Below are 134,176 nucleotides of genomic sequence, written 5' to 3' on the forward strand. Positions count from 1 at the left end.
TATCGAGCTGGCCTAATGCACCTGGAGTCTCCTCTTCCACCAGAGATTGCAATTCTCTTGGAAATGCAATTGATCTAGATTATAGGAGAACCCTGAAGACCTGTGTCCCTCTTTATCCCCATGTACCAGGGGGCTTCTGGGACATTCCTTTCACAAGTTTTGTTAGCTAATGCTACCAAACCTACCATACCTTACATTTCTTAGTAACTGTGGCAGGTAGCCTCTGAGATGACCTCTCAATGATCCTTGACTCTTTGTATTCACACCCTGTGTAAAAATTTCCTCCCTTTAGGTCAGTGTGAGCTGACCTGACTTACTTCTGAGCAATCAAATGTGGCAACGGAGATAGGATGTCACTTAGGGATTGCTTACATAGGAATGTGACTTCCATCTTGCTAGCAGACCCTCTCCCTTGCTGGCTTTGATGAAGCAAGTTGTCATACTGGGGAGGCTCATCTACCTAGGAAGTGAAGGCCAACATCCAGCCAGGAACTGAGTCTCTCAGTCCGACAGTCCTTGAGGAACTGAAAGTCTGCCAACAAACAGGTGATCTTGGAGGTGGATCCTTTCTCCATCAAGCCTTCAGATGAGAGAGACCCCAGCCCTGGCCAACTTGATTGCAGTCTTGTGAGAGACCCTGAAACAGAGGATCCAACAGAGGGCCTGGACCCAGCTAAGCCCACAGAAACTACGAGATGAATAAAGGCTGCTGTGATTCCTTGTTACTCAACAATAGATAACTAATACAGTAACCATCTTTTATAGATGCTCCTTTAATCATATATTCTCTCCTGTATACAACTCTGTGCTTTCCCTCCCTTGAACCAAACTTGAACTGCCTCTCTTCCTCTAAAACCTTTCTACCGTACCCTCTGGGAATCTCATCATATGGCTAACAAGCTCCGCTGGAGGATATAAAATATTTGAACAGAGGGACATACCTAGTACCTGGATGGACAGACCATGTGAATTTTCCCCAAATTAATTTATAAATTTAATTCAATCCAAACAATTTTAATTGACATTAAAGTTCTGAAGTGTATCTCTTTAGACAAATAAACGTTTAGAAATAACTAGGGAAATTCTGAAAAAAAATTGAGTACCAACCAGTCTTATGAATTATTGAAAAACATTAAAAGGGCACAGGAATTAAAATTCAGTGGTATTGGTTCAAAACTGACAGCTAGATTAATGGAATACAATAGTAAGTTAAGAAAAAAATAGTCTATGGAGAATTTAGTATGTTGAAAGATGATATTTTAAATCATCCGTGAAAAGCTAGATTATGCAATAAATGGTGTTGGGATAATTGGCTTGTGATTTGGCAAAAACAGAGTTGGACCTCTATCTCATTCCTTACACTAAAATAAATTCCAGATGTATCAAAAATGTAAATGTTCAAAAACTACCCATACTTTATTCATAATCACAAAAAAACCCTGGACCAAAGCCCATCTACAGGTGAATAGATAAACAAAATGCGGTACAGCCCAAGAATAGAGTATTACTCAGTACTAAAAAGGAATGAACTAAAAAGATCCTTGACATGGACAGATGACCCTGGATTATTTAGACGGGATCAGTGTAATCACAATGGAGGAAGGAGAGTCAGTCAGAGAAGGACATGTGACAACAGATGCAGAGATGAGAGAGAAGGAGGGAGATTTGAAGATGTTATAGTACTGGGTTTGAAGATGAAGGGGCCATGAGCCAAGGAATGCAGGTGGCCTTAAAAACTAGAAAAGTCAAGGAAATGATTTTCCCCTAGTCTCTAGAAGGATTGCAGTCTTTGATTTTAGCCTTGAAAGACTCATTTCAGACTTCTGACCTTCAGAACTGTAAGATAATAAATTTGTGTTATTTTAAGCCACTCTGTTTGTAGTAATTTGTTACAGCAGCAATAGGAAGTCTAATGCATATAGTTAAAAAAATAAAAACTGTATAAATAAGTGTACACTGGTATGCATTGCTTGCACCCTGTCCCCATTCACCTTTTCCCCCTTGAACCCTATAGGTAACCATTTCTGTTAACTTCTTGCTCATTCATTCAGTCAATGTTTCTTTATGCCAGTATGAGCAAATATGAATATTTATTCCTATTTCCTCCTTTCTGACACAAATGGTAATATACTATATGTACTTTTCTGCCTCTCACTTTTTTTCCAGATAACAATGTAAGGATAGATAAATTTAACCATAGAAAAATGTAAACTTTAGTGAATGACATTATAAGTAAAGTTGAAGGATAAACTTGGAAAAATATTTGCATGTAACCCACAGTAAAAAGGAAAAGCTGATTGTCCACTGAAAGGGAATTGCAGAATTATGTTGCACTCATATAATGGAGTCATTCAAACACTTGTAAAGGCAGGGAAGAAATTAGAATTGGGTGGTGGTCAAAAAGAACTTTTGCTTCACCTTAAAGCTTTAAAAAATTTAAAAGGATAACCTACTCCTATATTATCAATACCTGTATAATTAAAATTTTTTTTAAATTAAAACGGGGGGAAGAACAAGAAAAGTTTAGATCTGTATGCCTTGGAACAAGGTCAAATATACAGAGTTAAGTGAAGAAGGCCCTTGCAAATAGTAACTATAGTATGATCCTAGTTTTGATATAACATTACTCTTAGCATAGAAAAATATATAGAGAAAGGCTATATAACAAACTATTAATAACAGTCATCTTGGGGGTGTGAAATTGTGAGGGACTTTTTACTTTTTACATTAAATGTTTATGTAATGTTCAAATTTTTAAAACATGTATGTATCACTTTTATAATCAGGAAAAATGAAGATATATATTTTTACTTTTTTTTTTTTTTTTTTTCTGCGATACGCGGGCCCCTCACTGTTGCGGCCTTTCCCGTTGCGGAGCACAGGCTCCGGACACGCAGGCTCAGCGGCCATGGCTCACGGGCCCAGCCGCTCCGCGGCATGTGGGATCCTCCCGGACCGGGGCACGAACCCATGTCCCCTGCATCGGCAGGCGGACTCAACCGCTGCGCCACCAGGGAAGCCCAAAGATATATATTTTTAAATGCTCTAACCACCTATATCCTTTACTAGGCATGGGTATTGATTGCAAACAGTATTAGTAATAACTTTGGTTAACTATAGCAGAATATGAAACTACTGGAAGATGTGGCAGAGTCATTTACTGTTTGCTGAATATCCACAAGCTCCCCCATATTTCCAGTCCTTTTAGAGTTGGATGGGGCCATGTGACTAGTTCTGGCCAATGGGCTGTGCATTTTAGAACTGGTGCTCAGTCCTCCTGCTCCCTCTTCTTCTGCTATGGCAACCAGGGGGCCTCAGGTGCTAGATGAGGCAGCCACAAGATGTCAGCCTGTATCCCTGAGTTACCTCTTGGAAAGGAGCTGTCTTGAAAAACCACTAGACTTGCAATAGATTTTGCATGAGCAAGAAATAAACTCATATGTATTAAGTCATTGAGTTTTGGGGTTTATTTATTATCAAAGCATAAGCTACCTATCATGAATAACGGAAAAGGGCATCAAGTAATCCACAGGTTCCATGAGAGGCCTGGAGAACCAGGCAGGGTCAGGAACCAAGAGTGGCATGATATGACACAGCAAAGATTTTGCTGCAGGAATTGTTTGATAGGATGACGCTGTTGCCCCCGTTGCCAACTAACACTTTTCACTACAGCTGGACCTTGCTATCCCTTGATACTATTGCTATACTATCAGATTTTTAACTCTCCAGCAGCTGGTTGAAAATATCATTAATTGACCCAGCATAACTTTGTATGGCTCCTTCAACACTGAAAGGTCCAGGCAGGATCATGTAATTTGCCATGCTGAGGTCATGTGCCCATTCACTAGCCACCAGGGGATGGGGAGAAGAAATATGTGCCGCCTTCCCTGGTTTCAGTAGTGCATGGTAGGGCCCTGCCTCCAAACCTATCTTGGGTTTCCTCCCAAATAGGAAGAGTGTTCGATGTTGAGCAGCCAAAATACAAATGTTCACTCCAGTCTTCAGATCCTTCACTGACCAACTTTTACCTCCTGACTTAACTGAAACTTACCTCTCTCCCCTGAAAAGTGGAAATTTACCCAAACTGCCATTCTCTAGCCAATAATGCCCTCAATTACATGCCTTGTTGTTTTTCCAGCACATCCTCAACCCCAGATCAATACAACTTTCCACCTTCTCTGTGTCAATCCTAGGCTCACACAATTGCTCAGATGGGAGCCACTTAAAAGTCATGGTCCCCAACTTCTACTGGGCCCTGGAAATCTTGTTTCCCTGATCTGCTCTCCAAGCCTCCACAGCAGATTTGCTAAATCCTCATTTCCTCAGCCCTCCTACATGTTCCGCTCCCTTCCCTCCTCACTTCACTTCCTACTGCACTTAAAATACAAACCCCCAAACAGCAATGTTCTCAACTTCTTGCCACAAACTACCTGCAAACTCGTAAGCATCCCCAACTGACCTATCCTTGCTCTTTCCCCCCTGTCACAGTGGAAGAGGTGCCCTTTTTCATGCTGACTAATCCTTCCATTGGTGCTCCGTGCCCCATTCCCCACTCAGGAAAACCTTGATATATCAGTTTCCCCTCTCCCTCCTGTATCTTCAGTATCTCTCTCTCTGTTGACTCAGGCTTTAAACATGTTCAAGTCTCTTGTATCATAAAAAAGCCATTGACCTATTTATAATAGCATCAAAAAGAATAAAAGACAGAGGAATAAATTTAACCAAGGAGATGCAAGACTTGCATGCTGAAAACTACAAAACATTACAGAAGGAAATTAAAGAAGACTTAAATAAGTGGAAAGATATCCCATGTTCATGGATTGAAAGATTTAACATTGTTAAGATGGCAATACTACCCAGAGCCATCTACAGATTGAATGCAATTTCTATCAGAATCCCATTGACATTTTTTTCAGAAAAGGAAAAGTTGAACCTGATATTTATATGGAATTGCAAGGGACCTCACATAGCCAAAACAGTCTTGAAAGAGGAAAGCAAAGTTGGAGGACTCACACTTTCCAGTTTCAAAACTTACTACAAAGATACAGTAATCAAAACAGTGTGGTGCTGGCATAAGGATAGACATATAGATCAATTAAATAGAACTTGGAGTCCAAAATAAACCCAAACATCTATAGTCAATTGATTTTCAACATGGATGCCAACACCATTCAGTGGGGGAAAGAACAGCCTCACCACAATGGTTCTGGGTAGCTGGTTAGCCACGTGCAAAATAAATGAAGTTGAACCCTTTACCTTACACCATATACAAAAATTAACTCAAATCAGATAAAATACCTAAATGCAAGCACAAAGACAATAAAACTTTTAGATGAAAACATGTGTATATCTTTGTGACCTTGGATTTGGCCGTGGATTCTTATATATGACTTCAAAAGCACAAGCAACAAAAGAAAAAAAGATAAATTGGACTTTATATAAAAAACTCTTTTGTGCATCAAGGAACACCATCAAGAAAGTGAAAAGAGGGCTTCCATGGTAGGACAGTGGTTAAGTATCTGCCTGCCAATGCAGGGGACACGGGTTCGAGCCCTGGTCCAGGAGGATCCCACGTGCTGCAGAGCCTGTGTGCCACAACTGCTGAGCCTGCATTCTAGAGCCCACGAGCCAAAGCTACTGAGCTCACGTGCCACAACTACTGAAGCCCATACGCCTAGAGCCTGTGCCCCGCAACAAGAGAAGCCACTGCAATGAGAAGCCCACACACCCCAATGAAGAGTAGCCCCCTCTCACCACAACTAGAGAAAGCCCGTGCACAGCAACGAAGACCCAGTGCAGCCAAAAATAAATGATAATAAATTAAATAAATATTTTTAAAAATCTTTTTTTAAAAAAGTGAAAAGATAACCTACAGAATAGGAGAAAATATTTGCAAATCATACATCTGATAAGGGACTTGTATCTAGAATATATAAAGAATTTCTACAACTCAACAACAAAAAGATAAACAACACAATTGAAAAACGGGCAAAGGACGTGAGTAGAAATTTCTCCAAAGAAGATATACAAATGACCATGAAGCTCATGGGAAAAAATTCACAATATCAATCATCAGGGAAATGCAAATCAAAACCACAATGAGATACCACTTCACACCCACTAGGATGGCTCTAATAAAATAAAGGAAAATAAGTGCTGGCAAGGATTTAGAGAAATTGGAACTTTTGTACATTGCTGATGGTAATGTAAAATGGTGTAGCCACTGTGGAAATCAGTTTGGCACTTTTTCTAAAAGATAAACATAGAATTTCCACATGACCCAGCAGTTCCACTCTTAGGTATATACCCAGAAAAATTGAAAAAATGTATTCAAACAAATATTTGTACATGAATGTTCATAACAGTACTATTCACAATAGCTGAAAGGTGGAAACAACCTAGATGTTCATCAACTGATGAATGGATAAACAAAGTGGTGGTATACCCATATGATGAAATACTATTTAGCCATAAAAAGGAATGAAGTACTGATACACGCTACAATGTGGATGAACCTTGAAAAATTATGCTAAGTGAAAGAAGCCAAACACAATAGACCACATATTGTATGATTCCACTTACATGAAATGTCCAGAAAAGGTAAATTCTTATAGAAAGTGGATTGTTTGTTTCCAGGGGCTGGGCAGAAAGAGGGAATGGGGAGTGACTGGCTAATGGGTACAGGGTTTCCATTTGGGGGTGATGAAAATATTGTGTAACTAGATAAAAGTGGTAGTTGCACAACACTATCTATGTATTTTCACTGAACTGTACACTTTAAAATGCTTACTTTTCTGTTTGGTGCATTTTACCTTTATTCATTTATTTTATTATTATTTTTAAAATAAATTTATTTATTTATTTGGCTATGTTTGGTCTTAGTTGCTGTGCTCGGGCTCTCTCTAGTTGTGGTGAGTGGGGTCTACTCTTCGTTGCGGTGCATGGGCCTCTCATTGTGGTGGCCTCTCCTGTTGCAGAGCACAGGCTCTAGGTGCACAGGCTTCAGTAGTTGTGACTCGTGGGCTGTAGAGTGCAGGCTCAGTAGTTGTGGTGCATGGGCCTAGTTGCTCCGCTGCATGTGGAATCTTCCTGGACCAGGGCTCAAACATCTGTCCCCTGTATTGGCAGGCAGATTCCCAGCCACTGTACCACCAGGGAAGTCCTTTACCTCTATTTTAAAAATACTTGCCTCCATTTCTTAAAAAGTTAAACATAAATTTACCATGTGACCCAGAAACTCTACTCCTAGGTATCTACCTAAGAGAAATGAAAACATATATCTGCATTAAAAATTGTACTTGGATATTCATAGCATTATTTATAATAACCAAAAGGTGTAAACAACCCAAATGTTTACCAGCTGGTGAATGCATGAATAAAATGTGATATATCCATACCATTTGGCAATAAAAAGCAATAGAGTATTGATACATGCTACTCCAGGTATGAATTTTAAAAACATTTTGCTTAATGAAAGAAGTCAGACACACCCCAAACCGCACATATTATGAGTCAATTTATATGAAATTTCCAAAAGTTGCAAATCTATAGAGACAGAAAGTAGATTAGTGGTTGCCTGGGGCTGGGGGTGGGGATGGGGAGTGACTATAAATGAGCACAAGGGATCTTTCTGGAGAGATAGAAATGTTCGAAAAGTGGACTGTGGTGATAGTAGTACAATTCTGTAAATATGCTAAAATTAATTGAATTGTATAATTAAAGCAGGTGAATTTTATGCTATGTAACTATACCCCAATAAAGCTGTTTTTTTTTTAAGAACAACACAGGAACATTCTATCCAACAGAATTGGAATACACATTCTTCTCAAGTGCACATAGATTTTCCAGGATAGGTCATATGTTAGGCCACAGAAAAGTCTTAATAAATTTAAGATGACTGAAATCATATCAAGCATCTTTTCCAACCACAGTAATATGAAACTAGAAATCAATTACAAGAAGAAAACTGGAAAATTCACAAATATATGGAGATTAAACAACATGCTACTGAACAACCGATGACTCAAAGAAGGAATTAAAAGAGAAATAAATATCTTGAGACAAATAAAATGCAAATACAGCACATTATAATTTAAGGGATGCAGCAGTTCTAAGAAGGAAGTTCATAATGATAAACATTTACATTAGGAAAGAAGATCTTAAATTAAAAAAATATAACTTTACACCTCAAGGAACTAGAAAAAGAAGAATAAACTAAGTCCGAAGTTAGTAGAAGGAAGGAAATAAAGATCAGAGTGGAAATAAATGAAATAGAAACAAAAAAGAAAATAGAAAAGATCAATGAAACTAAGAGCCATTTTTTAAAAGATAAACAAAATAGACAAAACTTTAGCTAGACTTACCAAGAAAAAGAGAGAGAAGACCCAAATAAATAAAATTAGAAATGAAAGAGGAGTTATTACTGCTAATACCACAGACACACATAGGACCATAATAGACTACTATGAACAATTACATTCCAACAAATTGGGCAACCTAGAAGAAACGGATAAATTCCTAGAAACATACAACTTACCAAGACTGAATCATGAAGAAATAGAAAAAATTACCAATAAGGGGATTTAATCAGTAATCAAAAACCTTCCAACAAAGAAAAGCCCCAGGCCAGATGGCTTCACTGGTGAATTCTACCAAACATTTAAAGAAGAATAAATGCCAATCCTTCTCAAACTCTTCCAAAAAATAGGAGGAAACACTTCCAATCTCATTTTATGAGGCCAGCATTACCCTGATACCAAAACCAGATAAAGGCACTAGAAAAAAAGAAAGTTATAGGTCAATATCCTGAATTCAACACCACACTAAAAGGATAATACAACATGATTGAGTGGGATTTATTCCAGGGATGCAAGGATGGTTAAACATCTAGAAACCAATCAGTGTGATATACCACATTAACAAAATGAAGGATATAAATCATGTGATCATCCTAATAGATGCAGAAAAAGCATTTGACAAAATTCAACATCCATTCATAAATAAAAACTTTCAACAAACTAGGTGTAGCGAGAATGTACTCAACATAATAAAGGTCATATATGGCAAGCTCACAGATAACATTATACTCAATGGTGAAAAGCTGAAAACTTTTCCTCTAGGATCAGGAACAAGACAAGGATGCCCACTTTCACCACTTTTATTCAACATAGTACTAGAAGTTGTAGCCAGAGAAATTAGGCAGGAAAAAGAAATAAAAGGCATCTATATTGGAAAGGAAGAAGTAAAACTGCCTCTATTTGCAGATGACATATCATGTATAGAAAACCCTGAAGACTCCACAAAAACAAACAAACAAACAAACAAACTGTTAGAACTAATCAACAAATTCAGTAAAGTTTCAGGATACAAAATCAATATACAAAAGTCGTCTGCATTTCTATACACCAACAATGAAGTATCAGAAAGAGAAATTAAGAAAACAATTCCATTTACAATTGCATCAAAAAGAATAAAATACCTAGGAATAAATTTAACCAAGGAAATGAAAGATCTGTACCTTGAAAACTATAAGACATTGATGAAAGAAATAGAAGACACATAAAAAATGGAAAGATCCTCCATGCTCATAGATTAGAAGAATTAATATTATTAAAAAGGTCATACTACCCAAAGCAATGTACAGATTCAATGCAGTCCTCATCAAAATTCCAATAAATCTTTTTTTCACAGAAACAAAACAAACAATCCTAAAATTTGTTGGAACTACAAAAGACCCTAAATAGCCAAAGCAATCTTGAGAAAGAAGGACAAAGCTGGAAGCATCACACTTCCTAATTGTAAACTATATTACAAAGCTATAGTAATCAAAACAGCATGCTATTAGACCCTAAAAGTTCAGTCATTATGTTGTACACCTTTAACTTATACAGTGCTGTATGTCAATTATATCTCAATTAAACTGGAAGAAAAACAGTATGTTATTGGCATGAAAACAGACACATTGATCAATTGAAGAGAACAGAGAACACAGAAATAAACCCATGCATATATTGGTCAAGTAATTTGTGACAAAGGAGCCAAGAATACACAATGGGGAAAGAGTAATCTCTTCAGTATATGGTGCTGACAAAACAGGATAGACACATGCAAAAGAATGAAACTGGACCCCTGTCTTACAACATACACAAGAATCAACTAAAAACGGATTAACAACTTGAATATTAGACCTGAAACCATAAAACTCCTAGAAGAAAACATAGGGGGTAAGCTCCTTGATGTTGGTCTTGGCAATGAGTTTTTTGGATTTGATACCAAAAGCAAAAATAAGCAAGTGGAACTAAAAACTTCTGCACAGCAAAGGAAACCATCGACAGAATGAAAAGGCAACCTACAGAATGGGAGAAAATATTTGCAAATCATATATCTGATAAGGGTTAATATTTAAAATACATAAAGAACTCATGCAACTCTGTAGCAAAAATCCCAAACAAAATGGGCAGAGGAACTGAATAGACATTTTCTCAAAGAAGACATACAAATGGTCAACAGGTACATGAAAGGTGCTCAGCATCACTAATCATCAGGAAAAGCACATCAAAACCACAGTGAGATATAACTTCACACCTGTTAGAATGGCTATCATCAAAAAGACAAGTGATAACAAATGTCAGCGAAGATATGGAGAAAAGGGGACCCTTTTGCACTGTTGGTGGGACTGTAAATTGGGCAGCCACCATGGAAAACAGTGTGTAGCTTCCTCAAAAAATTAAAACTAGAACTACTCTATGATCCAGCAATTCCACATCTGGGTATATATCCAAAGGAAATGAGAACAGGATCTCAAAGAGATATCTGCACTCCCATGTTCACTGCAGCATTTTTCATAATGGCCAGGATATGGAGACAACCTAAGGGTCCATCAATGAATGAAAAAAATGTGATACACACACACACACACACACACACTGGAATATTATTCAGCCATGAGAAAGAAGGAAATCCTGCCATTTGCGACAACATGGATGGAACTTGAGGGCATTATGTTAAGTGAAATAAGCCATACAGGGAAAGACAAATATTGCATGGTATCACTTACATGTGGAATCTTAAAAAAAAAAAAAAAGTTAAACTCATAGAAACAGACAGTAGAAAAGTGGTTGCCAAAGGCTGGGGGGGTGGGGGGGTGAATGAGGAGAGGTTGGTAAAAGGGTATATTCAGGGTATATTCAGCTATATGATGAAGGTCTGAGGATCTAATGTCTAACATGATGACTAGAGTTGATAACACTGTATTGTATAATTGAAATTGGCTAAGAGAGTAGAACTTAAATGTTCTCACCACACACACACACAAAGATAACAACAACACTGCCTCAGCACACCTCATCATTCTCTAGCTTCTGCAGTGTATCTCTATCACTGTCATGGGCGAACAGCTTGAGAACATTATTTGCACTCCTGTCCATACTTCCTGTTCACTGTTTTCATTTTTATCTTTTTTTCCTCTAATCACCTCTTAACCCATTGCATTTTGTCTTCCACTCCTTCCTTCTTAGCCCGTTGTAATTTTCCATCCACCCCCACCACTCCATGTTCTCTACAAGACTCCCAGTGATCTTGTTGCTAAATTAGTGGTTGGTTTTCAGACTTTGTTTTGTGTACTATTTGGCATGTTAACCATTCCTTCCATTTTGGAAGATGATTTGCCCTTGGTTTCTGTGACACCACACTCTCCTGGTTCTACTCTTTACTCTGTGTCAGTGAATTGCTCCATCATCCATCCAGCCACCTCAGTCATAAATCCAGACTTCCTCTCTGACTCACTCTGTTAACTACCACATGAAATCCACTCACTAATCATGCTGATTTTTACCTCCTAAATATTCTATTGTTCAGAATTCTATCAAGAGTTCGTGGACCCTGGAAGGTTTCAAAGGATCCACGCACATGCTGAATTGCAGGCAAAATTTGGTATGATTGTGTGTATTAGCATTTTTCTAGGGAGAGTGTACAAGCCGTAGCTTTCATTATATTCTTACACAGGCCTGTGACTCAACAAAAAAGTTAAACACCATTGCTCTAAATCCATCCATTTATTTTCATCCCCCCCACCCCGCCCACTCTGACCACATGCAGTCACTACAAAGACCTACTTCTCCATATAACAGTCTCTCTGCTCTCTTAGGGCCACAAATAAGAAGGGGCTATTGCGGAGGACATGGACTGAGGCTAGCAGGGCTGGGTGCATTCTGCCTCAGGGGCCTCCTGTGTGCCATAAAGGCCTGCTCCTCTCTCCCCTTTCTGCCAACAGACCATTTATTTTTTCTCTTTTCCTTTCCCTCCCATCTCTTCTTCAATTTCTCCTTTTCTCTTTTCCTCATTCTCCTTTTCTTCCTCTTTCTCTTCCCCACCTTCTCCCTCTTGCTTCATTAACACATTAATTATAGGGTAATCGGACTTTGACCACAGAGCTTGAAGCCTCTTAGAATAAAGACTAGATGCAGGACTTCCCTGGTGGTGCAGTGGTTAAGAATCTGCCTGCCAATGCAGGAGACATGGGTTCGAGCCCTGGTCTGGGAAGATCCCACATGCCACGGAGCAACTAAGCCCGTGCGCCACAACTACTGAACCTGCACTCTAGAGCCCGTGAGCCACAGCTACTGAAGCCTCCGTGCCTAGAACCCGTGCTCTGCAACAAGAGAAGCCACCGCAATGAAAAGCCCGCCACCACAACAAAGAGTAGCCCCCCCTCACTGCAACTAGAGAAAGCCCACACGTAGCAACAAGACCCAACACAGCCAAAAATAAATAAATAAATAAATAAATAAAAAGACTAGTTGCAGCATTCACCTTGCTCATTGGCTCTTACTTGCAGAGTCCCCAGCATACCCTCCAAAGAAGAGGAAAGGGGAGTGGGGGGGGGAGCTGAGATTGGAGGTATGGGGTCAATAACTAGGGAGACCCCAGCCCCAAGTATAACTGTAGTGGGTTAGGAGAAATACGTGGGTCAGGTCAAGGAATCATCGACCTTACAGCTTTTTATTAAAACAAAGTTTGGAAGAAATATTTAAAGATATCTAACCCAATCTTCCTCCCATCGTGTCCTTCTTGATTCCTTTCTTTTCTTCACCCCATCCCTCCATCAACAAGTTTTTTAGCTCTACCTTAAAATTTATTCCATTCCACTGTCTTGTGTACTGTAGCTTCTGGCACTGTAGTTATCTTGAAATTGGGTAGTGTCAATTCTCCAACTTTGTTCTTCTTCAGTATTGTTTTGGTTGCACTAGGTCTTTTGCTTTTCCATATGAACCTTAGAATCACTTTGTCTATATCTATGAAATAGTTTAGCAGGGTTTTGACCAAAATTATGTTGAATCTATAGATCAAGTTGGGAAGAACTGATATTTTAAAAATATTGATACTTCCTATCCATGAACATAGAATATCTCTCCATTTATTTAGATCTTCTTTGATTCCTTTCATTAGTGTTTTGTAGTTTTCCACATTCAGATACTATACATATTTTATTATATTTATACCTATTTCATTGTTTTGCAGCTACTGTTAAGTAGTACCATTTTCTTAAAATTTCAAATTCTAATTTTTACTACTGACATATAGGAAAGAAATTAATGTTTGTGCATTGACCTTGTATTCTGTACCCTTGCTATCTATATACACCCTCATTAGCTCCAGAAGCGTTTTTTTTTTTTTTGGTAGATTGTTTGGGATTTTCCACAAGCCCCAAAATTTTCATAAATTGTATTTTTCATTTTCATTTAACTCAAAATATTTAAAAATTTCTCTTGAGACTTCTTCTTTGACTTATATGTTATTTAGAAATATATTGTTTAATTTCTAAACATTTGGGGATTTCCTGGAAATTTTCCTGTTACTGATTTCTAGTTTAATTCCATTGTGGTCTGAGAGCATACTTTGTATGATTTCTATTCTTTTAAATTTGTTAAAATGTGTTTTATGGCCCAGAATATGGACTATCTTGGTGAGCATTCATTGCAAGCTTGAGAAGAATGTACATTCTGCTGTTGTTGGAAAGAGTAGTCTATAAGTGCCAGTGAGATCAAGTTGATTGACAGTGCTGTAGAACTACCATATGACCCAGCAATCCCACTACTGGGCATATACCCTGAGAAAACCATAATTTAAAAAGAGTCATGTACCAAAATGTTCATTGTAGCTCTATTTACAATAGCCCGGAGATGGAAACAACCTAAGTGCCCATCATCGGATGAATGGATAAAGAAGATGTGGCACATATATACAATGGAATATTACTCAGCCATAAAAAGAAACGAAATTGAGCTATTTGTAATGAGGTGGATAGACCTAGAGTCTGTCATACAGAGTGAAGTAAGTCAGAAAGAGAAAGACAAATACCGTATGCTAACACTTATATATGGAATTTAAGAAAAAAAAAATGTCATGAAGAACCTAGGGGTAAGACAGGAATAAAGACACAGACCTACTGGAGAACGGACTTGAGGATATGGGGAGGGGGAAGGGTGAGCTGTGACAAAGCAAGAGAGAGGCATGGACATATATACACTACCAAACGTAAGGTAGATAGCTAGTGGGAAGCAGCCGCATAGCACAGGGAGATCAGCTCAGTGCTTTGTGACCGCATGGAGGGGTGGGATAGGGAGGGTGGGAGGGAGGAAGATGCAAGAGGGAAGAGATATGGGAACATATGTATATGTATAACTGATTCACTTTGTTATAAAGCAGAAACTAACACACCATTGTAAAGCAATTACACCCCAATAAAGATGTTAAAAAAAAAAAACAGATCCAAAATCTTTCCACTTATCTTTCTCCATAATCACTATCCTAGCCCAAGCTATCATGGTCTCTTGCTTAGACCTCCTAACTGGTCTCATCGTTAGCCTCCTAACTGTTCTACCTGTTTCCAGTTTTGCCCCCACTATAATCCATTCTCCACACATCAGACAGAATGATCATAGACATGTCAATCCCAGCTCAAAACCATCTAATGGCTTGTCACAGTACTTGAAATAAACACCTTCCCATGGCTGACATGGTCCTACACAGGCTTGCTCCAGAATTTCTCTCCTGCCTCATTTAGTACCAGTCTCTCCTTTTGCTCTCTTTAGTCAGACTTCTTCCTGAAATCCCTTGAATACACCAAGCTCATTCCCACTCTAGGGCTTTTGCCCTTGTGTTTCACCCTGCCTGGGATGCCATGCCTCTGGATCTTCCTGAAATGATTGCCTTCTTGTCATTCAATCTCACTTCAACTGTCACCTCCTCGGAGAGACCTTCCCTGACTACTCTATTTAATCTTGTAGTCTGTAAGTGACAATGTGATCAAGTTGATTGATAGTGCTGTTCAGGTAAAAATATATCCCAAATCTGCCCAGAGACCTTTCCTGACTATTCTATTTAATCTTGTTCCCCAGCCCTACCCAGTCACACTACCTTTGCACATTATTTTCATTTGTTTTCAAAGCACTTTTACTTTCTGAAATGATCCTGTTCCTGTATTTGTTGGTTGTTTGTATCTGTCATCCTTTCTCTAAAATGTGACCACCAGGAGAGCAGGGACCCTCTTCATCACCGCACTGTCAGCATCTAGAACAGAGTCTGGCACCTAAATATTTATTGAATGGCTGCACTTCTGTTTGAACATTTCCAGTGACTTGGAGCTGACTACTTTGATCCATAAAGCAGCCGATGGCTCTTTGGATGGTTTTCTGTGTTAGAAATTTCATCTTTCTCTTGAGCTAAGCACTGCATTCTTGACCATATAAACAGATTAGAAGAGAAAAAAAAAACATATGATCATTACGAAAGATGCTGAGAAGGCTTTGATAAAATTTAACACCAGTTAGTGACAAAAAAAGTTCTAAGCATATTAGGTATAAGAAGGAACTTTCTTAAACCGAAAAAAAGTATCCTCCAAAATCCTACAGCAAACATATATAATGGTTAAACACTGAAACTTTTCCCTTTAAGATAAGTAAGAAGACAGGGATGCCCATTGTCAACCCTTTTGTTCAGCATTGAATTGGAGATCCTGCACAGTAAGGGAAGGAAGTGAAATAACAGGAATAGGGATTTGGAAGGAAGAAACAAAACTGTCATTTAAATCTACTTTCTCATAGCTTTCACCCGCTGGTTCTCTTTCGGTTTCCTGGAGGCCCACAGACCAAAGTTGTCCCTTCTTCTTCATGACAGCCCAGGTCTTCTTCCATCTCTGGGTCTCAGTCACCTCACCTAGAAAATGAAGGGTTGGACAATGTTATCCAAAAAGGTCCTTGTGGTTCCATCTTTCCATAATTCTTTGAGCCCATATCATCTCTCCTGCAGGCTAAGCATCTCTGTTTTCCTCAATAGTTCCTAATAGTGATGATTTCCAGAGCTCTCCTTTCCTATCAGCACATCCATTTTTTAAAAATATATGGTTCCCAGAACTGGGGCAGAAGGTGAAGAAAGGGTAGGACATGAAAAGATTGGAGTAGAGGGAGTTGGTTAGACTGCAGACAGAATGTAGAAATGAAATGGTAGAGAGAGGCCGCAGAAGGAACGGGTTGGCAGGAGGCAGGGGACAGCATCTGTGGAAAAAGTTGCCTGGTGAGGGAGAGCTCCTTGACTTCTTTCCCTGGGATGAGAAGAGGGTCCCCTGCATGGTTTGGGAGAACAGTGATGGGAACTGAGTTTGTAGTTGGCCACAAGCATTTGGTGGCTCTATCAGTCCTTCCTTCCAGCTCTTCTACGCTGGGCTCCAAGACCCTCTCTCCCCATAGCTGGGCGGAGGGAGGGGATTGACACAAGCCAGCTCAGGGTGGGAAGGGAGACTGCACAGAGCCAGGTCCCTGTCCAGGAGGCAGGAGCAGCCGCCACAGTGGGAGGGAGCAGCAAGCCAACAGCTGAGTGAGACAAGGCCTGGGTTATTTTTTTTCCAGTTTGTTGGCATGTGGGTGGATTTTTCTCCTTTTTTCTTCTCTCCTGCTCTCTGCCGTTTCCACAGAGATGTGGGAGTTTGCAAATTTGTCTCAGTGGAGGGGAGAGGCAAGAGCCGATTTGGGGGTCCTTGTCAGGGACCAGGGGAGCAGAGAAGGACACTGCAATTCTGGTAACAAGAAAACTAGGGCCCATTCCCTGATAGTATCACTAGGGCGAGGAAGGCTCTCACTCTCTTCTTTCCTTTTGAGGCTGCAGGGACGCCTTCTCACCTCTGTTCAACTCTTAGCTCTCAAATTCATCCCACCTGGTGATTGCAAAAGGTTTTCTCTGCTTCTTTCCTTGCTCTGCAATGCCAAATGCCCTTTCCTCAGGGCCCTGGACAAACTATGGGCACCCGTGAGACTCTTCTACCCAGAGGCTGCTCTCCTCTCCAGTATGGCCGGGGGCTGGGGGTGGGGAGCTGAGGAGCTTTTCTTTTTTCTAGTTATACATTTAAAGGATTAAAAAAAAAAAACAGTACTTATAGCACATGCTAAGTGCCAAATGAGTGTTTCAGGCTTTCAGAGGGGGAAGCTTTCTGAAAGAATTAAGGGGTGAGTAATTTACAGAAGTCTTCCTGGAGGATGTGGGACAGAGACAAACTGATAAAGTAGGTGAGGACATGCCAGGCAGAGGCCAAGAGCACGGAGTTGTGGGTCTGGACACCTAGATGCTGATCCCAGTTCTGCCATTTTGTAATGTGATGTTGAAAAAGGAAGTTACTTCCTTTCTCTTGGGCCGTCTTTCCTCATCTGGAAAATAAGCAGAATCTCTAAAGCTCTACAGATTTGTGGAGCCTGAATCCTGGCCTTGGGCGGGGAGGGGCGGCGGTTATGAGCCATCTAATGAGATCATGTGTATCCAGAGTGTGTTGAACACCATCAAGGGATTAGATGACCAACTGTACCATTTTGCCTGGGACTCAGAGGTTCCCTGGGAAGCAGAACTTCAGCGCTGAAATAATCCTGGGCAAACTGGTATAGTTGGTCACCTCAGCAAGGCCCACATCCCCTACTTGTTATTATCACTATCATTATTGTTATCATTACCATTATTATTACCACTAGAGGGCAACACACTCTTATGCCTGGGAGTAGGTCTAACCACCCCCACCAAAGAAAAGGTACGGAAGTGTCCCCTCATTCCAGGACCAACCAATCCTCTCAGGCTTTCTCTTGTAGAGAACACTGAGGAACAAAAGGATCTGTGGACCTTGAATTCCAGGAGCTTCCTTTTGGCCTTGCCAGCCCCACGTGGTCTGACTTTGCCAACTGTGTCCAAACCCCAACCAGCAGCCAGTTGCCTAGTCTGTCTCACTGTGGCAGAACTACCCTGCTTCTCAGGGTACTGGTGACATAGGAGATGCTGGCACATAGTGTTGGCTTGTCTGAACACAACAGGAACATTCACAAGGCTTTGCTGCTTGCATGCTTTTTAAAAAAATACATCTTTATTGGAGTATAATTGCTTTACATTGTGTTAGTTTCTGCTGTACAACAAAGTGAATCAGCTATACGTATATCACCATATCCCCTCCCTCTTGAGCCTCCCTCCCACCCTCCCTATCCCACCCCTCTAGGTGGTCACAAAGCACTGAGCTGATCTCCCTGTGCTATGCTTGCATGCTTTGACTACCTGGCAGTATATGCATTCCACCAGGCCAGCTCCATTGATACAGGAGCTGGCTTTCTCCTTCCTAAAGAATTGATTTGTGGGACTTCCCTGGTGGTCCAGTGGTTAAGACTCTGTGCTCCCAATGCAGGGGGCCCAGGTTTGATCTCTGGTCAAGGAACTAGATCCTGCATGCTGCAACTAAAAATCCGCATGCTGCAACTAAGACCCGGTGCAGCCAAATAATAAATATTTAAAAAATAAATAAATAAAGAATTGATTACTGTATTACCTTATAGCTGTCATCACATCAAATTGTAGTTGTAATTTATCTATCTATATACTCCATTAGATTGTTGATTCATGCATTCAACAAACATGGATTGCTTACTGCTTACCTACCATGTCCCAGGCTTTTTGCCAGACTCGTGGTACAGTGGGGGGGCAAAACAGACGGAATATCTGCCCTTGTAGAGCTAATAGTCTAGTGAGGGAGGTAGGAGGGAAGCAAACAAAGAACCACACAAATCAATGTGTAATTACACACTTGCTAAGTTCGAGGAAGGAGGACTCACCAAAAGCATATATCAGAGGGATCTGCCTCATCTGGGAGTGAGAGAAGGCGCTGCTGATGAACTGACATTTGAACTGAGATCTGAAGAATGAATAAGCGGTAAGTAGGTAAAGGCAGCAGAAAAGAGCTTTCTATGCCAAAAGAACAGCAGGTGTGCAGGGCCTGAGAGGGGAAGAGCCCAGCTCCCAGGAGGAGCCGTTTGCTTCTTCAGGGCACAACCTGCCTCTTGTTCATCTTTTGCTATAGCTCCAGGCCTGGCATACAGAGATGCCAAATAAATGCCCGGGGACTTGAATTGGATGAAATTTGGTCATGGAAATCATCATAGGTTGGAGGTCTAAAGACCTAACTTCTGGTTCCATCCCTTCTGGGTAATTCGATTTTCCAACTGCTTACTGTGCACACATCATGTGCAAGGACCTGGGGCCAGGCTGGGCTGGGGGATTGAAAGGTAAACAAAGTGGTCTCTGCCCTTCAGCAGCACAGGGTCAGGTGAAGTGGCTGACAGGCAGACAGGCTCCTTCCACTCTCTGGCCCTCTTTCTCTTTGGTTCTAAAATGAAAGATTGGGGTTCCAAAATTCCTAAGGCCCCTTCTATCTCTAACAGTCTTGACCCACTCTTCCTTGAATACCAGCTGGTTAGATGGCAGTGGGAACAGTGGAGTGATGCTTCCATTTCTCCTGCCTTATAGGCATCACATAGAATAGGACTGGGGAAATATAGGCTTGAGTTCTGTTTATGGACCATTCTCCCTTTTACAAGGGTCTCAGGAGCAGTTAGGGTTTGCTGCTTTTGGGGAGAATGTTTCAGAATTCCATGAACCTTTGTTTCTTTCTTTCCTCTCTCCTCTCCCCACCTGCCCCCTCCCCCCAGTCTTCTTTTCTACATCTAGAACTGTGTTCATATATCAGGGCTGCAAAGGGCCTTTAACATCAGCTTATCTAACCCCTCTATCCAGTGTTTACATTCCCTAGGCAATAGACCCTCCTAGTGAATCCGTCTGGCCACTATTTGAAGACCTCCTTTTGATGGTGAACTCACCCTCTTCACTAGGCTTCGCCTATGAGATGTTTCTTCCCTCTGGGAGTCTCCCTGTAATTTTCACCCATTGCTTCTGGCTATGCCCTTTGGAGCTAAGCAGAATAATTCCACTACATTGCCCCCACTGACAGCCTATTGGATATTTGAAGCCAGGAATCATGTCTTCATAAGCGTGCTCTCCTCTAGGCCTAATATCCTCTGTTCCTTCAAATGTTCTTCACTGGTTCAAATCCCCTTAGCATCTGTAATATAGTTTAGTTTATGTAAGATTTATATCCCACCTACTTTAAAGAGGATATTAGGCAACTCATCAGTTACAACATGAAAGAAAGACAATTAGGGATAAAAATGTGGAAGAAAACAGACCAGAGACCATGTAAAGGAAGCACAAATAGATGTTGCCAGGTACCTAAAATGAACTGGATTATAATTGGACTCTGAATTTGGCTCGAAGTTTTATGGCAGCTAGGACAAAATTGGAAATGCATTGGGTTACGTGGTTTTATGTTCTGACAGACTTGAGCTTACAAATCATCTTCAGAGAGAAAATTTTCCTTAAACGAAACCCAGACTGGCCTATTAGGATTGCTTTCTGTGAGACTGTTCAAAGGCTGACTGGTACTTTACATACATCTTGCCCCTTCCCCCACTAGGGGGAAAGGGGCTGGAAGGATAATTAATTAATTAGCAAAATGCTGTCTCAGTTTTAAGCACCGCTATCTCTTTAGGGATCCCCACAGGGATGAGCCTTCTTTTTTTGTTCCTTTTTCCTTCTATGTGCCTTACAGATGGTCACTTTCTTACCATTCTTCTCTTTACAGTCTTTGATCTTAAGACTCTTTGGAATACCAGACCTCAGGAAATAGCCCAAGTAAGGAGTTATAGCCTAGTGGTCACACAGCAATTATGTGCAAATCATTTCTCTCTGGTCCTCAGTGTTCTCATCTGAAAAATGAGTTCATCTCTAAGCACTCTAAGCTTCAGGTCGGATATTCTGGACTGTAAAGTCTTTGAGGGAAAAGACTGATGATTTTTTAAAAAAATTTTATTTTCCCATCTTGTGTCTGGCAGCTAACAGTATAGGAGAAGATCTGCTTGTGGTAGAGCTGTGAGAATCCAATAGGAAAAACCAATTTGAACAGATGCCGCCTTCAAATCTGAGGAAAATATTTCATGGCTCTCATCATCATGATGAGTTCTTGTTGACTGGATACTGGCAGCAGTGAGATGTGGTTTTCAGGGTTCTTTCCTGCTTTAGCTCTGCATTCCTTGGCAAAGCTGGCCCTGGGGTAAGGGGAATTGCAACAATCACACGAGGGACCGAGGCTTCTGGGAAACGACTCTGGGAGGCAGCAGGCAGGAAAAAAAGGTAGTGCCACAGTCTCTGGTGAACGACAACAATGAACCAATAAAAACCCACTTTGTAGTGTGTAATATTCGGTACACTTAATGTCCACGTCCAGGAACCCCTCCCCTCCTAGCATGTTCCTCTCCTGCTCAAAAACCTTCCATGACTTTTCATTGCCTATAACAGAAGGTCCAGATGCTCTAGTTTGGCTTTGGAGTCTTCTCCAAGCGGAATCAAGCCATGTCTTCCCATCTCCTTCTATCTCTTACAATTGCACGCACGCACGCGTGCACTTCTCCTTCTCTCTTCAAACTACGTGTGGTTCCCTAAACACACAGTTTTCCCGATTCTGTTTCTTTCCTGCCATGGCATGTGGCTCCCTTCAACAGGTGTTTCTCAGCTCTACCACTTCCACTTGTTGAAATCCTCAGCTCAGCTCAAATACCTTCACATCCATAAAGACCTCCCAGCACCCTACGCCTGGTGCCTCCACTTTTGTTCTTTGCACATTCCATTTTGTTAGTCCTGTTTGTGATTTAGGATTGTAATCTGACTAGGCTGGGAGCTCCCTTAGGGCACAGGCCATGTGTAATTCGCCCAGAGCTCTCCAACATCCTTTGCTGCTTTGTTTTTCTCCAGAGCATCTAGCACCATCTGGGTTCATTTCCTAGGACTGCCGTAACAAAGTATCACAAACTGGGTGGCTTGAAACAGCAGACATTTATTCTCTCACAGTTTGGGGGGCTAGAAGTCCGAAATTGGGCCATGCTCTCTATGAAGGCTAGAGGGAAGAATCCTTCCTTGCCTCTTCCTAGCTTCTGGTGGTTGCCAGCAATCTTTTGTGTTCCTTAGCTTGGAGACTCCAAACTCTGCCTCCATTTCACGTTGTATTCTCCCTCTCTCTCTCTCCCTGTGTGTGTGTGTCTGTGTGTGTGTGTGTGTGTGTGTGTGTGTGTGTCTATGTCCAAATTTCCCTCTTCTTTTAAGGACACCAGTCATTAGATTGGGACCCATGCCAATAGAATATGACTTCACCTTAACTTGAGTACATCTGCAAAGACCCTAATTTCCAAAATAGATCACATTCACAGGGTGGACATCAAGTCTGGGGGGATACTATTCAACCCAGTACTCCATCCAACATGTTCTACCTATTCTATTTCTTTATTGTCTCTCTCCCCCAATAGAATGTCAGCTCTATGAGGTTAGGAACTGTTGTCTGTTTTGTTTGTTGGTATATCCTCAGTGTCTAGAATACTACTTGACACATAGTAAACACTCAATAAATATTTTGTGACTGAAACTTTATACCCATCTGCCTCCTACCTCGCAGAGAATCTGAATGAGAGAAGCAGGGACAGGGATGGGAATGCAGGTTTGCCTAGAACATAATAAATGCTCTGTAAATGTTTGCTGGATGAATAGAAGTATTTGATGGATATATTAATTTAACACTTATGGAGCACCTATTTTGTACAGAGTATAAGGAAAGATACAGAGAAATGAGGAGGAAACATCTGAGCATCCTGGCTATGCCTCTGTGTGACCCTGGGCAAGTCATTCAACCTCTGGGTTTCACTTTCCTCATCCGTAAGGTGGAGGTAATAACATTATCTACCTCATAGGATTGTCATGCAAATTGAGTTCGTGCATGTAAAGTACTTAGCACAGTGCCTGACACATGGTAAGCACCATAGATGTGTTATTATTACTGTAGTTGCTGTTACATGCTAGACTCTGTGCAAAGTGTTTTTAAAAAGCAGCTTTATCGAGATACAATTCACATACCATAAAATTCTCCCTTTTAAAATGTACAATTCAGTGGTTTTTAATTAACAGAGTTGTGCAACCATCACCACCATCTAATTTTAGAAAATTTTCATTCTCCCTCCCCAAAACCCCATAGCAGTCACTCTTCTTTCCCCAACCCATGCCCTCGCCCCTGACAACCACTACGCTACTTTTTGTCTCTATGGATTTGCCTATTCTGGAATTTTATATAAATGGAATCATGCAATATGTGGACTTTTGTGTCTCCTTTAGCATAATTTAGCATAATGTTTTCAAGGTTCATCCATGTTTTAGCATGTATCAGTACTTCACTCCTTTCTTAAGAATTGAGGTATAGTCAATTTACAATATTATATAAGTTTCAGGTGTACAATACAGTGATTCACAATTTTTTTTTTTTTTTTTTGGCGGTACGTGGGCCTTTCACTGTTGTGGCCTCTCCCGTTGTGGAGCACAGGCTCCAGACACACAGGCTCAGCGGCCATGGCTCACGGACCCAGCCGCTCCGCGGCATGTGGGATCTTCCCAGACCTGGGCACAAACCCGTGTCCCCTGCATCGGCAGGCGGACTCTCAACCACTGTGCCACCAGGGAAGCCCGATTCACAATTTTTAAAGGTTATATTCCATTTATAGTTACTATAAAAATTGGCTATATTCCCTGTGCTGTACAATATATCCTGTAGCTTATTTATTTTATAGATAGTAGTTTGTACCTCTTAATCCTCTACCCCTCTCTTGCCCCTCCCTGCTTCCCTCTCCTCACTGGTAACCACTAATTTGTTCTCTATAACCGTAAGTCTGTTTCTGTTTTGTTGTATTCATTGCTTTGTTTTATTTTTTAGATTCCACATATAAATGATATCATCAGTATTTGTCTTTCACTGTCTGACTTATTTCACTAAGCATGATACCCTCCAAGTCCATCCATATTGTTGCAAATGGCAAAATTTCACTCTTTTTTATGGCTGAGTAGTATTCCATCTTGTACATATACCACATCTTCTTTATCCATTCATCTGTTGAAGGACACTTAGGTTGCTTCCATATCTTAGCTATTGTAAGTAATACTGCTTCAAACATTGGGGTGCATATATCTTTTCGAAGTAATGCTTTCCATTTCTTTGGATATATACCCAGGAGTTGAATTGCTGGATCATATGGCAGTTCTATTTTTAGTTTTTTGAGGAACCTTCATAATGTTTTCCACAGTGGCTGCACAAATTTACATTCCCACCAACATTATACTAGGGTTCCCTTTTCTTCACATCCTCATCAACACTTGTTATTTGTGGTCTTTTTGATGATAGCCATTATGACAGGTGTGAGGTGACATCTCATTGTGGTTTTGATTTGCATTTCTCTGATGATTAGGGACGTTGAGCATCTTTTCATGTGCCTGTTGGCCATCTGTACATCTTCTTTGGGAAAATGTCTATTCAGGTCTTCTGCCCATTTAAAAAATTATTTTGCTTTTTTGACATTGAGTTGGATGGGCTGTTTATATGTTTTGGAACTTCATTCCTTTTTATGGCTGAACAATATTCCACTGTGTAGATATACCACATTTTGTTTACCCATTCATCAACAGATGAACATTTAATTGTTTCCACTTTTTGGCTATTATGAATAATGCTGCTATGAACATTCATGTATAAGTTTTCGTGTAAACACTTTTCATTTCCCTTGGGTATATTCCTAGGAGTGGATTCCTGGGTCATATGGTAACCCTATGTTTAACATTTTGAGAAACTTCCAAACTGTTTTCCAAAGCAACTGAACCATTTTACATTCCCACCAGCAATTGCTCCACAGGTTCACCAATACTTCTCCTTGTCTGTCCTTTTTGTTTTAGCTATCATAGTGGGTGTGAAGTGGCATCTGTATGTGTGTGTTTTAAGAAACTGATGTTTATTTTTCAACAACTTTATTTCCATTTTCTGTTTAAGAGCCTATGGAAGAACAGCTTCAAACTACCCAGTGGTCATTCCTACCCATTCAGTGGCCTGAGCATTGGGAGCAGTCTTCAATGGTGGGCTGAGTGCTCCAATCTTCAGCAGAGAACGGCTGGATAGTCACAGAGGGCACCAACATACTATCAGACCAGCCTGTGACCTCAGGTTGAGTAGCAGTAAACTCAGGAGCTGGAGCAGTCCATTCACTCTGAAATTCTTCCACGGTCACACCTTTCCAGCAGTGGCCTGTTTATCCTTTTCGATATCTTTAGGGTCTCTGTAGAAGGAGAGATCAGGCATGACCTCCAGTGGATGCTCATGGGAGATGGTGTCACATATGCATGGTACTTCCCAGGCCAGCATCCACATCAGACCCACTGAGTGGGCTCCTTTGTTGTTGCATGGGGTAGCAGCGTCCACGTGGCACAGAGGAGAATCTGTGTCACACAGAGCAATGGTGGGCAGGTTAACATAAGACACCTCTGTGAGAGGCTGGTGGTCAGCGGTGGGATCGGTGACCACTGGAAGTTGTGGCTCACGGAAGGCTGCCTGGATCTTGTTAACGAAGATTCCAGGAGCGAAGCGGCCAGCAATAGGAGTGGCCCTGGTGGCAGCAGCGAACTTCAGCACAGCTTGCTGGCCAGTATTCCTGGAAGATATGACACTGACATCAGCTGGGTTTTCAGTGGCACGAGTCACCAGCAGAAGCTTCTCTTTAGATTTGTGATGTAGATACCATCACTGCCTTTTGTAGACATACTGTTCCATTTGAAGTCAAGGTTGGTGCCACCTAAGTGGGTTCCTGCTGCAAGGAATTTAAGGACATCCTCCTTCATCTCAGGATATCAAGGGCTCTGGACATTGTGAAAGATTCCCTTTAAGTTACGATGGAAAGCTCATTGTGGTTTTGATCTGCATTCCCCTGATGGCTAATGATGTTGAGCATCTTTTCATGTGGTTAATGGTCATTTGTATATCTTTGGAGAAATATCTATTCAAGTCCTTCGGCCATTAAAAAATGGGTTGTTTTTTTGATGTTGAGCTTTTAGAGTTCTTTACATATTCAGATATATCATTTGCAAATATTTTCTTCCATTTTCTGTGTTATCTTTTCTGTGACAAATGTTTTTGCATGCTGTTTCCCAAGACCACTCCTGTGAGGTAGGTGTTATTGATAGGGAAATGGAAGTTCAGAGAGAAGATGAAATTTAAATCTAGTTCTGTCTGACTGTAAAACTCAAGCTTTCTCTTCTACCCCAACCTGCTCACAAAGATGAATGAAGACATGTTTCTGGCTTTAAGGAGCTTGGTCTGGCAGAGGACATGACACAAGAACAAAAACGAATGCGCTATAAAGCAGAGTTCCACTTGTCCCACAAGTGCCACAAAAGACGTGTGGAGGAAGCGAGCGATTCTGGCTGGGGAGACCAGGGCTGGCTTCAGTAAGGTGGCATATAAGTCTTGAAAGATGGGTACAGTTTCATTGGATGGAGGTGATGGAGTAAATGGAGGTGAGCATTTCCAAAGGAGAGCAGAAAATGGGGGTTGAATGAATGAATGGGGCTTTGATCCTAAGACTGGCTGTGATGGGGTGTCCCAGGGCTTGTTGGGGTGGGAGATCCTGGGACTGCCCATGCTGTGGACTAGACAGAGGTCACCTGAGGTAGGAGGTCCAGGGGTTGGATGGGATGGGGAATCTGACACTTGGGATTGGCAGACCCAGGGGATGGGGAGTCTGTGTGATGCCTAGACCTGGGAGCTGCCTGGGATGGAGTTTTCTGGGAGGTCTTAGACGAGGATCTTGGGCCTGGTGGACCCAAGGGACATTGGAACGGACTGGGATGGAGGGCTTCTTTAGGCTGCATTAAGGGAAGACTCTGGGACCGGTGGAATGTGAGGGGGCTGGCCCGGGTGCCTTGGGGCGGGTCCGGCTTCGGGTGCGGGCGGCGGTGGCAGGTGGGACGCTCGGGGGCGGGCCGGGCGCGCGGGGTGGGGGCAGGGGCGGGGGGCGGGCCGGCGGTCGGGGCGGTCCCGCGCGGCCGCGCTGCGCAGTGACTCCGCAGCGGGCGGAGCGCCGTGGGCCGCGTCCTCGAGAGCCGTGGCGGTTGGCGGCGGCGGCGGCAGCGGCAGCGGCAGCCTCAGCTCCTGCTCCCCGTGCCGCCTGCCCCAGCGCTGTCTCCCGGGCCCCCCCGGGCCCCCGGGCCCTCGAGCCCGGTGCGCGCCCTCGCGTCCCGCCGGCCCCCTCCCCCGGCTGGGCCCGGGGGAGGGTGGCGCCGTGAGCGAGCGGGGACCGGGCTCTCTTGCCCCTTCCCCTGCCCCTGGGCCGCCAGGATGGAGGCGGGGTCGGGTCCCCCGGGCGGCCCGGGATCCGAGAGCCCCAACCGGGCGGTGGAGTACCTGCTGGAGCTGAACAACATCATAGAGAGCCAGCAGCAGCTGCTGGAGACCCAGCGGCGGCGCATCGAAGAGCTGGAGGGCCAGCTGGACCAGCTCACCCAGGAGAACCGCGACCTGAGAGAGGAGAGCCAGCTGCACCGCGGGGAGCTGCACCGGGACCCCCACGGCGCGCGGGATAGCCCGAGCCGCGAGAGCCAGTACCAGAACCTGCGCGAGACCCAGTTCCACCACCGCGAGCTGCGGGAGAGCCAGTTCCACCAGGCGGCCCGGGACGTGGGCTACGCGAACCGGGACGGCGCCTATCAGAACCGGGAGGCTGTGTATCGGGACAAGGAGCGGGACGCCTCCTACCCACTCCAGGACACTGCTGGTTACTCTGCCCGCGAGCGCGACGTGGCCCAGTGCCACCTGCACCACGAGAACCCAGCCCTGGGTCGCGAGCGTGGCGGGCGGGAGGCCGGGCCAGCGCACCCGGGCCGCGAGAAGGAATCCGGCTATTCGGCGGCGGTGGGCGTGGGGCCCCGTCCATCACGAGAGCGGGGCCAGCTGAGCCGTGGCGCATCCAGGAGCTCCAGCCCCGGGGCCGGCGGCGGCCACAGTACCAGTACCAGCACCAGCCCGGCCACAACCCTCCAGAGAAAGTAAGGAACGCGTGTTTGTCTTCCCTGGCTCTTCCCCGCTAGTTCCCTCTCCAACTTGTACGGCTGGTAAAGTAAGAAGCCGGTGCCTGATTCCATGTCCTTCTCTCCAGTCCCAACCTGCCGGGAGAAGCCGGGTCCCCCTCGTGCAGCCGACACCCCTTCTCTAGCTACCCCAGAGTGGGTTGGCCCGATGAGTGCAGGCGTCTCTTCTTTCTCAAAACCGTGGCCAGTGAGGGCCTGGAGCAGTCATCACCCCCTCCACTTCTTCACCCCCTCGCTATATCCTTGCCAGAGGATGGCTTTTCATTTATTTATTTTATTTGGATGTGCCGGTTGGGATTTTTATTGTCTCCGACGGTGTCAGATCAGAGCCCCAAGGGAAAGAAAGGCCCCCCCCACCTCGGGTCTCCTCTGCGGGTCCTGAGCACAGGCCTGATCTGATCTCCTCTGGCGGCCTCAGCTCCATCCTTTCGCAGAGAGGCAGGTGGGGACCAGAATGGCTGCTGGAGGCTCTTATCCCTCTGAGGGGAACTGCAGCACATCCTGGTCGGGGGAGCAAAGATGGAGGGCCGGCCCTTGGCTAGTTCCTCAAAGACCACCCCCTCTCCACCCTCAAGGAAAAACCACCCAATTAAAGAGCATACCAGCAAGGGAAGTCTACAGATCTTCCCTCTTGTTGGATCAGTGCCAGTTTCTGTGCTGGGGTCTGTGTGTCTGCCTATTTGGGACACCTTGGCAACATCTATTGGGTTGGTGGGGCATGGGCTGGGTCCACTTCTTCCATGCAGATACCACGGTGAGCTGGTTGGGATAAATGTCAGGCCAAGAGAGTCAAGGGCGTGCAGGCTCACAGGGCTGCCCTAAAGGCTCCCTGATTTCTCTTCTGCTGGATTGGAAAGAATACTGACCTGGGAGTTAGGAAACCCAGGTTCCCCTTCCAGCTCTGCTGCAGATTGGCTTTGTGACCTTGACTGAGTCCCTTCCTCTCTCAGGCCATCAGTTCTCCCATATCTTTTTAAAAGGCAAGGTCTGCCTTGAATGCTTTTTAAGGGCCCCTCCAGCTTAGATTTGATGGTTCTATGACTAATCCAGCCACCACTACAGAGCAAGTCTGAAGTCCTCTAGCGAATGGACAGCTTTCCCCCTCCTCTCACTGCTCAGCTGGTCCTACCATGTGCCACAACCAGTGGAGTGTCTCTTGGAGGCTGGGCTGGGGGTGGGGAAGCCTTCTGCCTCAGGAAATCTGCCGGGAGACAGCTCTCTGCAACTCCCCCGTGGTGAGGCAGCAGGCTGGGGTGCTGGGTTGAGATGGCTGGGCCCCAGGAGCAGCAGCTGCAGCTCAAGGGCTCGGCTGGGCTTCACTGCAGTGCACCCTCAGTTGAGGTTTGGTGTGGGCTGCCCCAGAGGGAGATGGACTCTTCTGCCCAGCCAGGGCTGCTGGGAGCCCATTCCAGGAGGACTGACTGTGTGCAGCTTGGGGCCCCACACTGGAGGGAGGGGCCAGGTCGACTGACCAAGCAAGGCCTTTTCAGGAGAGGGCCATGATGGGGTGGGGACAGAGGGAGACTGTATGGGCATTGTGGTCCTTTAGCCTGGCTGCCGAAGACTTTTCCAGAGTGGTCAAACCTGTGACAGAGGAAGCAGCCTCATTATGTGTGGCTCCAGGGAGCAGAACCAGGAGCAATGGGAAATTTTGGGATAAATCAGGAAGAACTTTCCAACCTGGCTGTCTGGTGATGCAGTGGACTGCCTCAAGGGGGTCGGGGAGGGCTGGAGAAAGCATAATTCCTGAACTGGTGGAAAGCCCAATGAAATGACCTGGGTCTTCCCAAATTCTAGGATTCCATTCTTCTCAGATTCTCCATCCTGCAGATGTGGGTCTGAATCTCTTGGCTGGCTGGAAGCCTGTTTGCTCTTGAGCTCTGTGCTTCTGCCATCTGGGCAGGCCTGCCTTTCGGTCTTTCCCTCTTTTTGTGCACCCTCCAGGCTGTTTGTTGGATTCCCTTGCTTCACATTTCCTACTGGATTAATACAGGAATTTAGACGGTACTTTGATTGTACACCCATTATTACCTCTTTTGGTCCTCACAACAGGGCCTGTGCAGTGAGCACTAGCAATTCCATTTTAGAGATGGGGAAACTGAGGCTCCAAAAAAATGAAGGGAACATGCTCAAGATTACACTGCCAGTTCCTAATAGATCTGGGGCTAGAACCCAAGTCCACCTGTCTCCGAGGCCTGTTATTTTTCCACTGGGGCTTTCCAGCCTGAAGGAGTCTCTTGGCCTCAGGACCTGGCCAGGTCACCAACTGGGAGAGGCCAGGAGAGCCTGAGGTATTTGGAGGATTTGAGCAAGGGGAGATTGCTCTGGGATGAGTGATGAGAAGGGGAGTCGATGGGGGAAGGCAGAAGGCCTTGTCTCCCTTCTTTCTGCTCTCCCTCCCTCTCTCTCGACCAGGCGTCAGGAGGGCGTATTGATGCACTAGCCATTGTTGTCGCCACAGCTGCTGCAAGCTACTCCCCTGCCAGGCATGTTCTGGGTTTGTAAGGAGTGGGTGAGAGGCTGCCGCTGGAAGCCAGGGCAGGCAGGGTGGGTGTTGAGCAGCAGAGGCTGCAGCATTGGGGGAGGCTAGGTAGAGCTGGTACATGCTGGGCGCTCCTGGTCCCCAGGCTCCCTCTGGTGGAGGAAGAGGGGACAGAGGGGCCTGGGCCCAGCTGCTGCTTGTTGAAGGGCCCCTCTGCCCAGCGACGCTGTCCGTCTGTCACCACAACCCACGTTTTACAGCTGAAGAAACCGAGGGCTCAGAGAAGTGAAGTAACACACCAGAGGTCACACTATCTGTGAGACAGACTCCCGAGCCTGTGAACTTGCCCTCTACCGCAGTTGATAGCAGCTGTCACGTCCACCCCCACCTATGTCATCCCCCCAGGATTCCCACATCCTCCCGCACTGTCTCTTCTGGACAGGTTCCCGGATGCCAGTCTGCCTTCTGCTGTGCTCTGGGTGTGGCCTTTCTAGTGCAGCATAGCGCACGATGAGGCCCGACCTCCTTCTGGCCACTGGGCCTCTGTACATGAGGTCTTTGCTTGCTTGTTTGTTTTTTTAGCAGCTGCTGGTCTGCAATGCTTAGGTCTTTTACCCTGGAATTGTCACCCCCACTCCCCATGGTTAGAGAAGAGCTCTGTTTTCGTTGTTGATCTTGGCCTGGCCCCCCCCTTTCCGTTCTGGCACCTGGAATGATTTACAGGCGTGCTGGGGGCCACTGCTGAGTTCTCCACGCTGAAGAGAGCTGCATTTCCCTTGATTTTTGCCTGGGCCCAGCTCCGGCTCTGCCGTAGGCGGTGGTGGGCTGAAGCTGGTTTGGTGGTAACTCTTCATCCTCTGCACGCCCCCCCCCCCCCGCCAGCAGGCTGGCTTGCGTTGGGGGACAGCAACCAGCAGGACTGGCCTGGTGTTCTCAGCAGCCAGGACAATGCGTGGTCTAGGCTCTAGGCACAGTTGCCGGGTTGTCTTGTGTGTGCGCTGGAGTGTCAGTGCGCTCCCCACAGGGGCTGAGGGCACTGGGAGGGAGGGAGGGAGCCCAGGGAGGGGCCCTGGGGAAGTCTGTCTCCTTTGGGGTATTGGGCACTTTTCCTGGGCGGGGGGTGGGGGTCTTTCCTTCTTCCCAGGAGGGAATACCATTGCCCTCTCTCCCCCCACTGTGTTGGGAGCATTATACTCACGTGGGAGGCAATGATAATGTCGAATTGAATGAGAATTAGAGGAATCTTGCTTCTCAGTCTAGATCTGGGGCGAGAATGGGGCTGTTGTCATCCACAAACATTTCTTGGCTGTGTGCACAGAGCAGGAGGGGCCCCCAGGCTGAGCAAACACCAGACTCTCTGCGCTTGAGAACCCTCCCACCCCCTTCCCTGACCAAAGACACAGGGGACCAAGCCTGACCCACTGTAGTGCCGGTGCTTAGGACAAAATGAGTAGGAAGGGCAGTGAGGAGTGGAGGCCAGGCCACTGGTCTAAGACCTGGGCAGGGGACTTTGAAGAGAGTGGGTGGAGGATGGAGGGGGAGGTGGGAGGAAGACCGGACCCAGGCTTGCCCTCTGCTACTCTTTCATCTATCTCACCTCTGCCTCTGGTGGCCTCTGAATTTGCTGGGAGCACAGGGGAGGCCTGGGGCATGGAGAAGGGGCCGCACATGTGCTGAGTGAGCCTCAGCCTTCTACGTGCCAGGCACCACCCTATGTGGCTTTATGTAACAATAGCTAACGTCTTTTTTTAACCTGCATTTACTGTGTGCCAAGCACTATTTGTTCTAAGTGCCTTCTGTGTATTAATTCATTCAATCGCCATATGAAACCTTTGATGTAGATACTGTTATTAAGTCCATTTCACAGATGAGGAAACCGAGGCCCAGAAAGGTTGGGTAACTTCCCCAAGGTCACTCAGTGAATAAGTAGCAGAACTGAGAAGGAGTTAGAAGGAGCCCAGGTGGCCAGGCTCCAGAGTCCATCCACAACGTTCTCACCCACCATTCCATGTTGCTTCTTATCTCATTTGCACAGAGTCCATACCAGGTGGATATTGGTATTATCCTCTTTTTTCAGACAGGGAAACGAGAGGTCAGAGAGGTGCGATGACCTGCCCAAGGTTACACAACTGCATGAGGCCCAGAACTATCTGGCTCCTGAGCCTTTGGTCCACCAATGCCTCCTGCAGGCGGGTGTGAAGACGGTAAAGATGCTCTGGATGTGGCTCTGGGCTTCCCCCAGCAGAGCTCCTGGGACCACTGCTTGAGTCAAGCTCCCTCTCCTGATAGCCTCTTGGATTTTGACCACAGTCTCCTAATCGATGCCCTCCTGCTCTTGTTCCCTCGGGCCCCTGATGAGGTACAGACAGACCAAGCTTTCTGTGGGGCTCCAGCAGTTTCCTGCTGTCTCTGCCTGCAGGAGAAGGTTCAGACTGCTTTGCCTGCCATGCATGGACCCTTTAGGATCTCACCTTTCTCCTCTCATCTTTTTACAGTCCCCCTCACACAGACCGAGTTCCAGCCAGACTGGCCTGTGTGCCCCATTGTCAGCCCACTCAGCCTCCTGAGAGCCTCTGGGTCTTTGCTCATGTTGTTTGCTTCTCCTGGGCTGTTCCATCCAGTGCCCAGGCTGCATTCCACTGTTGTTGCCTCTCCCGTGTTTGTGCACAGGTCTATCCCTGACCCTTGAAATGAGCACTTTGCCCCCTTTCATACCTTTATTTGTTTACACCTCGTGTCATCTCTACTAGCTTGAGGGCTCCGTCAGATTAAGATTTCATACACATATATCATGTGCACGTTGTGTCAGTCCCTCTGCTAGGTGCTGTGGGTGTAACTGAAGGAGCTAGAAGCTTGGAAAAACATAGCACAGCACATAGTAGCTGCTCAGTAAATGTTGAGTAGACAAATGATTGTCAGATTAAGTCCCGGTGCACTAATGGCCAGGGGTGCCTAAGGTGTTCTTCCTTTCAGGACTCCTGTAGAGAGAGATGACTCAACTTCAGGGTTCTCTTGGCTTCTCTGTGGCTTTTCCCTCATGCTCCCTGGAGCTGTTTGGCCTCTGCCCTCTGTGTTCCTCCCACTCACCAGTCTCCCAGTTCATAGGATGTCAGGGTAGCAGAGTCAGATGAGACTTCAGAGACATTTAGGCCAATCTGCTCATCATTACCTGTCCCTCCCATGCCATGGCCATGTCATACCATGTTCTTCTCCCTTAATGCGGGATCTTCTGTCCTGAAAGGAGCAAAGAGGCCTGCATAGGACCTGTGTGCCCTCTGCCTCATCCAGTGGGAAATTACTTATTTACCCATCAAATCTTTATTGGGCTCTGACCCTGGGCTAGGCACGGCGTCTTGGAGTCAGAATAAGACACAGCCCTTCTAGCTCATTCTCTGCTATGTTCCCTGGCAGAAGAATCAACACTTGTCATGGGGAGGAATGAGGAGTAAATGACTTATTCCTCTGTTGTGGTAAGTCATTTAGGGCAAGATCATTTGCTAGTTACCCTCACTTCCTTGTGGTGTCAGGTCTCTCTCCAGGCATCCATGTTGAAAAGCACTCACGCAAGGATGCCTGTTTTTTGTGTTGGCTGCACAGTGTGGCATGCGGGATGTTAGTTCCCCAACCAGGGATTGAACCCGTGCCCACCTGCATTGGGCGTGTAGAGTCTTAACCACTGGACCGCTGGGGAAGTCCCGGGACACCTGTTCTTAAGCACTTAGGAGCTGCTCTCTGGGACCTTCGCATTTGGAGAAAAATGTGGTGCCGTGGGAAGGAGGAATTTCTGTGACTCTAGGCAAGTCACTTAACTTTCAGAACCTCCGTTTTCTCAAGTAGTCAATGGGGATAAAACTGTATTTTCTGATGGGTGCGATTCCTGTTGCCCGCCTCCCCCCAGCCCCACAAAAATATATCAGAAAGTTTCCTGGCTGCCAAGCACACCCAGCAAGGTCCTGATCAGGATGAAAAAACCAAGGGATAAGGGTGGAAAACAATATGTGAGGCTGCCCTGCCCTCTAGAGGTGGAGTGTAGCAGACAAAGCAACCCAGCCAAGATTGTCTCATCACATCCTTTTTAAAACAAACATGACAAGCCAGGGCTACACGACAGATCACGATGATTCCTCTAACATTTTAGAGGGAAATTTATCACAATTATCACCTGATATGTACCATTTCACTAATATCAAATGTATTTCATTGTAGCTATGTGATGATACACACACACACACACACACACACACACACACACACACACACATATATATATATATTTTAAGGGATAATAAGATTGCATATCTGGCTGGGCCTTGTGATTTTCTACTGGATTCCAGATGCAATATACTGCATTCACCTGAATAGAACCAATATTTTCCTCTATAGAACCACTTTAGAATTATTGTCATTATATCTGTGATTAAAAAGTACCTAATTTCTTCCTTCCCCCAAATTTCCTTACAAAACTGGGAGGCATGCCTCACAACTGTACATCTGATATGCTAGACAATTCATAAATGACCCATCTTGTCATGATTGTTGTGAGAATTCAGTGAGATGACAGAGAAGTGTTCAGCAGAGAGTGTGTGTTTACTTGGTGATAGGCATTTTTATTATTAATAATGATAATTTTGCAAAATTCCGTGCCATGGAAGGGCAGGAGCGAGAGGTCATGTGCGAGCTCATCACATTTCTGAGAGATAGAGGGCCATCCAGTGAATATTGTGCACCTGGGATGTGCCACAGCTTGTGCTATTGCAGGCAGGGAGTTCCGTGATTAATAGCATATGCTTCTTGGCTTCAGGGAGCTCACAGTTGGGTGGAGAAGACAAATGTAACGTGGTGTCTTGTGTGCTATGCCAGAGGGGAGCACGGGAGGCCACGGGTGCCCAAAGGAGGGACATCTACCCAGACTGAGGTGATGCCTGATCTGAGGCTTGGAGGATGAGTAGGGGCTAGCTAGGTGAAGAAGGACGGCATGTGGGTCAGTGGGAATTGGGAACCAAAGGGAGGTCAAGACGGAGGGGACAGCACGAGCAAATGTACAGAAGTATGAGACCAGCAGGGTATGTGGAGGTGAGGAGGGGAACACTTTTACCAGGTCAGTACAAACTAGAGCACAAACAGGGAGGCAGGGAGGATCCAGAGAAGAGTCTGACGACTTGGCTGGTGCAGATCATGAGGACACTGGAGTAGCGGGATAAGGAGCTTTATTCTGTTGCAAATTGGGAACCAACATAGAGTTCTAAGCTGAGGGAAGAGGTGTGTATTGTAGAGTACGGGGTGACGTGTTGAGAGCAGTGTATTGGGGAGATCCTACTACAGGGCAATTTGGAAGATAGACTGGAGGGCATTCAGTGATGAGGCTGTGCGACAGTCTAGATGAGAAGTGATAAGGCCTGAACTTGGGTGGTGGGAGTAGAGATAATCTACTGGGGGAGAAAGACAGTGGCAACACACTGATAAGTGCTGTGACAGAAGGGAGTGCAGCCACTCATGACCAGTAGGGTTTTAATAATATCAGCATGAACGTGAAGAACCTTCCAGCTTTAGGGACCCTTAAAAATCAGGATGTTCATTTTACAGATGAGAAGACTGAAGCCTAAAGAAAGGACTTGTAGGAGGCCACTCAACGTGTGAGCAGAAGAGCTCTGATTAGAAAAGTCACTCTAGTGTTAATGCCAGTGTTTAAAGCATCATTCCTTAAATGTGCTATTTTATGCCTTGAAATCCTGTGAAGGTTGTAGGGATCATTATCTTTGTCCTACAAATGAGAAAACCAGGCCTCCAGGAGGCTGGCTGATTTGCTGGGGAGGAAACGGTAAAGAGTATGCATCACCTAAGTAAAGGATCTCTTGCTTCAGTGGCAGACAGACCCTCTGCTCTGGTTCAGCCCCTCAGAAATCAGATCAGGTAGATTCATAGCTGGGGTCTGTGGTTTCCGTTTCTCCACCCAGGCCCAGCTTTCTTTTTGCTGCTTTCTGCCTTGCAGGTCCTCATTTAATGTAACTGAGGCAGCTCAGAGGCAGTTTCTGGCTTGACAGCAAGGCCTGTCATCCCCCTTTTTCTGTTTTCATGGAAGAGGGCAGGCCTATGTCATCACTGTGTCCCCATTGCCTTAGGCAGGGTGTCTCTAGCCTGGGTGGCTTTGTTTTGAGGCCCCCGGTATGATACGTAAAGAATGAGCTTTGGAGACCGACAGACCTAAGTTTGAATCTCGGCTCTGCCCCAACCAACTGGATGACCTCAGCTAGGTCATTTTACCTTCTCTGAGCTTTAGTTTCCTCATCTGTAAAATGGGATGACAATGCCCATCTCTCAGGATTGACCAAGATCATTTGAATGGCATTCCCTGATATTTGTAGGTGCTCAATAAATAGTCATTTCCGGGGGAAGAAAAGCAATGACATAATTCATGATTGTGCCAAAACATATGCTCTTATACCTCATTTCATAATCATGATATTACCTAGGATTCTTCAGTTTTTATAGGAGATAAGTCATCCAGATCTGGATAGCACATCATTACAATAGGACAGCTTGAAGTTTAATAAAACAAAAACAAAACAAATCAAAAACAGTCATTTCCTTCTCCTTCATGAAATCTCCCATGGACAATGGACAATGACTTGAAGAATTCAGTGCTCGGCAAAGGTTTGCTTCCCCTGAAAACTGGTATATTTCCTCCTTCCTAATATGAGGCTGTCATGGCTCATTGTATCTTGCTTTCTGCCTCAGCTACCAGTTAATTTGAAGTACAGCTCTAGCATCTTTGTTGATCTCTTTTTCTGAGCTCTTATTTTCTAGTTCAATTTTTATTCTTTCCTTATCTGTGTTATTAGAGTAAGCCACCTCAAATCCTTTGTGACTCAGGCAGGTATAAATAACTAATGGGTGTAAATAGTTGAACGAATGGAAGGCTGGTGAGGCTGGACTGGTGATGGTGGGGTTTGAAGACGACCAGAGGGTGGTGCAGGCTGGGGCACCTGAGAAGGCATCTGTAACGGATGATTATGATACTGTGAGGAGTCGAGGGGTTAGTTAGGAAAGAGTCGGTCCTTCACTGGCGTGTCTTGCTTCTGCTCTAGAAAGAAGCATGGATTTTGGAGAACAAGACTTCGCATCACCTAGAGTCATCAACCTCCCCATTTTATATGGACCGTGTGGGAGACTGAGGTCCAAAGAAAGAGGAGGGACTTGTTTTGAAAAATTAAATCAAAGCAGTACATATACATAATTTATTTATTTATTTAAAAAAATACTTATTTATATAGGCTGCACCAGGTCTTAGTTGCACCACTCGGGACCTTAGTTGTGGCATGTGGACTTCTTAGTTGCGGCATGCGAACTCTTAGTTGTGGCATGCATGTGGGATCTAGTTCCATGACCAGGGATCAAACCTGGGCCCCCTGCATTGGGAGCGCACAGAGTCTTACCCACCGGACCACCAAGGAAGTCCCCATATACATAATTTTAAAAGGGCAAATAGTACACAAGGACATGCATACTAGTAAGCCAATGTCTCCCTGCCCCCCACTTCCCAGCCCCCAGAGGTGACCACTTTTACCATTGAGGCTTTCTGGTGGTGACTTCGTATCTCCAAATAAACATCCTTTGTCGGTTATTTCTTCATTTATCAACTTTAAACATCATCTATTGACTTCTTTCTACTATGACAAGTGAGAATTTAGCTTGTTTACAACACTTGACTCTTTTTTCCCCCTTCCAAACTTTAATAATTATATTACTATTTTGGTTCCTCTATTAGTTACCTTTGTAACTTTGCTAGATACTACTTAGACTGTAATTTCTTATTCCATCAATTTTCCACAGTATCTCTTGACCACTCAGTTTGTAAGATATAGTTATTAGTGCCCCATCCTTCCCTCCATCTCTCCTCCACCTTTCCACCTCCCACTTTCTGTGTTCTGTACTTTTGCATCCAGCAAGGTTGACTACATTTGCATTCTGTTATGTAACAATAATTAGGTCTTCAGTGCTTTTCTGGACAGAAATGACTTTAAAAGTTGACGACCAATACACGGTGTTTATGTGATTATGACTATGTCATATTATTAATTGCAGGGCTAAATAGTGTACTATAATTACACCTCACTTCCCACAGGTCCACTGTCCCAACCTCTGTACTCCCAGGAAAATTTTCCTAGCATCAAGATCAAATGAATTTTCGTTTCTTATGCTCTACGAATTGCTCAAAGTCATGCCGCTTGTTACTTTGTTTCATATTTGGATCAGGACTTTCCACCTTATCGATTTATTTATTTATTTATGTACTTACTTAAACTTACTGTTGTGTGGTGTTCCTTGAAACCACAGGATAATCATAGCACATCTTCTGGGGACATTTTATTTGAAAATTTTTTAGGAGGGGGATTTTTTTAAAAACTTCATACTGAAATATGTATACAGAAAAGTGCTCATATCACATGGTCAAGTTTCCACAAGCCAAACACACCTATAAAACCAACACTTAGCTCAAGGTCTGTTTTTCATTAACCCTACCTGGTACTCAGTGAGCCCTTTCAACTTGATGCACCTTGTCTTTTCTTACATAATTTCTTTGGTAGTTTCCTGCCCTTCATTTTCTCTGTTTTCTCTTTCTGGAATGTCTGTTAATTGGATGTTGAACTTCCTGGATTGATCCTCTACGCTGCTCACCTTTTCTCTCATATTTTCTATTTTATAGTTTGTGAATGAGTTGATACAAAGTGAGATGTCTGTATATCCAGCTGACTTGTCCACTTGCTGGCTTTATTTTAGGTGAGCCGCCGGGGAGCTGGCAGTTGTAATGGGTGCCCCCCAAATGCCAGAATGAAAAGCACTTTATTCTGGGAGCACCAACATGCCACTAGGTGCCCTGAGTAATCCCAGATAGTTTAATTCCTTTGATATTTTGCCTAGGGATGAAAGCCAGGCAGCTTGTGTTTTGGATCTGGGAGTTGTCAGTGGGGGCACAGGGAAGGATTTCATGTACTTACCTTCAGTTTATCCCCCCGTTTTCAGCCCCTGATTGCTCCTACCCTCCCCTGTACCTACCATCTTCAAGTCTGGACTCTCTCTGGGCCTCTGCTGGCCTGACTGGCTCCCTCTCCAGCTGCAACCCCCTGAGTGGCGTTGCTGGCTCTCCTTCAACTGTGAACACTCTTCTCTTTGTTTTTCGCTCCCAGAAATTGGTTGAAATCTCTCACCCATTGATATCACCCTCTCCCATCCTCTTCACTGTTATGATTTCTTACCTTATTTTATTCCTTCACATTCTTTTCAGCAGGGTCCTGACAGAAGAGAGAGATAAAGATTTATGCTCTTGAGGTCCAAACTAAGGCTAAAGCTACTTTTAAAAAGTGGTTGTTTTGCTTTCTCAATCCAGATTGAGAATGGAAATTATTAGTCAACCCCCAAAATACCCAACCCTGTATGGCCTCATTTTGGCATGTGTTGTCTCTGGCTCCAGCCCTGTCATAAGCCTTCCTGTGGCAGCCTCCTGAGCACCCCTTTTCCTCAACCTCTGCCATCTAGACCACGCAATCAAGAGAGCCCTCAGCTGAGGGACTGGAGACCTGGGTTCTGACCCCCATCCTGCCACTGCCTTCCTCTGAACCCCCGGGCTAGTCCCTCCACCTCTCAGGGTGCCCTCACTGTGACTTGAGAGGGTCTGGGTCTGCTGTAAGCTATGCTTTGGCAGGATTGGGTGGGTGCTTGGAGAACAGCCTAGCCTCCTTTGCTTAGGCAGTGGGAGCAGGTGGGCCAGAGATGGGCCCCAAGCACACAGGAGGGGGCTTTGAGGCTGAGCTGAGGCTTCTGCAATAGCAGGCTGCTCTTGCTGCTTCCCCTTCCGCCCACTCTCTCTGCCATCATGGCTGAACCTCCATCCTTCTGCCACCAGCAGAGGGAAGCAAGAAGGGAGGGCTGGAGAGCCAGTTCCATTTTCCTTCTCTCTCTCTCTCTTTTTGTGATAGTGCTGAGCTGCTTTGGGCTGCAGTACCTGTGCCTAACCCCACCTTCCCTTTTTGGTGCCCCGCCTTCCATCCTTGAATGATTGTCTCTTCCAGAAGCACCCCCTGAATGCTCATGGTGTGGAGGGGAGTTTGGAGCCAGTTGAGGGAGAGAGGTCAAGCTGTGGGAGATGAAGTGCTGCCTAGCTCTGGCATGACAGAAGGAAGCCACAGCTGTAGCAGTGAAAAGCATTGGCTTTGGAATCATACAAACCTAGACTTGAGTCTCGGCTCCACTACTTATTAGCCGTGTGACTCTAGGTAAATCACGTTGCTACTCTGAGCCCCAGTTCTCACATCTATACAATGAGAAGAATAATAATGACCTTGCACAGCTGTTATGAAGATAACACAAGTCCTGGACCATTGTAGGTGCTTAATAATCACTTTATTCTTTTTGGATTATTAGAAGGCAGAGATGCTAAGGACCAAATAAAGCTCGCTTTAGTGATTGAAAGGGGCGGGAGGTTAGGAAGGCAGCATTTGACCTTGTCACTGCTTGGTTCGAGACCCCCAGGGGCTTCCTGGCAATTATACAATGAGGTTCACACTCTTGCCTGGTGTTCAATGCTGTTTTTGTTGTAGTCTCTGCCTGTCTTTCTTTTCTTTAAAATAAAAATGTGAAGTGATACTTGCCTCTTTATTTTCTGAAAAAGAAATTTGAAAAGTGATAGACAGATATTTCCTCTGATGCAGCAATCTTTATCATCATCATCATCGTCATTGTCATCCCAGGACTTTTCAATGAGTAGTGGTAACAAAGGACTAGAGGAAGAGTAATCATCAACAGAAAGATAACTAGCAACTGAAACTACCATGGGCTTTCATTTCGTTTCCCCACCACGATCTTGGCCTGTGGATCATGTGGATCCATTCAATATCATGTGAAAAATGCTGAAAATGGTTACATTATCCAACAAGGTTTCTGATTTGTTCTGTGGTTCATCTAGTTTTTCTTCTCTTTAATTAACCTTTTAAGATTTTTTTGCATGTCACTATTACCTCATCCACATGACTTCTATACTTGCCTATTTGTCATTTCTAGGTCTGATTCTTGGCTCAGATGGCCCCTTAGAAAGGAGTCTTCCCTCCACCTGAATTATCTTTCAAAAGGTTTTAACTTTGGCCTTTCACATCATCATGATTTAGGTGGCAGTTGAACTTGGGAGGCATCTTTGCCTCTCCCCTAGTGCTTTTCCACTTCCTGGCTGTCACAAGTTGGTTTTCACACCACCTGTGGTCTAGGGAAGCTCTCGCATGCTCCTTTGGGTCAGGCCACAGCCCCGCTCACCTTTCAATTAAATTTAGTTTTTATTTATTTATTTTTTATTGGGGTATAGTTGTTTTACAATGTTGTGTTAATTTCTACTGTGCAGCGAAGTGGAGTTCCCTGTGCTCTACAGCACGTTCTTATTAGTTATGTATTTTATACAATATTATACATATTAGTCAATCCAAATCTCCCAATTCATCCCCCTGCCCCCCCCGCCCTCCCCCCTCCCGCTTTCCCCACTCATCTTTCTAGCCACTCTGTTCCCTTCCTGACCTGCATTCAAGTTGTACTGAAGTATCTAGGATACCCTCGGCAAAGTGGACTTCTTTATGGGTCCATGCCTATATTCTGGCTGTTCTCTTGGCCAAGAATACCTTTTACCCCTGTCTACATGGCAGATATCTACTCAACTGTTGAGGAACATCTTCAGTCTCTCACTGATACAGGCACTTGGAAACAGTGAACAAAACAGACCTCTCTCCTGCTGAGCTGACATTCTAGTGTGTGAATGTAGGGAGTGGGGAAAGAAAAGAAACAAATAAACAAGAATATACAAAAATATGTCAAATAGTGGTAAGTGCTATGGAGAAAAATAAAGCTGGGCAGGAGGATGGGAGTGCAGAAGTCTGGTCAATCCTACCATAGCCAATATTTGCACACCCATTAATAAAAGCAGCCTTTTCTCATTTAAGCATTTTCTAATGTTATTACATACTCATTACAACCATAATCCTTCCAACAACTTTATCAGGTTAGTGCTATTATTTTATCATATTGGTGAGCAAACTGTGCCTTAGAGATGTAAATCACATAGTTAGGAGGGGCAGAGCTGGGATTCAAACCTGGGCCTGTCTGACCCAAAGCCTGTGCTCATAACCTCTAAGCCATTGTGCCCCCAGCAAGCCTCACAACAACTCTCTGAGATTGGAATTATTATACCTATTTTATAGTTGGGGAAGCTGAGGTTCAGAGAGGGGAATGGACTCATCCATGGTTGCACAGCAAATAAATGGATTTGAACCTAGATCTGTCTAACACTCAAGGTAGGCCCTTCTACCAACCTTGAGGCCTAGGGACCTACGGACCTGCCTGCCTCTATGTTTGTGCAGCCCATGCAAGGTACCAGTTGAGGCCATTGGCCCTTCCCCCTTCTCTTCCCACCTGTAGTTCATATGGAGCTTTGAGATGTGTATGGATACCCCAGCCCACATCCAAACCCTGTCTATTTTCCCTTCCCATTGACCACCCACTGGGCCTAGCAGATGGACCTGGATAATAAGACCACACAATTCCTGCAAGTAAGCTCAAGAAATATGGACAGAGAATTCTGGGTTCCAGGTACCTGAGTGCAGTCTAGAAGGGAGAGGGCCAGAGATCCTGATGGGCATATTCTCTTGGCCCCACAGACCCTTTACCTCACAGAGAGAGGCCTCTGAAGTGTGATGTCCAGTGTAGGGTAAACCTTCTGTTTCCCAGTACAGCCTATGATATTGCAATTTGTAAAAAGCTGGGCTCTGTGATCCTCCTCCTTTGGCTTCCTGAACTAGGTCCTGCTTTGCAGTGGGGGTGGGGGCTGCAGTGGGGCTGGGGTTCCATGGGCCTGGGCCTTCCGGGTCTCTGGCCAGTGAAGAACGGAGCCTTTCCAGCAAGTGCCGCTAGAAGTGTACACAGACCCTTGGGTCCCCTTCACAATATTTTGTTCATAAGTATCTCAGGATACTTCATTTCTTAGGAAATTTTTAAAAGTATACACTTAATGCATTCTTCCATTCGAAAATTTATAAAAACTTAGAAAAGTAGAGGAGAAAAACATTACCCATAATTACAACACACAGAGGCAGCTACTCTGAACATTTGATGTATTTCCCTGTTCTCTGCATTCTTTTCATCTGATTGAAATAATACAGCACATACAATTTTTTCTTGCTTTGTTCGTTTGAACATTTCCCCATGTAATTGCATATTCTTCAGAAGCATCATTTTTAATGGCAACTGATATACCATAATGTACTTAACCATCCTCTCAACATGCTGGGCCTATTTTTTTCACTGGTTTTTATTTATTTGTTTGTTTGTTTGTTTGTTTATTTATGGCCGCGCTGGGTCTCTGCTGCTGCCTGCGGGCTTTCTGTAGTTGCAGCGAGCGGGGCCACTGTTCATTGCGGCGCACAGGCTTCTCATTGCGGCGGCTTCTCATTGCGGCGGCTTCTCCTGTTGCTGAGCCTGGGCTCTAGGCACACGGGCTTCAGTAGTTGTGGCACGCGGGCTCAGTAGTTGTGGCTCGCGGGCTGTAGAGCGCAGGCTCAGTAGTTGTGGCGCATGGGCTTAGTTGCTCCACAGCATGTGGGATCTTCCCGGACCAGGGCTCAAACCTGTGTCCCCTGCATTGGCAGGTGGATTCTTAACCACTGTGCTACCAGGGAAGTCCTTCATAGGTTTAAATCATGCTGCAGTAGGCATCTTTGCACATACAGCTTTTAGGGAACTTAGAGCTTTTAGGGAACTGGCCTTGTATAAGAACAATTGTATTCCGCTTATTTCCCTTTCTAGATGGTCCCTCTGGCTGGGTCTGATTCATACGTATAGTCATTCATTTATTAATTCAATCCATCATCACTTTTTTATTTTTTTTTTTGCGGTACGCAGGCCTCTCACTGCTGTGGCCTCTCCCGTTGCGGAGCACAGGCTCCGGACGCGCAGGCTCAGCGGCCATGGCTCACGGGCCCAGCCGCTCTGCGGTATGTGGGATCTTCCCGGACCAGGGCACGAACCCGTGTCCCCTGCATCGGCAGGCGGACTCTCAACCACTGCGCCACCAGGGAAGCCCATCATCACATATTTACTGTGTACCCCTGTGGACCAGACCCTGGGAACTGGGGGCACAGGCATGACTAAGACGTGGCCCCAGACTGCCAGGAGGCCTCAGTCTGCAGGGAGAATCAGGCATGGAAACGGACACTTTCAAAACAGTTTGATCAGAGCTGTGATGGAGGCAAGAAAAGGAGCCTGTGGGAGAACAGAGGAGGGGCTCCTCATCCAACTTAGGGACATTAAGATAAGCTTCCTGGAGGAGGTCTTGCCTAAATGAGTCACGGAGGATGAATAAGAGTTGGCTGGAATACGAAGGGGAACTTCCTGTTAAACACAACTAATTGAGTAAACTTCTTTATCTCTGCTGCTTCCCCAAATCCCACTGAAATATGAGTAAAGGAATAAAAAAGGTAGAAACACAAGGTCTGGGGTGCTGACCAGAAGTAAACTATTCCACCCAGCAAGCCCCAGGAATCAGAGGTCCCGTGAAGCACAGAAGGCAGGATGAGGCATGGAACTGCAGAAAGCAAGGAGAATATTGAAAGTCTGTGAACAGACCCTCTTGGCCCCTCCCCGACCCCTTTCAGTCGGGACACCCCTCCCCAGCTCCATCTCTATAGATGGAGGGTGATTCTTTGGAGAAATTGAAGTTAGGAGCCTCCAGGCTTGGGGACACCAGGCACAGTGGAGGATGGGGGTGAAACAGGGCTGCAAGCAAAGGGATCTGTACCCTAAAGCAGTGGAACCCCAGCCTCCTTCCACTTGCCTACTTCCAGAACACCAAAGTCAGGAGCACATGAGACAGAAAAAGATTCTTCTCTGGGGAAACTGAAAGGCCCCAGACAGAGCCCTCCGAAAGATGACATGTGGGAGTCCTCCAACAAAAGAACAGGCTCTCAGCCCATAAACTCTGTAGTGAAGCCCATCACCTGGCCAGCTCCATCTACACACAGAGCTTCCCGTCATGGGAACTGATCGCCGGGGCTCACCAGCCAAGGATCCTTAAGGTAGGTATATTTCATTTTATGTAAATTAAACCTCAGTGTAACTGGCATTAAAAAAAAACAAGCCTTAGGTAGCCAGAGATGATCAGATAGTACAAGGGTACTTGAGGAAGCCCATCAACCTGCAAGAATGACCCAAAAAGCAAACAAACAAACAAACCAAAAAACTTGGAAGGAACAGAGGTAATGAAGGGAGGGGAAGAAACCTGGGAAATTTAAGATAGTGAGAGCCAACATAAAGATTTCAAGAGAAGGATTAGAAAATAAAGTTGAAGAAATATCCTAGGAAGCAGAATAACAAGGCAAAGAGATGGACAACAGAAGAGAAAAGATGAGAACACGGGAGGATCAGTTGAGGAACTGCAACATCCAACAATAGGAGTTCCAGAAATAGAGAATGGAGGAAACAGCAGAAAGGAAAGGATCAAAGACGTGATACAAGAACAAGTCCAGAACTAAAGGAATGAATATCCCACCGAGTAACCAGCAACATAAATGATTAAAGAAAAACCCCACCAAGTTATGCCACAGCGCAATTTCAGAATACCAGGGATAAAGAGAGGATCCTAAAAGCTTCCAGAAGAAAAATATATCATGTACAAAGGATCAGGAAAAAGAATGGCATTGGACTGCTCAACAGCAGCACTGGAAGCTAGGAGGCAATGGAGCAGTGTTCTCAAAATTCTGACAGACCATAATTTCCAACCTAGAAGCCTATACTCAGTTGAATTATCAATCAAGGGTGAGGGTGCAATAGAGACATCTTCAGACAAAGGAGAGCTAAAGATTTTATGTCCTAGGCCTCCTTTCTCAGGAAGCACTGGAGAATGTGCTCCAGCAAAATGCAGGCATAAACTCAGAAAAAAGGCCAAGGAATCCAGGAAACAGGAAATTAACACAGAAGACAGGCGAAGGGAATCCCAGAGTGATGGAGAAGGGAGCAGATCTATGGGCAACCTTGTGCAGGCCTGGAGAGCAACCAGTCTGGATTGCAGCGAGAATGATGTCTCAAAGGAAAAAAAAAAAAATCTGATGGATTACCTGATGTGTCAGAACACATTGAGAAGAGAAATGCACTACTCACAGAGTTTGGGGAGAATTGATCATATACATGAAAAAAACTAAGCAAGCAAAAAAAAAAAAAAAAAAGAATAGTCATCAACACCAGGGAAAAGAAAAAGTTGTATGGGAAGGAAAATGTAATTATAGCAAATGATTTACTCATTATTAATATCAATGCAGTCATAATAATGTAAGCCACCAATATTGATTTAACCAAAACTTTGTGCTATAACTACAGTGGTAGAATGGGAAGGAAGGACGGTGCACCCACATAAGAACTGGGGGCTAGAGGTGGTTGTGTGTGTTAGGGAGCCCCACCCTCTCTCTGCACGGTAGGAATTCAGTACATGATATACAGAACTGAAAAAAGTAAATCAAGAAATAGAAGTACGCATGTGTTCCTTAGAAATGAGGAGGTAAATACCCGAAAAAGTAGTTAAAAGACTTGAAAACAGTTTGTCTCTGAGAGTAGGAGTTGGGGGTGAGGAGGGGTAGAGTGGGGAATTTGTGTGTTTTGTTTTGTTTTAATCCTTGCAGTACTATGTGACTTGAAAATCTATATGCATGTATTACTTTGGTTAAAAAAAATATTGAAAGGGCACACACACACAAAAATGCCAAAAATGGATTAGCAATATAAGCGTATACTTTAGAAATATGAAAGTAAACTCAGGAAAAGGTAACTAAGAGAGTTGAAAAGGAAACTTTTATTTTTAAGATCCTTTCAGAATTTGACTTTTTAAACTAGTTTACATGTCACTTTAATAAAATTTAAAATAATTTTTAAAAACATAAAGGGGAGCAAGAGTGTTCCAGGGAACAAATACCAAATGTTCTAAGAAAGTAGATGGGAGGGCGGAGTAAGATTTAGAGCTTTGGAGAGTTTGGGCTCGACTGGCACGGATGTTTGTGGGAAAATTGTCTGTGGGAAAACTATCGGTGAGAAAATTATTGAATGTTTGAAGCAGCAGAACCACATCAACTGATTTGTGCTTGAGAGATGTTCCTTTAGCAGCCAGTGAGAGAAGGTGGTTGCCCATTGAAGAGACTTGCAGTTAGACAAGTTGATGTTTGGGAGATCAGTTGCCTGGCTGCCCCAGGGCTGGTTCTCAGCTTTTAGAGAGACTTGTATGATCCCTGGGCCAGGGTACCCACCTCTTTCTCCTCAGGACACTTCTAGGAGGAGCCCTGTACACAGCAGCTCTTCAAGTCTCCTTTAAAAAATGTACTTCTGTTCGTGTCCAATCACCTTTCTGTTGGACACCTGATTTTGTAGACATGTTGCTCAAATGCTGGCTTGAGAAACAGTCTCTCTTTCTCACGTAACTTTGCATATCTCGTTTCTGATGCATTTTTTGTTGCTTAGTTTAGGTCTCAGAGGACAACCTTATTTATCCAATTCCAGGTTCTTGGGAGAGAGGCACCTTATTGTGTTCCCAGGCACTGTTTATAGATAGCTTGGAGGGTCAAAATGAGAGGCAGGGAATCCAGTCAGGAGGTGAGAGCAGAAACCCCAGTATGGCAACTCAAAGGCTTATATTCTTTTGAGTTATTCTGCCCTGTTGTCGCCATAAGTCCCCCAAAGGTTCAAGAACTGTTGATATTTTGCCATTTATTCTCCCATCTGCCAGATTGCCCCTTGTACCTGGAAGCAGCAACGTCAGAATCCTTGGTCTCATTACATGCCTGCGTTTTTGGTTCAGAAAATATGGTCACTATACTCATAGGCTTCAATCAGTTACTGTTTATTGAGCATTACTCTTGAGGATGGGAATTGGCTTAGACAAGCCTTTTGAGAACCCTGGGGTCTGAAGTGGCCTTCCATTGGGAGAAAGCCATAGGAGTAGCAGGAGAAATCCATCTCCTTTCCTGACATGGATTGATAAAGGGAGGTCTGGTACCCTGGGTCTTTGTTTCTACCCATAGGTAGCTGAACCCAATTGATAAAAGAGAGAAACTTTGGGATTCTGAAGAAACTAAGTATCTTAGGGCCTGAAGATTGGAACTCAACTAACACAGCCCCCTTGTTTTATAGATGACGAACCAAGGTCCAGAGAGCAGTGATTTCTCCAATTCTATGCTGCCAGTTAGGGAATGAGCCATAATAGAGCCCAGCATTCTTTCTACGTCTGTGCTACTTCACAAAAGAATGGTGGTCCAGCTTCATGGAGTAAGGGGTGGATTGACCATTGGGCTGGGCATTAGTCCTGAAGAGGTGTAGGATAGCACAGTGTTAATGATGATGGTTATCTAGATGTAAATAACAATTTGTATACTAAACGCATAAGAGCCTGTAAACCCCTGAGGTGGCATGCACCCCCGCATTGAGGGTCATAAGATGCCGTATACCCTCGAACTAGTAAGAATCAGTCCACAGTGAGGAGAGCTGGCTAATTCACTCTGCCTCATGGCGTGGAGCTCTTTTGCTCCCCGTAGCTGCCATCTTGAGGACTGTAACATCATACAGAAGTGCTTTTGGAGCAGAAGTACATATCTGGTAATCTCTCCTAAGAAAGAGCCTGTCAGGAAGTGCCTGTCCTGACTTTGGGGGACGAGGATAAGGGAACTCACCTTAACGATGCGTAAGTGCCCAGCACTGAGCTGCTGGTGCAGTGGAGCGTGGTGGTAAGAGCACGAGCTGTGGGGTCCAGGCCAAGCTTTGCCCCTACTTGTGAGCCGTGGGGCAAATCATTTCAACTTCTCTGAGTCTCAGTTTCATCATCTTAAAATTGCATGAGTAATTCCCACTTTGCAGGATCAAAGGAGGTCATGTACCAAAAGAGCCTGCCACCCTGCCTGGTACATAGTAGGTGCCCGGTGATTGTTCACATGCCAATGGAGACGATTATATATGTGGCTTATGCTCTGAAGTATAATAGATTGAGGCAAGGGGCCAGTCTGTGAGCAACGTGAGGGTTTATATTCCTGAGTCGGGGCCTGGTATATAGTAGTTTGAATACGTGTGTGCTGGGGGTTTTGGGGTGGGGTGGCGAGGAGACCAGCCTGCCTGGAGCAGAGGGTTTGTGTTAGGGAGAAAGGCTGAGGGGCTTAACTTCCATTCTGTTGACAGTTGGGGAGTCATTGAATTAAGCCCACCTGATCTGGTACCTGCGAATAATTGAGCCAGGCCTGAGAAGAAATCTTGTTGCTGCAGAGTGAGATGGAAAGTTTTAATAAATGTGAAAAGGTGCTCTGTGGCCCTGCTCCTCTGTCCCTTTAGGGGGCTGCAAAGGCTAACGATTGGACCCACTGTTGTCCACTGTGCCAGGCTGAACCTCACAGCCACCCCACCCTCCTGCCCCCCTCCCCTCCCCTGTCATGTCATTTTACAAGTGAGAAAGCTGAGGCTGGACATCGGGGAGTGCCTTCCCTAGGAGTATATGGCTAGTAAGCAGCAGAACTGGAAGCACTGGCCTCACCCACTGCCTGCGCTCCTGCACCCAGATGCTTGCCTGCCCCACCTGGCCGGTGGGTGCTCCATTCACTCTTCCAACAAATACTCACTTTCCCCTCCCCGTGTGTCCCTCTCACTTTGCAATCAGCATAGACGACTCTCCCCCCACTCAGGTCCCCTCACTAAGGTCCCTTCTTGGTTCTCTCACCTGAGGACAGAGCCTGTGATGTGTTCATCTCTGTCTCCTCCGACGTCTGCAGTGGGAGTGGGAGTGGGGGTCGGGGAGGGAGGGGAGAAAAGGAGGAAGAAGAGGACAGAGGGGACAGGGAAGCCACTTCACACACTCTCCCCGCTTCTTCCAAGTGCCCTGGTCCTTCTTCCTCCCTTTCCCCACCCCCAAGGACAGTTCCACTGTTCCTCCCTACACACACACACACACACACACACACACACACACACACACACACACACACACACACACACACACACACACACACACACATATATATTCTTTTAGGGAGGAACAGCCGGAGTGGGTGTGGGTCGGGTTTCACTCATTCTCTCAGTCCCCTCAAAGCTGTCCCCAGTGCCACTCTCTTCTCTTGCCCTTCCTTTGCCTCTGAGGGGGCCTCACAATGAAGAAGGCAGACCAATGTAGTAGAAAGGAGCCCAGCAGCTGACTCACTCACCCCTCTCAGCCTCATTCTTGTCATCCAGAAAATAAGCAGGTTGGACCAGGCAATTGGCAAAGCCTTTTCTATGTTGTTAATAATACCTGGCATTTGTCTGCTGGGCTGCAAAGGGCTTAATCATCCCAACAGCCCTGCAAGGATTGGCCTCGTGTTACAAGTGAGGAGACTGAGGCTCAGATTCCAAGCAGGGAGGTGATTTGCCCAGGTCACAGGGCTGGTAAGTGGCAGAGCCAGTATCTGAGGCTTGGTCTCTCTGTGTTTAAACCTCGGGCTCTGCCCCTGGCCACCGCTGCAGGCTGCCTCTCAGCCACTCCGAGGAAGGCTCTTCACCATGACCCACTAGGCTAGAACATGGTTGGTTCCTGGCACCTCCTCGACCTCACCTCCAACCATTCTTCCCCTCACTTATTCCACCCCGGCCACACTGTCCTCCTCCGTGTCCCAACAACTGGCCAGGCCCTCCGCCACATCATGGCCTATGCACTGGCCATTCTCTCTGCACGAAATGCCCTACCCTTCATTTTCACGATGCGTGCTAGGTGTCAGGGCTGGGCAGAGGGAGGAGAGGAGTAGAGGGCATATGCTGACTGTCGGGTTTTTTCTCTGTTTCTCTTTCAGATCTGATGGTGAGAATTCCAGAACAGTCAGGTCAGTACCTCCTTTCTTTAGTAGTGCTTGGGAGTTGGGGCAGGGACTGGGGTGGGGGCCTCTGGCTTGTCACTTCGGGATCCATGGGAGGGGCGGGGGCCAACTCCAGGGGTTTTGTCCCACTGGTATTAGGGGTGGGGAGGAGGCAAGCATAGGGAGGGGGTTGAAAACTCTTCCTTAGTCTTTCTGACCCTAGCTGATTTGGGGGCTCGGCTGAACACTGGAGGGGCTCATGGAAGCTACCTAGATGGGAAAGCTGACCTGCAGAGAGGTCAGCTCTGGACCCGGGACCTTCTCCCCCTCCCTTCCCGGGAGAAGGGGACACGATAGAAACGGGGCTTCCCTGGTCTGGCGTTTGTGCTCCACCCTGACCTGCACTAGCCCTGAGTAGTGTGGTTTGGATGGACTTTTGATGTGACACATTCCAGTCATTAGAAATATACCTTATATTTAAGGTAATGTTACACTTAAATATACCTTATATTTAAGTGTAACAAGTGCCCCCCCCTTTTTTTTTGCATGCTTGGTGAAAAAGGTTTACAAGCATCAATCAGTAAGTTTTCAGGGTGTGATCAATCTGCCATTTGGGGGTAAAACTGGGGTTAGGGACAAGGACTATTAGTGCATTTCCCAGGCCTTAACCCAACAGAAGCTTCGTGAAAACACAAGTGTCAAGGATAGGGACTATGTGGGAATGATGCGGGGCTCAGGGTAGGGCCCAGTCAGAGAGCATCCAGGCCAGGGGTGATGCAGTTGGCCTCTGAAATGAGATGGGTCCAGGCAGCAGAGGCATGAGATGGGCTCACTCGGTTCCAGCCAGGGCTGCAACTAACATATATAACACCTATGTGAAGAGTAGAACCCACTGCGTGGATCAGTTGGAGGAATGTTCCCTTTCCACAGGGCTCCTGCAGCCCCTCACCAGGGTTCCCGGCTCAGTGAGTAGAGCACAGGTTGAACTTCAGCCGCGACTCATGCCCTCTTGGCTGTGAACCCTTGTGCAAGGCACTGCTTGTCCAACCATATGCAGCAGCCCAGGTCCTGGCATCCAGGCAGTGGATATGGGAGGGGGGCAGAGGATCCCAGCATCCAGACGGAGGTGCATAATGAGACATGCTGTGTCCTTGCATCCCAGGCAGGGGGGATGGGATGAGCACACTGGTGCCCTGGGCCAAGGTAGGGGCTGTGGGATGGGAGCACACTTCGGCCAGCAGGAAAGCAGGGGAAGTGTGGTAGATACAGTCAGGCCTAGTGTCCAGGCAAGGGGTATATGATGAGATGCAATTAGTCCTGGCATGCAGCCAAGGAGTATGGCCTGGGAACAGCCTGTCCTAGCATTTAGGAAGGCACTGGTCTAGCAAAGGACACTGATCCCAGTGCCCCACTGTGGGTTTGGAGAAAGACAGCTTGGGCTGACTCTGAGCACAGGCCCCCAGGCATCCCCGTTGATATGCCTGCGACTTGTCAAGGAATGCGACTGAAGGCGTCTCTAGCTCTTCCCGACAGGGGAGGTCCTAGGACCTATAGCTCAGGGTTTTAATAGTTATTATGATCATAAATCATATGATGATGTACGTTGGGCCTTTACAACTTACAGAAGTTGTCAGGGACTTTCTTTTGTTTGATCCTCCCAGTGACACTGTAGGTGGAACCTGGGCTGCCCTTATCATCATTATTTTACAGTTGAAGAAACTGAGGCTCAGGCTGGTTATGGGTTTTGCCCACAGCCATGCAACTTATTTATGGCTGAGCCAGGATTCAAACCCAGGTCTGCCTGGCACCAAGCCCAGAGCCCTGCCCACGCCATCCCTGCAGGAGCTTTCGACAGCCTTGCAGATAATAATCATCATCCTCATCCTCATCCTAATATTAGTAATCATAGCAGTTATCATTTGCTCCTCACATACTAAGAACTCTGAATATGATCTTATTTAATGCTCACAACAGCCCTATTAGGCATGGATTGGGATCTCTGATTTACACATGAGGAAAATGAGGTCCCACAGAGGGTCAGTGCCTTGCCCAAGGAAATAAGAGAAATGGGGCAGGGTGGCATCACTCTGACTCATACCCTGGGCTGTCTGCTGCCAAAGCTGGTATTTGTTTTACTGAGATGTACTTCCCGACATCCACCCTGGACCTACAGTCAAGGAGGCTACAGGGACCTTGCAGACTCAGCAACTGTGGAAGCAAGGGTCAAACTTGGACTGTGGAAGGGGCCTAAAATAGCACTTGTGGGGCAAAATCTTGCAAATATGGTGGGAAGGTCCTTTAACTTGGAACCAGAGCTGGGTGGGGTCATCTGAGGATGCTCTCAGGACCCGCATGTGAATTCTTGAGCTCACTTCAGTTAGGGGTCAGGGAGAGCTTCCTGGAGAAGGTGGTGTCTGAGCTGGGTCATGGAGGACTGACACGCAGACTGTGTAAGGAGGGCATCCCTGTAAATGAAACCAGCAGGCATCGGAGGTGAGGGGGGCTGGGTGGGGGCAGTCAGTTGGGCTAAAACAGATCTGGGCAGGAAAGGAGCAAGTGTTAAAGTTCAGAACTGGTCTGGTCGGGACTGGGTCACAGATACCTTCTGTCATCAGTGGGAGCCGGGGGAGGCTGGAGGAGAGAGGTGGGGCTCTGTAGCACAGAAAGGGCAGCAACTGGATCTGGGCAAAGGGTTCCATTTATGGCCAGGTCGCTTTCTAGTTATGTGACTTTGAACAGATCTTTTTCCCCCCTGGAGCCCCAGGGTTGTCATCTAATAAACATTGTGTGTGTGGAGGGGAAAGTTTAGGAGGGTAGAAGGAACACGAAGGAAAGGAGCTAGACTTCGGCTGCTGTGGAAGTGGAATGGGAAGGAATGAGCAGGGTCGGTGGATTGAAAACCCCCCGTAGCAGGGCCCAGGCATGAGGGCTTCCAGGTATGGGGTGCCAGAGGAAGTGTGGAGTCTAATTAGAGCTGAACAGCTGGTGTTGCTAAAGGGCTGTGGGCAGAGGAAGGTGCCTGGACTTCCTGTAGATCCATGAGAAGTTGTCAGACCTACAGGCGCCTTAAATCCAGGTCCAGAAAGGGACTGGCGATGGCTCAAGGTCACAAACTAGCTCTCAGCAGAGCCTGCTTCCTAGCTGTGTGTTGTTTGCAAAGTCACTTGGCTTCTCTGATCCTTACTTTCCTCATCTGTAAAATGAGGTCAATAATTCTGACTTCTTTGGGTTGATGAGAGAACTTAAAGCAATGCTCAGCATAAAATGGTGGCTCAACATATTGTAGTGCCCTCCGCCATCCCCTAACCCAATGCATTGTCATTTATGGGGCAGTCAAGCTTGAGATATGTGGAGAGGTGCAGAACTTGAAGACAGAGGGGCAGGAGGGGCTGATACCTCCGCCACCAGAAGAGGAGGGAGCCCAGGCCTAGAGGTGCTACCGCTGCAGTGAGGGTCTGGCTGGAACTTGGGGGCCCTGGGGACCAGGCCGGGGTTGACAGGCACGCAAAGATGAGAGCCAGAGGAGGTGGCCTGTTGCTAGGGAAGGAGGGAGGAGGTGGGGGAGCTGCTGACACCCGCAGAGCCAGGGACGTCCCCATGGCAACAGGAGCCGCTGCTGTCGGGAGGAGAAGTGGGAGGAGGAGCCAACGCTGGCTCTGTTCCCAGAGGAGGCCTCCCACTCTGGGCCTCAGTGCCCCCATCTGTCCAACGGGAGTTTGGATTAGGTAATCTCTAAGATTCTTTCTTGTTTTGACCTCCTGGCAATCTGGGGTAGCTGAGACCTCACAGACCTTCCGTGGCTCCCCCATCCACATGTCCAGACACTGCCAGTCCCCAGAGCTGCCCCAGCTGCTTCCAAATCTTCCCTTGCGTGCTGCCTTCTGTTCAGCGCAGCCTGGTTGCCTGCCCTGCCCAGCTCTCTGTTCCCACCACTTCCTTTTCCTGGAACCTTGTCACTTACCGCCTGCTGAATGCTCTCTGGCTCTGGTGGGTCCAACTCCAGCCCTGTGCACTCTGGGGTGCCTTCCCTGGCTGCCCGAGTCCACCCTGACTGCTTCCTCGCTCCTGGGCTTCTTTGGCCCCACAGGTCTGCGCTCCTCCTGCTATCCTTAGTAATCGCTGCTGCAATGCATGGAGCCACTTCTGAGAGCTGGGCTCCCCTTGACAGGCTCAAATCATTACAGTAAATTTATGGTGTCATATTGTGAATCCCCATTTTACATATGAGCCAATGCTCTGAGAGCTTATGTGGCTTGTCTGAGTTCCCCCGGGTCCTATGTGGTAGAGCCAGGCTTGGAACTCAGCTCTGTATAATTGCTGCTACCCCAGGCCTGAGGCAGGGCATAATTTATCAGCGGCAGCAGCACTTGCTGGGTGATAGCTAAAGCCCATATATGCTGGCCACCATGCTGGGCACTTTACCTGTGTTTTCTCACTTCATATTCACAATAATCCTATAGAGTATATATTCTAGTCACTTTACAGGTGAGGAAACTGAGGCTTTCAGAGTTAAAATAATTTACCCCCTCCCCCCCATAGAACTCAGATCAGAATCCAGACCATCAGAGTTGCGGTCACCATGCTATACCGGGGTTAACCCAGTTGTTTTCCAGAAGCACGAACAGAGCATTCCCTGTGTACCAGGCCTGTGTTGGGTGATCCATGGGGGAGATGGAAGCGGGCTACAGACACAGATGAGCCAGCTCTGGCAAGCCCAAATGGGAGTGCGTTGATGAGGAGAAGCCAGTTGTAAGGACAAGAGGCTGGAGGGGGTAGAACTTGAATCTGACTATGGGATGGAGGAGGAGGGAGGTGGGGGGGGGGGAGGGAGATGGGTAATTTTCCCAAAGGAGTTACCTTTTTTTAGGAAGCTCACGAGGGGCAAGAAGGGGTAAGGGGGTCCTCCTTCCCCTTCCTGTTAGTGTTTCCCTGCCCCGGCCTGGCCCAGCCCCAGGAAGTGGGTGACCCCTAAGCTGGCTGCATGCCTGATTGGCACCAAAATAAACTTGCCTTCTCTCTCTTTCCCTCCCCTCCTCTCTGTCCCCTCTGTCCTGGCTTTAATTAGCAGCCCTGGGGATGAGTCACTTGGCAGCTGGGGAGGGAGGCTGCTCAGAACCCAATCGAGCCTGAGCCTCGGTTCCTGGCCCAAGCCTCCCGGGCAGCACCACTGTGTTCTTGGTGTGGCTTCACATCTGTGCGGGTGTGAGGAACGCAGGGGCAGCGCTGCGTGCTGGTGGGTGTCCATGCACGGCAGGGTGTCTGCATAGAAGCAGATCTGGTTGTTGCTGCATTTGTCTTGGTGTCCACTGAATGTCAGTGTATGTGAGTGTGCGACTGTAGCATGTATCTGTGGTCGCAACTGTCAGGAAATGAGGGAGCATTTGGGTGAACAAACACAAATGCTTTATAATTGCATTCACCCCTCCCTACCTAAGTGTTCTTTATGCGTTTTTGCTTATGCAAGCCCTGCACTTACATCCCCAATTTTCCCTTGTCTTAGTCTGGGTACACTTTGTTGCAGGGAACTGAAACCCACTCAAATGCGCTCAAGAATAAAGGGTGGGGGGGGGGAGACTATTGTGAGGCTACATCTCACAGAATCTAAGAGCAGTAAATGACGTACAGCCAGGCCTCATGCCAACTGGAAGTGGGACCAAGAAGTCAAGGAGGAAAATTGCTCTCTCTTTCTCTCTCTCTCTCTCTCTGCATCTCTGCATCTCCCTGGCTCATGCGTTGTCTCTCTCCATCTTTCATGACTTGCCTGGTCCCTGTCATCTCTTTGTCACTGACTCCTCTCTCTGGACTGACTTCCTCTGCTCTCAGGTGGCCTGATGTGGCCACCAACCTAGAAGCTATGTGACCTTCCAGCTTCAGGGCCCACCCCCACGGGACAGCACTGTTTCTGTCCATCCTGTGGTAAACGAGGTGGCAAGGGGCTGTAGGTGGGAGTGGATTCTCCTAGAAGTGGGTGAGCGTAGAGGTCAAATACTCTGGACTTGGTGTTTCTTCTACAGTGCCCACAGCTTTTATGTGTTCACAAGCGAGGTCAGAGCCTGGGGAGTAGTCTGCTCAGAGGCCCACGATTATAAGCTTGCTCGTCCATCAAGGTTTTGGTTCCTACTCTAATGCAAGTTGACCTTAGCTCACTATGCTTTCAAGTTCCATGCTCTTGCATCAAAATACCCTGTTTTATCTAAAACTTTCCCCTTATTTTGTGCCCAAACAGCCTTTAAGTGCACAGTGAATATTACCATCGCCACCAGTGTGCGGTGATTTTCATAGTCTCAGAACAACTGGCATAATGCTACTCATGGTACAGCTGCTACCAAGTTCTTGGTTGTTTCAGGAATTTTCACATTTTATTAGTGCAGTGACTGAATTTATAGTTATCTTCAGTATAGAATTACAAGCACACATTATCAATATTATCAACTTGACGCTCGAGCTCACTTTTCCATTAATACAAACCCTGCAGTTTTTACATTAATTACAGAGGGAACCTTAGACAGGTTTTCACCTATGAGTAAAGAGTTTGGAACCAGCTGTGCACGTAATGACTGTTCTCCAGATGTAGGGGCAATGCCCATGGCTCTGACCTCGGCCCGGGCCTTGCATCCTCTGGCTGAGACTGGAGACTGCCCACCTCCTTAGGGAGCTCCTACTTCTGGCCTGGCACATAGCAGGTGCTGTTGTTATTTTTTAATAAAAAGGATAGTTTTCTTATTATTGTTAAGTCCATCTTCCACATATAGGTGGTAAGCCTGAGTGGGAGAGATCATCCATCCCAGGCTCAGGGCAAAGCCTCCTTCAACTTAATAAATGCTTTGATTCAGAAAATGTGTACTATGTATCAGGTACTGTTAAGGAGCATTCCACACACCTTATCTTTAATCCTCCTGGCAGCTCTGCCAAGTAAGGGTGATGGGATCCACTTTACAGAGGGGGAAACTGAAACCTTGAGAGGTAGAGTCACTTGCCCGAGGTCATCCATCCATCTGTCCATCCATCCATCCACTTAGTCATGGGACAATTTCTTGAGTACCTACAACGTGCCAGGCACTGTGCTAAACTAAATGCAGTTGATACAATGATGAATAATAGAATCCTGCTCTGAGGAAGCTCACCGTCTGGTAGGAAAGCAGATAAGGAAACAGACAATTACAGGCGAAGTGTAGGGTGCTGTGGGAGAACCTCAGAAGTGTACCCAACACAACCTGAGGGTCAGGGAGGCTTCTCCAAGCTGACATCTAAACTGTGACTTGGTGGATGAGTAGAAGTTAGCCTGGTGAGGGGTGGGTGTGTGTGTGAGGTGAAGTGGAGAGTGTTGCAGACAGAGCAAAAAAGTGTGCCAGGGCTGTGGAGCAGTGTTTGGTACTTGCATTCGTGAAGAACTGTAACTGTATCTGCAGTGGGATGGCACTGTCATGAGAGATAATCTGGAAAGGAGGCAGAAGGTAAATTGGGAAGCTGGGACTGGGACCCCGGTCAGTTAGACCCAGAGCCAAGGAGCTGCAGGACCCAGGAGCAGAGTTTCCATGCTTCCCCGCCTGCCTGGTCCCAGGGGCCAGCCTGGGCCAGCCTGGCTAGTGCCAGCGGCAGGCCAGGATTCCAGTGGCCACAGTGCCCTCTAGTGTCCAGCAGCCCATCTTGCAGACTCTACCTCAGTGTGGATTGTCTGTCTCTCAATACCTGCTGACCTGTTTGACTAGGTGCCCTGTGCCGGATGCTGGGGACACTGGAATGAATAAGACATGGTGTCTGTCCCCACCGAGCTCCTGGACCAGAAGGGGCAACGGCATGTGAATAGACAGCGCTGGAGAAACGCAGGGTGGGAAGGACACAGGGGAGGGATCCCAGAGTCAGATTCCCAGAGGGCACCACCTCTGAGCAGACTTGTGAGGAACAAGGGGGAGCTAACGAGGTGGGGAGGTGGCACTGGGGGCAGGGTGGTGGGGAACGGTCTTTTGAGCAGAGGCAAAGGTGAGGGCGGACAGCAGAGTGTGGCAGAGAATTGTAGGCGCTTCTGTTTGGGTGGAGCACAGGTTGAAGGTGGGGTGGGGGGAGGCTGAGACCACGGGGAAGTGGTGGGGAGGGGCAGCTCACAGAAGGTCCTGGGATGCCTGACACTAGCTCATAGTCAGCACTTAGTGAATGGACTCATATAAGGAGTTTCCCTGCCCTTTTGGGATCACAAACCCATCTGAGGATCTAATGAAAGCAATGTTCTCCCCGGAAATGCACTCATACTCACTCATATTTTTCATACAACTTTAGGGGCTTCAGAGACACTCCCCGCCCCAGGCCTATCCGTGAACCACAGGCTTCCAAATTCCTCTTAGTATAAATACTGAAACCTTATCAGGACCTCCAGGCTCTGCATGATTGGGCCCCCGCCTACATCTCCAGTCTCGCTCATCTCCCCTTTGCTTTTTCCACTCAGCCACGTTGGCCTCCTTGTAGTTCCTGGAAATACCACCTCAGGTCCTTTGCCCAAGTTGTTTCCTCTGCCTGGAACACTCTCCCCCACTACCTCCACTTTTTGCCCAGCTTAATTCCATTAGTGGTTGAATAATGTCTGTCTCCTCTCACTTGAATATGAGCTCCATGAGATCGGGACATTGACTGCCCTTAGTCACTGCCGTATCTGTCACCCAGCTCAGTGCCTGGCTCACAGGATCTGTAGTGTAAGTGAACGAAGGCCCTGCCAGTGCCCTGCGGCTGGGTCAGGCTCCTCACCCTTCGCTCCTTCTTCCCTTCAGCCCCTAGAGGGTTATCACATGAGTCGCCCCAACAGGCTCAGATATGCCTGAATTCCAAGAGTGGCCCAGATGAAGAGGTATCTTCCTAGAAATCTTCCCCTGCCCGAAACAAACAGGTTTCCCAAGAGTCTCCCGTACCTCCCTGGGAGAAGGATCATACTCTCTCAGGCTCAGACTGAGACTTTTCAGCATGTGCATATGTGTCTCATTGAAACCTCACAAGAACCTGTGAGATAGGAGTTGCCACTCACCTTTTATAGATGAACAGACCGTGCCTCAGAGGGGTTACCCAGCTGAAAAGTTGTAGAGCTGGGACTTGTATCCAGCTCTGCCAGGCACCAAAATGTAAGCTCTTTGCCTCACCAGAGAGGGGAAGGGGCTTGCTCAAGGTCACACAGCATCAGCCTTAGGGCCAGGACTAGAATTTCTGTCTCTCAACTTCTGGTGAAGGTTTGGGCCACAGGTGCCACCCTTAGGACAATAACTGCAAATGGGCACAAGGTGTGGCTGCCACAAGAGCCAAGAGAGTTGCTGAGGGAGAGAGAAAGAAAAGCAGGGGCTGAGACCAGAGCCTTGAAGACCAAGGGGCTTTAGGGGGTGGGCAGAGGGAGAAGAGGCCATGAAGAGCCCATAGATGCCAACTTTGCGGTGGTCCATAGGGCCTATCTCTCTCAGCAGCTTTGGCTTTCTTGAGAGGAACCAGCTGCCCCGGCAGGGAGGCAGGAAGGCAGGAAGGCAGGAAGGCTGGCCTGTTGCCTGTCAACTCCTATTCCTTCTAGATCACTGGCCCCCTGGCCCCTCCCAGGGCTGCCTTCTGCTCAGAACAGCCAGGGGCCTGGGCTCTGGGGCTGTGAAAGGACAGGAGCCCTCTGAGCTGGATCTGGGGTACTCTTCAGGAACCCCACACCCGTCAAATCCTCCAAATTGTCCCCTTTCTCCAGCCCCCCACATAAGGAGGAGAGAGAGATTACTGTGGTAGGTCGATGGGGATTCTAGTTTGACTGGCTGTATGAACTTTAGTAAGACTCTTCCCCTCTCCCCGTCTGTAAAATCAGGTGGGCCAATTTCCTTGGAAGAACAGCCTATAGGTTGTGAATGGCGTGTCTTCTGATTTTTGCTTTTCTCTTCAGGGAGCATTTCTCTTAGCCAGTTCAGAAAACAACGCAGAAGAAAGTGAGAGCTTATTGCAATGGTCAAGAAATCGGCTGGGCCCTCATCTTGATTTCCCCAGATGGGTGATTTGAATTTTACTTGAACTGGAGCATCCCAGCATAACCACCACACAGAGTCTCTTTAACTCTGTGGAAGATGAAAATGTTTGTGAAAAGCTTCTATGGAAAGGTTTCTGTATTCACAGGGCAGCAATATGGCCAAGGGGACAGAGTCCTGATTTGGGAATGGCCAAACCAGGTCCTGATCTTGGGGTTCTGCTACTTACTAGCTCTATTACCTGTGCCGAGTTACTTAATGTTTCTACATCTCAATTTTCTCTTCGGGAGAATAGGGCTAGTGACATGTACTTGACAGGGTACTTGGGGAGATTCCAACAGAGGTGCATATAGTGAGCACAGCCTGAGGTTTGGCCGAGAGGAGTCACTTCAAGCTCTCAAAGCTGCTTCCTCGTACTAGGAGTTCCCAGCCCTCCTGGGGGAGCAGGGGAAGGAGCAAAGTTTCCAGTTGCAGTCTGGCCTATAGCCCAGCAGGCCTGGCCCCGCCTCCTTGGTTCCTCCTTCTAGGGAAGGGCTGGGGAGGAGGGGGTGGCAACAGCGGTGGAGGCACCGCCCTGGCCAGGGGGCCTGCCCTCGGGACAGGTCCAGACCCATGGAGCCCCCCGGGAGGAGTAGCAGGTAGGAACCTGGCCCCCACCCCCAACCCTGCAGCCTGACCCCCTCCCTTCCTGCCCAGGCCTGGACCTGGTCCCTGGGCTGCTGATTCAGCAGCCTCCTGGCTTCCTGGTTCCTGGCTCTCCTCTTGGATTCTTGGAGGCCTTTGGCTTGGGGGAGGGAGCCAGCTCAAGTGGGTGAGCCCAGGGGCATCTGGGTGCCCAGCTCTGTAAGAACCCTGGAGCCCTGAGCAGCGCAGTCGGTGGCCTGTGAGGGGTGTGATTGGTGGCTGCCCTGGCTCCTAGCCTGGTGCTGCGGGGCTGTCCACAACAGCTGAGACTCTCTGATACCAACATTCCAGCAGCCTAAGGGTCTCTGAGTCTCAGGTTTAATGAGTCAAGGACTTGGGCCAGTGACTGGCACTTAGATGGCACTTGAGAAACAGTCGACAATTATTCCAGAGGCTCTGATAAGAAGAGTATCAGATTCCAGGATTCTCTGTTAAGGTTCTAAGATTTAGGCATCCTCTCCAATTCGCAGCAAGCGAGATAGTGGGCAGCTGGCCTGGCCTGCAGCCACATCTCCCGGCCTTTACTTCGGCTCTTGAATGGCCAGGCCCTGACCACAACCTGCCTTCAGGGGCTCGTGGGGGGCAGGGGCTGGCTGACCTGGCACTCACTCCCAGTATCTGCCCTGTGCTGCGTAGGGCAGGGACAGGGCCCTCGGCCTCACTACCCTGCTGTCTCTCCTCCCCCTTCCCCTTCTCTGGACTTTAATCGTGGGAAGCAGGAGGCAGAGGGGCCTTTGGACCCCACGCTAAGGGTGGGAGCACAGCGCTGGGGGGCGGAGCTTGGGCCCTGCCCCAGGCTGGGGTCGCAGCACTGGCCTTGGAAGCAAAGAACCACCCTGTCCTCTGGCTCGCTGGGCCCCACTCGCCCACTCAGCCCAAGTCCCATCCTGTCACCAAGACCACTGAGACCTTGTCAGCTCTCCTCCGCCCTCGCCTCTCCTGTCCTTTGCTCTGGCACTCTCTGCCTCTCCCCGTCTTCTCTCTGTGTCTTTTGTCTCGCCCTTTCACTGTCTTCCTCCTTCTCTGTCTTTCTCCTTTTCTGTCTTGTCTCTTTCGGTTTCTCTCTGTCTCTTTCCCTCTCCTCCTCCAGTGTCTCCTGCACCCCCCCACCCCGCCCTGGCCTGGGTTCTTCCCCCACTTTGGACCCAGAGCCTCTTTTCTCCCCATCCCTCCCTCCTTTCTTGTGAGGGGTCTTCTCTAAGGGGGAACCCCCCGATACACCTTTTCCCTTTCTCTTTCATCCACCCTTCCCTCTCCCCTCTTCCCTACCCGTGGCGTCTGGTGTGAGGAGGGCTCCCTTCCCCCTTCCCTACTGTGGTGTCCCAGTGTCTCTGAGGCCGAGGTCCCCACGGAGTCACCTGGAACACAGGAGGCCCAGCCCAGCTCTTTCGTCTCTGCTGCCCCCTGTTGTCGTTGTGTTCTGTTTGTGGTTCGAGTGCCGTCCTCTCTTTCTTGACTTTGTGGTTTTTTCTTTTTTTCTTCCTTCCTTCCTTCCTTCCTTCCTTCCTTCCTTCCTTCCTTCCTTCCTTCCTTCCTGCCTTCCCCCTCTCCCTCCCTCCCTCCCACCCCTCCTCTTCCATTCCCTATCCTCCACCACCCATTCCTCCCAGTCTTCCCCTTTCCCCTACCCCACTCACTTTCGCCTCCTTGTCCCCATTCCCCACCCTGCCTCTCCCCTCCCTCCCTGTCTCTCTCTCTGTCTCTCTTTCTCTCTCTGTCTCTTGCTGTCTCTCAGGTCCACAGCGTCTCATACTCTACACCAGTATTGCTGTCCTACTCAGGTCCTTGACTCCATGAAGCTTACCCCCTCAGGCAGGCTGGCAGAGAGCAGGTAAGAGCTAGACCCACCCCTCCCCCAATCCCTCACCCCTCCAGACAAATATCAATATCATTGCCAGCCCCTCCCCCATCTCCCTCTAGCCTCTGGAGTGACTGTGGAATGGGTGTCTGAGCGTGTGAGGAGAGTGACTGGGGGACCAGGCCAGAAGACCAAAGAGGACATTCACAGCCTGTTTGTAGCTTGTCCTTCCTTAAAAATCCTTCTCTAGATACCTTCCCCCCCGAAGTGGGAGTGGTTGGTCCTAGAATATATAACATTTGAGCTGTTTTGTAGGATGAGTAAGAGTTTGTCAGTTGGATAGGATGGGGAAGGGTGTTTAGACAGAGAGAACAATCTGCTTATACTTTTGGGGAAGGAGATTATTTCCAAGTTAATTTGAAAACACATTTTACATTTTCTGATTATAATGCAATGAAATAAAATATTAATAGCAATGGCAAAAAGGCTAGGTCCATTTGAAAGTTTAAAAATACTTGTGTTAAAGAGGAAATAAGAATGGAATTTGTGGACTATTTAGAATAAATGTCAATTGAGAATGTCATAGATCAAAACCTATGGGATATGACCATGGGGGTTCCCAGAAGAAAGTTTGTGGTCTTAAATGCTTTTATTAGAGAACAAGACAGTTTAAATGAACTAATTATTCTGATCAAGAGTCTAGAAAGTTCTAGAAAAAGAACAACCAAAAGAAAGCAGAATCAAGTAATTACTATATATAAAACCAGAAATTAATGAAATAGAAAACAAAAGGTTTGATAAGCTAAGAGGTGTTTTTTGAAAAGACCAGCAAACTAGACAGACCCTCCTCTGGCAGTTATGATTGAGAAAAAGGCAAGAAAACATAAATAAAATAAGGTATGATGAAGGGGATTTAACCACAGATTCAGAGTATATGAAAAAGTCATAAGAAAATGCTTTGTGTAATTTTATACCAATAAATGTGAAAATCTAGATGAGATGGGTGGTTTTCTAGGAAAATATAAATTACCAAAATCACTTAAGGAGTGGCAGAAAACCTGAATAGAATGGAACAGTATAGAAGAAGTTTAAAAGATGGTCAAAGTTTTCTCCTCAGAAATGGTACCAGGCCCAGCTGGTATTATGGAAGTTCAGGTATCATGGAAGTTCTATCCAATATTGAAAGATCAGCTAATAGGAAAAGATGGACAGCTTCCTAGTTCATTCTAGAAGGCTGGTATCACTGGACAGGTTTAGACAAAAAAAAGGAAAACTATAGTCTAACCTCACATATTAATAGAGCAACACATGTTTTAAATTACAGATTCTCCAACTGAATCCATCAGTATATTAAAAGAAGACTGTATCGTGACAAGTGAAGGTTTGTCCCAGGAGTGCAGGGATTGTTCAACATTAGGGAAGCTGTTATTGTAATTGATTATGCTAATAGTTTTACAATCTTTTTACTCTATCTCCATAAATGCTGAAAAAATAATCTGACAAAATCACACATCCATTCTTGATTTAAAAACCCTTAGTGCCTTAGTTATCTCTTGCTGCATTGGGGTAATTTGTTAAACAGCAATAGATAACTAGTACAGTAAACTAGGAATGAATGAAAACCTCCTTAACTTGGAAAGAATTTTTATCAGAAACCAAAAACAATCATCAAATGTAACAATGACGTGCTAGATAAATTTCCATTCAATTTGGGAACAAAATAAGGATGACTACTATCACTGTCACTAACCAGTGTTTTCTGGAAGTTTTAATCATTGGGATTAAAAAAAGAAATAAGTGGTATAAATATCAGAAATAGAGTCAGAATTAGCATTATTTGAAGATGATATAGTTGTCTACTTAGACAATCAAAGAGAATAAAAGGAAAAATTATTAGAACTAATAAGAAAATTCAGTGAGATGGGTAGATACAAGATAAATATACACCCAAACCATCAACTTCTCTAAATACCATCAATAACTAATTAGAAGACATAATAGAAAAAGATTCCCATTCACAATAGCAAAAAAAAAAGATAAAATTCCTACGAATTTATAAGAAATTTAAAATACTTCTCTGTAGAAAACTAAAATTTCGTCAAAGGCTATAAGACTTGAATAAATCACGAGTCATATCCTATTCTTGGATGGGAAGAATTCAATATGGTTTAAAATGACATTTTACCCCAATTTGATCAAAAGATTCAATGTATTTCTCATTAAAATTTCAGTGGTATTTTCTTTGGGAATTGTGCAATTGGATTTTAAAGTTCATTTGGAAGAGTAAATGCCCATGAATTACTAAGAAAATTTTGAAAAAGAAGAACAATGAGGGGGGACTTGCCCCGTTAGATATAAAAACTTACCATAAATCTACAGAAATTACAAATATTATATCATCACAGAAATAGAGGAATACATAAATGGAACAAAATAGAGAATTTAGAAACAAACCCATATATTCATATGGGAATTTAATTTGTGACAAAGAATGCATTTCAGATCAGTGGGAAGTCAGTAAATAGGATGGGACTATTAGCTACCATTTGGAAAAAATTTAAGTTAAATCCCTACCTTGTACAAAAACAAATGCAAAAAATAAAGCTGTAAAAGTACCAGAGGAAAATCCAGAATATTTTTATAACAGGGTGGAGAAGCCTTTCTGATCAGGGTTTAAGAACTCAGGAGCCATAAAGTAAAGAGCAATAATTTCAACTACATTAAAGTTAAGAACTTCTGTGTGGAGAAAGATACTATACACAAAGTTAAAACAGAAACAGGCTAGAAGAAAGTATTTGCTACATAGACATCTGTCTATATCGTCTCCTGGAAATCAATAAGAAAAAGGTGCCCTACCCATTTAAAGTGGAGAAATAACGTGATTTGACAATTCAGAGCAGAAGTAGACAGCTAATGAATGAGAAAGGATGTTCAACCTTACAGATAGCCAAAGAAATGTAACTAAAACAACAGCGAAGTACTAATTTTAAAGTACCAAAATTTAAAAGATTGAAAGGGTTGTGAGGAAACAGAATCTCTCATATTCCTTGATAAGAGTACGAATTGGTTTCATTTTATTATGAGACCAGTTTGTTAGCTGCCCCCAGAAACTTAAATGTGCATATACTTCCAAGCTGAGAACTATGTCTTAGAGTTAGGTTTCTCTAGAGTTTTACTACTAGGTAGACCCCAATTTGGCCAGCCAGAAGCCTTTTCTAAAATACCCCAACCCCAACTGCAAACATAAGCCATACTGTGCAACTCTATCACACGCCCTTTTGTAGGGTAGCATTCTCAACCAACTCTTAATGAAAAGGTTGCATGATATATGCTTCTTAAATAAAGACAGGATTATATGAGTAGGAATAATCTTTATTTTTAGCCAGTTTATAAAAATGTTAAAGCCACGGAAATAACTTTTATCTACATTTTAAACAAAATGTTCATTCCCTTTGCTCAGCAATTCAACTTTTAGGAATCCTTCAAAACTACTTTCAGACACATGCAAAGATGTTCACTGCAGCATTGTTTATAATAGCAAGCAATTAAAACAACCTACATGTCCATCAGTAGGAAACAGCTTTTCCTTCATGATCCATCCATACTCTGTAGCAGATCAAAAGAAAAAGATATATCTCTAGATACTCACCTGGAAAGACCTCTAAGACTTATTGTTATATGAAAAAAGCAAATTGCAGAACAGGGCTTATAGTATGATCCCATTTTTGTAAGGAAAAGAAAACCCCCATAACAACAATGAAAAAAATGTTATACATACCCTGTCACAACTTTAAAATTACTGGCCTTTTTTCTTGGTCCCACTTCCTTGCCTTTACTAACTTGTTTCCTTCCTCCTCTATACCTTTTTCCTGTATCCACCTGTTGTTTTTCCTTTTAATAACTTGCTCAAATACCACCTGATTCATTCAGCAAGCATTTGTTCTGCCTGCTCTCAGTTAGGCCTTGTGTTGAACCTTGGTGGTATATGGGAATGAGCTGTATCTGGTCCTACAGTCAGGGAGCTCAAGTCTGGAAGGGAGAGAGAGACACATAGACAATGACTGCATAGTGTGGTTTGGGATAGAACAGAAGTAGGCCCAGAGGGCTGCCAGAGGAGGGGTACCTAACCCCACCTGTCCCCTACAGGAGGGGACATGTGTACTAAGTCTTGAAAAAGTAATAGCTTTCCTTTATCCCCCAATCCTGCCGGAAATGGTTGCCTACTTTTTGGCTCTTCAAGCAGGATGACCTAATGGGGGAAAATAGTTGGGTCAGAATCTTTATTCAAGTCCAAATTCGGCTACTTCCAAGCTTGACTTTCGGCAAGCCTCTGAACTTCTATTTCCTCATCTGTGGAATGAGGACAATGCCTATTTACCTCTCAGGGCTGATTTTGGGATTGGAGAAGGTACATGTAAAACTCCTGGATGACTATCAACTGTTGAAGGGCAGGGACTACCCATGTCTTGTTTTCCTCGTAGCTAATATGTAGCCTTGGATTGGATTGGATCTAAAAGCTGTACGTGTCTAGGGATGGTTCTGGAACAAAGGATGCGCCTGACCATAGTGGGGCTTTGGGATGAGGAGGCTGAGAGTAGTACATGGGATGGAGGGGATCGCACCGTAAGAAGAGAGAGCCAGGGAATTCGCTGGCAGTCCAGTGGTTAGGACTTGGTGCTTTCACTGCTGGGGCCCGGGTTCAGTCCCTGGTCCGGGAACTAAGATCCTGCAAGCCTCGCAGCATGGCCAAAAGAAAAAAGAGAGAGAGAAAGAGAGAGCCAGGTCCCTGGTGTTGACATGAAGGTGGCACAGGAGGGAAAATAAGAGTAGGCGGCCCTGGGAAATGGAGCCCAGAGGGCATTCTGACCCTGGTTCTTGGTCCTATTCTGCTACTGATACCATCTCCTAATCTCACAGTGCAGGGCAGGGAAGCATGGTGGACCAATACTTGCATTGGTGTCAACATGTCTCAATTCAATCCCACCTCTGTCACTCACTAACTGGGTGACCTTAAACAACTCACTTCACATCTCTGAGCCTAGTTCCTTATCTGTTAAAAAGAATACCAACATCATGGGGTTTATTTATTGAGGAGTAGAAGAGATCATAAATAGTATTCATGTTGTTGAGTGCCTGGCACATAATGAGTACTCAAAACAGGGTAGCTGTTATTAGTGTTTGTTTCAGTAGACACTTAGGGAGTTCTGCTACGGCAGGGCCTATGCTGGGTAATGGTTCTTGCCTTCCACAAATTCCCAGTCAGCTGGGGAGACTGAGGAGGGCTATGACAGAGGAGAGCACAGGGTGGGGGGGCTGCTGTGGAAGCCCAGTGGAAGAGATCTGGCCCCACCTAGGGCTGGTGCAGGTCAACTCAGCCTAAGAGCTGAGTCTTAGAGGATGAGTCAGAGGCAGTCAGGGGCAGAAGGGTGAAGTATGGCAGAATGTTCCAGGCAGAAGGAACAGCATATGCAAAAGAACCTGGATGTTGTTGGGAAGAGCCAGAGGTTTGTTACGAGCCTGGGTTGCATGGGTCCCAAATGGCTTCAGGTGGCCCATGAACCTCCTGAAATTGAATGCAAAATGTTGTGTGTGTCTAGTTGTGTGCATTTTCTGTTGGGGAGGTGGTTTGTGGCTTTCATTAAATGCCTAAAGGGTTTTGGGTTCCTCCAAAAAAGGTTAAGAACCAATGTTGCTGGTGATGAAGTATCATGTGAATGGATTCTAAATAGGAGAGAAATTTGGTAAAATTTGTGTTTTAGACATATCACATTAGCAATCGGTATGAAAAATGGATCGTATGCATGGAGGCCAGCTGGAAGGCCTACACTGGGATATTGGCATAGAAGAAGTGGCTTGGAGCAGGGCTACTATGTTGCACTATTCCCGTGGGCACCATTCGCAAAGAACGATTTTAATTTCAAATTATGGAATCTAAATTCTTTGAGAGATAGACCCAACAGCAGGTGAGAGAAAGGGAGGAGGCAAGGATGGATCAGTGTTAGCAGAGGGCCAGAGGGACATGAGTCCAGGGTAATAGTGCAGGAGGAGAAGGGAACCTCTGTTAAGGCTCGCCCAGCACCCAAAGTCCATGGTCTCAGATATAATTACTAACTTCCATCCTACTCCTGGTTCTCGGAGATTCTGAGTGACACTGGAGACACTTATTTCTCTATGTATTTGGGGGAGGAATTACTTCTGGTTTGTGAGTCAGGTATTTTCCTGAAAAAAGTCGTGTTTGAGCCAGTCATCCAGGGTCTGTAAAGATTTTGAGTGGTAGAGATGGGAGAGGATGCTCTGAGAGTGAACACAGAGGCCTGGAGGTGAGAAATGGTAAGGCTGAACACTGATGCGGAGGTTAGACACGCCTCAAACAGCTGTCTGGGGAGCCCAGGGTCCTTTCTCGTGGTAGGCAGCTGGAGAGCCATGAGCAGTTCTTGAGGGAAAGTAACATGATCAAATTAGCATTTTAGAAGGAAGGGAGACTAGGGAGGAGGCTTTTGCAGTAATCCAAGAGAGGTAAGCTGAGGTAGTGGCTGTGGGGATGGAGCAGAGGAGGTGGATTTGAGAGGTGATGGGGTAGAAGAGAGAGCTGGAGTCAGAGAGACTGAATAGATAATGGGGGTGGAAGTGGGGGGTGGAGATGACTGAGGATGGTCACGGTGAGTTGCCCGTGTTCAGGCCTGGCAATGGATTCATTCATTCAACAAATATTTATCGAGTGCTAGACACTGTGCTGGGCATTAAGGATATAGCACTGAGCAAAACAGATGCCTGTCCTGATGGATCTTATGATGGGTGAGACAGATACTAAATAAATAAGCAACTAAATATATAGAATGTGTCTGGTGCCACACCTATCTGGGGGATGATGTTCCAGCGAGTGCAAAGGCCCTGAGGCAAGAGTGTGCTTGTTATGTTTGAGGGACGGCAGGGAGACCAGTACGATTGGAGAAAGAGTGAGCGAGGGGCAAGGGGAGTAGATGATGAGTTAGCAGAGGCCAGATCATGTGTAGTCTTTTAGAGCTATTTAGGGGGTAGAATCAGCAGGATTCAGTGGCTGACTTGGTAAGGGAACAGGAAGAACCTAGGGTGACTTCCAGGTGTGTTTTGGGCTTGGGCCCCTGGGTGGTGGTGCCTTTCACGAAGGTGGGAAATGCAGGAGGACGGGTTTGCAGCGGTAAGATGCTGCATTAGAGGTCCCTGTGAACTCTGAAGGCCCTAAGGGCCATCTTGGTGGAGCTTCCAGCAAGCATTAATTAGGCTTGATGGGTCTGGGACCCAGGAGAGAGATCCATGCTAGAGAGAGAGATGTGGGGTCCTCAGCCATACCTGAAGTTATGGAATGGAATGAGATCACTGACAGAGAGTGTGGAATGAAAGAGAAGAGGACCAGAGCAGAACTGGGGAAGAGGTACTAACGCATAAGGAATGGAGAGAGGAAGAGGAGCTGGGGGTGGTCCGAGAAGTAGGAGGAAAACCAGCAGGGAGTGGGCTCACGGAAGCAGAGGAAGGAAAGAGCCGTCTGCGCACGGGGGGGCTTGTTAAGAGTGGCAAATGTTACAGCTGGGGGAAGTAAGATGAGGGTGGGAGAGAGTCTATTGGCTTTAACCAGTGGGAGGTCCTGGGCGACCTTACTAAGAAGAGTTTCTGTGGCTTGGTGGGCGCACGAGGCAGATTGCAGTGGGTTGAAGAGCCCGTGGGAGGTACTGAAGTGGAGATGGCCAGTGTAGACGAATTTCTCAAGAAGCTTAGCTGTGAAGAGGAGAGAGGGACACTGATTGCTAGAGGGAGATGTGGGGGCAGATCGAGGGTTTTTATTCCCAGATGGGAGAGACTTGAGCTTCTATAAATGTTGGTAGGAAGGAGGCAACAGAGAGGGAGAGGTTGAAATACTGGAGGGAGAGGGGATGATTGTTATGGAGGTGGTAGCAGGGGTGGGCTCCAGAGCCTGGGTGTAGGGACTGGCCTTAAATAGTATAGGGGCCCTCTTTTTCTCACAGGGAAGGAAAGCAGAGATAGTGGTGGTCGGGGGAATTCAAGGGCGTTGAGGGGATTAGTGAAAGAAATGCTTCAGAAAAGTTCAAAGCAACACATGGAGATCCCTGACAAAGAGCACGGATGCTGGAGCTAGGAGGAAGCAAAGAATACTTCTGGTTGGAAGTCAGGGAGGACTTCCTGCAGGAAGCAGCATTTGAGCTGGGTTGTGAAGTTCAGACAGGATTTCAACAGGCAAAGCTCTGTGCAGAAGGAAGAAACAGAGTCAGCAAAGGCATAGAGGCGTGAAAAGGCTGGACGTGCTGATGTAATAACGAACAAGCTAGTTTGATGAAGGCTGGGCGGTATAACATTGATGGCACTGATGCTGACAGTAACAGTAATAGTTACCATGTATGAGGCACCAAACCTACCCTGTGGCAGGTGCCTTACATACTTGAATTCATTTAATCCCCACCACATCCTGCAGAATAGGTATTTCCTCATTTTGCAGATAAGGAAAATAAGTCCTAGAGAGGTGAAGAAATGGACTAAAGGTCACCCAGCTAGTAGGTTGTGGGGCTGATATTTAAACCCAGGTCTGTCTGACTCTAAAGCCTGGGCTTTTTCCACCTGACAGGAAAGGCCAGGTGAGGCCATATGGTGGGGGAGCCTTGAATGCCAAGTAGAGGAATCTGAACTTTATCCAGGAAGCTAAGGGGAGCCAAGGTGGGTGTCTGAGCAGAAGAGATTCACACTCAAAGGTGGGCTTTAGGAAGGCTAATGTGGTCCAAGAGAGTAGGGAGAAGAAATCAGGAGGTGACTGCAGTGTCAGGGTGAAGGGTAGCAGGGGCCTGGCCTGGATAGGAGGGGAGTGAGCAGAGGGACTGGAAGATCATTTGTTCCTCATGACAGCCTTGAGAGGTGTGGAGTTTCCTTCTCCTTTTATAGATGAGGAATGGGAGACTCTGAAAGGAGGAGCTACTTGCCCAGGACTTGAGCACTGGTTCATGTGGTTTTGCTGACTCAGTGACTCTGTGGAACAATGTGTCAGAGGGAGCTCTGAGTATGAGGAGGGTGTGTGTGTGTGTGTGTGTGTGTGTGTGTGTGTGTGTGTGTGTCCCCGCGTGCGCACCCCTGCACGCGCTTGTCTGTCAGTTGGACAGCAGTGCCTTCCCTTGCCTTCTCTTTCCTTCCCATGTCTTCCCAATACTCCAGCATCCTGGATTCCATATTTCCTACATCTCCTGAGCCAAGGGGGTCTGGGAGTGGGCTGAGACTGTTTCTTTGGAAATCTCTAGAAGATCAGCCTTTTCACTCCCAAGACACCTGGTCCCACCCCAGCCCTCCTGCCTGTCCATCCACCCCATGAAAATGTAGTCCAGCTCCAGTGACTGCCACATGCAGACTGGCCCCTGGTACTGCTCCGCAGGACCCGAGGAACAGGTGCTTGTTCCTGCAATGTTTCCTCCCCGCCGCTGTGGCGCTTCTGTGTGGGTGCAAACGGCCACCTTGGTAATTAGGTTCAGTTCATGAGCAGTTAACAATAACCACCACCATGTTCCCATCACTCTTGTTTGCCAGGCATTTGACATGTATTCCAGTCCTTTGAACAATCCTGTGGGGTTGGCATCATAAGCCTCATTTTTACAGATGAGGAAACTGAAGCTCTAAGAGGGGCATTAACATGCCTGGGGCCGCAGCCTAGAAGCACTTGTAGAGCTGGCCTTGGAACCCAGGTCTGTTTGCTTCCAAAGCTGTGGACTTTCCACGCACCATTTCTAAGCATCTCCTACATTCCCGACGCTGAAGCCTTCAGGAAATACAAATCTTTGTCCTTCAAGGGCACAGTGGATTTCTAGAGATAGTACCAAGTTCACCCAAAGGACCTGCTGGGAAGAGTCTGAGACTTGGAGCTCCAAGAACTTCCAGGTTTAAATCCTGACTACTGCTCACCCAGCTGTGTGACCTTGGGCAGATATCTAACCTCTCTGAGCTTGAATTCCCTCATCTTTAAAATGTTGCACAGTTGTTGCAGGGGTTAAATGAGATGATGCATGCAAAGTGCCAGCAGAGAGCTGATTGCTACTATTTATGTTAAAATTAAGGTTGGGCACCTGTCAGGTCAGAAAGGGAGTTTACATACTCTGGGTGTAACCTTAAGCCTGAGCCCAGCCTGAGTGTGGGGGAGGGCCGTTCCAGGAGGGGGACCAGCAACAGGCTGCTTGGAGACTGAGATGGATGTGGCCCCATTGGTCACACTGGCCTCCCCATTCCAACCCCCATCCTAGCCCTACCTCCCTGGTTCCAGCCCTTCTTGTGTCTCCCTTGCTCTGCAAACTAATGCCTCTGCCTCTCTCTGTCACCCGCCGCCTGTGGCCTCTACCCTGCCCTTCCTGGCCCCAGGGAAGAGGAGGAGGAGGAGGAGACTGAGGAAGAGGAAGAGGAAGACGCTCATCAGTTCTGCTGTCCGGCCTCCGAGTGCAGTAGTCCCTCCTCTCGGTAACTGAGAGGACAAGGGTCATTTTCTATGCAGAAGCAAAAGCCTTAACCAGCCCCCTGCCCCCTGCCCCCTCGATCCCCCATGGGACCCCGTCCCTGCTTCAGGAACCAGATGGGCAGGCATAGTGCCCCGTCCTCACCCACCCGCTTCTTGGAATTCCCACCCTCACTGCTGTCTCCCCTGGACTCCAGCCCCCAAATTATAAAGGCTGGAGCCCTAGGTCTGACTAAAATGTGGGAGCAGCAGAGCTTGGAGCTTGGAGCTTGAAACCTGGACCCTCCCATACCCGCACCCCACTTCCCAGGCACCCTGGAGCCTGCCACTCCTGGAGAGGTCTCCAAATGACATCCCAAGGACCTACCTCTGTCCTCTGTGAGCACAAACAGAGATGCAGGGTGCCTAGGGCTTAGAGGACCAGACGGGGTCGGGACCCAGCCTGCTCATTCCCTCGCTGTGGCCATTGCTGCCATCTCTTCTACTGCTTGGAGGCCTTGTCCCGTGCCTCCTGCCACTCCCATAGCGCTCTGTAAATATGATCAGGAGGAAAAGGCCTTTCAGAGTGCGTGTCGCTGTGTACAAAAGAATTTCCATCAATAAAAGCTGATCTCTTCTCTCTGTCTGATGTATGTTCCACCCCACCCCACTTCCCTCTCCCCATCCCCACCAGGGTCTTACCTTCTTTCCTATCCAGGGCTGGGAACAGGGGCTGGGAGAGAGAGTAGGGTTTGATTTTATTGTCAACACCCAGAAGGCACTCAATAAATGAATGAATGATGTGGCGCTCTCACCATGTGCAAGCCTAGCGCCTTCTTCAGCCTGAGGTGGTGCGAGCTGGTCAACTTGGACACGTTGCTTGGCCTCCCTGCTACCCAGTTTCCCCATGTGTAAAAGGAGGAGGGAGTCTGGACCAGAGGATCTCCAAGGGCTCCTCCAGCTCTGACATTCTGTGAATCTGAGATGGTACAATTTTAAGAAACTATGATTACATGACTTTAAGAGAGGGTAATTCAGTGACACATTCCATCCAATTCTGTGGTTTCTCTTTCTATGACGCTGTGATTTGGGGATTCTACCATACTGTGGTTTTAAGATTTCATGATTCTACCATTTAGAAAAAATTCTGATGGTGTGATTTTAACATTCTGTGATGTTAATAGTCCTTGATTCTGTACTTTCAAGGTTCTGATTCTACAGCTTTAGGGATCTCTGAGTCTGAGGGAAAGCCACTGCCCCCAGATGCAATAACCCTAAGTATTTCCTGCACCTGCCAAAAGCTAGTTCTAAGAATCCCCAGAGGCTGTTGGCAGGAAGGCAGAAGGTGTCCTCTATGCACTGTAGAACCCACACCTTCCATGATGAGTCTGTGTTAGGAGCAAAGCCAGGAGATTCCCAGGTGGGTTCATACCCCTGCTTTCCCTTTCTGAGCCTTTTTTTTTTTTTCATTAGACAAATCTGAGTTTACCTTATGGTTCTGCCACTTACTGTCTGTATAACCTTGAACAAGTATTTTCTTCTCCTTGAGCTTCATTTTCTTCCCAAGTACAGTGAGAATAGATCTACCTCTCTGCGTTGTCATAAAGATTAGCAAGAAAAAGCACAAGGAGCTCAGCATAGGGTCTAGTGCACAGCTGCCAAGTGTGTACTAATTGGAGGCTCTTGTTTTGATTAAGGCCCAGGTGAGAGTCCCTCCTCTCCTTTGTTTCCCCCCTCCCTTCAGCATCCCCATCACATGCCCTGGTAGTTTTCCAGAGGCTCGCCTCACTCTTCACTCGTTGCTTGACTCACTTAGGCACTCAACTCAGCTACTCACTCACTCATTCAAATTCTCATTTATTTCTCCCCTCCCTTCTTCCCTCCCTCTCTCTTCCTCTCTCCTTTATTTACTCTTCCAGAAGGCATTGCTCAAACACCTACTGTGTACAAGGTTTCAAGCTAAATACAGTGAGGGACCGAAAGTAAGACAGTGGCTGTGTTCTCCATAAGTTCTCCATCTATCAGGGGAGATGAGAATTCCTTTGGGAAAGTAGGCAGGGTGTGAAGGGCAGAAGTGATTGAGCAGATATGGCTTCAGTAATGAGCAAAATATGTTCCTGGCCCAAAGAGTAGGGAGATGTCAAGATGAGCTGGGGGTGGTGGTGTCCAAGGATTGCTGGAGGAACAGGGGCAAGAGTAGACGGCCGGGAAGGGTTTGAGAGGTGAGGCATTAAGGAGTCAGAGACAGCATGGACCAAAACCTGGTGGAAAGCCCCAGGGGTTGTGTTGGGGAATGATACATACATTGCTTGGTTCAAGCTGGGCGTGTGAGTCTAGGTGACCTGTGGCTGTGGAGGGGGAGACCATTCTACCCTTCATTTGATTGGAGATAGAAACAAGTTAAGGGGCACAGGGGCTCAACGAAAGGTCAGATAGCCATTGTGGGAGCCATGGGGGTGTAGACTCCTGTGTAGGCAACTGAATTGGCTGAGGGCCTGTGCTATGGGAAAGGGGAAGGTTTCTATCTGTTGTGAGGGAAATGTGTGTGCCTGTGCACAGGTGTGCATGAGGCTGGCAGGTGAGAGAAGAGTGAGAGGCTGTGCACTGTTGTGTACCTGAGGGAATGTGATTGTGTGAGGCTGGGTGTGAGGGATTCTGAGTGTGTGAGGTTGATTGTGTGAGGTGGCAACTTTCTGTGCCTGGCAGTCTCTCTGCATGTGCCCCGGTGGAGATAATCACAAGAATGTGTGTCAGTGGCTTTTGAGCATGTGGTGCTGTGGCTTTTAGGGTGACAGTTGTCAGACAGGATGGTCACACAGACACACATGACTGCCACCTGTGGTCTTAGGGGACCAAGGTGGCTGCTGGGCCCTGGCCTGGGCATAGGGAGGGTCCACAGAGGTGAATTATACCAGGCCACTGCCCATGGGAAACGGGAGTAGTGTAGGGAATGGACACTTCAAGAGAGAATCTCAAGTTAGCCGGTGATAAGGACGGCCGGTGACATGAGTGTGCACAAAACATAGAGGGGGGATAACTGACCCTGTCAGGTTCTGTGGGGAGTGGGAGTGAGTCAGAACCAACTTCCCAGGAGGGCTGGCTGGCTCAGGGCGCCACAAGATTCAGAAAAGCTCAGCCAGACCGACAAAGGCTGCAGGTAGAGGGGAGAGGGAGGAAATCCTGGGCAGTAAGAGCCTGGGCACAGGCGTGGTGCTGTGGATCAGCTTACCTTGCCTAGAAAGTTCAAGGAGCCTGCTGCCACCAACATCTAGGAGCTTAAAGGTGCCGGGGGGCGGGGGTGGGCACTGGACAGATTCAGCTAAAAAGTTACGCTGGCCTGGAAGATAGGGGATTGGGGTTCTCGTCCTGTGTGACCCTGAGCAAGCAAGTCACTTAGATTTTTTGAGCCTTAATTTGAATCTGTGGAATTAGATGGTTCGAAAAGTCCATCCCAGTTCTGTGGATCTTCTACTCTTGGCCAGCCAAACCAGTGAGTCATTGCTCTCAAAGTCAGGTACTTCTTCCATCTAACCTCAGTCTTTCCTGCTTCCTCCTGGATCGCTTCCTCACTCACACACTCCACAAATATTTACTCAGCATCTGGCCCTCTGTGTGCCACTGTGGGAAGGCACAGGGAGCTGGAGAATGCAAGGACTCTGCCTCAGAGGGGCTGCTCAGTGCTGGGCTGGTGGGTACAGGCATGAGCGATGATTCGACTCCTGGCACCACCACTGCTGAGCATTGAGACTTTAGGCAAATTACTTCATCTCTCTGTACCTCAGTTTCTTCATCTGTGTTATCCCCTTCAAGGGGAACAACCCAGACCTTGCAGAGTTGCTGGGCCTAGCTAAAAGTACGTCCTCAGTAAATGACAACTATTATATTTAGGGCTGCAAAGGAAGCAGAGCCAGGATTGAAACCCTGATCTGTGTGCTCCCAAGCCTATGTTTGCCTGCTGGGTACCCAATCAGCCCCTCCGATGGCTTCCTCTTCCCCTGCCAGTCCCTGTGCCAAGCCGGGCTGGCCTCAGGTTTGGAGTCTTTGTGGCACTGGGATTGGACAGCAGAAACAGCTTGTTGAAAAGCTGTCGGGGGAGAGGGAGGTGACTGGAGTCCCTCTGCCCCTCTGCCCCCACCCCCCACTGGGTCTGGTCTCCTTGCCCAGTCTTCCTCCAGAGCCCAATGCCCCTGGCCTCATCTAGGTGTGCTGACCTCCTTGTCTTGTTTTCTTGTCTCACTTCCGGTCCCCCCCACCCCGCTTTCAGCCCAAGTTGTCATGGGGATAGTCCTCAGCATCCCTAGCTTCCTCTTGCCCTCATCTTATGGTATCCATAGCAACAGCCCCCATTCATTTCCATGGCAACCGCATCCTGATCCCATCCCCTGCTGGCTGCCTGGCTCCGGTCAGTGCCAATAAAGGGAAGGAGAGAGAGATACCTCCCATTAATAGCAGCAGCCAGAGTGGGTCAGTGCCCCCGCCAAGGGCAGGCCACCCCAAATCCCTACTGCCCGTTCTGCCCCGCTTCTCCCCATCGTAATGCCTTGGCTCACAAGGTCCCTCACTCCTTCTCTCTACCAACTCCTCCTAGGAAAGGCCCTATTCAATAGCTCCCCCACCCCACCACTGCCCCATGAAGCCTTCGAGGCAGGGGAACTAGCACAGGCTCTGGGCTTTGAATCCCTGTTCTGTCACTTGCTAGTCCTGAGACCTTTGGCATCACTTTCCCCCTCAGAGCCTTCTCCTCACCTGCAAAATCGGAATCCTAATTCTTCCTTCACATTTGCCATGCAGTTAAAATAATGTGCAGAAAATGCCTGACACAGGGAAGGTGCGCTGTAAGTGCGAGTTTATTTTTATTCCGCTCAGCACCCCTGCCCCACCCCGCAGCAGGAGGAATCTCTCCTGAGCTCTCCTAGCACTTCCTCCGTTCCCCAGCCCTGAGAACTTTCAGCTTTATACTGTGGTTAGTTGTGTAACGTGATTTATTCCCCCCGCTGCAGAGGATGCTCCCCAGTTTCCCTCACAGAATAGCCCAGCAGACAGCACACATGGGTGCACGTGTGCGCGTGTGTGTGTTTTCTTTGCTCCTGTTCCCGGCTGGGAGGAGTCCCAGAGAGGTAGATCTCCCAGGCCCTTTCTGAAGTGCAGGAATCCAAAGAGGGAATTGCATTTTGAGCTCCACGCGGATGAGAAACTGAGGTGCATAGAGGTAAAGGGACACACCCAGGCTCACACAGCGGATAAATGGCTGTCAGGACCTGAACCTACGTCTGCCCAGCTTCTTATTGCACAACATGTTCTCTGTGTGTGTGTTTGTGTGTGTGTGTGTGTGTGAGAGAGAGAGAGAGAGAGAGAGAGAGAGAGAGAGAATGAATATGAGTCTATGTGAGATGTAAGAAAGAGAAGAGAGATTTTTCCATGTGATCAGCATTTGCCACGCAGTTAAAATAATGTGCAGAAAGTGCCTGACGCAGGGAAGGTGCGCTGTAAGTGCGCTGAGTGTTTGGGAGTTCTGAGTTAAGGGATCCCACGTCCCCAGGTCCCATTTCTTTAGCAGTGTGTATGATGCCCTCCAGCTCTGTCCTTTTTGGGGGGCTGTGTTGACAGCCTGACCTCCCTGCCACTATTACCTTTGCAACCAAAACAGAAGGGAGAGGAGAACTGCCAAAGGGTAGAGGGCCAGGGGCAGCATGGGGCTAGAAGTGGGGATAGGCAACAAGATGTCATGTCATGAGAAGACAGCCTAGGCCCTGGGTTTGCATCCTGACTTTCTCACTTAATAGCTGTGTTACCTTGAGCAAGTTTACATCACCTCTTGCCTCAGTGTCCTCATCTATAAAATGGGGCTAATGGTGCCTGCCTCAGTAAATTGTAAGGCTTCAATGAGCTAATTAATGCCTTTGCCCTAGGGATAGAGGTGACTCTAGGGTCCTATGGCAGCACAGAGGAGGGGCCTGTAAGCAATCCTGTGTGAAGGGCTCAGGCAGGCATGGAAGGGAACACCCGAGCTAAATGTTGAAGGGTGAGCAGGAGGTAGCCAGGTTGGGGTAAAGGGGCAGAAGGTATATGAGGCAGAGGTCCGGTCAGGAGAACCATCCTCAGCTATGGTAAGGAAGCTGGAGGTTATCCTATGGATGATTATTCCTGTAAAACCTAAGTAGATCACGCCCCTCCTCTGCTCATCTCAATCAGAGCAAAAGCCAAAGTCTTTTTCGTGGGCTCAATGCCCTTCACAATTTTGCCCCAATTACCTTTCTGATCTTATCTTCTATCACTCTCCCCTCGTTTACTCTGCTCCAGCTTCACTGGCCTCCTGGCTGTTCCTCAAACATGCCAAGCACAGTTCTATCTCAGGGCCTTTGCACTGGCTCTACCCTCTGTCTGGACTGCTCTCGTGTCAGATAACCACACAGCTCACTCCTTCACTTCCATCAGGGCTCTGATTATATGCCATTTATTCAAAAAGCCCTTCCCTGACCACCGCGTCTAAAACAGCACCTTTAATCACCCTGCTGTATTTTCCTTCCTAGCACTTCTCTCTACCTGAAATGATAGTATATATTTATAGTCTTCTTCTCCCACTAGAATGTCACTTCCACGAGGGAACAAATCTTACACGTCTTGCTCACAATTGTATTTCCAGCACCTAGCACTGTGCCTGGCATGTAGAAGGGGTTCAGTTGTTGTTTGTTGAATGAGTTACGAGAAGCCATGGAAGGGTTTTAGTGGGGGAGCAAAACGGTCAGATTTCTACTTTGGAAAGCTCTCTCTGGCCACAGGATGGAGAACGGATTGGGACGAGGAGACTGGAGGCTGAGGTCAAAGTTCAGGTGAGAGGATATATTACCGCAGCCGCCAGAGCTCATTCACTGACTTCCTCCCTCCAGAAGCTTTCATTGAGCACCTACTCTGTTCCAGGCCTTGTGCTCTGTGCTAGCGGAGAGATTACCAAATTCTCTTCCTGTGCTGGGATTCTGGGAGTCAGGAACACAAATAGCTGTCACGCTTTGCCAAAGCTAACCTGCTCCATAAAAAGAAGGACAGACATGTGCTGTGTGTGGGAGCCCTGAACAGGATCAGCAATCATTTCTGGCTAGAGGTGGGCTTCGGGAGGGCTTCTTAGTGGTGGCATATGACCTGAATCTTGATGGCACTAGGGTGTGGGGGGGTTCTCTGATTGCAGATGGCAGAAGATGATAGGGATGGCATTGCAGGTAGAAAGTACTGTGTGAGCAGTTTGGGAGGTGGAAAGGACAGGAGTATTGGGGAGAAACAGGATTTGGGCTGGCTGGAGGGAAGGGTTCATGGGGTGGGGGGCTGGCAGCCAACCCTGCAGTATGGCTTAATGTTTAAGACTGTGAGCTCTGGAGTCAGACTGCCTGGATTTGAATCCTGGCTGTATCATTAATAGCTGTGTGACTACAGGTACATTACTAACCTCTCAGTTTCTTTATGTGTAAAATGAAGACGAATAACAATACCTACCTCATAGGGTTGTTTTGAAGAGTAAACAAGTTATTAAATGTGAGGTGGTAAGAACAGTGCCTTACTAAACATTAGCTACTGTATCTTGGAGAAGCCTCAAATGCCACAATAAGGAACTTGGGCTATCTCTTGTGGGCAGTGGGAACCATGGATGGTTCGTGAACAAAGGAGACGACAGTTGATCAAAACTGGGAGCCATGTGCTGGGAGGGGAGAGGTTTGAGAGGTTGGTGGGCAGGATCCTGCAGTCCTGAAGGGGCGAAGAGGAGCATCTTAGATGCCTGGGGGGCGCTGGGCTGGGTCTGACCCCTGAAGGGGGACTTCACAGGCCCCAGAGGACCAGAAGGAGAGAGCATCTGGGCAGGGCAGCCCCTCAGTCTGTTTCCGCCCGCTCCTGACAGTGTAGCAGATTAACACTTAGGAGGGTAGAGGGTGAGCAGTGGGCGGGAGCCTCCACCAGGACAGAGCCAGCGCCAACGCTGTAACCCACCACACCCAGCCCCCAGACCAAAGTGCTCTTCTCTGCCAGGCTGGCAGGCCCGTTGTAGCTCAAGCTCCTGAAACGGTAGGGAGCCCCCCTCCACCCACCCCAGCTTGCCCCCGTTCTGGTTCTGCGCCCTGGGCCTCTGCAAGTAGGGGCTGGGGAATGGTCCCTTAACCCTTTCGCCAGCCAAGAGCCCCCTCACCCCCGTGCCTGCCGGCCTCAGCCACATCTATTCTCCCCACAACCCCCTCCATGCCTCCCCCTGCCTGTCGCCCCCTCCCAGCCCCCCTCCAGTGTTCCTGTCTCTGCGGCTGCTCATCGTGCCTGCCCAGCTCAGGGCGCCTGGGCTCTGTCGCCACCTGAGTTCCCTGGCAGCCTGGTTGCCATGGCACCGTGGGAGCAGGTGTGGCAGAACAACAGCTCCGGGTAACCAGGGCGGGCAAGACCCAGTGCCCAGCTCCTACCACTCTTCAGCCTTGAGACCCTTGTCCCCCTCCCCCAGCTGAACAGAGGAGGCCATGAGGAGAACAAGGAAGTTGCCCCACAGGGCAGCTCTTTACCTGTGAGGATGCTGGATGGGAGGTGCCTCCCACTGTCACTGAGCCTGTGTCCTGGCGGCCAGGGAACCCTGGGAACTGGCCAAGCCCGGAGTCCAGGCCTCTGAGGGCAGAGGCAGGGCTGTAGGGGGCAGGGCTGGGCGAGCAGGGGAGAGCCTAGATGTGCAGGATGTGGGAGTGGGCCTCAGGCCTGGGGACAGTGCTGATCGGGGGTGGTGCTGGGGATAGGGCTGGGAGGGATGCATGTCTCGTCTTGTCTCCTCTTGGGGACAGAGCTGTGAGGGGAAGAGGTCTGGGGGGGTGGAGATACAAGGGAATTGGTCCCTTGGGGGAGGAAGGGTTTGGGGATGGAGCTGTTAAGGGGCTGAGATGATTAGAAAAAGGAACTTGAGGGGACAGGAGTGGGAGGAAACTGGTCTGAGGATAAGGCTGTGAGGGGACATGGCCACGAGGGGACCAGGCTGTGAGAGTAGAGTAGGACTGGGGACAAGACTGTGAGAAGACATGGCTGGAGGGAAAGGAGTCTAAAAGGATGGAGCTGTGAGGGGACAGGGCTGAAGGGGCGAGGACAGGACTGTGAGGGCAGTGAGGAGACTACTTGGGGGGGTAGGACTCCCCTCTGGCCTTTAAGTATTGGGGTCCTTGTATCTGTGAGGACGCTGGGGAGGATGGGGTTGTGGGAAGGGATCTGGTCCACCCACTCTCAGTCTGGCCCAGCAGCCCTGTCTCCTGTTTCAACATCCTGGCTCATCTTATCTCATCCCCACAGTGTGGAGGGTGATGCCCCAGGCAGTGACCTGAGCACAGCGGTTGATAGTCCCGGGAGCCAACCCCCCTACCGGCTGAGCCAGCTGCCCCCCACCAGCAGCCACATGGGGGGCCCCCCTGCTGGGGTGGGCCTTCCCTGGGCTCAGCGGGCTCGCCTCCAGCCAGCCAGTGTTGCCCTGAGGAAGCAGGAAGAAGAGGAGATAAAGCGCTCCAAGGCCCTGTCGGACAGCTATGAACTCTCCACGGACCTGCAGGACAAGAAGGTGCCGACGAGATGGCTCTGGCTGGGAGTGGGGGTGGGGGTGGGGGTGTGAGAGGACCAAGGGAGGGATTGGAATGTGGCACTCAAAGGTGGTGTCCAGGGAGGGATAGTGAGACTAGAACAGGAGAAGACTGGCTCCAGAACCCTTCACCCTACTAGGGCCTCACTGACCCATTCACCATCCATCCACTGAGTCTTGAATTCACTCAGCAAACATTGAGGGAGCTCCATGCTGGGCACTGGAGATGTAAAGATGAAACACCTGGACCTAGTCCTCAGAAATCTCAGTGTAAGGGGAGAAGCACACACATAAATTGACAAGTTCAGAACAGTGTGTTACAAAATATCACATGTATCACACAAGGTATTGTTTAGCTACAACAGGGGACACAAAATACTAATGTACAAAAGAAAAAAACTGGAAGGACATATCCCAAAATGTAATTGTGGTTATGCCAGGTGTTGGGACTTTAGGTGAACCAAACTTCCTCCCTTCCTTCCTTCCTCCCTTCCTTCCTTGCTCCCTCCCCTCCCTCCCTCCCTCTCCCCCTGTCCTCCCCCCTTTCTTCCTCTCTCTTTCAATTTTCCTTCCTTCCTTCCTCACTCCTTCCTTCCTCGCTCCCTCCCTCCCTCCCTCCCTCTCCCCCTGTCCTCCCCCTTTCTTCCTCTCTCTTTCAATTTTCTTTCCTTCCTTCCTTCCTCCTTTCCTTTTTTCCTTCCTTTCTTCCCTCCCTCTCTTCCCCTCTCTTTCTCCTTCTTGCTTTCAATTTATGTCTTCCTTTCTTTCCTTTTTTGGCTTCTCTGTGTTTTTTCTTTTCTTATTTTAAAATACTGAACATCTACTTCTTGTAAATAAAAAAAGAGGGGCTTTCCTGGTGGCGCAGTGGTTGAGAGTCCGCCTGCTGATGCAGGGGACATGAGTTCGTGCCCCGGTCCGGGAGGATCCCACATGCCGCAGAGCGGCTGGGCCCGTGAGCCATGGCCGCTGAGCCTGCGCGTCCAGAGCCTGTGCTCCGCAACGGGAGAGGCCACAACAGTGAGAGGCCCACGTACCGCAAAAAAAAAAAAAAAAAAAAAAAAAAAACCACAGTTCAGTCCCATGTGACATGTGCTATCTGAGATTAAAGTGAGAACACGACACTGAGAACCCAGCCTGGCGCATCCAGGCAGCTGTAAGCAGTTAGCTGTGACTCGGGCGGTGGTGTGGTTGAGGCCCAGGGAGATGAGGAGGCTGTAGTGAGTTTCTGACCTTGTTCCCCTCCACCCTCCCCTGCCAGGTGGAAATGCTGGAGAGGAAGTATGGGGGCTCCTTCCTGAGCCGCAGGGCTGCCAGGACCATCCAGACGGCCTTCCGTCAGTACCGCATGAACAAGAACTTTGAGCGGCTCCGCAGCTCAGCTTCAGAGAGCCGCATGTCCCGCCGCATCATCCTTTCCAACATGCGGATGCAGTTCTCCTTTGAGGAATATGAGAAGGCACAGAACCCCGCGTACTTCGAGGGCAAGCCTGCCTCGCTGGACGAGGGTGCCATGGCTGGTGCCCGGAGCCACCGGCTTGAACGGGGGCTCCCATATGGAGGCTCCTGTGGAGGGGGCATCGATGGTGGGGGAAGCTCCGTCACCACATCTGGAGAGTTTTCTAATGACATCACAGAGCTTGAGGACTCCTTCTCCAAACAGGTCAGCATCCCTGAAAAGGGCCTTTCCTCCCCATCCCTGTGCTCTGGCTACTCCTACGCCTTTTTACCTGTACTTCAAACCGAAAGAAGTTGCCCAACAAGCTTTTGATAACAACGAATAGCTACCATCTGCGTAGGGACTGTGAGAATAATGAGAAAGGATTGGCAAGAGAAAAATTATATCGTTTAAACAAGCAAGTTAAAAATCTGGGTGTCTAGAACACATAAGAAAATTAAAGTTCTCACTCTTTGGAACGTGAGCCACTATCAGATAAAGGCCTAACAGGTGATGAGCTCCTACTCTGTACCAGGTGCTGTATATGCCTCATAATGACCTTCCAGACCGGTGTTGTTATCCTGGTTTTACAGGGGAGGAGACTGAGGCTCTGTGGCTCTGAGAGGTGAAGTGACTTCCAAACTGGATTGGAACTCAGCTCTGACTGGTTCCAAAGGTTTCCCTTATACCATACGACCATGGACCAGGCTCTGTGCTGGGCGCCATGTGGGAGACAGATGAACCGGCCAGGGTTCTTTTTCTCAAGGATCTCCCCAAGCCAGTAGGAAATAGCAGACACATGTGCACAGGACTGTCTCCTGAAAGAATGTGCTCAGAGCCATGAGAAGGGATCACATGGGAACCCAGAGGAGGGAGAGGAAACTTTCTTCTGGGAGGACCAGGCAGGCTTCTTTGAGGAAACAGCACTGGACCTGGGCCTTAGTAGACAGTTAAGAGTTAGCAAGTTAGAGATAGTCGGGAGGGTGTTGCTTGCATAGGCATTGCATCAGCAAAAGCAGGAAAGGGTGGGAATGTAACCGGCAGTGATAGTGGTAGGAGATCACTCTAGGCTTGTGGTGTGTCAGCATAGCTGATCAGCTGCAAATCCCAGTTTTGCTATTTCCGAGCTATGTGACCTTGGGCAAACTGTTTAACCCCACTGAAACATGATCAATAAAATAGAGATAAGACCTTCTTTTTAGAGCTGTTTGGAAGGTTCAGTTCAGCTAGGTAGTATATCTGAAAGCACGTAGTACATGGTAGCTGCTAAGTACATGTTAGTTTCCTTCCTAAAACCAAAGAGGTATTTGGCAGAAATTGTTGAATGAATGAATAAAAGAAAGTTTATAAGAGAAGAAGTTATTCTGCTCTAACCTCTGTGATCTGGCCCTGCCATAAACCTGGGCATGCTTCCCTGGAGGTGTGTTGGGGGGGGGCAGGGGCAGGTAGAGGGAAGGAAAGAAGTATTAAAGGGAAGATCTAAATCAGTCATTTATTCATTCATACAACACATTTAATTGAACATCTCTTCTGTGTCAAGCAATGTGTGTCGAGCTGAGCTAAAAAGAGAGAAACCTGGCCTGGACCCATCCCTCAAGGGGGTAATGGAGCATTGGGCTCACAATCTGGCCTGGGCCCAACTCTCAGTGCTATTCAAGTCTGATGGGGAAGTGTATTCATTATCTATTGCTGCATAACAAATGACCCCAAAATTTAGTAGCTTAAAACTGAATGTAAAGACGGAGCTTAAACAACAAATAGTTTTTGAGGGCCAGGAATCTCAGAGTGGCTTGACTGGTTGTTCTGGTTCAGGGTCTCTCATGAAGCTGTGATCAAGCTGTAGGGCAGGACTGTAGTCTCTGAAGACTTGACTGGGGCTGATGGGTCTGCTTCCAAGCTCACTTTCTTGGCTGTTGGCAGGAGGATTCAGGGCCTTACCACGTGGGCCTCTCTATAGGACTGCTCACGGTGTGGCTTTCCCCAGAGTGAGGGGTCTAAGAGAGGGAGCACAAGTGAGCGAGAGTGCTCAGGATGGAAGCTGCAGTCTTTCATAACCTAATCTCAGAAGTGACATCCCATCACTGCTGCCGGATGCTGTCAGTCCCATAGACCAACCCTGGGATACTATGGTACACGAGGGTGTGAATACCAGGAGGCAGGGATCATTAGGGGCCAGTTTGGAGGCTGAAAACCATAGGCAGAGTTACCAGCCATGGTCCAGATTCTCGAGGCTAAATATTATGGATTTCCTAAGAGAGAACCAGACAGAGGGCTCTGGGAGCCCAGAGGCAGCTGGGATTTTGGTTTACCCTAAGGGAAGGCAGAGGCAGGAATGTGGCTTGGATCAGGGAGGAGGTGGCATTTGGCTTGGGTCTACATGGACATGAAGGAGGTATTGGGATATCTGAGAAGGGAACTTGTGGGCATTAGTTCCAGCTCCTGTGAGCTCACAGTGGCTCCCTGGGAGTTATTTTATATGCTGCAGAGAATCTGTGGAGGTCGGGGAGGGGAAGCCCTTTTTTTGGCTGCCCCACCAGGAAGATTCCCCCCTTTTTCTTTCCCTCCCTCCCTCATTCCCACCCTTCCACCATCCCACCATCCTTCATCTTTCCTCCCTTTCCCTCCTCCCCTTTTCTCCCATACAGGTAAAGTCTCTGGCTGAATCCATTGACGAGGCCTTGAACTGCCACCCATCGGGGCCCATGTCTGAGGAGCCAGGGTCAGCCCAGCTGGAGAAGCGAGAGTCAAAGGAACAGCAAGAGGACAGCTCGGCCACATCCTTCAGTGACCTTCCCCTCTACTTGGATGACCCAGTTCCCCCGCCATCCCCTGAGCGACTGCCCAGCACAGAGCCCCCACCCCAGGGCCGGCCTGAGTTCTGGGCACCCGCCCCTCTCCCACCAGTTCCTCCACCAGTGCCACCAGGGACCCGGGAAGATGGTAGCCGTGAGGAAGGCACTCGCAGGGGTCCTGGGTGCTTGGAATGCCGGGATTTCCGGCTGCGAGCTGCCCACCTTCCCCTGCTTACTATTGAGCCTCCTAGTGACAGCTCCGTGGACCTGAGTGACCGCTCAGATCGCGGCTCTGTCCACCGTCAGCTCGTGTATGAGGCTGATGGCTGCAGCCCCCATGGGACCCTGAAGCACAAGGGGCCACCAGGCAGGGCCCCGATCCCACACCGCCACTACCCAGCCCCGGAGGGCCCAGCCCCAGCCCCGCCAGGGCCCCTGCCACCAGCCCCCAACAGTGGCACTGGGCCCAGTGGTGTGGCTGGGGGTCGGAGGTTGGGGAAGTGCGAGGCAGCAGGCGAGAACTCTGATGGTGGAGATAATGAGAGCCTTGAGAGCTCCAGCAATTCCAACGAGACCATCAACTGCAGCTCTGGCTCCTCTTCGCGGGACAGCCTGAGGGAGCCTCCAGCCACCGGCCTGTGCAAGCAGACTTACCAGCGGGAGACCAGGCACAGCTGGGACTCGCCAGCCTTCAACAATGACGTGGTGCAGAGGCGGCACTACCGAATCGGCCTCAACCTCTTCAATAAGTACGTGCTCCCGTTCCCACTCCCTCACCCCTTCCTACCCTGCTGCGGACACTTTGACCCCTGGAGGCAGTGATCCTGCTGCCACTATCCTCTCATTTTGTGGATGGTGTTTCTCTTCAGCTGTTCAGGGAAAAGAATTGGCAATAGGGTGACAATAGTAGAAAGCTGCCCCCACCCCCATGAGAGGCAGTTCTGGTCCTAGTTCTGCTTCTGACTGGCTGTGTCATCTTGGGTGAGATGCTTCCCTCTCTGGGCCCTAGTTCTCTGTCTATAGGATGGATGGATTCTGAACTTTGGGTTGCCCACCTTCCATTTTTGGTAGGGAAGCGATGTGGTGTATAAAGAACCCTGTTCTCAGAAACGGGAGACTTGGGCCAGACTCACTGGGTAGCCCTGGGCAAGGTGTGTCCCTTCCTTGGGCTTCAGTGTTTCTATCTATTAACTAGCAGGGTGTGGATATTTGAGGTGTTGGGGGCAGGGTGCTGTGTTGGACTAGTCAGTGACCAGGACGGAGCTCTTTCTAGGTACCTGGTCTTGTTCCAGGTGCTTAGCAATGGAATGGGAGTGTGACGTTTGATGAGAAAATAATTAGAAAACAAATGCTTAACATCTTCATAGCCTATGAGACATGGCCTTCTATATTTAGTTCTCAGGATAACTCAGGAAGGTTGGCAGTCGTGTCCCTATCTTATAGAGAAGGAACTGAGGCTTGGAGAAGTAAAGGGAATTGTCCCAAGTCATGCGTAGTAAGTGATGGATCTGAGACTCCTGTGGCACCAAAGTCTTCCAAATTCTAGCCTCGTAGGACCCTAAGGCTCTGGGGTTCTAAATATGGGATAGCTCAGACCCAGATATGACCTAGTGGAAAATGGGGAGCAGCTTGTCTATAGAAACACTCACAGAGGCTGCGTGATACCTGTCTGAGTGGGATGTGGGATGAGGACAAAGTAATCTTTTCACTTCTCTCCTACTCTGAGGGTCTGTGACTCAGGGAGAAGGACTTAGCCTGGAACTCAGGCTTTCTCCCAGGACTCCTCGGTGCCTGTGAGGAATATCAAAGGTCCTGGCACACAGCAGGCTCTCATTAGATCTTAATTTTCTTTCAATTGTAGTGTGGCTCCAGTGCAGGAGGAAGTTGGGTTAAGGATACCTTGGAATTTTGAAGCACTGTGAAATGGGAAACTGTCTTCTTCTCCTTGGTCCTCAGTTTTCTCACCTGTACCATGAAGGGAGTGGACCAAGTTATATATTCGACTTCCTTAGTTCTCTGAGGACACGGTTGGGCCCAAAATTAGTTCAAGAAATGGGACGGGGGCAGAGTTCCAGGAGGACAGTCATCTCATCTACCTCCCCTCTTTCTGCAGGAAGCCAGAGAAGGGTATCCAGTATCTGATCGAGCGGGGCTTCCTGTCAGACACGCCGGTGGGAGTGGCTCACTTCATCCTGGAACGGAAAGGCCTGAGCCGACAGATGATAGGGGAATTCCTAGGGAACCGGCAGAAGCAGTTCAACAGAGATGTGTTGGAGTGAGGACCCCAGGCTGGGGCAGACTGGGCCAGGGGTTCCTGGAAAAGGAGGGCAGGAGGGAGATAAACTTTGCAAAACAGGATGAATAGACCTTCCTGCTCCCATACCTCTCTGCCGCAAAGAGATCTGATCTCTCTTGGAACTAGTCCTAAAGTCTTCTGGGTGGCCCCAGGCAAGGCATGCTTGTCCTTTGGCCTGCTTTGAGCCTCAGTTTTCCCATCCCTGATATGAGTGGGTTGACGGAACAGACCATTAGTAACCATGTGTCTGGCCTGGACTTTTTGGGATGGATTCCATTTCAGACGTTCTATCCTCATAAGTACTTGCTTAGGCCACAGGTCCAGATTTTGGAAGTCTATCAGTGGGGGGTTTGGTTCATTGGAGCAGGTCAGGGTGGGTCAGAGGTTTTCTGCAGGGAAATTGAGAGTTCCACACACCCTTCTCTGCTCCTCAGCTGTGTGGTGGATGAGATGGATTTCTCCTCCATGGATTTGGATGATGCACTCCGGAAGTTCCAATCCCATATCCGGGTTCAGGGTGAGGCCCAGAAAGTGGAACGACTCATCGAAGCCTTCAGGTGTGCCCACTTCCCACTCCTGAAGCTGCCCTTCCCTACTTTGGGGGGCAGTGTAGGACGTGTCTACAAGTCACCTCTCTGAGCGTTATACTTTCTTAACCAGAAAATGGAAGTTATAAATCCTATCTTGCAAGGCAGTTGTGAGGATCAGAGGTAATGTGCCTAAAGTATCCAGCTCAGCATCTGGGACATGGGCATCCAACAAGTGACAACAGCATCAGCAACAACAGCTTATATTCACTGAGCTGATACTGTGCTCGCCAGATATTGGGTACTGAGCTGGACACTTTACGTGATTATTTCAGTGAATACTCACAACAACCTGGTGAGGTAGGTGCTTCTCTTATTATTCCCATTTTGCAGATGAGAAATAGGAAGTTTAGAGAAGGTAAGTAACTAGCCCAGAGTCATGTGGTGAATAAGCAGTGGAACCAGTATTTGAACTCGTGTGTCTGACTCCATGACCCATGCCCTTAACTATTATCTTCCTCTGTGAATGCTTCGGGGATCAGGCATCAGACCTGGGTATAAACCCTGGCTCCACCACTTTGAGGTATTTAGAGGGGAAACAGAAGAGTTACTGAGAGCTTGTTTCCCAACATGGGAGAAGGATTTGCTTTGTAGTCAGAAAGATCTGCATTTTCATCCTGGTTTCACCATTTATCAGCTCTGTTGCCTTGGGCAAGTTACCTTACCACTTTGGACCTCAGTCACTTCATCTGTAAAATGGGGCTGCTACTAGCTACCTTGCAGGACTGTGATAGGATTACATGAGATAATGTACATAAATCCCCTGGCAAAACTCCATGAAAGGTAGCGGTTGTGATTTTTACATGCTAGTCTTGAGGAAACTCTGAAGAAAGACGAGAGACCCAAAGGGTTTGGGAGTATGTCTTGGAGGAAGGAGTTGGTGGTGCCAGATGGGAGGATAGTGGGTAGGTGGAGGTTACTGGTGCCTGACCCTGGCCCTGACCCCTCCTGTCCTGCAGCCAGCGGTACTGTGTGTGTAACCCAGCTCTTGTGCGCCAGTTCCGGAATCCAGACACCATTTTCATCCTTGCTTTTGCCATCATCCTCCTCAATACCGACATGTACAGTCCCAGCGTCAAGGCTGAACGCAAGATGAAACTAGATGACTTCATCAAGAACCTGAGAGGTGACCCCAGACCTCCCCATCAGCTTTCCCTATCTTTTACCTGGGAAGGGAAAGTGGGCTGGGTGGCAGGGGTGGGGAAGGAAGAGGGAGATCACATCTCCTCCCTGGAAATTAACCTGAATTTCTGCCAAGGCTGGATGTGCCCACAGCATTTACTTGTTAATTCACTCAAATAGTCATTTGTCCATCCATTCATTCCCACACTGAATACTGACTGATTAGGAGGTCCTGAACAGGAGGTACAAGCCCTGGCTCTTACGGAACTTACACTGATTCACTCACATGTCTGTTTACTCATCACTCCCTCTTTCCCTCCCGTGTTTATTTATGCCCATAAAGACTCGTTTATTTTAGGTACCCTTTCCTCCACTTATGCATTCATTTATTCACTCCACCAACCAGCCAGGCAGTTGACACTGGGTGCCTCATGTGTCCCAGTCCCTGTGGTGGGCGCTAAGGACTGGGGAGGGGCATCTGCCACAGTCCCTGCCCTAAGAGGGCTCCCGGTTTGTGGGAGAGATACCCAGCACAAGACAGGAAGTGAACTGTGATGTCAGGCCAAAAGTACAGTCAGAGCTCAGGGGAGAGAGAGCCTACCTCCAACATGCTTCCTGGAGGAAGCAGTATTTTCATTTTCAGGTGGTTCTTGAAGGCACAGATAATGTGATGGAACAGTGATAGAGGAGGCTTACCTAGCAGTAAGAATAACAAAGGCACAGAGGTAGGAAAACGTTAAGTTGTTTGGAGAACAATCAAGAGGGGGTGGACAATCCAGTTGGTAAGGTCAGTTGGAAGCAGTATCCAGCAGCCTTGAGTGCCAGATGAAAGGCGTCACCTTGACCTTTTTTCTCAGTTTATTGTATCGATGTCAAGCCCTGCCTCTCACCAAAGAGCAGCCTACTAAAAATGGCACAGATGTTAGGATTATTTAGACAGAAATGAAAGAGGGAAGTATAATTGAGGAAAAACAAACAGACAAGACAAATTTGCTGACTGTCGCGGTTTGCACAATTGGGCTCTAAGCTCTCTGGCAGCTGAGGTAAAAAGGCGGTGTGATGAAGCCTGTTCCTTTAGCACCTGGTGTCCAAGGAGGAGGTGTGGCATTTCCAAAGGAGAAAACATTTTCTTTAGCGGAAGGTTTAGAGAGAAGAGTGAGTGGGCTTCGCTCAGCAGACAATCAGAAGGATGGTAGACTTGAGAGGAGGGAATTAGACAGATCAGAGGCCATCTGGAGCTGTCTCCCAGAATCCTGCCATTAGTCGTTCGTTTGTTCCTTCATTCATTTCATCCATTCTCCCTTCCCCCCTCCCTGTCTCTCTCTCTAGCTCTCTTTCTTTCTCTCTTTCTCTTTGTGTGTGTGTGTGTGTGTGTGTGTGTATGTATATGTGTGTATATGTATGTGTGTATATGTGTGTATACATATACATATTTTATATATGTATGTATATGTGTATATATTTCCCCCTCCAATTATTAAATAAATAAGCAAACAAACAAATGAAATAAATACCTGCTCATTCTGGAAATTTTAGAAATATAGGAAGTTATTAAAAATTTTAACCATCCAAAATTCTGCCCCCTAGAGGCAACCATGGTTGATATTTTGGTGTATTCTAGTCTTTTTTTCCTGTGCATATGTAACTTTTTCTACAGTTAAGATCAGGCTGTACATGCAATTTATTATCTTGCTCTTTTCACTTAACTTGCTACAGGAATTTTCTCATGCTTTTTTGATAAACATCAAATTTTTAATAGCTGTAAATTATTTTATGAAACAGGTATACTCAACTTTACTTAAGTATTCTGCTGTTAGAACTTAGGTTGTTTCAAATTTTTCCCATAAGTTGTACTTATACATATATCTTTGGACATATTTCTGAATAATTCCTTAGAGTAGGTTCCTAGAAGAGGAATCACTGAATACTTAGGCTTGCCAAATTACCTTCCAAAATAGTTAACGTCAGTATATCTGCCTGCTTCCCTGAACTCTTACTAACACTGGATATTATCATTTAACATTATTTTTGCTAGTTAGAAAGGCCAAAAAAAGTGTCTGATTGTTTTAGTCACACTGTACTCTGAGTTGTTTAGATAAAATCCCCACCTTGGGGAAGAAAGCAACTGACTATCTTGAAGGGCCCCTTTCTTGGCCCGATCCTGACCAAGGGACCGAGGGTGCCCACTCCCTCCAGTCCTGGCCATTGTTATGGCCCACGCTTGGGTGTGGGGTGTTGTGGAGAATCCCTGCCACCCACTCCCCACATGTATGCTATATATTCCTGTGTATTCCCTCCACCCAGGGGTTGACAATGGTGAAGACATCCCCCGAGACCTCCTGGTGGGTATTTACCAGCGCATCCAGGGGCGTGAGCTGCGGACCAACGACGACCACGTGTCCCAGGTGCAGGCCGTGGAGCGCATGATTGTGGGCAAGAAACCGGTAAGCGCCTTGGGAGACTGCAGAAGGGACAGGGTTTGGGAGGTGAGTCCATGCCCCTTTCTGAGCCCCAGGCTCCCCTCAACTGCCTAATGGAGTGGGTGGTGATGCATTCCTCAGGGGTGGTGGGGCAGGTTGAGTGAGATGCTCTATGGGAATGCATCTGGCACATGGCAAGGCACATCATGGGTGCTGTATAAACATTAGCATCCTTCACACCTCTGGTTTTGCCTGTCCATCCCGAGTGAGCAGCCAAGATAATAATTAGCTGATGACCAAAGCCAAGAACACACTCTAGTCTTTTAGTCAACAAACATCTACAGGTGCCTTTCCACTGAGCCCAGCATTTCGATTGGCACTGGGGACACAGATATGAATAAGATGTGATCTCTGTCCTTGGAAGCACTCCCAGACCGGGTGGGGAGGTGTCAGACAAAGACACAATACCTTCACCTTATAGTTAGGTTAATTTAGGGGAGTACACGGGAGGGAGAGGTCATTTTCAGCCCAGGGAGATCAGGAATGGCTTCTTGGAAAAGAGAACCCTAGAACTGGGGTTTGGAGGAGGGGTGGAATGTGGCCATAGGGAGCTGGGCAAGAAAGGCATTCCAGACACAGGGAGCTGCCGGGACAAAGATAAGCCGAGGCTTAGTTGCTTAGACTCGTGTGTCACAGTGACAGTGATATGTACCAGAGGTGAACTTCCTCTTGCAGTTAATGTTAAGATGCCTGAAGCTGGTGGGCTGGCCTTGCGGACACCTATTTCTTCATGCCTATCTAGGTCCTGTCTCTTCCTCACCGTCGACTGGTTTGCTGCTGCCAGCTCTATGAGGTGCCAGATCCAAACCGCCCACAGAGGCTAGGGTTGCATCAGCGAGAGGTCTTCCTCTTCAACGATCTCCTTGTGGTATGAGCACTGAGGGGAGAAGGAGGGAAGGTGGTGAGCCTGGACCCCGGGTCTGGTGTGAACCATATTAACATTGGTGGGTGGAGGCGTGGCAGGTAAGGAGCTCTGCCATGTGATCTGAGTGCCTCAGCCCCTCCTTTACTTCACCATTTGGAGGATCCATTTGGAGGTAGTGGCAGCCACACGGGGGCAGAAAATGTGAGAACCAGGGCAGATGACAGGCTTACAATCTGGGAAGTGGTAGAAAAAGTCCCTGCCCACCTCAATAGCCCAGTGAGTTGGCTGGAGGAAGTGAACCTGTGACCCTGGGGTCAGTCTGAAACCTTCCCGTGGTCGGGCGGCTTGAAGTGATTCTTAAAACCGAGCTCATCACCAGTGTAGACGTGTGTCTTTTAGAACTAGGACTCTTAGGACTCTGCAGGTGGGAAGGGAAGTTCAGGGTCTCCTGTCCAACCTCTTGCCCCACGCAGGAGCCAGCTTCCTGCATGGCCCTCTGTTTGCATGAGTGCAGGCACAGAAGGCTGCCTTCCTCCAAGGCAGCCAGTTTCCCGTTCAGACAGCTCTGACTGCTAGAATCTGTGTCTCCCAGTGGGTTTCCTTCAATAATCTTCACTCAACCCTTGGGATCACAGAGAGCAAGTGTTCTCCCTCTGCTCTGAGACAGCTCCTCAGGGGTTTGAGGACAGTGACCTGTCCTCCCTTGGTCTTCTGTCCTTTAGAGCAGGTCTCCCAACCTCGACACTATTGACATTTGGGGCAGATGTGGGATACTTTGTTGTGAGAGCTGTCCTGTGCATTGCAGCATGTTTAACGGCATCCCTGGTCTCTACCTACTAGGTAGCAGTAGTACTCCTCAACTAACAATGTCTCCAGACATTGATAAATGTCCTCTGAAAGGCAAAGTCACCTCTAGTTGAGAATTGCTGCTTTAGATGAAGCTCCTCCAGTGCCCTCTCTGAGCCTTTATTTCCTCCTCTATGAAGTAGAGCTAATCCCTATCTCAGGGTTGTCATGGGGATGAAATAAGAGGTTAGATGCGGACTAGCCTAACCCAGAGGAGGGCCTGGCCCACGCAGGTATTGAGTAAATGTTTCACCATCCATCATGTGCTGAAACCTGTGGGTGCCCAGCCCCATGCTAGGCACTGGGTTCCCAGAGATGAGGGAGACTCGGTCCTCGTTCTCGGGAAGCTCACAGTCTGAAGGGCTAAAAAGATGCTTCGCATAACTGTGCACTGTAACCATCCTGAAATCAAATCATGTGCTTTTAAACACCATTTGCAGGTGGTCTGAGGTGTTTACAACTTATATTAGCTCAGTCCAGAGTGCCCAAGTACTTGACAAAGACCTTGGTTGTTGAGATGAAGACTCGTTAACTCTATACATTGCTTTATTGAAGATTGCTAATGTGCCCCGGGTCTGGTCCAGGTGGGCAAGATACATGAAAACCAGACTCCTCTTGGCGTTCCCAGTCCAGCAATCACACACTCAGAGTACTCTCCTAAAGCCTAGCAGTGAAAGGCACTGAACCAGCACTCTGGAAGCTCAGAAAGTGGTGGGAAATCTATGTGAGGTGTTAGAACAGGCTTCCTGGAGGGAGCAGCATTCAGTTAGTTCCTGTAAAAATCGAAAGTGCCTGTTGTGCATCATCATTACATCAGGAACTTGCATTTTTCTCCCGTCTTTCCTGTTCTGCTCCACAAGCTTCAGTTCGCCCCAGCTTGTGGGTATGTGTGTTTGTGTGTATATGGCTGTTAGTGGCAGTGGGGTAGAGGGGAGGGCAGCTGCAAGCAATAGGTGCCATGTGGAAATTCCCCACCCCAAACCCTGCCTCTTGTCTTTTTCCCCGCCCCTGCCGAAGGTCACCAAAATTTTCCAGAAGAAGAAGATCTTGGTGACGTACAGCTTCCGTCAGTCCTTTCCCCTCGTGGAAATGCACATGCAGCTCTTCCAGAATTCATGTGAGTCCCTTCTCGGATCCCAGCATCCCAAGAGTCTTTGCCGTGGCCCTCATGCTCATCCTTTTTCCACACCAACCTCCAGTTTTTGGACTCCTTTACAACTGGGCTAAGGTCTCCAAAGCACCTACTTGGTCCCAGGATGTAAGACAGGCCAGGGTGGAGTATGACTTGTGCCCTGGGGAGCTATGGTCTGGCAGAGAACTGCAGCATGTATGTTTTTTGGTGGGCCAGAGGCATGGCGATCATGGTATGCATTGAAGGACTAAACCAGAGGAGCTTTGATGGGTGGCCTTCTGGGCAGCAGAAGCAATGTGAGTAGAGGTAGAGGCATGAGAAAAGGGGTTCTAGAGAGCAGCCAGAGTTCGGTCTGCCTTTACAACCCAGGGCCATGATTACCAGGAGTTTGGGGGCTTTGGAGCAAAGGGGAGCTGCTGCTGATGCTCATGCAGAGAAGAGGCTGGGTCAGAGTTGGACATTAGAAAAAATTATTTCACATATGAGCCACCTTGCTTCAGTCCTGACAGAGGTGCCTGACCTCCCCTCTCCCCACAGATTACCAGTTTGGGATCAAGTTGCTGTCTGCAGTACCTGGCGGGGAGCGCAAAGTCCTCATCATCTTCAATGCCCCCAGCCTCCAGGACCGGCTGCGCTTCACATCCGACCTGCGAGAATCCATCGCTGAGGTGCAGGAGATGGAGAAATACCGCGTGGAGTGTGAGTAGCCCAGCCACGTCTCCTTCCCCGTCTCCTGATACAGTGCCTTGCAAACACTAAGAATCCTGTCCTCTGAGAAGCTCAGAGTTGAGGGTTAGCTTGTCCAACCTTCCTACCCTCATTCCAGGAACACTTCAGCCTCTGCTTGAATAGCTTCAGTGACAAGGGGCTCATTAACCTCTCAGCCTCAGATTATTACTCCAAGCCCTAATTATGAGCCAACTCTTCCTTCTATTGAAAGGCAGCAGGGAAAAGAATCAGGGTATTGGAGGTAGGACTCTAGGTTCAGATGCCAGGTATGCTACTTATTATCTGGGTAAACTGGGGCAAGGTGCCTGACCCTCTGAGCCCCAATTTCTTCATACATGAAATTGGGGTGGTGAAATCTCCTTCGCAGAGTTGTGGAGATTCAATGAGATAAGGTGGAATGTGTGTCCTACATGTTCGTAGGACATGAGTGTTGAACATCCTCGGTGTCCGACAAATGTTAGCCCCCATCCCAGCCTCTCCTTTCCTCTCCCCACATTCTAGTTCCCGAGCTGAGTCCTGGTGACCCATCCTCCCAGCCTCCAGGGGCCATATCAAGTCATTTTGATCATATATGATGGAAAATAGTGATTACATCTCATTCCTCCCAATGCCCTCTAAGTTTTCTCTTCTCCAGGCTAAGCAGTCACAGTTAAGTAACATGGTGTTAAGGAGAAAGAGGCAGGCAGAGAAAGACAGAGACAGAGACAGAGGCGGCAGACAGCTCCTCGGTGAGGCCTTCACAGTTCCAGGGTCTGCTGTGCTCCTCAGCAAGGCAGGGTCACTCATTCAGCTCACCAGATCCTTGAGACCCTGGGGACATTCAGAGAGAGGGTGAGCATGCCAGGCTGAGGGGAGGGTGATAGACAGAAGTCTCCGTGACCTCCGCAAGGAGGCAGGAGTGTAAGGCTGAGAGTATGGGCTCTGTACTCAGGCAGACCTGCTTCCAGAATGTCGCCTCCCCCACTTCCAGCTGTATGACCCTGGGCAATCTCTGTGACTTCTTGGATCCTCAGTTTCTTCCTCTGAAAACTGGCTACTAATACTTACCTCTGAACTGGTGTAAGGATTGAGAGAGATCGAGTACGCATAGCACCCAGCATACTGCTGGCACATGATAGATGATTTGATTCCCTTTGGTTTCCTGCTCCTGTCCTTCCAGGAGCCCTCTGCTCTGGAACAAGGTATCTGAGAATGGAGAGGGCTCTGGAGTGAGTGCCCTTCACTATAGGCTCGAAGGGCCTTCCTGCCCCTCCTGGGAACAAAGCAGCCAATGTAAAGCTCAGTTTTGAAAGGTAGGGGTGGTCTGGGAGACCAGGCAGGGAAGGGGAGAGGAGCCGGAGCAGCAGACACTGAGAGGGACAAGGGGAGACTGAGCCAGAGGAGATGGCACGAGACGGGCTGGGCGCCGCAGTGCTTAGGAGATGTAGCTGAGGTTTGGCCGTCCAGGGGGTGAAGCAGGAGGCCTGAGGACAGAGCAGGTGAGGAGGGGGAAGGCCCACGGAGGGCTGGGGTCAGTCAGGTGGCCTCTCACTCCTGTCCCTGACTTTCGCTCCCTGTCTCCCCACCTGCCACCCAGCGGAGCTGGAGAAGCAGAAAGGTATGATGCGGCCTAACGCCTCACAGCCCGGAGGGGCCAAGGACTCGGTGAACGGCACGCTGGCCCGAAGCAGCCTGGAGGACACGTATGGGGCAGGCGATGGGCTCAAACGGGGAGCGCTCAGCAGTTCCCTGCGAGACCTCTCTGATGCAGGCAAGTCTCCTGGGGCCCCTGCCCAGGCTGGGGAGCCGTGGGACCGGGTGTCCTCTTCGCCTCCTATCACTGACTGCCAGGCTTCCTTGCACCCGCCACACGTGCACGCACCCTGCCTTCATCCAGAGCCCTGGGTGCCGCGCCGCAGGGGGCCTGGGAGCCGGGTCAGAACAGGCGGAGCCCAGGGTTTGGGCCAGGGAGCGCGAATGGGGCCACAGTCTTAGCCCCGCTCTCTCGCCGCTCCACCTCTCCTCTCTTTCCTCTTCTGTCTGTCCAGCACCACCTCTCCTCCTCCTCCATCTTTTCCTCCTCTCGCTCCTCCTCCTCCACCTCTCCTCCTCCCCACCTCCCCCTCTTCAGCGGGGGAAAGGGAATAGGGGTGTCTGTCCCCGGGAGGGGCCCAGACCTGGTGCCCAGCTCTGGAGCCCAGCAGGGTGGGGAGGGGGGGTTGCTGCTCTGACGCTGGGCTCCTTGCTTGTGGGTGCAGGGAAGCGGGGGCGGCGTAACAGCGTGGGATCGCTGGACAGCACCATCGAAGTAAGTGCCAGCTCCTGCCCCACTTGTCCTCTGCATGAGCCCTGCCCCGCCGCCCGCGGAGCCCCAGAAGAGGAGGGGACCTGTTGCTTCCCCCTCTTCCCTGCCGGGAACCCTGCGGCTACTTCTCCCAGCCAACCACTCTCTCAATCTGTCCTCAACTCTGTCTGTCCTCACTCTGCCTGTCTCTCAGTCTATCTTCCACTCTCCCAAGCCCCCTCTCAACCCCAGGGCCGACTCCAAGTAGTGATGCCCTTGGAGTTGGGCCCAGAGAAGCTCTTACCTCCAAGTCCTGCTCTTTGACCCTGAGCAAGTCACTCTGTCTCTCTGGGCCTAACATGCTCCCTGTCTGCAAAATGGGGATGAGGAGGAGGTACTGCTAACTCTTCCTCTCCCAGCTGAGGCTCAGATGAGACAGTGGATGTGACAGCAGAGCTCTGCAAGCTGGGGGCGCTCCATGTACAAGTACAGGACTGTGACTTGGTTTTCATTATGCCGTGGGAGGGCCCTGTCTCCCCAGCTCCAGCCCTCAGGGACCGGGTGGAGTTTAGGGTTGGGGGTTTAGGACATCTAGACCGGCCTGACTTCCACCCCTCCCCCCTTCCAGGGGTCTGTTATTAGCAGTCCACGCCCTCACCAGAGGATGCCACCTCCGCCCCCACCCCCGCCGCCAGAGGAGTACAAGAGCCAGAGGCCCGTCTCCAACTCCTCATCCTTCCTGGGCTCCCTATTTGGAAGCAAGCGGGGCAAGGGGCCCTTCCAGATGCCACCACCGCCAACAGGCCAGGCCTCTGCCTCCTCTTCATCTGCTTCTTCCACCCACCACCACCACCACCACCACCACCACGGTCACAGCCACGGCGGCCTGGGGGTGCTGCCTGATGGGCAGTCCAAGCTCCAGGCCCTGCATGCCCAGTATTGCCAAGGACCGGGCCCGGCCCCGCCCCCCTACCTCCCACCTCAGCAGCCCCCTCTCCCCCCACCTCCTCAGCAGCCCCCGCCCCTCCCGCAGCTGGGCTCCATTCCACCGCCTCCTGCCTCAGCTCCTCCTGTGGGGCCGCATCGCCACTTCCATGCCCATGGCCCAGTCCCAGGCCCCCAGCACTATACCTTGGGCCGGCCAGGCAGAGCTCCCAGACGGGGGGCCGGAGGACACCCTCAGTTTGCTCCACATGGCCGCCACCCCCTGCACCAGCCCACCTCCCCCTTGCCCCTGTACAGTCCTGCCCCCCAGCACCCTCCAGCCCACAAACAGGGCCCCAAGCACTTCATCTTCAGCCACCACCCACAGATGATGCCAGCAGCAGGGGCCGCTGGGGGCCCTGGATCCCGGCCACCAGGGGGTTCCTACTCCCACCCCCACCACCCCCAGTCACCATTGTCACCGCACTCACCCATCCCACCCCACCCCTCCTACCCACCCTTGCCCCCACCCTCACCCCACACCCCACACTCGCCCCTGCCGCCCACCTCCCCCCACGGCCCACTGCACGCCTCTGGGCCCCCTGGCACGGCCAACCCACCCACCGCAAACCCCAAGGCCAAGCCAAGCCGGATCAGCACCGTGGTCTGATGAAGGGAGAGTGTGAGCTGGGGACTAGGGAGGTCTGGGGAATCTGCAGGAGAGGGGCCTCACACCCTCTCTGCTTCCTCAGTTTTTCCAAAACGTATATACACATAGACATGTCCTCCTCCCCACTGCCTCCCTGCCTTGGGACCCCTCCTCTAACCTCCAACAGTCTCCATGGGATTTCCTTCCAGATTCGAGACTCCTTGCCACTTGAAGCCTATACGCAAGGCTCTCAAGCTCTGGGGAGTGGTGAGGACCTTTCAGAGATCCTCGTCCTCTTTCCTCTCTTCACCCTCCCCCCTCCCTTTCCCTGGAGGTCTAGTTGGGTGGCCTCAGACCTCCGGGCCAGTGTGAGCTCCCTGTCAGCTCTGGCTGGTGGGGAAGGGCAGGTGTCGGGAACAATGAGGGTGAAGGCTTCCCCAGGGCACCTCTGGCCGCGTAGGGCCAGGAGGGAGCTCTGTAGAGTTGTGGCCAAACCTCAGCTGGCTCGGCCCTCTCTCTGACCTCAGGGCCTGACCACGCACCTCCATGTGTCTCTCCACCTGCTGGAGGACATGGAGCGTCAGTGCACGCGGTGGGTGGGCCCCCACTTATGCTGGTCCCCAGGTGGGGCAGTGCGTCCTCTTTGGAGCCAATCTCTGCCCTCTCTCCAGTGGGCCCCAGCCCAGACCTCTTCAGCTTCAGGACCTTGCCTCTCCTTGCAACGTTCTTATCCTGATCAAAGTCCAGACAGGTTTGGGGCGGGGGGGGGCTCAGGTCTGGGATGAGAAGGGCGCTGCCCTCCCTCACCCATATTGCATGCCCCCCATTCCCTCACACCTACCCCACCTACAGCTGAAGACAATGCACTTTATAGATATTGCCCACACACACCTTGCTGGGGCAGGGCACCCAGCATCAGCCCTGGGGAGAGGGGCTCCCAGAGGGCCACCGTGAGCCTGAGATGTCCTTCCTGAGGCAGAGATTGGAGCCATCAAAGTGGGGGCTGGGAGCCAGGATGCCTGAGTCCTTCTGTCCGTCAAACTCTCCGCTGCCTCTCCAGCCCTTTTACAGCCCTGTTTATTTATTATAAATATATTTTTTACAAGCCCCAGCTCCTCTTCTTGCCCCGCATATCCAGCTCCTTTCTCAGCTCCTGCCTCCCTCTCCCCTCTCCACCATGGGCTGCAGTACAGACAGACAGATAGACCCTGGCTGTATGAAGGGCCAGGGACCCCAGGGCTTGGGGGTGGGGAAGGGCAGCAGCGGGAGGGGCTGTATGGAGAGGAGCTGGGGTTTAGGCATTGTCTTTTTTCCTCCTTGTATATAAGAATGTATATTTGATGCCTCATAAAAGACCTTGTGCTCACCTCCCGCCTCTGCCTCCTACTTGTGCCCCCTCCCCCACAGTGGAGACCCGGGAGAGAGGCCTTAGCCCAGGGAGGTGAGGCGCTGATGGTAGAAGCTCAGGCAACTGGGTGGGTGAGATGCTTTGGTTGGGTGGGAGGTGGGGGTGAGGGAGGTTTTCCTGTCTCGTTTCATTAACGATCTGCATGACAGAGCAGAGCGGCAAGGGTCTGGGCTTTGGAGTTGATCCAGTTCAGATCCTGGGGCTTCCCCTTCCTAGCGCCCTCGGGAAACTGAGTCTCTGTTTCCTCAGTTGAAAACTTGGGGTGATAAGCCATTGCCACGTGGGATTGTGATGAAGGCATGAGGTAACGAATGTCCAGCAGCCAGCATGGAGTAGGTGCTCAGCAAGTTAGTTCCCTTCTCTTGCTTTCACAGGTTGGATACTTCCTCTACTCTTGTGGCATCTATTCTCACCCTTCCTGTGACTGGCCAGGCTTTGCCCTGGAGCCCTCTCTCCTTCCCCACAGCTGGGCCACATTTGTGTCCTTAAGGGTGTGTGTGGGGGGGGCGGATGGTGACCTGGGCCAGGAAGTGAGGGCTAGATACATCCATTTTAAGAGCTCTGTGTACGTACTTGGGATGTTAGATAACAAATAGTTGAGCTCTGTTTAGTTTACAGAGGAAGGGTCAGGCCCAGAGAATGGAAGGGTCTTTCCCAAGGTCACACAGCAAGTCAGGATGGGGCGTTCCTGACTTCTAGTCCAGGCCCTTTTCCAGTGCCCAAAACTGCCTCCCTATAAAATGGACATGTTTCCAGCACCACTAATCATGTCCTGGGTCTCGGCAGAGCCTAGGAGGAATGGGGGACACTGGCTCTTGGTTAGGGTCAGCAGGGTCCCCAGAAGCAGCAGTCAGTAAATATTTGGAGGGCCTTCTTAGAGTGTGGAATGGCCTCTAAGAGGGAGCAGTTTGGATGGCCCCACTCTTAAGCAGCTGGGATCAATGTCTTTGTTTTCTTCCTCATACGCACATTTAAGCAAAAGCAGCAGTTGGGGCCATCTAAGCATTTGGTCCAGAATCAAGTCCAGTCAGCAGTTTTTTTGTTTCTTCCCTGGTGGACCAAGCTGGACTGCGTTTGGTTGTTCCCACTTCTCCCACCTTCAGCTTGATGCTCGTTTTGTCTTCCCAAAGCTCAGCTTTTAGTACTCAGTCAGACTTGACTGTTGCCTTTGGCAAGTCACCTTCTCAGAGCCTGGTCTTTCACCTGTAGCATACGGATAATAGTCTTACAGGACAGTTGTTAATAGATGGATGTGAAATGCCTACCTTCTGCCAGACACACAGTCAGCTGTTCTCGGCCACCTACAGAAACAAGTACAAACTCCTTTGCCTTGACGTTGGAAGTCCTCCACCACATGGCCCTGGCCAATCTCTGTAATCCTCTCATTTCTCGCCTACACTTTGGCCATCCACTCACCACTCCCTGAAAAGATCTGTGTGTAATTTCCAAACTCAGTATTTTACCTGTGCCTTCCCCGCTGCCAGATGTACTCCCCTAACATCCCTGATGAAGGTTTTCTCACTCTTATGAGCTGGCCTTAAAGGACCCATCCCTCACAAAGTGCCCTTGATCACATTCTCTGAGATCCCTCACATCATTATCTATCTTCCCCACTAGGCCATAGCTGGCACAGATATGACACTGGTCTGAATCACCTCTGTCCAGAGTATTGCCCAGCACAGTGCTTGGCACAGCACAGATGACACTAAAATGTTTGTTGATTTGAATGAATGAATAGTTCTTTCTAAGCTAAATCTTAAAGTATCTTGGCATTGGTTGATTTATTGATTGATGCAAGCTTTCAGGCCCCTCTGGAACCCCCTCATGCTTCTCTCAGCTCTCTCCTACCTTCTCCTCCTCCTCCCTTCCTCACTGCAGTCCCAGCACTGGGCCATCCCTGCTCGACCCTCCCCCTCTCCCTGGAGGCTCACCATCCAGGCTGTGGAGGGGTGTTGGGCTCCTCACCTCCCCATTTCCCTGAGGACCTGAAGACAAGGAGTTCACTGGCTGTCCTCAAACGTTCTACTGCCAATCTCTTTGGCAATGTGGATGAGGAGGGATGACACACAAGAAAGGACAAAGGTCCTAGAATCTCACGGAGTTCTTATCTTTATCTAGACCAGTGCTGTCCTGTTATAAGTCTTTCTGTGAATATGGAAATGTCCTATACCTGTGCTGTCCAGTATGGTAACCCCTAGCCACATGTGACTATTGAGCACTTGAAATGTGGCTGGTTGCAACTGAACTGAGGAACTGAATTTTTAAATTTAAATTTAAATAGCCACATGTGGGTACTGGCTACCATATTGGACAATGCAGGACAAGACTTTCAGAAGTAGACAGCCTAGGGGGATGATGTCAATACAATATAGTAATAAGTGCAGTCCCAGAAGGAAGCACAGCATGTGTGGGAGCACAAAGAAAGGGAAAACCCAACTTGGGGCAGGGGTCAGGTAAGCGTTTCTGGAACCGCTCCTTTAGCTGAGTCTTGAAGGGTGAGTAGGAATTAGCCCAGTAAAGGAGGGCATTTGTCAAAGGGAGCAGCATGTGCAAAAGCCTGGAGGTGTGCGAGTATGTAATGTTAGCAGAATAATGAGAAAGGAATGCGAGAGGGCAGCCCAGGTGGTGGGCATGGCACATCCCAAAGCAGAGGTGAGCAGCCCCCATATCCTCATTCCTCTGTTGCCAGCAGGTTTTCTCACCCAGGCTTCGCGCCTCCAGGGTCTCCGTAGAAGCTGAAGAAAGACCAGGTGACACGTTGGGCTACGTAGTGTCTCTGTTGTAAAGCTATTATTTTTCCCTCCGTAATTAATGCGTATCTTGAGGGGAGATGCATTGGCATTATGTAACTGTCTTGTTACTCCTCAAACTTTCACTCACTAGTTTTAGCATTTACTGATGATTCTTGAGGTTGCCAAATGGTGACTGTCCAATGCCATCATTCTTTTGACATGGATTAGTTGGCTCTCCAGTGTAAAGGAGAGCTTTCCCTTCTCCTATGTTTATGTATTTATATTCTCATGGGCCATGCTTGTCTATCATTTTCAGTGAGTTATAACACATTAATGTCATTCTTTATTTTGATGTTCAAAATGTCCCAGATTTGGCCAGCAAGAGGCCCTCCAAGCTGGCTCCTGTGTCCTTTTGGCAGGTCTCCATCTTTCCTTGAGCACTTCCTTGTTTTCTGGCACCACAAGATGCTCCAGTCTCATCTTGTACTTTCCCTGCCCCAGCCCTGGAGTCAACCATTTTTTCCAAGGAGACCTGGAAATGCCTGGTTGACAATGGCATCTAGGAACCAAGATTTGGGCACTAAGTGTTATAGCTACGTTTTCAGGGTTTGCTTTTTTATTTGGAAAAAGTTTGAGCATCTATTGATGATTTTCTAACTCCATCATTCTTTGAAGGAAGAGCTTTCCCTTTTCCCTCATTTTATTTATTTCTATCAGTGTGGAGTCACGGATTCTTATTTTAATGAGTTATAATCCACTACTATCATAATTCATTTGGAATTATCATTATTTTGAATATATCATTTTATTGTCATGCATATGTATTAAGCACATAATATGCATCTCTCTCTCTCTCTCTCTCTCTTTCTATGTATATATATATATATATATATATATATTTATCTCCATAAATTCACATAGAGACCTTGATATCTTGAGGAGGCTCTTTTAATAATCTTGGCTAGAGTTAGTAAATGGCTCTCATGGGGAGCAGAAGATTAGAAAAAGGCATGGGGAGGAGGGGGTAAATTTCAGAGCTATTTAGGAGTTAGAACTCACAGCTCATACCTACTTCAGAATTGGAAGGGACCCTATTTTACAAATCAAGAAAGTGAGGCACAAAGTCACTGTACAGTTCATCCAGAAAACGTGGATGGATTGAGTGTGGTCGAGAGCACAGCTGAGCATTCCAATCACTGCTCCGTACCAGTTCCATGCCAGACCCTCTCTTCCAGGTGGGTGGGTGAGGCCAACCGAACCCCCAGTCCAGGGTGAGCTCCCTGGTGCGTCCCAGTTTTTAACCCTGCAGTGCCCAGACTCAGGCAGGTCTCCAGCAAGATCCAAGGATTGAGAAAGGATTCCATTTCCTGAGCACCTGTGGTTTGGAGGGGGGAGGGGGCACCATCTGAGATTTTTACAGGCAGAATTGTACAGCAGTCAGACAGACTTGGGTTTGAACTCTGCCACTTACTAGCCATGTGACTTGCTTAAGTTTATACTTCTCTGAACTTCGGTCTCCTCATCTGTAAAACAGGGATACCAATACCTATTTCATAGCACCTGGCCTTTGATGAATGGTAGTTATCATGATCTCTAATCTTCATAACTACCCTGTGAGGAAGGGTTTACATAGTCTCATTGGATAAATGAGAAAATCAAGGTTCATGGAGGTGAGGTACTTGGTAGATCTCAGTAGGTGAATGTCAGCTGCAAGAAAGCAGGGACCATGTCTGTCTTGGTCACCATTATATTCCCAGGGCCCAGAAGAGTGCCTGGTGCATAGTAGGAATTTGATAAATGTTTATGAATGAATGAATTGGATCTGACTGGCTTCAAAGACTCTATGCAATTTCCATTTGCCCTTCCAGGATGGTGCGGGTGGTGTCCCAGCTAAGGACCTCAGAGAAGGCTTTGGGAAGGCTAGGCTGAGCTGAGACCCCAAACCTGGTCTCCTGACTCCTAATTCATGCTCTTTGCCCTTCACTGAGCTGCCTCAAGATGGAAAGGCCAAACTTCCTTCAACCTAGGATTTGGCATATTCTTTTATCTTCTTTGTTCTCCTCACCCTTCTCCTGCCTAGTTCTATCACTGGTAGGAGCAAATGACAGGAAGAGCATTTGACCCCGAGGCAGCAACTTCCCGTGTAACAGTGGGCAAGTTGTTTAATCTGTCTGGAACTTGGTTCCTCATCTACAGAATGGGTAAATTGACCTACATCTTTCCCAAGACTGTTGCAAAGATTAAGGGAGATAATTGGTATGAAAGAGCTATGTGGGCTGTTAAATGCTTACACATGTGAGAGACTAGTGATTTTTTTTTTTTTTTTTTACTGTTATTAGCATCACCTCACCTAGCTTTCTGTTTCCTGTCCAGACAGTTGTTCAGTTGGGTCATTCACCTGTGTTTCAGGTGGAGAAGGGTTGAGGTTTCCCCTGACACCTAGAAAACTAGAAAGGAGTTGTCACTTACTATATGTATCACTTGGGACAAGTTTCCTCACAAGACAAGTAGGGATAAAGGTTCCAAACATTCAAGGCAATCTAAGGGTTCAGGTGGTAAAAAAAAAATCTGAAATCACTAGGCACAATGCCTGACACAAAGGAGATTCTTAATGGGTTTTGACACATTGTTTGTTGACTCTCAGAAGTAAAAATAACAGTTAACAGATACTGAGGGCCTTCTATATGCCAGGTACTGTACAACAATCCTGCAAGGTAGGGATTATCATCTCCATACAACATCATTCAGTTACATAAGTTGGGACTTACCCAAGGGCACATAATTAGAAAATGGCAGAGCTGGTGGGACTAGAAATCAGGACTCTCTGACTCCAGGGTGTGAGCTCCTACCAGTGTTCCCCACTCCCTCAGAGCGGATGCCCTTAGCTCAGTCGTGAAGTAGGCAGAATGATATACCTAACTGGGACATGGTATGTGATTAGAAACAGTTAACTGAATGGAGGAATGACACTCTCCATCACCTTCAAACATATTCAAGCTTACAGCAGATGCTTAATATATCCAGGAAATGTTTGCAAAGAGTATGTATTATTTTTAGTCAATATATACTAAGGCTGCTCAAAAATATTCATTTTTCTTTTGTTTACTCAACATGAATGTACTGCTTACCATGCCAAGTGCTAAGGATGTATAAGGTCACAAGGTCCCTGCCCTTAAGGAATTCACAGTCTGATGGAGGAACACAAAATAAGCACGTTATCAGCATGTATGTAACTAATATGTGCACAATAGGTGTTCAAACTACATGTGGTAGGCCCACAACTGATGAATAACTTAGAGCTCCTCAAATGCAGTAGACGTCTGACATATGGGCAAAGTACTGGTTTGATACTCAAAGTAGATGCAATAAACCTATTCAGAAACTGCTCACAAACATGCACACAATAGGAGCAGATGTACACATAGTAGGTACTCAAATGCAAGACAGGCTATACACAATAAATACAATCCATGTACACAAATATTTGATAAGTACACTGTAGGCTCACAAATGGGCAAACAGTAGGTGCTTCAAACGGTGGGCACTGGTAGGATACACTCAGGCTTATTTTGTAGGTGTACATGCCACAAATGTGGACACGATAAAAGTGCACACATACCAGGTGAAAGTGTTCATTCAAATGCTGACTGACAATGACTCTTTGGGGTTAAGAATGGAAGCCCCATCTCTGAGAGGTCTCTACACGCAAACTTGGACAAAATAAATATTTTCTTCCTCTCCTCGGGACCCAGGATTCAAAAAATCCGCAATCCCCGGGGAGGGAGCAGCATCCCGACTTCCTTCGTTCAAAGCCCCAGAGGTATCCGCGCCTAGAGCTGGGAGCTGTGTACTACTCTCCTAATCTGCGGGCCTGCAGAAGGGTGCCTTGCAATCAGGCACCCGAAGCCGCCTTCTGTGGCCCACACCGGAAAGACCCGGGAGAAAGAGAGCGTGTTGGGGCGGGGCTCGCGCCAGGGCTGAGGTCATCGAGGGGGTGCCAGTTCGGACCCACCACCCACCAACGCCAACTCCTCTTCCGGTCTGTCTCCATAACGCGCATGCGCAGCACTGGCCTTTAAACGTGCACCGCCGGTCCACCGGAAAGAGGATCCGGCAGTTAATTACACTTTGTTCCTCCGCCGCTGAGGCGGACTATTTGCTCTCAGTCTGGGAAGCACTTTTGAGTTCCTGCTTCCTGATAGGGAACCCACGCCTGCCGATTCAGCTCAGTCTCCACGGGATGAAGGCTCCCTAGGGCTTGGCCTCACGCACGTTATACGAGGCTCGGAGGGACACCCTGCGGAGGGATCTGGTTTGTTGTGGTGAAGGGAGGGGGGAGACGCTGACAAACCAAGATGGCGGCGGCGGCGATGAAGGCCGCGGTGGTTGGGAGGAAACTGTGGTGTTGAAGGCTGCGGTAGTTCCGAGGCAGCGGCAGAGTTTGGAAGGAACGGAGCAGGACGAAGAGGTGGTAGCAGTAACGTCAGCCTGAGCCTCTCAGAGCGCGGCAGCTACACGCCCCCTGGGCCCTCGGCGGGCGGCGGCCGCCCCGCTTAGGGCCTAGTCCCCGAGCAGTGCCTCGGCTTCGTACAGCGGCGTCCGCCATGAGTCCTTAAGGGCCGTCCGAGCCCTCCAGTCCTAGGGCCCACCATGGAGCCGGGGTCTGACGACTTCCTGCCGCCGCCGGAGTGCCCGGTGTTCGAGCCTAGCTGGGCAGAGTTCCGAGACCCTCTCGGCTACATTGCGAAAATCAGGCCCATCGCCGAGAAGTCGGGCATTTGCAAGATCCGCCCACCCGCGGTAAGGCCCTGGGCTGGTGGTCGCCGGCGACCAGGCCGGGGATGATGAACTAGGGTAGCGGGCGGAGAAGTCTGGAGCGGAGGGCAGCTCGAGCTGTGGGGAGATGGGGTGGCTGGGACCGTTGTGGATGCGACGCGGGTCGGAGAAAGGGTGCTGGGGCCAGGGGTCCTTTCGTGGTGTGAGGGCCCTAAGTCGGAGACCCACCCCCACCCCCCAACTCCCACCCCGCCCTTCAGAACTACTCCTAGTAAGGTTCAAGACAGGGATGCCTAGTGGCCCCGGGGAGAGTTCCCAGAGAGGCACCCCGCACATCTCTTGGTTACCCCAAACCACCTAGGTCAAGGCTGCTCTAAATAAGGCTTTTCTCCCATTTACTGGCATCATTTCTCTTCAGGCAGGCAGTGTGGTGTAATGGAAAGATCACAGCTCTGAAGGGAGATAGATCTTAGTTCAGAACTCCACTCTGCAGCTTACCAGCTTTGTGACCTTGGACAAGTAACGTAATCTCTCTGAGCCTGTGAAATGGGTCCCATGAATGGTTATTTCGAGAATTGGATTAAACTAGGTAGCGTCTGTGTGTAGTAGGCACTAGATAAGTGGTAATTATTGTGACTGCAAAGGTGTTTGATGTGGTCATTGGTTTGCTCCTATGTGGGTTGACTCATATTTACTCACACCCTGCCAGGCCAGTCCATTTATGATAATATTCTGGGCTGGTAAGCCAGTCAGGAAATCAGTCTCACAGGCTCTATTTGGCTCCCCTGAGATGGGTTCAGGGAATTGTTCCCTTCTTTTCCTAGTCGAAGGCAATATCTGGGCCTTTCCTGCACATCACCGCCCAGGCTTGACTTCTGTGGAGAGTCTTGGACCAGTCAGTTTGGAGTGGGGTATATGAGTCCTTCCCAGAAGATTTCTAGTCTGACCTGTCCCAGGATGTAGGAGGTCCCAGAGAATAGGATATTCTTGGACTCCCAGAAACAGAATGGACGGATGGAAGTCTGCCTCCTTTGGAACCCTTGATACCCAGATGTCAGTGACAAAGGGCATATCTTTGCTCCTAGGCCTGGCTTCAGGCCAGGAGAAGTCCCCCAAGGGCTAGGATAGGCTGCCACCTTGCTAGCATGGAGGGGAAATGATGATATGCGTTGTTCAGTCACCACTTGGGATTCCAAGGGCACGAATTGAGTTTGTCTGCAACAGGGTATTCTTGAGTAGGTGTCTCCTGGCTGAAACCAAATGGGAAACCCTGCTGCCACCTGAGGAGGGCACCATAGGCCTCCTTATTCAACTTGGTGCTTTCTGGTGTTCAGCCATACATCTAGGCTGGTTTCAGATGGATCCTCTGAGAGGTGTTGGGTAAGCTGATTTCTTCCTTGTTGGAGCTTGGCCACAGATCTCTGAGGTTTCCTTGTCCATGGTGAGGAAGTGGCAGTGGGTAGTGAGAGGTCGGGAAGGCCAGCAGAAAGGAGAGGCTGGAGTCCTGGACAGCATCAAGGAGGCACTCCCTGAAGTGGCCCGGCAGGCCTGTGGGAAAGAGGCATATCTGCCATAAGGGGTAGTTGAGGCTTGAATTTTCTATCCCATTTTTCTATCTTGGACTTCTTGGGGCAGCCTGGCCTTGTGTGGGTATTGTTACCCTTCTTTGGGGGACCAGGGGTGGGATAGGTGACATGTCCCTGGGGTGTGTGTGTGTGTGTGTGTGTGTCCTGCAGGGGGCCGTCCTTTGTTATGCTTCTCTTCTCTACCCCAACACTGTACTTCCCTCTAATCCAGGAGACCTGGCTCTCTCTGGTTTTGTTCTGTTTTCCCCTCCGGTAGGGCTGCTCCTAGGCCTCCTTTAGGCAGCCAGGACTTCTGGCTGGAATTTAAAGCACTCACCCAAGTGGTGCTTGGGCCCAGAGTGAGAACCTTTGTATGGGTGGGTGCTTGGAAATTGAAGGTTTGCCTGAAGGGCCATTTGGATTCTGAATTGCTAGGCAGGTGACTGCTACTCTTGCGGAAGATGGGTGAGAGGAGAGTGTTGGTATACTGGAGTAGATGCAGGGGAGCTTGGAAGGGTCTTGCTTCCTGCATCAGGTAGCCAACCTTTTTATCACCATCATGACGTAGTGAGTATTTGGCACATGGGACTGAAGGCAGGATGAGGGAGCTTGTAGGTCCCAGGGAGAGCCAGGCAGGGAGATTTGTTGAACCTTTCCCAGCTATCTGTTGCATGCACAGCTCCTGCTCTAGGATTTCAGTTCTGCCATTTCCTGTCAGGTTGCTTGATGTTGCGCTTATTCTTATCTAGAACTTGATTCAGCAGGAAAGAAAGGTGCCTGGAGTTTGGGGTTTGAGCACCTTTCTGCCTGGATTACCTGCGCTGAGGGGAGTGCCCTACTGATGGGAGGCAAGAGGGCATGGGGAGCTTGTCTGGGCTTGAGCCATATCATTTTAGTTTGAGGGTTTTTTGTCGTTGTTGGGTTTGTTTGTTTGTTTTTGCCCCAGCTTCACTGAGTCCCATGTGTTTGCTACCTGCTTTGGCGGGGGGAATATGTGTGCATGCAAGTATGAGTCCTCTGGCCCCTTTCTGTTTTTTTCTTTTTTAAAAAAAATTAATTATTTTATTTTTGACTGCATTGGGTCTTCGTTGCTACTCACGGGCTTTCTCTAGTTGTGGCAAGCAGGGGCTACTCTTCATTCCAGTGCACGGACTTCTTATTGCAGTGGCTTCTCTTGTTGCGGAGCATGGGCTCTAGGGCACGCGGGCTTCAGTAGTTGTGGCACGCGGGCTCAGTAGTTGTGGCTCGTGGGCTGTAGAGCACAGGCTCAGTAGTTGTGGTGCACGGTCTTAGTTGCGCTGCGGCATGTGGGATTTTCCCGGACCAGGGCTCTCGAACCCATTCCCCTGCATTGACAGGTGGATTCTTAACCACTGCGCCATCAGGGAAGTCCCTGGCCCCTTTTCTCAAAGTGTGTGTACAGAAGAGGCCAACAGCTTTTCTTCTCTTTTACCATCCTCCTCCCCCACTTCCATATGTATGCACATGTGCGTGAACAGTCGTAGCCTGGTGTAGTGCAAAGAGCCTTGGACTGGAGGTCAGAAGACAGGGGTTCTAGTCTTGGCTCTACCACTAACTCAGCATGTGATTCTGGAGAAATCATATTTCTTCTCTGGGCCTCACTTTCTCCATTCATTAAATGAGGGCACTGGTCTAGGTTACTCGAGGTTCTTTTCACCACCCAAGCAGGAGCCAGGGTTCTGAGGAGGAAAGGACTGCGTGGGGTGTGGCGGGGGGGGGGGCAGGCGGGCATTGGGAAGAAGGCTTTTCACAGCTGCCCTTTGGGCAGGACACAACAAGCTCTGACTTGGCAGGACAGAGTCTCCCCCACTTTCATTATCTTTCCCTGACTTCCCTCCTTCTCCCCAAATCCTCCCAATTCTTTGCTACCACAGTCAGTGGTGCATCCCAGCACTTAGGACACCCCTCCCCGCTTCCTCCCCTGCCTCTTCCTGTACTGGGCAGGTGTTTGAGAGTGGACCCACAGGAAGCCTTTCTGACCAGGTGAGTATTGCAAATTCTTGCTCCTTGTTCCTTGCTCTTCCCTGCAGTGTCTATCTCAGGCCTTTTAAACTGAGAGAACAGACACTAAAGGCCCAAACCTTTAAATCCTGCCCAAATTGGAGATGAGCTACCCTGCATATGTATTGGGTAGTGAGGTCAGCCTTAGATGTCAAGTCTTAATGATGATTCTTTTGAATAACATTTTCATTTGAAAACCAGTTTAATTTTCATATCAGTCTTATGAGGAAGCCAGGGCAGGAGTTCATATTCCCACCTTACAGTTGAGAAAACAGGTTCAGAAAGGTAAAATCCCTTAGCTAGTAAGTAGTGGAGCTAAAACATGAACCCAGGTTTTCTGACTCCAGATCCTGTGTGCTTTCCAGTACTTCCAGACTGTGTGTCCTGTGCCTAGGGGATGAGGAGTTAATATGGGCATAGGGAGAGTTTGAAGTCAGCTGTTTTGGGCCCCATCTCTCTATTTCTTAAAATCCTAGCACTGTACTGTTGCAGGGACTCTGAAGACATTTCCTAGGGTATGTGCATGGGGTATTGGATGTGGACTTGAGGGGCTTCTAAAGCCCTGTAGTGAGTTGTGTGTGTATGGGTTGGGTGTTTGCCAGGTTAAAAGGTCTGACGTGGCTAGAGGTCTGGGAAGGCATGAATGGGGTGCTGAGCTGCTTTTGGTGCCCCTCTGGTCTTGCACTATACTGGAATAACCCAACTCCCTTTTTTCCTCTGTACCCACTCAGGACTGGCAGCCACCCTTTGCTGTAGAAGTGGACAACTTCAGGTTTACTCCCCGAATCCAGAGGCTGAATGAACTAGAGGTAAGATGACTAGCAACTGGTGGTGGGGTTGGGAGAATGGATACCTGAGCTCTGATCCCACTTCCCTCCTACCTTCTCTGTCTAAGGTACTTTACCTAACTAGGCCTTTGTTCTCTCTTCTGTGAAATTGCCTGGAGGGCATGGAGGAAGCTTTAGAGCTCTGAATGTAACCTAGAGCAGGAGCATTTAGCATCCCAAATCTGATAGCCCCAAGGCTGGGGGTGGCCCTTTCCCACAAAGGTTTGCTACTTCTGAAGCTCCCCTGTCAACTAACCTACCCTGCTTGGGTCAACAAAAGAGAAACATGGGGCTGGTTGAGACCCTTTCTTGCTTGGCCAGCTGAATGTGTCCTCATCTATCCAATTCATCTACAACCCTGTGCTTCCTACCTTTCTTCCATGGTGCTTGGTAAGGTGGGAGGTGAGGTGGATGGGCAGGAACAACACAAGAACTGGTCTGTGAGGAAGCTGGAATGGTTACAAACTTGGACAGAGAGTCAGGCAGGTAGGCTTTTCCCTCTCCTTTATGTTCCATACAGGAAATCTAGGCCCTTTGCATGGGTAAGATGAGGTTCTCCACTAAGGACTTGAGAATGCCCCAGGGCAATGAGAGTAGATGCCCTCAAGCCAGTTCCAGAGGTAAAGTTCTGGAGTTTCCCATGGAAGGTGTAGGGTAGAGGTATGCTACCACTCCTCTCCCTCATTATTATGTATCCTCAAGCCTTACTAGATGTCTGGGGTTGTGGGGGTGACTATTAGGCCCAACCGAATACCCGTTACCTAAAAGCGTACTTGTCTTCTAGACCACAGTTCCTCAACCTTGGCACTATTGACATTTTGGGCCAGGTAATTTTTTGTCGTGGAGGGCTGTCCTGTGCATTGTAGGATGTCTGTCAGCATCCCTGGCCTCTACCCGCATAGTACCCTCTCCCGGTTATGGCAACCAAAAATGTCTCTAGGCATTACTTAAATGTCCCCTGGAGGGCAAAATTTCTCCTCATTGAGAATCACTGTTCTAGAGTCGGTCTAGGTGCTGTGCTGGTCAGGGCAAAAATCATCTCTTGTATGGGGTACAAGGTCCTTAGAGAAATGGATCTGACCAGGTCTGCTGGGGTATAGCTAGGACAAGGTGTAGCCTACCATGGGACAGGGACAGGTTTTCTAGAGAGATAGTGCTGGCTAATGAGGGGGAGGGACAGGGATGGGCCAAGGTTGGAAAGCTAAGGGGTTGAGGTGGAGGGAGTAGGGTTCCTGGCCCCTTAGGGATTCTCATAGCAAAGGAGCCATAGGATGTTCCTTTCCACAAATAGACCTTACTTTTCCTCATCTGTGAAAGAACTGTCCCTGTTTCCCCCTAATGGGATCAGAGCAAGGTAATGAATGATAATGACTCACCCAGTTCTCCCTAGAACTAGGCCTTCTGATTAGGGTGAGGTGGTTATAGACTTGGGGCCTTGGGGAGCCCTTCTTGGGTCACTGAGATTTCGGGAAAGCATGGTACATGCCTTGTTCCTAGAATCTTTGGCCCACATTGGTTCCTGGGTAGGCCAGGTGGCAGTGCTGCTTTGGTACACCATCTCAGTTCTTTAGGCCATTCTATCTTTAGCATACACTCTCACCCTTCAGCTACCATGGAACAAATTTCATGGTGCATGTGAAGAGGTGAATGTTTTCTTTTGGAGCCTTCATTCTCTGAAACATGCCTAGAGCTTAGATTTAATTCCAAAGTTCCAGAGGGCATTCACTGTTCCTCTCATAAGTCTACCCTTCTGGGGTGAGTGGACTGGGCAGTTTTTTATTTCCCTCATAATCAGAAAACGGGTCCAGAGAATAGAACTGACTTACTCAAGACTATACAGCAGATTATTAGCAGAGGAAAAGCAAATATGTACGTTATTTGACACTCAGATCTCTTGGTACCTGCTGTGTGACTTGAGGAAGCAGGGACTCTCTGTAAAAGAAATGACAATACTTCTACAGCCCTGTCAGGGAGATTGAGAAAGAGTATATGTAAAGTTTTGGCTGTTATGACTCTACCTGCTCTGTTTTGGGACCTTGGGCTTCTCCTGTTGCCTGGAAGGTGGCAAAGATAAGAGAGGTGGGCGAGGTGCTACCTAGAGTTGGGGATCCAGTTCACTGGGAGAGGCCCTGGGTAGTGGGCTGCTCTGCATCCCTTCGCCTCCCCTAAGATTAGGCCAGAAGATAGGGGTCAGGTAGAGGGGGAGGCCGGCCTCTCTGAGCCATTTTTTCTCCAGGCCCAGACGAGAGTGAAACTGAACTACTTGGATCAGATTGCCAAATTCTGGGAAATCCAGGGCTCCTCCTTAAAGATTCCCAATGTAGAACGGCGGATCTTGGACCTCTACAGCCTCAGCAAAGTAAGAACAGGTTTTTCTCAAACCCCTCCCCACCCCACACCTTAATATCCTTGGTACTCTGGGGGCCACCTTGGTTTGGATATTGGATCTCTAGGCTACAGTGGAAGGGGCACAGCCTGGTAGCACACAAGCTGTCATCAGAACTTCTTGGCATCTCTTGGCTGCAATTTGAGTCTGAGTGGTGGAGGTAGGAGGGGGTAGCCTCCAGTGAAGTGAGGGGCTGGAGTTGTCCTCGTTGTCCTTTCTGTACATACATACAGCACATCCACGTCCCTTTCTGCTTGTCCTTACAGATCGTGGTGGAGGAAGGTGGCTATGAAGCCATCTGCAAGGACCGTCGATGGGCTCGGGTGGCCCAACGCCTCAACTACCCACCAGGCAAAAACATTGGCTCCCTGCTACGCTCCCACTATGAACGCATCGTTTACCCCTATGAGATGTACCAGTCTGGAGCCAACCTGGTGGTAAGGATGCCGAGCCGGGGTGGGAGTAGGCTTTCCCCTGCCAGATGCAAATTTCCACACTTGTTCTTAATGGAACTGGTTCAGTGGAGTGGACTGGAGACCTGGAGAGGTCTGGGAAGAGATGGAGTTTGGTTTAGTTGGGGAGATGGTTGCGGGGAGGTGGTTGGAAGGAGGGATGGCATAAGCAGAGGCATGAGAAGAATTCCCAAAGTGTGTGCTGGTGTCAGTGGCCAGTTGAGCAGGGCCTGTTGGGTGGGTGGGTGGCGGGCGGTGTGAAACCACGGCTTTGGTTGCTATTGGGTGAGGGTAAAGGGAGGTCCTTGCTGTTGGGAGCTGGGGCCCCATGCCCTGACCCTTACCCCTCACCTGTCCCCAGCAGTGCAACACACGTCCATTTGATAATGAGGAGAAGGACAAGGAATACAAACCCCACAGTATCCCCCTTCGACAGTCTGTGCAGCCCTCCAAGTTCAACAGCTATGGCCGGCGAGCCAAGAGACTACAGCCTGATGTGAGTACTTCCCTTCTTCTAACTTGGAGCTTTGGTGGTGAAGAGTCCTCTCCCTTCCCTCTGACCAAGGTTCTCTTCCCTGTTCCACTCTCCCTTCTCTTGGTTCTCTGAGTTCTGAGCAGTAGTGTGCCTTTTTCTGGCTTCACTCTTGCTCTTCCTCTACTCTCAGCTGAGCTTCTGAGCTGGGTTTTGATCTGTTTGTATAATATCTTTCCTATGTCTGGTGTTCTTGCCTGCCTTGTTCCTTTCCTGACTCACTCTGCTCATAGGGGAAGAACTCTTCTTTTTCTCCTTATAACTATATCTTAGCCTCAGGAAGAAGCTTATGTGCCGGCATTCTTCTGGGCATTGGGGATACAACAGAGAACAAGATACACACTGTCCCTGGGCTCACCGAAGCATGTAATTTACCAGATCATATTAGTCACTGCCATTTATTGGTAGATTCAAATACTTAGATTTCTTTATATATGTTTTCCTCAAACCCCTTGTAACTGTGAGATAGGAGTTAATATTCTCATTTTACAGTTGGAAAAACTGAGATCCCATCTTAATTCCATTCCAAGAGAGGAATGAGGAGGGAGTTCACTTACCCTCAGTCTCCAAAAAGCAATCTGAATTCTTGCCTGGGCCCACCCATGCCTCCACCCTGGCATGAACTCATGTGGTAGAGTCTAGGCTGTTGTTCTTTTAGGATGGGGCAGTCTGCCCAAGATAGTCTTGATTCATTTCCTTCTTTCCTTCCAGCCGGAACCCACAGAGGAAGACATTGAAAAGAATCCTGAGCTGAAGAAGCTTCAGATCTATGGGGCAGGCCCCAAGATGATGGGCCTGGGCCTCATGGCCAAGGATAAGACTCTGCGGAAAAAAGGTGAGGCCTGACAGGCTGGGGCAGTGTGAAGAATGGCCTCACCAGGGGAGAGGAGCCTGGGCCGTGACTTTCAGACTTGTACTTTAGAGCCATTCTCCTCTCTCCCAGATAAGGAAGGGCCCGAGTGCCCCCCTACCATAGTGGTGAAGGAGGAGTCAGGCGGGGACGTGAAGGTGGAGTCACCCTCACCCAAGACCTTCCTGGAGAGCAAGGAGGAGCTGAGTCACAGCCCAGAGCCCTGCACCAAGATGACCATGAGGCTGCGGAGGAACCACAGCAATGCCCAGTTTGTAAGGACCTAGCCCTGCCTTCCTAATGCTCTGCTTCTCATCCCTTCAACGAGCATTTCCCCAGCATGGCACTGGACCAGGTGGCATTAAGCAGAAAAGTGGGCCTGGTGGGCCCTGCCCTCAGGTAGCTCACTTAATTGGGGAAACAAGGCCAACTCACATGGAACAAAGAACAAGAAAGGGTGATCAAGTGCTGTCAACATGAAGTGCTGGAAGGGTGCAGAGGAGGAGACTCCCTCTCCATTGCTTCAGGATAAAGGCTAAGCTCCTCATTACAATGCATGATCCAGTCCCTGCAGACCTCTAGCCTCATTCCCCAGCACTGCCCACCTTACTCCTTCTGCTATAGCCACACTGAACTACTTGTAGGTATGTTTGTTTTTTTCCTGAGATGTGCCATGCTTTCTTTCCCCATCCTTTGTACATGCTGTTTTTTCTGCCTGGAAGAGTTTTCGCCTGTGCTCTGCCCCATTGCCAAATTCCAGTTTGCCTTCAGGTCTCAGTTTCAAGTGTCACCGTTTCAGTGAAGTTCTTCTCAAGGCTGTTCCTCCTTATCTCCAGCTGATTCGAGTGCTTCCTCCTTTAGGTTTCCATAGTACCCTTTTATGGGCTGCTGTTGGCAGTTTCCACACTGCCCTTTAATTTTTATGAACTTGTGCCTCTGGAGTACTATATGCCTTTAGAAGGCAGATGCCATGTCTCATTTATCGCTGTACTGAAGAGTCCAGCGTAATGTTGAACACATAAGTGTTCAGTAAGTATTGAATGAATAAAAATGGGGGATTCAGGACTGAATGATAAAGACTCTGCTATCACAGCTCTACAGTTAGTTTATTTGGGGAGGTGGTACGTGCATGCAGTTAAATTCCAGGCCTAGCATGACTAACCTGTACAGGGCCATGAATGATCCAGCCAGCAGGCAAGGTGGGTTTCTAATGGAGATCTTTGTGGACTAGGGTGCAGTCTGGAGGAGTCTGATGTTTGAAAGGCTGGACAGGGCTTAGGTTGATGAACTGTTGCCTCCCTCCCCTGGCAGATTGAGTCATATGTATGCCGAATGTGTTCCCGAGGGGATGAGGACGACAAGCTCCTGCTGTGTGATGGCTGTGATGACAACTACCACATCTTCTGCTTGCTGCCTCCTTTGCCTGAGATTCCCAAGGGTGTCTGGCGGTGCCCAAAGTGTGTCATGGCGGTAAGGACTTCCCAGCCCCAGTCTATGTCTGCCTCATAGGCTATCCTTGCCTTCCTTCATCCGGTCTTATTGAAAGCAGCCTTCTAGCTCAGCCACAGTCTTATGTTTTGGGTCCCTGGGGTGGGGCTAGGTTGGGCAGAACTTTGGGAGAAAGAAAAGGAGGACACTCAGCCTGTGTTCTCTGGGAGCTCTCGGACCACCCCGGGAGGTGAGAGTCATGATTAGACAGATCATATGTGATGACATATAATCAAATGTTAAATTGTGTGTTAGAAATTCAGATGTAGAAGTTCAGAGGACAGGAAAGTGACTAAGGGTAGTAATCAGGGAAGGTGTCAGCAATGAGATTTGGAGGACAGGAATATGAAAAAAAATGTTCTTTTGATTTCCAAGTTTTTTATTCTTTGTTTCTTTTAGAAAGCTTGGAAAATAGACAAATTACCTATCATCTCACCACCTAGAGACAACCATTGTTAATAGTCTGGTATATTTTCTTCTCATCTTTTCGTTGTTGCCTATATATAACTATCTTTAACAAGTTTGGGATCTTACTGTATATTTTCATTTGTTACTTTATAATCATTTTTCTATATTATTAAATTTATTCATGGGTATGATTTTTTTTTTTCCTTGTAGGGGGTCCATCATGTGGGTATAATATTTATTTAGGTATTTTCCTTCTTTTGTGATAATTAGATTGGTTTGCAGTGTTGTAGATTTTAACTACAAGAGGTGGGCAGGCTTTCTAGACTGGGGGATGGAGGAGTGCAGGAGTAAGGATACATGGGGATAGTGTACCTAGTGCAAGAGAGGCAGTGAGGAGAGCAGCTGTAGCAGCAGTGAGGGCTAAGAGGCCTGGGAAGTCTTTCAGTTCCATTTCATGAGCCTCCTACCTTGATCCAAATTCCGGGTGCTTGTCTACATCTCTCCCTCGGTTTCTGGAGAGTAGACGCTGACAGTTTCTTGCCCTGTCAACTGTGGTCACAGAGACCAGGTGTGCACGTGCACACACACTAGACACACACAAATGAGGAAAGAGACCAGGGCAGTGCATAATTGCCTTGGTAGTGGTGGGGATTCCTTTAGGGAGGAGTTTGGATACCAAAAGTATCATAGACAACAGACTGTCAGGTCTACTTGGCTCTCTTCTCTAAGTGGTTGTGGGCCAGTGGACCAGATTGACTTTTAGTTTTCAGACATGAGCAGAAGGTGTGTCTGACTGGGGTACATACATCTCTCATCTAAAACCACGAACATAGATACAAAGTGAGTTAGACACACGTCCTGTCTTCTGAGACAGTGTAAAGAACAGGAATAGTGTGGGGTTTGACACTAGGAGTTGGTGCCTTCGTTTCCCATCCTCCAAGCTACTAGAATATTCAGTGTCATTTTCCCAGGTCTGTAGTTCCAGTCTGGGCATAAAACTTCTCTAAGCATCCTGTATAAAGTCACATTTTATCTTGAGAGAAAAAATACTGGCAGAAGAGCATGGGGTAGCATATTTAAGTCAGAGCCCATGGTTTAGATAGTAAAGTCCTAAAGGAAGAGAAGAGCAAGAGCATGGTAGAAGTGCATGTGGGGAATGAAGAGACTAACTGTGCTCAAGTGCTAGGAGGAAAAGGTAGAGCTATGACGTGAGACCTGCCTCAGGGGCCTTCAGTACAGACCTAGGGCTGTTCTCCTTCTGACTCCTACCCCATATTCCAGCTCCGCTTTTGAGGATTCTCCACCTCTTTGCCTCTGCCTTGGTGACGTGTTCTCCTTTGGGTTTCAGGAGTGTAAGCGCCCCCCCGAAGCCTTTGGCTTTGAGCAGGCTACCCGGGAATACACTCTGCAGAGCTTTGGCGAGATGGCTGACTCCTTTAAAGCCGATTACTTCAACATGCCCGTACACGTAGGTGATGGAGGGCTGGGGTAGTGTCAGGGCTAGGGTCATAGGTGCCTGATGGTCAATAGCTCTCCTGGGTCAGTGGGGCCAGGATATGATGGGCCATGGTCATCTGCTACCCCTGTTCCTTAGATGGTGCCCACAGAACTCGTGGAGAAGGAATTCTGGCGGCTGGTGAATAGCATTGAGGAAGATGTGACTGTTGAGTATGGGGCTGACATCCATTCCAAAGAATTTGGTAGCGGTTTCCCCGTCAGTGACAGTAAGCGGCACCTAACCCCTGAGGAGGAGGTGAGTAGGTGATTCATGGTTATGTCAGCTGTGTGACTTAAGCAAGTCATTTAGTATCTGAAAGACTCAGTATCTCTATAGGATGGGGACTATTATGCCTACCTTATATGGTTGCTGTGAGATGTAGATGGGATGATATGTGTAAAGAACACAGCCTAATATCTGGCATGGCATCTCCAGCCATGATATTGGCTGTTTATTTTGTCTGTAGAATGGGGACAGTATCCATTTTACAAATTTTATAAGAATTAAATGAGAGGGCTTCCCTGGTGGCGCAGTGGTTGGGAGTCTGCCTGCCGATGCGGGGGACACGGGTTCGTGCCCCGGTCTGGGAGGATCCCACATGCTGCAGAGCGGCTGGGCCCGTGAGCCATGGCCGCTGGGCCTGTGCGTCCGGAGCCTGTGCTCCGCAACGGGAGAGGCCGCAGCGGTGAGAGGCCCACGTACCGCAAAAAAAAAAAAAAAAAAAAAGAATTAAATGAGAAGGTATATGAAGTACCTGGCAGGGTGCCTGGCTCATTCATAAGAAGTGTTCAGGGACTGGGATTGTAAGTTCAGGAAATAATGAGGCCCTAGGCCTGTATCAAGGGAAGGGTGCATTTTGGTCCAGAGCAGGGGCTTTTAACTTGCAGATATTTTGGTGGGTGGGCACATCTATAAACCTCCCTAAAATTGAAGTAAAGTGAAGTGGATTGAAATTTTGTGTGTATGCATTTGACGGAGGCAGGGGGAAGAACACCTATATTATTTCTTAGATGTTTCAGAAAGGTCTATGACCTCGAAATTAAGGTTCCCTGGGCTAAAGATCTCCACTCCTTAGCAAAACTCTCATCCCTTTTCCACAAATACCTGACCTGACAGGAGTATGCTACTAGTGGTTGGAACCTGAATGTGATGCCGGTGCTGGAGCAGTCCGTACTGTGCCACATCAATGCAGATATCTCCGGCATGAAGGTGCCCTGGCTCTACGTGGGCATGGTCTTCTCAGCCTTTTGCTGGCATATTGAGGATCACTGGAGTTACTCCATTAACTACCTCCACTGGTGAGTGGGGTCCTGGTGAGCCAGGGAAGCAGTCAGGGTGGGCTCCTTCAGTACCATAGGTGTGTCCACTCTACATGTCTCCTTTCTGCTTGGCCAGGGGTGAGCCGAAGACCTGGTATGGGGTACCCTCACTTGCAGCAGAACATTTGGAAGAGGTGATGAAGAAGCTGACACCTGAGCTCTTTGATAGCCAGCCTGACCTTCTGCACCAACTTGTCACCCTCATGAATCCCAATACCCTCATGTCCCATGGTGTGCCGGTGAGTGTCCAGGAAATAGGGCAAGGTGTAGGAATGAGTTAGTGGTGTCCTTTGTGGTGGTGGTGGTGGTGGTGGTGGTCATTGTCTGGAATCTACCCCTGCCCCTTTCTCATTCCTATTCTGTCTTAATCAGGCTATAGGTTTGACAGAAATAATAGTGATTAGAGATACAATGTGATGGTGAGCCCTCTGGGCCTGATGTTTGAGGGCAACACCTTAGGGATGGCTTCCACCAGTGGAAAAGGGAAATAGAGGAAGGACTGGGCAAGACAAGTCTCCTTACTCTTAAGGGCACACATCATTTCCATTCACCTCTGGTTAGTCACAGCTTAGTCACATGGCCACATCTAGCTGTGAGGAAAACTGGACAATCTGATTTTTATTAAGGATGGTCATGTACCAGCTACAAATTGGAGGTCATGCTATTAAGAAAGAGGGTGAGAATGAATATAAGGGGACAACTAGCAGTCTCTGCTATCCTTTCCATATTGTGACCCTTCTTGGAGCAGTGGGTAGGTCTGTTTATTTATTTAACAGGTCAGAGTTCTATGGTGGTAATTAGTTTGCAATATATAAGTGTACCAAATCCACATGTTGTACACCAACATGTTATATGTCAACTATATCTCAGTAAAGCTGGGACGGGGTGGGGGGAAGTAACCTAAAAAAAAAAAAGGTGCCAATATCTTTCAGCATTTAAAAAAAAAAAAGCTGAACCCAGAGTCCTGACTTGTCCTGTTCTCCTTCTCTGTGGACTTCTCTCCCACTCTGGGTATACATCCTGGCTTACCTATAAGGGGCTTTATATTCCTGGGAATTTCTGACGTTGAATAGTATCGGCCAGTTTTCTGGTGTGGATCTTAAAATAACCTGATCAACAGTCCTGTAGAAACAGGAATGAGTACATCTTCCACCTCTGCTTTCAGTCTTATTCATTCTGTGCTGCTACTCCTCCCCACTCCCTTCAACCCCGTGCCCCCAAAACCATCCTTGGCTACCTTACTGCTTAGTCTAGTGCGCGGGACAGTAAGCAGTCAGTACATATTGAATTAATATCTCCTTGAAATCCCTGGTCATCTGTACAGTAGGTCAGTGGTTCTTGCCTGAATTTCTTCTTGCCTTCAGCTTGTTTTGCTATACTATATAACCTATGAGTAATACTTTTTATTATGCATTTTAGTGATACTTAACCAAGGTTTGAGATATCTAGGGAATTAGAGGAAACGCATTCCTTTTCCCTCTCTGCATCACCTCATTTAAGAATTACTGGGAAAAAAAAAAAAAGAATTACTGGACTCAAGATGTAGCAATGACCAAGGGCCCTTCAAGTTATGCTCTTCACAAGTAGACATTGGGTCTGACCTTTCCTCAGACTCCTTTCTTCCTGACCCACAGCATCAGTTCTTTCCCACAGTGTCAAGGAGAATTATAAGAGTAGAAGAGGATTCTCCTTAAGGATTCAGACAGCTAAGATTCATACATACATACATACATATATATACACACATATATATATTCATTCAATTCTAATCTCTTTTTATTTATTTATTTTTGCGGTACGCGGGCCTCTCACTGTTGTGGCCTCTCCCGTTGAGGAGCACAGGCTCTGGATGCGCAGGCTCAGCGGCCATGGCTCACGGGCCCAGCCGCTCCGCAGCATGTGGGATCTTCCCGGACTGGGGCACGAACGTGTGTCCCCTGCATCGGCAGGCGGACTCTCAACCACTGCACCACCAGGGAAGCCCTAATCTCTTCTTAAAAAACTTTTATCACAGACTTTTTTGCTTCCACCTTCACAGCATTTCTCCTGCTCATAGCTACCCAGCTTCTCTGGCCAGCTGCTGTTTCACCACCCCACCCTCTGTCTGCCAGGCCCTTCCTATAGGTAGTTCCCAGCATCTCCAGGCTCTTTGGACTTGGCAGTATCCCCTCAATCCAGGACATCTGATTTTCATATTCACATGTCGGCAGGCTGCAGTTTAGCCAGCTGGAGGTCCCTCAGAGCTATCTTTGGCCGCACTCCCCCCCCCACCTCACCCATCTTCCCCTTTGGTGAGAGAGGGCCATTTCTTTTTATAGAGATATATAGTATAAGTATTTTTATTATAAAAGAAACATCCCCCCTTTCCAAAAAATGGCAGTAGAGAGGTCATCTCTATATCCTCCACATTTTGTTACATTTCCATCTTTTTTATGTAAGTTTTGACATGACAGTAATCAGTGTATGGATTTTATAATCTCTTTTGTTAAGTTTGATCATCTAGAATGGCATTGTCCAATTTGGTAGCCACTAGCCACATGTGGCTATTGAGCACTTGAAACATGGCTAGTCCCAGCTGAAATGTACTGAAAGTATAAAACATATGTTGGATTTCAAGACATTGTATGAAACAGAGAATGAGAAATATCTCAGTAGTACTTTTGTATACCAATTACACATTAAAATGATAATATTGTGGATATATTAAATAAAATACATTGAAGTTAATTTCACCTGTTTCTTTTTACTTTTTTAATGTGGCTACTGGAGAATTTAAAAAGTACATATGTGGCTGGCATTATATTACTTTTGGACAATGCTGGTCTAGAATAATTTTTTACTTCCTCACCATGAACTATTTATAACCATCTTTTTTGAAAAACGGCTTTATTGCAGTATAATTTACATACCATAAAAATCACGCATTTTAAATGCACCATTCAGTGAATTTACAGGGTTGTGCTACCATCACCACAATCCAGTTTTAGAACATTTCCATCACCCCAAAAGGATCCCTTGTGCCCTTTTGCAGTCACTCTTCATTCCAACCCCTAGTCCCAGGCAACCACTGATCTGCTAACTCTAAAAATTTGCTTTTTCTAGACAGTTCATATAAATGGAATAATATGTGGTCTTTTTTGTCTGGCTTTTCACTTAGCATAATATTTTTGAGGTTCATCTATGTTATAGCTTGCTTCAGAACTTCATTCCCTTTTGTGATGGAATAATATTATATTGTATGGATATACTACATTTTGTTTGTCCATTCACCAGTTGATGGACTTTTGGGTCATTTTTTAATAGCTGCAGAATGTGAGGAGAGCTTTCTAAAAAAAACTGCATAGGAAACAGTAAAGTGACATTGCCAAAATGAGGGTGCATTAGGTTCTATTTCTGGCTCTGCTACTTGAGGCTTCTGTGGGACTCAGTTTTCACATCTGTAAAATTAAGGCTGGGACTAGATCATTCAGCAAATACTGCTAGAACTCCCTCTGTGTACAGGACCTCTGGTCAGCACCCTGAAAGCAAATAAACTAATCCCTGCCTTTAGTCATGTGCAGTTGAGTAGAGGACAAAGGTGAGTAAACAACTGGAATAAAATATTAGAGGTGCTACAAAAGGACAACAGACTGGGTCATTAGGAAGTAGGGGCGGCGGGGGGAGGTCAGGAAAGCATTTGTAGAAGTGGTGACACTTGAAGGAAGAGTAAGAGTTTGCCTATTGGGGCCGTGGCTTTATCATGTAGTTATGGGGATTCAAGTGAGGGGTTCTCAACAGGGACATTACATAATCAGGTTTGCATTTTGGTTGGGGAAGACAATTCTAGTGGTTGGTAATGGGGGCCAGTGCAGTAGTACAAGCAGTAAATACTGATGTTGCCTCTAAGTAGGGAAAGATTTGAGAAGAAAATGTACTGGAGGTGGGAACTGATACATGGCCTGAATAAATGTGCAGATTCAGTATTGTTAGGATGCTGATTCTCTCCTCATTAGTCTGGTACCCTAGCAGATGAATTGTTGGGTTGAAGGCTATAAACATTTTAGGTTTTTGGTTATGTGTCAGCGATTTTGCTTTCCAGAGAGAAGTTATTGGTCCCCATAACAGCACTGTACTTATTTCACTGTGTCTTCATCAGCATGGAATGTTCATTTTAAAAAACTTTGCAAGACTTCTTGGTAAAGACAGCTAATTAAACGTACACATGGCTACTTCCATTCCTTACTGAAACTTCACAAAATGCCACAAAGTGATTTTTTTTTAAGGTTAAAAAAAAAAATCACAGAGATGGGGAAAACAAGAAAAGAGACAATGATAAACAAAATTCTTGAAACTAGGAAACAGATAAGAAAACTGAATCTTAAGCCACTTCTGGAATATCTGAGAACCAATCTGATTTATACCTCAGTACCCCCCAAGGGTTCAGTAGTTGGTTGCAGCAGACATTCCAGGGAGTAAAGACCAGGGAGTAAAGACAAATGGGGTAAAAATAAAGATTGGTTCATATTTATATAAGAAGCTATGGGAGGGACTTCCCTGGTGGCACAGTGGTTAAGAATCCACCTGCCAGTGCAGGGGACATGGGTTCAAGCCCTGGTCTGGGAAGATCCCACATGCTGCGGAGCAACTAAGCCCGTGTGCCACAACTGCTGAGCCCGTGTGCCACAACTACTGAGCCCGCATGCCACAACTACTGAAGCCTACGCGCCTAGGGCCTGTGCTCCACAACAAGAGAAGCCACCGCAATAAGAAGCCCAAGCACCGCAACAAAGAGTAGCCCACGCGCAGCAACGAAGACCCAAAGCAGCCAAAAATAAATAAATAAATAAATAAATATTTTTAAAAAGCAGCAGCTATGGGATCCTCACCCACACTGGGCAGCTGGAAATGTGACCCTCCCTCACTCTAGCAAAAGACTGTGAGATTTACTTTCAAAGAGGTTGAAATAGATCTCTGGATTGAGGTCTTCTAGGTACAGTTGAGAGTAGAAGTATAGTGAAACTAGTAGGATTCACTGTATACCTACTGAATGCTGAGGTTCCCAGCCATCTTCCTCCACTTGGCTCTTAGAACAATAGCAAGCCAGACCTTTTTCCTTCAGGCAAAAAAATAGGAGTTTTCTCTGGGGAATCTGACTGGCCCAAAAGGAAAGACCTAGAGTTTCCCAAACTAAGTGGTTTCACTCTACAGTGGCTCACAGTTGACAAACTTCACCTCTGTACTCAGAACTTTCATTTAGCCTTTTCATTTCTTACTCTTGAATATAACTAGATAGCCACAGATTAACAGACAACTGAGAAAATTCTAGAATAAACAAAGTAGAACCAAATAGTAAAAAAGCAGCTTGGACAAACAGAGGCTAGGCAGGGAGAAGTAAACTTCAAAAAGAAAAGGAAAAGAAACCTTATTAATACCTTCAGAGATGAGCATATATTGCAAACATAAAATAAGAACAGGGTGCTATTTTAAAAGAACATGCTGAGAACGAAAATTAAGATAGCAAAAGTGGAAGACGAAAAAAAAATAAAAAGCTTAGAAGATAAACAGTTAAGGAGATCTCCCAGAAAATAGAATAGAAAGATAAAGATGGAAAAAGGTAGAAAAAGTTAGAGAATTTGTTCTGGGGGTTCAATATTCAAATAATTCTCTCTGAAAAGAGAATAAATGAAAACTGAAAGGATCAAATTGTTAAGAAATTGTTCAAGAAAATTTCCCTGAACTGAATGACAGTTTCCAGAATCAGAGGGCCTACCCAGTACATGAATGCAAATAGATCCACACCAAGGTATACCTGGTGAATTTTCATATCAAACAATGGGACCAGAAGACTCCTACAAGCTTTCTGAGAGAGAAAACAGGTTTCATTCAAAACATTAGGAGTCAGAACAGCTTTAGACTTCAAAAGCAACACTGGAATCTAGAAGACTAGAGCCATGCCTTCAAAATTATTTTCTTTCTTTCTTTTTTTTTTTTTCCAAAATGATTTTCAACTTAGAATTTTATGGGCAGTCAGATTATCAAGGTTGAGAGTAGAATAGAGGCATTTTTTTAAAAAGTTCTTCCCACCATTTCTCAGGAAGCTGTTGGACGATGTGCTTAAGCACAGCAAAGGAACAAACCAAGAAAGAGGAAGACATGGGATCTAGGAAACAGGAGATCTGTCGTGGGAGAGTGACAATCCAGGGAGGGCAGCTGGTCCCAATTGAAACAGATCATAAGGCTCCATGAGAGACTGCTACAGAAAGGTGAAAAGTGGTAGGAGAGAGGAAAGTTGGACACTTGTCCAAAAGGTTGGGATTAAATTACTAATACATACAGAGAAAAGTAAGCAAATTGAGACATAGGAGGCTATTTTTAATATAGTCTAGAAGCATGTTATTTAGGGAAGCCCCGGGTCTGCTGACTTTATAACAAATCGTACAGAACCACTTGGTTCTTGAAACTGCTTACATGACTGGTAACAAAAATTAATGAAAAAACATGTCCAGCTTAATGAAAAGTGATGTTTTGAATTTTTAAAAAATTATTAGGGGGCCTCCCTGGTGGCGCAGTGGTTGAGAGTCTGCCTGCTGATGCAGGGGACACGGGTTCGTGCCCCGGTCCGGGAAGATCCCACATGCCGCGGAGCGGCTAGGCCCGTGAGCCATGGCCACTGAGCCTGCGTGTCCGGAGCCTGTGCTCCGCAACGGGAGAGGCCACAACAGTGAGAGGCCTGCGTACCGCAAAAAAAAAAAAAAAAAAAATTATTAGGGAAGTTGAAATATTTTGGTATATGTACATTTCCTGCTTTTGACTCAAATTTTCCTGTCATCACAAATCAAAACCTTGAGAGCAGAGACCAATGGTCCTTTCTTTCGGAGTTGGAGGGTCTGGGAATCTGTTGTCAGACTGTGTTCCCTGAGACTTTCCTTCTTCTCCTTAAGAACCCTGGACTTAGATCTCTGTCTCAATGACCTTGGCTTTTCTTCCTCAGGTTGTCCGCACAAACCAGTGTGCAGGAGAATTTGTCATTACCTTCCCTCGTGCTTACCACAGTGGCTTTAACCAAGGCTACAACTTTGCTGAGGCTGTCAACTTTTGCACTGCTGACTGGGTGAGTCTGGAGTGTGATGGGATGGCAGGGAGAAGCAGGAGGGTTGTGGGGAGGCTGAGGCACCATCGCCTCCAGACTTGGCCATACTCAACCTTGAACCTGTCCACAGCTGCCAGCTGGGCGCCAGTGCATTGAGCACTACCGCCGGCTCCGAAGATACTGTGTCTTCTCCCATGAGGAACTCATCTGCAAGATGGCTGCCTGTCCAGAGAAGCTGGACCTGAACCTGGCAGCAGCTGTGCATAAGGAGATGTTCATCATGGTTCAGGAGGAGCGGCGTCTACGAAAGGCCCTGCTAGAGAAGGTGGGTGGTGGGGAGAGTGCCCTGGATTGGGTGCCCTAGTCTGGCAGAGGTGGGGGGGAGGAAGAAGTAGAAGATGTAGCCACTTCTCTTAGGGAGTAGTGAAAAGAACTAGACACATCTGGATTGGAAACTACAATTCCATTCTCTACCATTTACTAATAACTGTTAGTAAGTTAATTTACTTTACTGAGCATCAGTATCCCCATCTGAAAAAAAATGGGGATGATAATAGTGCTTTTTTTTGGGATAGTTGAGTGGATTTAAGATGTTTGTTAAGTAAGTGACCCATAGCAGGTGCTGTTATTGCTAATGATGTTATTGCATCATTATTTAAATAACCCAAGACCAACTGACATATGAAACCCCCACTTGCTGGTAAGCTGGATAACCTTTTCAAGTTAGTTAACCTCTCATAGTCTCACTTTGCCACTCTGTAAAATGGGAATAAATACCTCACTTGCAGGGTGGTTGTAAAGCTTGAGTAAGGTGATTTATGTCAAAGCATCTATTGCTGCACTTGCAGTGTAGCAGATGCTATTATTGGTAATATTAGTACATGAAGAAAATGATAGAAATATGGAACATTTCTTAAGAAATGCCATTTTATTACACTCATATAGTTCAGTAGCTCAAACTAGGTTAATATTACTGAGTAGAAGGCGGTCTTCCTTTAATAGATTTCTCATAACATGTCAGTTTGGTTTGTAGATGAGTGGCACCGCTATTCATGTAGTTTAGCTGCCTTCTTTTTTTTTTTTTTTAATGTGGTACGTGGGCCTCTCACTGTTGTGGCCTCTCCCATTGCGGAGCACAGGCTCCAGACGTGCAGGCTCAGTGGCCATGGCTCACGGGCCTAGCCGCTCCGCGGCATGTGGGATCCTCCCAGACCGGGGCATGAACCCGTGTTCCCTGCATCGGCAGGCGGACTCTCAACCACTGCGCCACCAGGGAAGCCCCAGCTGCCTTTTTAAAGCTCCAAACTTGTCCAGTTAGGGAGTTGACTTAGTGAGAGTCCTCCATAGGATTACAAAGGAATGCTGGTCCTGAGGAATCCCTTGCTGGATCCCTTTTCTTAAAATAAGAAAAGTTAGGGTAATACTTTCTTATTTTAAAGCTCATTTATAACTTTCCTATGAGCATGGGTTGCAAGGAGAATTGCAGCTATGGTAAGTGTTGGAAGTCTGGGGCCTGTCAGTCTGTGGTATTAGTTGGTGAGCCCCTGGGCTTTTCTAGGCATCATTTGCTCTCTCTGTTCAGTACTGTTATTGGATGATCACTCTGGGGCTGTGCTACACTACAGAAGGAGTCAAAGCAAGGTGGGAAAAGATGTTTCCATCCTAACACTCAGAATTCTTTACACTTGGCCCTTACCTAAGGAGAAGGGTTCTGAACCCCATAAATTCTGTAAAAGATTGTGTGTGTGTGTGTTTGAGTCCTTTTCTGGGGAGAGGGCTCATAGCTTGCATCCAGTTCTCAAAGGAGTCCATGATCCAAGAATACCTAGGGGCTTCATCCTTTTAGCAGCATTCTCTGGCTTCAGAATCAAAATAGGCTGCAGACAGATTCTCACTTTGGGCAAGTTACTCTCTCTGAGACTTAGTTTCCTCCTTAGCAAAATGAGACAGGCCTGTGAAATAGGTATCCTTATCTGAAGATTAGAGCCAATATCAGTAAATATTTGTTGGGCACCTATTCTTTTTTCCCCTCCTATAGTCATCATGTTGTACATTGGATCCCCCAAACTTATTTATCTTCTAACTGGAAGTTTGTATCCTTTGAGCAGCATCTCCATATTTTCCCTACCTCCCTAGCCCTTGGCCACCACCATGCTACTGTTTCTTTCTTTTTTTTTTTCTTTCTGGCTGCATTGCAAGCTGGCTTGCAGGATCTCAGTTCCCTGACCAGGGACTGAACCCAGGCCTTGGCAGTGAAAGCCCAGAATCCTAACCACTAGGCCACCAGGGAACTCCCACTACTCTGTTTCTATGAGTTTGGCTTTTTTAGATTCCATATATAAGTGATATCCTATAATACTTGTCTTTTTTGTCTGATTTGTTTGACTTAGTATAATGTCCTCAAGGTCCATCCATGTTATTACAAATAGCAGGATTTATGTCTTATGGCTGAATAATATTCCATTTTATATGTGTATGTATGAATACACACACACACACACACACACACACACACACACACACACACACACACACACACACACACACACACACACAC

At 47.8% G+C, this 134,176-nt stretch overlaps 2 protein-coding genes across 15 annotated transcripts in view; both read left to right on the forward strand.

Moving 5' to 3' along the window:
- Positions 1–27,400: 27,400 nt before the first annotated feature.
- IQSEC2 (IQ motif and Sec7 domain ArfGEF 2) lies at positions 27,401–102,024 on the forward strand. 3 transcript variants are annotated; one of them, XM_027099899.1, is made up of 14 exons: positions 27,401–28,302; positions 51,691–51,720; positions 83,888–84,149; positions 85,426–85,827; positions 88,248–89,143; positions 90,508–90,669; positions 91,125–91,247; positions 92,237–92,403; positions 94,704–94,843; positions 95,622–95,747; positions 97,608–97,707; positions 98,260–98,421; positions 100,028–100,201; positions 101,343–102,024. In XM_027099899.1, exons 1-14 carry the CDS (start codon positions 27,596–27,598, stop codon positions 101,354–101,356), a joined length of 3,465 nt encoding a protein of 1,154 aa, XP_026955700.1. In that variant the 5' UTR covers positions 27,401–27,595; the 3' UTR covers positions 101,357–102,024. The 3 variants fall into 3 exon arrangements, with proteins under 3 accessions (XP_026955700.1, XP_026955701.1, XP_026955703.1); XM_027099900.1 differs by lacking the exons at positions 27,401–28,302; positions 51,691–51,720 and adding an exon at positions 61,439–62,299; XM_027099902.1 differs by lacking the exons at positions 27,401–28,302; positions 51,691–51,720; positions 83,888–84,149; ... (9 more) ...; positions 100,028–100,201; positions 101,343–102,024 and adding exons at positions 62,173–62,299; positions 64,081–64,176; positions 74,524–75,233.
- Positions 102,025–110,560: 8,536 nt separating this feature from the next.
- Positions 110,561–134,176, forward strand: part of KDM5C (lysine demethylase 5C) — a 32,941-nt gene continuing 9,325 nt past the window's right edge. For 4 of the 12 annotated variants that reach the window (XM_027099907.1, XM_027099912.1, XM_027099913.1 and 1 more), the window contains exons 1-14: positions 110,608–111,227; positions 115,522–115,599; positions 117,854–117,976; positions 118,270–118,440; positions 118,817–118,951; positions 119,699–119,822; positions 119,931–120,112; positions 121,149–121,307; positions 123,082–123,201; positions 123,328–123,486; positions 124,348–124,529; positions 124,627–124,789; positions 131,521–131,640; positions 131,750–131,944. In XM_027099907.1, the coding sequence (XP_026955708.1) occupies positions 111,078–111,227; positions 115,522–115,599; positions 117,854–117,976; positions 118,270–118,440; positions 118,817–118,951; positions 119,699–119,822; positions 119,931–120,112; positions 121,149–121,307; positions 123,082–123,201; positions 123,328–123,486; positions 124,348–124,529; positions 124,627–124,789; positions 131,521–131,640; positions 131,750–131,944 (2,061 nt within the window). In that variant the 5' untranslated portion in view covers positions 110,608–111,077. Of the gene's footprint in view, positions 111,228–115,521; positions 115,600–117,853; positions 117,977–118,269; positions 118,441–118,816; positions 118,952–119,698; positions 119,823–119,930; positions 120,113–121,148; positions 121,308–123,081; positions 123,202–123,327; positions 123,487–124,347; positions 124,530–124,626; positions 124,790–131,520; positions 131,641–131,749; positions 131,945–134,176 lie in introns of all 12 variants that reach the window. The other 8 variants (XM_027099908.1, XM_027099914.1, XM_027099911.1 and 5 more) reach the window with 6 other exon arrangements.

The sequence above is a fragment of the Aethalodelphis obliquidens genome, unplaced genomic scaffold, assembly GCF_003676395.1.
Source record: "Aethalodelphis obliquidens isolate GAN/ISIS:26980383/991018 unplaced genomic scaffold, ASM367639v1 scaffold147, whole genome shotgun sequence".
Classification (NCBI taxonomy): Eukaryota; Metazoa; Chordata; class Mammalia; order Artiodactyla; family Delphinidae; genus Aethalodelphis; species Aethalodelphis obliquidens.

What these genes read in the sequence shown, in the direction of transcription:
- IQSEC2 (XM_027099899.1), top strand. Translation starts at nt 27,596, where the DNA reads ATGGAGGCGGGGTCGGGTCCCCCGGGCGGCCCGGGATCCGAGAGCCCC. An exon ending in CGGACCTGCAGGACAAGAAG is followed by an intron (nt 84,150 to 85,425) that starts GTGCCGACGAGA and finishes CTCCCCTGCCAG; the next exon opens with GTGGAAATGCTGGAGAGGAA. An exon ending in TGATTGTGGGCAAGAAACCG is followed by an intron (nt 94,844 to 95,621) that starts GTAAGCGCCTTG and finishes ATGCCTATCTAG; the next exon opens with GTCCTGTCTCTTCCTCACCG.